The following is a 144,179-nucleotide window of genomic DNA, read 5'->3' on the forward strand; positions in this document are numbered from 1 at the left end:
CTAAGTTTAGTTATCCAACATAATTACATTCATTTGTGTATCATATAAGCATTGTAATGGAAATTCATACATGAAATGAAAAGATGCATTAGTCAGAACAAAGACACAGAAATTGCAGAATACTTCTCTTTATTGATATCTTCAAGCAATTACATACTCTATCCACCCTACACACACAACTACAGGGGTCCGCGCACTCTTCTGCAGACTTCCACCCTAAGCCTCTGCGGACTTAGCTGTGAGCCTCTACCAATGCTATGACCTAAAACTTGGACTTCCTACTTCAGAGCTATGAATAGCTGATTCAGAAACCCATGACCCTTAAACTACTTAGAGCTTAGCTCTTTTTATACAATCCCATGGTCCGTGGACCATGGGTAGATCTTTTACAGCTGACTTTACTTTACAAAACTAAGGGCAGACAACCCTTTATGACTCATGACACCTTCGCACTCCGCGACCACAAAATGCAGAGTATTTACAATTTTATTACAAAATTTGACCCAAAACAGGGGCTTTTAGCCCCAGAACTATCTTTGGGGGATCCCGTTCCCAACATCATGCATGGTCGATACTTCCATGGGTGGCATGTGGTATCTTGAAAGTGGTGCCTCATTCCATATGGCAGGGAATAGAGATCTCTTTAGTGATTTTGAGGAGAAAGAACTCAAGTAGATCATAGAGTTTGGAGATGATGATAGGTATAGAGCTACCGAGATCAATACGGTTACCTTTCAGAGTGAGTTTGGCTCCCCTCTCAGGATCACAGATGTGATGTATGTTCTAGGACTAAATAGGAATCTTGTTTCAGTTGCAGTATTGGAAGACCATGGCTATGATTTGGTTTTTAGTAAGGGAAAGGTTTTCCTTACACACATCAGCATGGGACAGGTGAAACAAATTGGTGCATGGTTCAAGAACATGTATGCACTTGAGGTTCAAGATGCATGCAAAGCCTTGAGGAGTAAGGCATATGTTAGAGACTTGGTGGTTGAGAGGGAGAGTAAATTACCTCTCAACATGCAGCCCCAGAAGAAGCCTCTAAAGTAGCTTCAAGAAGTTGTGGATCAGCCACAACTAGAGAAGCTAAGAGGAGAGCGAGTGGAGAGATCCACTCAAGCATAGAAGAAGCAATCTTAGAAGAAGTCTCAGACAACTGTGGGTCATCCACAATTAGATAAGTTGAGAGGAGACCGAGTGGATGCATCCAGTCATGCAAAGACCTTTAATAGGGGGAAATTTTGAGCCAAGTGGGTAGAGGGATCACATGCATCCATACCCTGAGGTGTGAGCTGGGCCGATGTGAGGTTATAGTCCCAAAAGGGCTTAAATTGTGTAGGGTCCATTGACTGGTTTTATCTCATGGATCGTACCTTTATATGGGAGCCCGAAGTACATAGTAGCGGGAGGAATTAATGGGATTGATGTAGTCAGAGATCAAAGTGACAGAGGCCAGAGCAGTCAGATACTGAAGAAGCACAAAAAATGGTTGGCAATAGTTCAGAAAGGCAACGTCAACAGAAGCATAGAGTTTTTAGTCGACAGAGGTAATAGCAGTCAGAGACTTTGATGATAGAGGCATCATTCTAATTCAGGTTGGATGTTTTTTGTTTCTGGAGTTTCTATAGCAACAACACTAGAGAGAAGTGTTGCATGCAGAACATTCCAAAGGTTCAGGATCAGGATGAAGTTGAATTCCTTTCTTGTTAGGAGGGAGTGTTGAAAACAGAAACAAGAAATGAAAAAAATAGAATCCAAAAATTCTAGTTTAATTTTTCCTTGAATTAAACTGAGAATTATAATCGAATTCTATTCCCATAGCAACTTGGAATAGTTATCTAAAGTGAGTTGACTTAGTTAACTTAGTAATTTCGAGTTGGAAGTCTTTCTGAAGTCATGTATATGTTCTCCCTATATTATAGGGGTCCAGGATGACTTAAGTATGAGTTGTAATTAGTTAACTTAGTTTACTAAATTAAGTCTAGTTAAATTAGTTCCGAACTACTTGAGGAACTAATAGTGCGTTCGGTTAGTTGGTGCACTAATGCATTAACTAGTTCTACTCCAGTGAACTAAATATTCCCTCATCAAAAAATCATGCATGTCGATTCTGAGAAAGACCCAATTGAGACTAGAGTGCAGGGACAATGTATTATTTGTTGTATAATTTTCTAAGTTTTACAAATGGTGCATGAAATTAGGAACTGAACCTTGAAGGGATTGCATAGCTTTGGATGCACTAGTTTCCATTTAAGATGGGCTAATCAACCGTAGGATTACACGAGGAAATAGGGACTTGGAGAGTTGTGAAATTGGCTAAGTTTTGGCCAAGAGTTTGCTTGTGAGTTGGAGATTGATTTTATTAAGCATTGGGATTGTTCTTGTGAGAATAAGCATTCTATTATCATCTTGGATTTCTTATTAATGCAATATATATAGTGGGGTTTTGAATTGTTGCTTTCTCGGGATATTTATTATGTTATGTTCCATTAATGTTCATCCTCTTGTCGATTATTGTTTTTCTCTATATTTATGTGCTTCTATTGTAAAGAGTAGAAGTATATTCTTGTCTCTTGTTTTAGTAGATTACATGAGCTTGTGACTGTACATGATTATCTACATGGTATCATAGCTGAGAACAATATACTAGAGGATATTTCAAAGTTTTGAGTTTTGGGTTACAGGTGAAATTCGAATTTTCAATATATACTTCAGCATCGACAGATGACATTCTATGGTTTGCGGCTCGAGTATGCCTTGGAGGGTAGATTGAATTATATAGCCTGGAAGGAAAGGATGGAGGTCATGTTGGAGGATAATGGCTTGAAGGAATTCATTGATCAGGACAATCTTAAGCCACCAGCATCAGATGGTCAGAATATGGCCAAATGGAAGAAGTGTGTGGCAAGGGCGAGATGGATAATCCTTGAGGGAGTTCGAGACCACATTGTCTCGAGTCTCCATGGGAAGGAAACTACGCATTCTATGTGGAAAGCATTGAAGGAGCTTTTCCAGAATAGAAGTGACCAAAGGAAGTTGGCACTAAAACATAAACTTCGAAAAATAAAGATGGAGGTGGGCGACTCAATTGAAAATTACTTGACCAATTTCACTCAATGTCATGATGAACTTGGAAGTGTTGAAATCACGGTTTTTAAGGATGATATAGTGAGTGTTTATCTTCTTCGACTCCCAAAGAGTTGGCATAATTATCAGGACTCTGTCAGTGGTTGGGAGAAGATTCCATATTGGGAATGACTGTTGTTGGATTTGATGCAGGACGAGATTAGGAGGAACAATGGAGATGGGACATCTTCCTAGGAAGTGGAAGATGATTTTGCTTTAGCGATTAAGGAAAAGAAGGCCAAGGGAAAGAAGTCCCAAGGTGAGGAGGGTGCAAAGAAGATGGACTTGAAAAAGGTCAAGTGTTTTCACTATCACAAGCATGGGCATTATGCCAAGAACTACCCATAAAAGAAATCAAGCAAGAAGGAGCTAACAGTAGTGACAGTAAGTGAAGATCTAGATTCACAATTTGAACTTGATTTCACTCTCATTGCATGCATGGTCGACACTTTCATGGGAGGCATGTGGTACCTTGATATCAATGCCTCATTCCATATGACAGAGAATATATATCTCTTTAGTTATTTTGAGAAGAAAGACCTCAAGGAGAGCGTAGAGTTTGGAGATGGCGAGAGGTATAGAGCTACCAGGATTGGTACGGTTACCTTTCAAAGGGAGTCTGGCTCCCCTCTCGGGATCACAAATGTGATGTATGTTCCAGGACTAAAGAGGAATCTTGTTTCAGTTACGGTATTGGAAGACCGTGACTATGATGTGGTTTTTAGTAAGGGAAAGGTTTTCCTTAGACACATCACGATGGGATAGGTGAAATAGATCAATGCATAGGTCAAGAAGCTATATGCACTTGAGGTTGAAGATGCATGGAAAACCTTGAGGAGAAAGGCAAAGGTTAGAGACTTAGTTGTTGAGAGGGAGAGTAAATTAACTCTCAACATGTAGCCCTAGAAGAAGCCTCTGAAGCAGCTTTAGGACGTTGTGGAGTAGCCACAACTAGAGAAGCTAATAGGAGACCAAGTGGGGAGATCCACTTGAGCAGAGAAGAAGCAGTCTCAGATAATTTTGGAGTAACCAAAAATGGAGAAGCTGATATGATACCAAGTGGACGCGTCCATTCATGCAGAGACCTCTAGTAGGGGGAATTTCAATCCAAGTGGGCAAAGGTATCACATGTAGCCATACCACTAGGTGTGAGGTGCGGCGATGTGAAGTGATAGTCCCAAGAGGGCTTAAATTGGGAAGGGTCCATTGAGTGGCTTTATCTCATCGATCATACCTTGCTATGGGAGCCCAAAGTACATAGTAGCAGAAAGAATTAGTGGGATTGATGTAGTCAGAGATCAAAGTGATAGAGGCTAGAGTAGTCAGATACTAAAGAAGTGCAAAGTAGAGTTGACAACAATGCAAAAAGGTAGAGGCAATAGAATCACAGAGTTTTTAGTTGATAGAGGCAATAGAAGTTAGAGACTTTGATGGAAGGTGCATCATTCTAATTTAGGTTGGATGTTTTTTGTTTCTAGAGTTGTTGGAGCAACAACACTAGAGAGACGTGTTGCATGCAGAAAATTCCAAAGGTTCAAGTTTGAGATCGAGCTGAATTCCTTTTTTGTTGAGAGGGAGTGTTGAAAATAGAAACAAGAAATGATGAAAATAGAATCCAGAAGTTCTAGTTTAATTTTTCCTTGAGTTAAAATGAGAATTAAAATCGATTTCTACTCTCATAGCAACTTGTAATAGTTAGCTAAAGTGATTTGACTTAGTTAACTTTGGAATTTTTATTTGGAAGTCTTTCTGAAGTCATGTATATGTTCTCCTTATATTATAGGGGTCGAGGATGAGTTAAGTACGATTTTTAATTAGTTAATTCAATTCACTAAGTTAATCCAGTTAAATTAGTTCCAAACTATTTGAGGAGCTAATAGTGAGTTAACAAACAGTTGGTTCAATCATGCATTAACTAGTACTACTCCAGTTGACAAAAGATTCCCTCATCAAAAACTCATGCATTGTGATTCTGAGAAAGACCCGATTGAGACTAGAGTGTAGGGACAATGTACTATTTGTTGCATTATTTTCTGAGTTGTATAGATGCTGCATGCATTCAGGAACTGAACCTTGAAGGGATTATATAGTTTTGGATGCACTGGCTTCCCTTTAAGATGGGCTAATCAGCCATAGGAATTGTGCAAGGAAATAGGGACTTGGAGAGCTACATAATTGGCTAAGTGTTCGCTAAGAGTTTTCTTGCGAGTTGGAGAATGATTTTACTGAGTCCTGGCATTGTTCTTGTGAGAACAAGCATTGTATTACCATCTTGGATTTCTGATTAATTCAATACAAATAGTGAGGTTTTGAGTTGTGTATTTCCCCAGATATTTATTGTGTTATGTGTCATTGATGTTCTTCCTCTTGTTGATTATTATTTTTCTCGATCTTTATGTGCTTCTGCTGTAAAGAGTAGAAGTAGATTCTTGTCTCTTGTTTTAGTAGATTACATGAGCTTGTGAATCTACAGGATTATCTACAAGATCTAGGAATTTTTTCTCCATAACTCTAGGAAGAACTACCATTTAAGGATTAAAAAACATAATTACTATACATGCCTGCTATTAACATATTGAAATTGGATTTTTTCTAAGATTGGTCCTTGGACCAAGTAATGTAAAATAATGTAAACCATCTACTATCAGTTACAACAAACATTTAAGAAAATTTTCTTAGGAAGAGATACAACTTCCCAAGTCAATGTCTACAGCTTCTCTCGCCCTTGAATGGAACATGTCAAAATGAGCAATCTAAATGATGTAAACGCATGCCATTGACACTCGTCTCAATGCCAAGTTCTGCAACAAACAATTTCCACACCATATCATATGCATGAAAATAGACCAAAGAAGGAAAATCAAATGATGAGCTAGGGATAACAAAAATGAATATAGCATTGTGTAGTGAATGCAAGACAAATTTCACTTTGGGGGTTTACATATCACATCCAAAAGGGTTTGGTATAACAATAACTTAAGGAGTTTCATCCAAAATTAAGGATGAAATGCACAATTAATGGTGCCCTTCATGTCAATCTTGCAAGTGAAAACTAAAAATTAACAGAGTGTTGCATGTGTTGTGATAACGAAGGAAAAGACAAGAGTTTGTTTTTGTGTTTATGTTTGTCCTCCTCCTATGCCTTCAAATAGGATCATTGTTATGACACCAGCTCACAGAAAGATAGAAAAGATAGATCAACACCTTAGAAACCAACCTCTTCGAGCGGGAAAACTCCTTTACATTAGACGAATGAACAATTCTTGAATGATACAAATGACAAGACCTCATTTCTATATATAGGAGTATAAGGGGTCATAATATAATCAAAGCCTACATAACAATAATAATGTAAGGGTACAATAATAAAAATAGTGGGCTTCTATGGGGCACAATAACAACAATATGGGGACTACATGGGCATAACAATATAATAAGGGGGTTTCACTAATAATAATAATGAGTTACACTAGTAGTATAGGGACCTAACATGTCCCTCTCCTTCAAAACGTGTTGTCCTCAACGCTTGAGTATTTTTGGATGCTTCTGTATAAAATTATTGTCCTCCCATGTGGAATCTTCAGTGGGTAAGTTCTTCCACTTCATGAGATACTCTGAAATTGATCAATTTCGTAGCTGTCAGGTTCTTATTTCTGTGACAGCTCCAGGTTCCAATATGATTTTTCCTTCCTTGTCAAGTTCTGGAAATATAGTTTTAACTAGGATCTTCTCATTATGTAAGGTCGCCATTTCTTAAGTGCATGTAGTCTTGCCAACATTTCCTTCTCATAAATAGCTTTGTGTAAATACTTTCCTTTGATTGGACGACTTTTGAAAGCAATGGGTCTTTCTTCTCACGTTAAAACATCACCAATTCTATTTCTTGATGCATCATATTCCACAATAAAGGTTTTTGTGAATTCTAGCATAGCTAAGACCCGTGGTTGGCACATTGCCTCTTTAAGATGTTCAAAGGCCTTCACTACTTCTGGAGTCCATGAAAATGCCTCTCTCTTTAATAATTTTGTTTTCAGAATGTCTTTAGCCTTCATTCTTATTTGATGATATCCTAAACGAGGATCCAACTTGGTGAAGTAAATTAATCCATGCAATTCATCGAATAATTCATCAATGACAGGAATGGGAAATTTATCTTTAATATTGAGTTTGTTCAGCTCTCTATAATCTAGACACATGTGCCATGACCCATCCTCTTCTACATCAATAGTACTGGAGCAAAGAAAGAACTTTGACTAGGTTGAATTATACCAGCTTCTAGCATTTATGCAACCATACGTTCAATTTCACTCTTTTGGGCATAGGGATATCTGTAAGGCCTCATGTTTGGAGGAACACTTCCTAGAATCAAATGAATAGAATTATTATTATCACGAATAGGTGGGAGGCCTTTGAGAATCTAAAATACCTAGGAATAATTGTCGAAGATTTTCTGTAGATGTAGGGAAATAGATGATTTCGATGTGGGAACCTCTAGCGAACATAATTGTGAAATTACGCCTCATTTTTCTTTCATTAAAAGATTTTTCATTCCGTTAGAGTTGATTATCTTTCTCGATTTCCCTATGATACCCCTTAATTCAAATTCCTTTCTTTCCGAAGAAAATTTCATGAAAAGTTCTTGAAAATTAAAAGCTATTGTACCCAAGGATTGTAGCCATTAGACTCCTAGTACAACATCAACACCACCCATTGGAATGGAAAGAATTGGACTATTCAATACATATTCTCCCATGGATAGCTTGATATTATGGCATTTTCTAGAGAAATTTATGGTTCCTCCACTTGCAACCATCACATGACACTTTGGTGCTGGGTATAGGAAGCAATTCAATTCCTTGGCTATCTTACAATGAATAAAATTTTGGGTGCTTCCTGAATCATTCAACACTATTACCTTTTTCTTCCTGATATGTCCTTCTATCTTGATAGTTTGAGGAGTGGTGATTCCAGCCAATGAATTACAGGATATGGTCAGATTCATTTCTTCTTTCTCGATGTGATCTTTCACTTCTTGAACCTTTTTCTTCTTGATATGTCCTTCTATCTTTTGATTTTGCCAATGCTTTACAAGATATGGTTGGATTCATTTCTTCTTTCTCTGGGGTTGTTTCCTGGTGTATACCCTCTTATTTTGATGTTTCTTGATCCTTTTCTTCCTCCTCTTCACAATCTATGTAAAATAATATCTTCTAAGCACACTTATGACCTTTAATGTATTTGCTATCACAAATATAACAAAGCCCTTTTTCTCTCTTTTCTTCAAATTGTTGTGGTGTAAACCTTGTAGGTTGAGGAAGGCTAGGAGAAAAAACACTTCCATATTTATAGTTGTGAGTGGTGGGATTCCTTGTTTCCATAATTCCGCTTTCAATTTTTCTTGCCTACTTGAATGCCTTCTCCAATGAATCAGGTTCCCAAAGATGAACCTCATGTTGAATGTTATCCTTTAAAGTACCTATGAATACATCAATCCTTTACTTCTCTAGAATATCATTTACCCTTATATTCAATTTTTGAAAGTCCTCAATGTGCTCTACCATTGAACCCTTTTGTTTGAGATTTATCAATTTGCTAAAGAGGGTGTTTTTGTTTGTATCCTCATAATGTGTTATCATTACCTCCGTGAAAATTGACCACGTGACAAGTGGTTTGTGAGAAAAAATCCCTTCATACCATAAAAATTGATTCGGTTCTACATATAAAGATGTAATACGTACCTTTTGTAACAGTTGCACCTCATGTAGATCAAAATATTGCTCCATCTATAGTATCCAATTTACTGGATCCTTGCCATAAAACTTCCTCATATTGCCTTTTCTTGATTTTAGGAGCTCGATCTTGAAATGACTGTAACTCTGAAATTTTGTATCTTACATATCTAAAATTACTACCTACGGTAGCCCTTTGCATCCTCTTTCCAATGCCACCAATCTAATCGAAATTGGATTCTCCAAGAAAGATTTATGAACAATCTCCCAAGATGACTTGATTATATACCTTTTCAGAATAACGAACTTGTATGAAGTGCCATGCGTCATTGTTTCAACCTTCAGACTTGAAACTGATACACAAAAATATACAGGTCGTTCTCTTTCTGTAACTTCTTACAAAACTTCAATCTAATGCTTAGAAGGAAATTTGTGACGATTTTCCCAAAGCCACCTATTTTGAATGTAATTTAGGGTATTGCAAAAGCCCTAAATTTCTTGGACTGTATCTCCGAAAATTTAGTGAAACAGGATCTAAAATTTGGGCCCGAGCTTCACCAATATTTTTGTTCAAATGGGTTATAATTTTAGAATCTAAACCTTTGTAGAAAAAAAATTATAGTGCAAATTCCATGATGACCTGTTTGAGATGGAATTCTAGAGCTTGAAAAAACCCTAACTTCCTCAGGTCATATATCCAAAAATGTAGGGTAACAAGATCTGAAATTTGGACCCAAGATTCAGTGAGATTTCAAAGCAGATGGTTTTTGTTTTAGTGTCTGAAAGGTCACAGAAAAAAGTTATAGAGAAAATGCCACGATGAATTTTTTGGAGCAACAAAACCCTAGAATCCAAAGCTCTGATACCAAATGTTATGAAGCCAGCTCACAAAAAGATAGAAAAGATAGATCAACACCTTCGAAACCAGCCTCTTCGAGGGGGCAACCTCCTTTACATTACACAAATGAAAAATTCTTGGATGATACAAATGACAAAACCTCCTTTCTATATATAGGAGTCTAAGGGGTCATAATATAATCAGAGTCGACATAACAATAATAATGTAAAGGCACAATAGTAACAATAGTGGGCTTCTATGGGGCACAATAATAACAATATGGGGACTACATGGGAACAATAATATAATAAGGGGGTTGCACTAATAACAATAATGGGTTACACTAGTAGTATAGGGACCTAAGAATAATTTGGAAATGAGAATAGAAATGCAATTTGACCAAGAGTCTCCCACTATGGACTACTGGAAGAATCTACAATGGAACACTTATTGCACCCTTTTATCGGTCTCTCTATAAAGACTAGACTACAAGGTAGAACCAACACACCCATAACTATTCTTCCCTTCTCTACACTTCTCATACCAATGAGAATAATACACTTGTTCTTCTCTTTTCTAATATGATGCATCTTTTAAAAACTTGACTATCTCATTCTTTGTAGTTTCCAAAGATACAGATATTTTCTTTTCTTTCCTATGTTTTGATGGTAATTCTATTTGAAAGTATATTGGGTTTTCATTCTGTTAAATTTCTCCATTTCATGTCTTTCTTTTGTCATTCTTGCGATATTTAATTGTTCATGTGTTTCTTTGGACATGGAGATTTCCCTTAGATAATTCAACCAATCTAATTACATTTCAAACTAATGTGTTAGTTGATCTATTATTGAATGTTAGCTTTTTTGTCCTAATTTAAATTACAGATTTATAAACATGTGCTTTTTCATTGCTTCCTATGCATAAATTTCCTTAGGTTGTTTGGTGATTGAAACATGTAAATTTCATCAAGTTTAATGTGACATTCATGAGAAAAATAGCTTAAAAGAAAAATGATGAGAACCAGAAATAAAAATACAGCCAACCATCAAAGAGACACTTTAACACAGTGTTTTTATGAAGGAGTTCATCCCTCTTGGGCTACATCTCCTTGGTCCAGCTTCCATCGCTTCGGCCTCTTTATTAGCTCAATATGGAAAAAATGTTGTTTACAAAGCTCTACTTCTCCTGATACCTACACCAATGTCTTCAGAATGTCCAAATTAGCTAGGAACACCCTTTCCTAAGCTCAATTTGGTCGAAAATTTCTCCAGTTATGGCTCAAACAGTCTTTCCCTAGAAAAGCTCCTCTAAAACTAGAGAAATCCAGTTAGGGCCACTAAATTTGAGTTTGGCACCAAAATTGTCGGAACTACCAAAATTCTACGATTTTAAACTCCAAATTAATTAAATATAAGTGGGGTTAATTAATTGTTAACTGCAGATAGTTTTGTGATAACTTCGCAGTTATTCTAACTATAATCAACGACGGATTAAGCGAGGTCACATGTTGTAATCGTTGCGTTTTCATTGCGCTGGCCACTAGGTTAACTAACCGTAATCACAAACGTTTTTTCCATTCACATGGCATTAACCGTTTGGGGTCAAGTTTTGTGGAGCTGTTTGCATAACCGTTTGATGTAAATACGGGCACGTTCGCATGGGGAGGGTTGGCCTGTAGGCTAGCCCTCCCATAAACGCCAACCCTTAATAGGGTAAACTTTAAATATAAATGGTCCACCATATGGTTAAGTGACAAATCATAGTAGAGGTGGTAGAATGTCTTAGACTATGTTGGCATTATGATACAAGTGTTGTCCTTGATGGTAACTCACTCACAGGTCAATTTAGTTTTGGTAAAAGGCAACTCACAATACAACATGTATATTCAAAGGTTACAGGGAAATGGTACAGAAGAACAAGAACATGGAACTAAGGTCTACTGATCAAAATAAAGAAGGTAAAGGAAAACGTTGATACACGCTGGTCCACTTAGTCAAAACAACATATACACGCTGTTCCACATAACAAAAAGGGCATATACGTATACATGCACTCCCACAGAAAGAAAAGTGTGTACATGATTGGAAAACCTAGGTTTTGGTATGAGGTATTTGGTCCGTGGTATTGACCCTAGGTATTTGGTTTGAGGTATTTGGTCTGTGGTGTTGACCCTAGGTATTTGTTCTAAAGTATTGGTCCTAAGTGGTTTTGGTCCAAGGTATTGACAAAGGGCCTAAAGCTATATAAGGAGGAGAAGATCATAAGTCCAAGCATGCAAGTGTATGGGTTTCTAAGGAATACTTCTATCTGAAGTATATTTTATGTTGCAGGGGATATGTTTGTGATTTGATCTAAAATACTTTGTGCACCTTGAATTCAATGTTGGATCAAGATCATGAGACCTGAAGTGACTTATTATTTGATGATTTGATATTGGTTGGGCTAGATCTAACTGTGTACACCTGTTTTATTCTTTAAATGTCATGATCTGGGTTTGTCTAAAGTTCAGGAGTGTAGCAGAGTTATGAGTTGATATTTGCAGATATGTACGTTGGTTCATCTCTTCAAAATAGCGTGTACATGCATGTTATACTCTTCAAAATAGCATGTACAAAAGAAAAGCTTATTTTTCAAATCTGACTGATCTATCTGATCAAACTCTATTGTTTTACTGTTGTCTGTTAATGAAGTCTTCTTAGATATGAATGTAAAACTGAATGCATAAGGAGGTTGGTATTTGATTGATTGATTGTATAAGTGAGAAGAAGTGATCTCTATCGTTGCCTGTGTAAATCTCTGTAAGTTGACAATAGATATTCAGTATATTACTGGTTGGTATAGACTTGATTCAAAAGTTTATGTTTGCAGTAGTTTTGAAGGTATACGCAGGTTTGATTAACAGAAGTAGCGTATACACGTAGTTTGGGTTCAGCCAAGTAGTGTATAAACTCTAATGCATGATTTTTGAGGTTACAATTGGTTCTAAATGATGATGCAAATTTCTGGGTTCATCACAGTGTTCTGGTGTCAATGATTTGATTGTTCAGATTAACTTAATGTTGGTTGATGCAGTTTAAGTTTAAAAGTTTTTTATGCGTCCAGTATGAAAATTGGATGAAACGTGGCCTTCAGATTGTGGTGTTGTGATCTAGGAGTATCCAGTCTGAAAAATTCATGAAACATGGTCCCTGGAGGAGGAAAGAAGGTCGTAGCCTTCTGTAGGTCGGCACCTATGTACTAGTAAACAAATTGGCTTGTACAAGAGCTAGGGGGTTGCAGCTCCTTTCTAGTAGAAGCTGGAAAATGAGAGAAGGTTGTAGCCTTTTGTAGGTGGGTGCCTACGTACTGGTATGAGTCTGCACTAGTACAAGGTTGTAAACAAATTTTCTTATTATTAAAAGAAGACAGAGATGACAACAACAGGTGGTTTTTACCCACATTGGGTTTCCACCTTAAATCTTGGTATTCATGTGTGTTGTTTATGTGTGATGATTTATTCTGCTTTTACTGCACTATCTCATAAGTTACTAATGTACTGGTTTAAGATCAACACATGATAAATTGTCTAAATCAAAAGTTCTCTAGATATACATTAGTTTCTATAATCATAGTTGCATGTACACGATAGTTCACTTCACTGAAATAGCGTATATAAATATATTTTGGAAATAAAATTATTGGTATGATAATACTGATTCACCCCCCTCTCAGTATTATTTCCAACAATTGGTATCAAAGCAGGTCCTTCAGAAGAAGCTTGATTGCTTGAAGGAATACCTTTCAAGATGAATAATCATGAAGGCATGGGATCCATAAGACCACCAATCTTCAATGGGAGCAACTTAGTATATTGGAAAATAAGAACCAGAACCTATCTACAATCGCTTGGAAATGATGTTCGGGAAATTGTGGAAGGATGATATCAATTTGCAGCAGAAATTGCTACAGACTTTGCAAGTAAGAAGTTATACGATGTTGGAAATAATACTGAGAGGGGGGGTGAATCAGTATTATCAAGTTCTTTTAATAAATCTTCCTTATTTATACTTTGAATTATTTTTGCGTGTCAGTACCATAAAATAATGAGCATGAACAAGAAAAACAGATAGTCACACCAAAGAACACCAGATATAAGGTGGAAACCCAATGTGGGTGAAAACCACCTGCTGCAATATGTCTCTATCTTCTTTCAAATTAGAAACTCCTTTTACAATGATTTTGTACTGGTTCAGTCCTTTACTAGTACGCAGGCTGCAACCTGCAGAGAGCTACAACTCTCTCTCGTTTTCCAGTCTCTCCTGGAAGGGAGCTACAACCCCCTACTTCTTTTCTTTCAAGGATCACTTTTCATAAATTTTCAAACTGGATCCATAAACATCAAGAGATCATCAAGTACAAGTAAATCACCTAGTCAACTGCAGTAACAAGATCAATAGTAACAGTAAACAAAATCCAGAACACCTTATCAACAGAGAAAGGTCAGTCAAATAAATGCCTTAATACAGATCCGCAGTTTTTCTTTATCTGGCATGCGTTGCTACGCACTTCACCTCATGCACCTCTGCGTATCCCCGCACAGAGCCTTGAACTGCACTGCGTATCCACGCACTGTGCCTTTAAATGCACCACGTATCAATAGTGTGCCCCCGCACCCACTGCTTCTATCGTGCCGCGTACTTTCACTGTGCCTCGACAGTCACTGCTTCTATCGCGCTGCGTACTTTCACTGTGTCCCCGCACTTGCGGCTTCTGTCACACAACGTACCTCCGTGCTTCTGCTTTCTCTTCACTGCGAACCACCGCACCTGGACTTCTGTCGCGCTGCGTACCCACACACTGCGTCTTCTTCTGCTATGCGTACCCCCGCACTTGCACCGTTAATCACCTGCGAACCTCTAATTAGGACCAAATTGGCAGTACACTAATGTGCCACAGATAGTCAGATGCCCAGATCTGATCATGCACCTGAGAGATCACACTTCATAGATTCACTTTCAACTTCACTTTTATATAGATCAAGCTTTTAAACCGATAACCCAATATTTCAGATCTTAAGATATTTCAATTTTTAAGATGCCTTGGCCAAGTGATCTGCTTCCCTATTTATAGTCAAGCCCTCATTCACACCATGGGACAAAACCATCAAATAACCAAAACAAGGGATCCAAACCGGGGCTAAATTAGATCCTATACCATGGGCCAAAACCATAGGATCATGAACGACGGGCTAAATACCATGGGCCATACATAAGAAACCCCATATGAGTGCGCTTCTCTGCCTTGAAGTGAGTGAATTGGGGGACCGCACCTTCTGAACGGGTAACCTGCGGGTATGACCACATTTCCTGCACTGTGCACCTGCGGGTACGCACTCTTTTCACTGAGCACATGCAGACCTCTTAATTTTTATAATTTTGAGAGCCTGATCAGAGTTTTGCCACCTGTATGAGTTGCCATCAAGTACAACACATGAACAATAGAGCCAAACCAGAAATCATAATGCCAACAATCTCCCCCTTTGGACTTGATGGCAACCTCAAGATTCTCCACGTCATTCTCCCCCTTTGACATCAAGGGCAAAGGGTTATACTCCCCCTGAGAACATGCTCCCACTGATTATAGACCAGATCTGCAAAAGAATGATCACCAAACACCATAAATGAACATGAAAGAGATAGAGACATATTGCAGCGATATTTGGATCAGCATCCATGATCTCCTTTTGTACTTCTACCATAATGCCAAAAATGCATTATATGCTCCCCCTGAACCTGTGCCATCAAATGTGTACCCCATATGATCTTCACATACAACAACAGATGAGATTCAACAACAAGATGATGCATCAACAACCCCCAGCTTTTTCCTGAGGTATTCAAAGGCCTCCCTGGGCAATGGTTTGGTGAGTATATCAACAACCTGTTCCTTAGAAGGAACATACTCCAACTTGACCTTTTATTCAAGCACTTGTTCCCGGAGAAAGTGATACTTGATTGGTATGTGCTTGGTTTTTGAATGCATGACTGGGTTCTTTGAAATGCTGATTGCACTTGTATTATCACATAAGATGGAGATAGGTGGTGTACAAGTGATTTGAAAATCCTGCAAGGTCTACATCATCCAAAGGAGTTGAGTGCAGCAAGATGCAGCAGCAACATATTCCGCTTCAGCTGTAGACAAGGAAATCGAACTCTGTTTCTTGCTAAACCAAGATACTAATCTGGAACCCATAAAGAATGCACCACCACTTGTGCTCTTCGTGTCATCCACGCTTTCGGCCCAATCTGCATCTGTATAAGCATGAAGTGTGAGATCTGTATCTCTAGGATACCATAAGCCATAGTTTTGAGTTCCTTGAAGATATTTGAAGATTCTCTTTACTGCTTGAAGATCAGTTTCCTTTGGATTTGCCTGAAATATTCCAACTATTCCTACTGCATGCATGAAGTCTGGTCGGGTACCTGTCAAATAAAGTAGACTTCCAATCATAGATCTGTAGGTTGGTTGATGCACTGCTGCTGATTCATCATTTGCACTAAGGCTACATCCTGTGACCATGGGTGTACATACTGGTTTTGCATCTTCCATGCCATATTTCTTCAAAATCTGCTTGAGATACTTGGTTTGAGACAAAAAGATCCCTCCTTCCTTTTGTTGGATTTGCAAACCAAGAAAATATGTCAGTTCTCCCAGTAAGGACATTTCGAATTCTTTCTGCATTACCAAGGCAAAGCTTTGACTCATAGCTTCTTCATTGCTGCCAAAGATAATGTCATCTACATACACAACAAGTATTAGCAATTTGTCATTTTCAACTTTTATATAAAGATTGCTATCTGCTGATCCTTTTGAAAAACCTTGTTGATGAAGATATTTGTCCAAACGATAGTACCAAGCCCTTGGAGCTTGTTTGAGACCATAGAGAGCCTTTTTCAATCTGCATACAAGATTTGGATCATTTCCAAGAATGAAACCATATGGCTGCTCAATGTATACTTCTTCTTCCAAGTCTCCATTCAGAAAAGCTGATTTCACGTCCATTTGAAATACTTTGAAGTTTTGAAAGCTTGAGAGAGCAAGGAACATTCGGATGGCCTCAAGTCTTGCAACAGGAGCAAAAGTTTCTTCAAAATCTATTCCTTCTTGCTGCGCATACCCTTTACAAACAAGTCTGGCCTTGTTTCTAATTACTTCTCCATTTTCATTCAATTTATTTTTGAAGACCCATTTTGTCCCTATAACATTCTTATCCTTTGGTCTAGGAACCAACTCCCAAGTGTTGTTTTTTTCGATCTGCTCAAGTTCTTCATCCATTGCTTTGACCCAACATTCGTCTTTGCATGCCTCTTTCACATTTTGTGGTTCAGTGGAAGAGAGTAATGCCAAATAGCTTGAAGCTTCTGCAATTGTTCTTCTTGTTTGTACACCTGCTTCTTTCTTCCCCAAAATCTGAGATTCTGGATGATTCTTCTGAACATACCTGGATGGAGTCTTCTCTTATATCCTTATCTGCTCCTTTGGTTCTTCTTGAGGTTCTTCTTCTTCATCATTCTGTCTTTGAGGGTAGTCTTCATCTTCTTCGATATTTTCATGATTTACTTGCCTAGGAATGTATCCCTTCTCATCAACCACTACATCAATGCTGTCAACAATTCTTCCAAGTCTTTTATTGTAGCACTTATATGCTTTGCTGTGTGGAGAATAACCAAGAAGAATGCCTTCATCTGCTCTAGGTTCAAGTTTTCCAAGTTGCTCATCAGTATTCTTAATATAGCATTTGCTCCCAAAGATTTTGAAGTGCTTTACGAAGGAGTCTCACCATACCAGAGCTCATGAGGGGTTTGAGTGCTGTTCACCCGGACATTTGTTTTGTTGAGAATAACAACTGCAGCATATGCATCTTCACCCCAGAAAGTTGCGAGAGTTCCAGACACATCAAGCATAGCACGAGCCATTTGTTGGACTGTTCTGTTCATTCTTTCCACCACTCCATTTTGCTGAGGAGTTCTAGCTGTAGAGAATTCTCTTCTTATCCCATGTTCTTCACAGAAATCGAAAAATTCATTTGAGGTAAACTCCCCACCTCTGTCGGACCTGAGGCACTTAATTTTGTATCCTGATTCATTTTCAACCAAGGCTTTAAAGGATTTGAATTTTTCGAGTGCTTCATCTTTGTGCTTCATAAGTCCTAACCAGACAAAATTGGAGAAATCGTCAACGAATAATATCAAGTATTCTTCTCCTCTAGGTGTCCTTTTCCTAAAAGGACCACATACATCTGTATGTACTAGCTCAAGAGGAATGCTAGCTTATCCTTCCTTCTCCGGAAAGTTAGTTCTGGTTTGCTTTCCAAACTGACATGATTTGCATATGGTGTTGTCTGGAATTTTGATATCTGGAAGACCACGAACTGCCTGATATTTTCATGCTTTCCTTATTTGTGAAAAGCTTAGATGCCCCAACCTCCGGTGCCATAACCAGTGTTCATCATCCTTGCTCAAATAGCATTGTTGTTGTCCTTCTTCAAATATGTATAGATTATTTGGAGTTCTTTTACCTTTGATCACTGTTTCACCTGTATCAAGATCACGAACAAGACATCCATTTGATCTAAATATCACCTCGGTTCCTTGATCACACATCTAGCTGACACTCAGAAGATTATGCTTCAATCCATCAACATACAAAACATTTCTAGCTTTGACCTTTTCTTTTAACTGAGCAGTGCCTTTTCCTTTTATAGCTGTAGGAGTATCATTTCCAAAAGGAACTTTCTTTCCCTTTTCTAAAGCAGAATATGATTCAAGTTTTTCTTTATCACCTGTCATATGCTTCGAACATCCACTGTCAATGTACCATAGATTTTCCTGTCCCTCTGCATAAAATGCTATCCCACATCTTTCTGTTTGTGGTTCTTTTATTCGCCATGTTTTGGTGCTTGAGGCTTGTTCCTTTGTTTGCTGATACCGGCTCCTACATTCAGAATCTTCATGACCAAAGTTATTGCAAATAGAACATTCAACTTCATTTTCAAGAGCCGAAAAGTTGTTATAGGTCCTTTTTGTAATCCCGGTCATACTTCTTTGTTTTTGAGCTTCTCTAATCATGATTGTTTTATATGCAACACATTGAGCTGCTTTGTGACCAAAGTTATGGAAAGAGAAGCATTGTCCATTGAAGAAAATTCTGCGGTTATCAAATCTTCCGGCCAAATGATTGTAATTTCTATTGTCATCCATTCTTGAAGCAAATTGAGAGAATTTTACCTGTGGCTGGTTGTAGCTTTTATTCATCCTTAAGATGGATTGCCCCTGGTTTACCTGATAGTCTTTTTTTGTTCTTGATGTAATTCATCCCTGTTTTACCTGGTGATCTCCATTGTGCTTTTGCTCATTCCTTCTTGCTGTATCAAGATAACTCTTTGAGGTGGATGGTTGAGAAGTTTCTCCATTATACCCCAGACCTCTCTTGTTTAGTGCAGAATGCTGTACATTGATGATCTCATCCAGAGTTTCAGATCCTTTGACAAACTTAAGATTAATAGCCTTTGTTTTCTCAATCTCTTTTCTAAGACCAACAATTTCACCTTCTAACTTTTCAAGATATTTTTCTTTTTCATCAATTTGAAGTTGTAGAGTATCAATGATCATATTCTTTTCTTCTATACATGTCTTGAGTCTAGAAATTTCTTCATGAAAGCTATCCACATCTATAGCATCCATGTAATCATCATCTTCAAATGCCATTAAAAGTTTATAGTCATTACCTCGTTCATCTTCATCACTATTTGATAGACCATCACTATCTTCATGAGTGTCGTAGCTTTTCTTATTTGCATTCTATTTCTTGCTCCATCTAGCAGGTTCCTTTCCTTTGTCAATCTTATCTTTATGAGGACATTTCGCAGCATAATGACCTACTCTTCAACAAGCAAAACATTTAAAAGGTAACTTACCTCTGAACCTTCCAGTACCCCATTGAAGATTTCTGACAAAATTTGATTCTTCTTCTTCTTCTGGCACGTGACTTGCTTCATAGTAGTCTCCTTTGCCTAAAGCCTTGAAAGCGGCTTCTCTCCTATCTGATGGACCTCCCTTTCTCATTTCATAAGCAGTTAGAATTTCGTGTAGCTAAGACATAGTAAGGGTTCGTAGATTTTCCTTTTCTTCTATTGCAGACACTTTAGATTCAAACTTGGGGGACAATGATCTTAGAACTTTTTCAACAACAATAGCCTCTTTTATTTCTTCACCCAAGTTTTTCATGCAATTAACAATCTCGTCTACCCGAAGGAAATAGTTAGCCACACTTTCATCATTATACATTCTGAGATTCTCATACTGAATCCTGAGGGTTTGAAGTTTAGCACGCTTTACCTGTTCATCTCCTTCGTAGCTCAAGACAATCTTGTCCCATATTTCTTTTGCGGATTTATATTGCATAACCTTCACGAATTCTGTTTGAGATAAGCATCCCAGCAGAGTATTGACTGCTTTAGCATTTGTTTCATATTTCTTCTTTTCGGCCGGATCTGTAGGAGTAGCTGAAGGAAAAGTGTAGCCTGTATCTATGATATCCCAAACTTCTGTACCAAGAGATTGAAGATAGGCAGTAACTCTTACCTTCCAATAATTGAAGTTTGTCCCATCAAAAATTGGTGGCCTGATTGATGCTTCCCTCTCGTAGTTGCTCATGATGAATGATCTTCCTTCAAGCGATCAAGCTTTTCTGAAGGACCTGCTCTGATACCAATTGTTGGAAATAATACTGAGAGGGGGGGTGGATCAGTATTATCAAGTTCTTTTAATAAATCTTCCTTATTTATACTTTGAATTATTTTTGCATGTCAGTACCATAAAATAATGAGCATGAACAAGAAAAACAGATAGTCACACCAAAGAACACCAGATATAAGGTGGAAACCCAATGTGGGTGAAAACCACCTACTGCAATATGTCTCTATCTTCTTTCAAATTAGAAACTCCTTTTACAATGATTTTGTACTAGTGTAGTCCTTTACCAGTACGCAGGCTGCAACCTGCAAAGAGCTACAACTCTCTCTCGTTTTCCAATCTCTCCTGGAAGGGAGCTACAACCCCCTACTTCTTTTCTTTCAAGGATCACTTTTCATAAATTTTCAAACTGGATCCATAAACATCAAGTGATCATCAAGTACAAGTAAATCACCTAGTCAACTGCAGTAACAAGATCAATAGTAACAGTAAACAAAATCCAGAACACCTTATCAACAGAGAAAGGTCAGTCAAATAAATTCCTTAATACAGATCCGCAGTTTTTCTTTATCTGGCATGCGTTGCTACGCACTTCACCTCATGCACCTCTGCGTATCCCCGCACAGAGCCTTGAACTGCACTGAGTATCCACGCACTGTGCCTTTAAATGTGCCGCGCATCAATACTGTGCCCCCGCACCCACTGCTTCTATCGCGCCGCGTACTTTCACTGTGCCTCCGCAGTCACTGCTTCTATCACGCCACGTACTTTCACTGTGTCCTCGCACCTGCGACTTCTGTCGCATTGCTCTCTCTTTGGTCGAGCAAGTGGCTTCGCACCTTGCTCTCTCTTTGGTCGAGCAAGCGGCTTCGCACCTTGCTCTCTCTTTGGTCGAGCAAGTGGCTTCGCACCTTGCCGAAGTACTTATCGATTCCTTACCCACCATCCCTCACCCATCGGAATGAGTGAGTGACTTCGTCCCTAAAGGACCCTTTAGGGGGCTCGACTGATAAGGAGAGGAGAGATTGAAAGGCCAAAAGGTAGGAGTCCGTGCTTCTACTTTCTCTTCACTGCGAAAACCACCGCACCTGGACTTCTGTCGCGCTGCGTACCCACGCATTGCGCCTTCTTCTGCTATGCGTACCCCCGCACTTGCACCGTTAATCACCTGCAAACCTCTGATTAGGACCAAATTGGCAGTCCACCAGTGTGCCACAGATAGTCAGATGCCCAGATCTGATCATGCGCCCGAGAGATCACACTTCATAGATTCACTTTCAACTTCACTTTTATATAGATCAAGCTTTTAAACCGATAACCCAATATTTCAGATCTTAAGATATTTCAATTTTTAAGATGCCTTGGCCAAGTGATCTCCTTCCCTATTTATAGTCAAGCCCTCATTCACACCATGGGACAAAACCATCAAATAACCAAAACAAGGAATCCAAACCGGGGCTAAATTAGATCCTATACCACGGGCCAAAACCATAGGATCATGAACGACGGGCTAAATACCACGGGCCATACATAAGAAACCCCATATGAGCGCGCTTCTCTGCCTTGAAGTGAGTGAACTGGGGGACCGCATCTTCTGAACGGGTAACCTGTGGGTATGACCGCATTTCCTGCATGGCGCACCTGTGGGTACGCACTCTTTTCACTGAGCACATGCGGACCTCTTAATTTTTATCATTTTGAGAGCCTGATCATAGTTTTGCCACCTGTATGAGTTGCCATCAAGTACAACACATGAACCATAGAGCCAAACCAGAAATCATAATGCCAACATACGAAACTAATGCCAAAGCTGTCAATACATTACTGGGAAGTCTATCAAAATTATAATTTGTCAAGGTCATGCAACTCAAGATAGCCAAAGAAATATGGGAAAAAATAATTCAGAGCTACGAAAGAGACTCTCGGGTAAAACGTACTAAGCTCCAAACTCTTAGAATTCAGTATGAAACTCTTAAGATGCATAATGATGAGAGTGTAGCCAGTTACTTTTTACATATAGATGAGATTGTTAATTGTATGAAGAATCTAGGTGAAGAAATAAAGGAAGTTACTTTAGTTAAGAAAATTTTGAGATCTTTGTCTTCTAAATTTGAGTCAAAAGTGTTTGCCTAGAAGAAAAACAGGATCTTCAAACTATCACTGTGACTCAACTTCATGGAATCCTAACTACCTTTGAAATGAGAAAATGAGGTCCATCAGATATGAGAGAAGCCGCATTTAAAGCATCAACAAAGGGAAAAGAAAAGGAAGAGAACAATGAATCAGGACACATTTCTGAAGAAGAAGATGAGGTAAATTTTGTCAAGAAGCTTCAACGGGGTTCTGGAAGGTTTAGAGGTAAGCTACCTTTCAAATGCTTTGCTTGTGTTAGAGTCGATCTTAATGCTACCAAATTTCCTCATAAAGATAAATATGAAAAAGGGAAGGAATATGAAAAAAGCAATAGGAAACAGGTTGTGAATAGAAGGAGTTACTATACACATGAAGATAGTGATGGTTTATGTAATAGTGATGAAGATGAAACTGAACAAGATTATAGACTTCTCATGGCCTATGAAAATGATGATTTTTTGGATGCATTAGAAGAGGAAGACTTTCATGAAGAAATCACTAAACTCAAAATCTGTTTAGAAGAAAATAATATGATCATAGATACTTTGACACACCAACTTGTTGAAAGAGAAAAACACAATGAAAATCTAGAATGTGAAATTGTGGGTCTAAGAAAAGATCTTGAGAAGAAAAAATCTCTCAATCTTAGATTTGCTAAAGGATCAGAAACTTTAAATTAAATTATCAAAGTTCAATGTTCTCCTCTGATAAAGATAGGTCTTGGATATACTGAAGAATCATCTCAATCATAAAAGTCGTCAACCTCCACCAGAAGCTATCTTGATGCAGCAAAGACCAGTGAACAGTATGTCAATCATCAGCAAAGGCCTAAAACCCATTATCAGGTAAATCATACTCAATTTACTCCAAGGATGAATATCAATAGAAGCCGCAACCAATAGGTAAACAATGTCAAAAGATTCGATGGTCGCAAAAACTTCTTTAATGGGCAATGTTTTTCATGTCATAACATTGGGCACAAGGCTTCTCAATGCGTTGCTTACAAAACCATCATGACTAGAGAAGCATGAAATCAAATGAGTGTAACAAGAATCAAGAAAAGTTCCTATAATAACTTTTCTCCTCTTGAAAATGAAATAGAATGCTCGATTTGTAACAACTTTGGTCATGAAGAATCTGAATGCAGGAGCAAATTTCGGCAAACACTTCAAAAGGATAAAATGCCATTAAATCCCAAGATATGGAGAAAGAATGAATCTCAATCAGAAATATGTGGTATATCCTTGCATGCAGAAGGACAAGAAAATCAGTGGTACATCGACAGTGGATGCTCCAAACACATGATAGGCGATCAAGAGAAACTTCCCTCATATAATGCTTTAGAAAAATAAAAGAATGTCTCATTTGGAAATGACACTCCAACTATCATTAAAGGTAAAGGTTCTATTTTCTTGAAAGAAAACGTTAAAGTTGGAAATTTAATGTATGTAGATGGTTTAAAGCATAATCTGTTGAGTGTCAGTCAAATGTGTGGTCAAGGAAATTAAGTGGTGTTTCGATCAAATGTATGTGTTGTTCATGAGCTTGATATAGGAAAGACCATGATCAAAGGTACAAGAAATCCAAACAGCTTATACATGCTCAAAGGAGGACAACAACAATGCTATCTAAGAAAACCATATGAAAATAGATTGTGGCATAGAAGATTGGGACATCTAATCTTTTCTCAAATAAGAAAAGCATGTAGGCTAAAGGCAGTTTGTGGTCTTCCAGTTATCAACATCCTAGAAAATACCGTATGCAAAACATGTCAAATCGGTAAGAAAACTAGATTTCACTTCATTGAAAAGGAAGGGTCAGCAAGTAAGCCTCTTGAACTTATCCATACTGATTTATGTGGACCAACAAGGAAAAAGTCGCCTTGTGGAGAAGAATACTTTATTTTGTTTATTGATGATTTTTCCAGAATGTGTTGGATATGTCTTCTAAAGCATAAAGATGAAGCATTTGAAAAGTTTAAAGCCTTCAAAGCTTTGGTTGAAAATGAATTAGATCGAAAAATCAAATGTCTCAGATCTGATCAAGGGGGGGAATTCATATCAGATGAATTCTTTGTCTTTTGTGAGAAACATGGAATAAAAAGGCAATTCTCCACCACAAGAACTCAGCAAAATGGTGTGGTAGAAAGGATGAACAGAACAATTCATAAAATGGCTCGAGCTATACTAGATGAATCTGGAACTCCTGCAACCTTCTGGGGTGAAGCTGCATTTGCTGTCGTGACTATTATCAACAAAGAAAATGTTCGGGTAAATAGCACTCAAACTCCACATGAACTTTGGTATCGTAAGCCTCCTACTGTAAAATACTTTAAAGGTTTTGGAAGCAAATTTTTTATCAAAAGGACTGATAAAAAACTTGCTAAGTTTGAACCCAGAGCAGACAAAGGTATTCTTCTTGGTTATTCTTCTAGAAGTATAGGATACAAATGTTATAATAAAAGACTTCGGAAAATTGTTGAAAGCACTGATGTTGTAGTTGATGAAGCATGCAGAAATCCAGAACAGATGAAATCAACAGAGGTATATGACAATGAGGAAGATGGGGATTGCTTTCCTGCATCAAATCGAAATGATATTGAAGAAGAAACGAATGAAGCACCATAAGAAGATACAACAGATAGGGAAAAGACTCCATCCAGGTATGTTCAGAAGAATCATCTAGAATCTCAAATTCTAGGAGAAAAAGGGTCTGGAGTACAGACAAGAAGAACTCTTACAAGAACCTCAAGTTATCTAGCATTACTATCCTCCATAGAAATTCATAATGTAAATAAAGCCTGCAAAGATGAATGTTGGGTCAAGGCCATGGATGAAGAATTAGATAAAATTGAAAAGAATGATACTTAGGAGTTAGTTCCTAGACCTCATAATAATAATATTATAGGAACAAAATGGATATTTAATAATAAACTGAATGAAAATGGAGAAATTATTAGAAACAAGGCAAGACTTGTTTGCAAAGGGTATGCCCAACAAGAAGGTATAGATTTTGAAGAAACTTTTGCACCTGTTGCCAGACTTGAAGCCATAAGGATGTTTCTTTCTCTTTCTAGTTTTTGAAAATTCAAACTATATCAAATGGATGTAAAATCAGCCTTTCTTAATGGAAATTTGGAAGAAGAAGTTTATATTGAACAGACAGAAGGATTCATTCTTGGAAATGATGCAAAACTTGTATTCAAACTCAAAAAGGCTCTCTATGGTCTGAAACAAGCTCTAAGGGCTTGGTATTACCGCCTTGACAAATATCTACAACAAGGCTTTACGAAAAGTTCTGCAGATAGAAATTTATACACAAAGATTGAAAATGATAAATTGCTAATTATTGTTGTTTATGTTGATGATATCATTTTTGGTAGCAATGAAGAATCCATGAGTCGAAATTTTGCTTTAGTAATGCAGCAAGAATTTGAAATGTCATTACTTGGTGAACTTACTTATTTTCTTGCTCTACAAGTTCAGCAAACAAAAGATGGTATCTTTATCTCACAAACCAAATATCTCAAGCAGATCTTGAAAAAGTACGGAATGGAAGATTCTAAACCAGTATGTACTCCAATGGTAATAGGATGCAGTCTCAACTCTAATGATGAATCACAAACAGTAAACCAACCAACTTACAGATCTATGATTGGAAGTCTACTTTATCTAACAGGTACCAGACCTAACATCATGCATACAGTAGGAATTGTTGGAAGGTTCCAAGCAAATCCAAAGGAATCACATCTCCAGGCAGTCAAAAGAATTTTCAAATATCTTCAAGGAACTTAGAACTTTGGACTATGATATCCTAAAGATGCAGACCTTACTCTTCATGCATATACAGATGTTGATTGGGTAGGAAGCGTTGATGATCGAAAGAGCACTAGTGATGGTGCATTCTATATGGGTTCCCGGTTAGTAACTTGGTTCAGGAAGGAAAAAAGTTTGATTGCTTTATCTAAAACTGAAGCAGAATATGTGGCTGCTGCATCATGTTGCACACAACTACTTTGGATGATGCAAATTTTGCAAGACATTCAGGTCACATATACTCCACCCATCTCCATTCTATGTGATAATACATGTGCCATTAGTATTTCAAAAAATCCAGTCATGCACTCCAAAACCAAGCACATACCCATCAAGTACCATTTTCTACAAGAACAAGTGCTTGAACAAAAGGTCAAATTGGAGTATGTTCCCTCCAAAGAATAGGTTGTCGATATATTCGCTAAACCACTACCCAGAGAAACATTTGAATATATTAGTGGTTGAAGGGAAAATACCCCTAGGGTCCTTTGGGCTAAGACTCTACCAGACTGAAAATTGCTTATTCAAAGAAACACACACACACAGCCAACATTTTTACTTTTAAGCAAATGCTAACGTTAAGGGTACGTACCTAAGGTCCTACGTTCGAGAAGGCCTTTAGGGTCCAAACCCTTCTTGGAGTTCCCTTCTTCTTTCTTTGACCTGCAAGACAAACAAATCAAAGAACACAACCGTACATGTACAGATACTTATGTATAAATCATCTTTATGCTATAAAGTTAGTTATAAAAAATCTTTAAGTAACCACTTTCATAAGAATTCAACACAAGAATCTCATAAGCATAAAGAAAGATTATTCAGGAACAAAGACGTGTTTCTTTATATATAAAGGCAAATAAAGTACATATATCGGAAAGATATCACCTGAACACCTTCAGCAGGCTCCAAGCAAGCTTCCTCCCGGATTTGTTCCAGCCTCAAGCCTCCAACAAGAGCTCCTTCCAAGTCTTACTCAATGATGATATCAAGGATGAATGATCACCAATACACATGGAAACAATGGTTTCCTATGCAAAATGGGGGAAGTGCAGAATGCACCAAGGACTTCAGACCTGGTCTAAGGGGAAAATCTCAACATAATAATCTTGCTCTCCTTTCTCTCTCTCCTTGGCCTTTCCTTTGATGTCTTTTTATACCCTCTCCAAAGTAGTTTTTTAGTTAGGAGTTGGTTGGGAACAGTTGGGCCACGGGCACTAATAGGTGATCCAGCAGGTAAACCCGCGATCACCGCCCGAAAAAGAGGAATTTATTATTTTTTAAGAAAAATCAGCATGAGTGCCAAGCGACAAAAAAAAAGTACTAACTAGGGCACCCATGATAAGGTAGGCTCTACCACACAAGTCATGATACTTCTAAGCAATGAGAAGGTTCCACACCATAACTTGGTGGGGTCGATCCTAAGGCAAAATGGGAAAGGAAACTGATAAATGCATAATGCAGGCGGAAAAACCTAACCTATATGCCAGTTTCGAGAACCAATACCTGTCAGAATGGACCAACCATAAACTTCCAAAGGAGAAATCTTCCAAGTTCTGTAAACATAAATAGGAACACTAGACACGAAGTTAATACATCCCACATATAAACTCCATATCAAATCTTTGTGTTATAGAATACAAAACTTGAAAATGCGTACCTCATATATACAATATAGTACAAGGAACCACGCAGCCTTGCAGCTTACGCATAATAGTTCTTCTGGACAAACCCCTTGCAGGGCTCAGGCCAAGGGCTCCTTTGGTAGTCACAACTCATGGCTTCAAAGAGTTCCTCCTGTGAAGGCAAAACAAGTTCTAAGAAATCATGAGAACTACAAGGATCAAAAAAGGGAATTAAAGGGTCCCATGTCCCTATAGGAAGAATCTCTCGGTCAACTGCCGGGACTAAGTCCCAAGAAGGAGAATAATAGGTCAAAGGATCCTTCCTAGAAGCTATTGAACATTGAGGATTCAATGCCACATAATTGACTCGTGGCGGGGTAGAGTCTACTTGAACACTTGGAACAAACCAAGGGGCATTTTGCAGTAAAGTCGAATTAGGGTGGTGATTATCAGATGCAAGCTGATCAATAGTGACAATATTCCTGTTATGAGGAAAACACATTACTCGAAAGAGTGAAGACACCACAGCACTCATAGCATAGACATAATCACGCCCAAGTAGCATATTAAAGTCTAAAGGGCTATCAACCACCATCATATCGATTAAGACAGTCTTCCCACCTAAAGTGATAGGCAATTGAGGAAGAACACCCATAGATTCACCAGGCCTTCTATCATAGGCTAACAATTGACTCTGAGCTGTCAACAACTTTGGGGAACCCAAAGCTTTCCAAGTCAAAGAGGATATAATACTTGTAGAAGATCCTTCATCCACCATACATCGATAGACATTTGTGGAATTAACTCTGACCTTTATTTGGAAAGGTGCAGCGGAAGGAAGACGAGGCTCAACAAGACTATCCCAATCAAAGGAAACACTCTTAGCACTTGGAGGGGGAACATTCGAAGTACCCGGAATGCCCCCTATACTAGAATACTCTGTACTAGAGATCAAACAGACTCTTTTGTTAGGCACTTCACCCCCCAAAAGAGGAGTGTAATCGGCCAGCGATTGCACTGGCTCTACCACATTTTCAACCAACGGTTGATGGGATTGATGAGAAACCATATCAGATCTAGGAGCAGAAGTACTTTCAGACTCGGACCATATCTTTTGAACCTCTGGAATACCAGGGCATAAATGAGTAAGATGGTCTCCCTTGCATATCTTACAAGGGAACTTAGGTTTAAAACTTCTACGTCCAGGTTTCTTATCAACTTCCATTCCGCCAACATGACTAGCAGTGGTTTGCGGAGAGTCCTGAACATGACTTGCAGAGGTCGGTGACTCTTTGCTAGTATGACTCGCAGTGACTAGACTCATGCCCCCAGCATGACTTGCAGCGGCTGAAGACTCATCTCCAACATGACTTGCAGAGGTTGAAGATGAAATGCTAGTGTGACTTGCAGTGACTAGACTTGTGCCCCTAGCATGACTAGCAGTGGCTGAAGGCTCATCTCCAACATGACTTGCAGAGGTTGAAGATGAAAGGATAGAATTATTCTTCTTCTTTGACTTCCTTTTTCTCCTCTTTTTATATTTCTTGTGACAAGAAGGAGGAGAAGAAGGAACCCCAGATTTCTCTTTGAAAGAAGATGAACAATTAACACCCATGTGATGCCCCTGAAATATAGCATTCAACTGAGAAGGTTCAAGAGCATTCGGAATATTCGGAGTGGACCACAGCCAAACGGGTAGTTCAACATTCAACCCAGGAATATTCAAAGTGGCCATCAAGGGAGTACCAACGTTTCCAAAGAAAGGAAAAGCACAAGGATCCCCTTTTGGGAGGGTACCTTGGTTGGTTTCCACAGGAATATTAGCCATATCTAACTGTTCCAAAGACCCTTTCCCTTGCAGGAATATAGAAATAACTCTTCAAAGAATATGGATAAGCAATCAAAACCTTTGCCCTTGAGGAGGAAACTCCACAACTTCCGAAAGAACGCCCAAAAGCCTTTCAAGATCGGTAGAGTGGTAAGCTAGTCACTCAGACCACAAAGTCCAAACGTGACTAGACAAAAATACCTGAAGCCAACTATATACAAGGAGCAAAGAGCACCCACTAGAAAGTCCCTAAAGATATCAGCCAGTCAAACAACTTCCAAGTATTTCCGCTCCGGGTGATGAGGACTGGACACCAAAATACAAGAAAGCGGAGTCAGGGGCCTTCCGAAGATAGTCTGGGATAATGACGACCCAGTCCTATCAGCGAAGGTAACAGAGGAAGTTACGCTGACCTCCTAACAACAGCCTGCGCCGGTGCAAGCCCCCAAGCTTCACAAGGGTGCCCTCCAGTAGTAATGTTGAGAGTGATGCAACGTCAACCTCAGGTGCCACGGGATTCCCCTCCGCAGCCACCTGTGTAGATCCCTAGGAGAGGCAACTATGGGTACCAACTTGTCGCAGAAGCCAGGCGGAACAGTCGTGAGGTAAGTTCGGACAAGTAGGAGAGGGGGTATCTCTCTTCCCTGTCTTCACAGACCCTCGTGCTTAACTCCCAGATCCGGAGCTTTCCTGGTCTTCCTAATGCTATTGGATTTACTCTCGTTAATCAGACTCTTATGTTTGACGTTTTATGTGGCCTTGGAGAGTTAACTCTCCACTCGCCTAATCCAAGGCCCTAAAATCCTAGACTTGTTGGTGTAATAACTAAAACAAAAAGTTCTAGTGGATTTTAAATTAGCGCTTGATTTTATTAGGCTGTTCTTTAAGTCACAAGGTAACGGAAGTGAAACTAGTGGTGTTTTTTGACGCAAAAGAAGTTAATAAAACTTAGCTACATGCACATGCACTTTTGTTTTTCGATGAAAAGTAATCTCTACAGGGTTCAGAGGAACTTCAAATAAAACAAAGTTTTTTCCTTTTTCTTTTCAAATTCCACACTCACAAAAACTAACAAAACTAAATATGCCTAAAAAGAGATGCAAATCTTACCCTAATGCAAGAACTATATGTGGATGCAAGATTCAAAGACTACTCTAAAAACAAAGAAGGAAAGTTGCTGCTTTACCAGATTTTGTCTTGCCACTAAAATGCTTAGATAGAAGATGATGTGTTACCAATCATTTCGTCCAAACAATAAAAACAAGTTTTAAGATGAAAACAAAGCACTTTCACTTCGCAAAAAGGAAATCAAATGAAAAGCAAGTTTAAGAAAGCGAAACTCAAAACTTTCAAAAGATTTTCTTTCAATCAAACCAAAAAGTCTTTTTCAAAGGAAAGCTCTCAAAAATACTGACACCAATGATTGATAAACAAGCAACCGAACACTTTTGTGAATTGACACCTTTCAACTGATGAAAACTCAACAAAAATAAAATGTGTTTGAAATCGCTTTTGACAATCAAAAGCAGCAATGAAAGTCCAAAATATCAAAAGACAAGTTTCAAGAAAATGGTAAGAAACAAATTTCCCGAAACGAAGGAGCAAATGGTCATAAAAATGATTTCGTTAAGCAAACAAAAGTGTCATGAAAACAAAATGGACACAAAGATTGAACCCAATCTTCTCAGTCTGCCGAAACAGGGCAATCAAGATTCTTAAACAGAAATCTTGTGTGTCAAAAATCAATGACGCTTGCAATCAACGAAAAACAAGAATAGTACTCCTTATAACTAGAGAGAGTTCAGAACAAGATGCCCCCTGTTAAACAGAGAGCTGTCACTGGGAATTGACTGCTTTAAACTGACCCAAACCACCAGACAGACATTCAGCAAAAAGAAACATTATAAATCTTGAAAATTATGGAATATACGCGCCTGCAATTATTTGCAGAATGAATGTACACGCGACTATAACTAAGGAAACCTGCGTATACACGGGTTCACTTAGTGAAACTTGCGTATATACGCTTCTGTAATCCAGAAAAAGAGCGTATCTGAAGTCTTTCAAGAAAAATAAAAAAACACAGACTGAAAAACTGGAAAAGCTTGGATTTCAAGAAAAGATCAGACAGTCAGAGCCAACAAACAGAGGGGCTGAGCCTTGATTGGCTTGAGGACTACCCAAACTAGGAACAACAAGAGTGTTGTCCCCAGTGGAGTCGCCAATTCTGGTTGAAGGGAAAATACCCCTAGGGTCCTTTGGGCTAAGACTCTACCAGACTGAAAATTGCTTATTCAAAGAAACACACACACACAGCCATCATTTTTACTTTTAAGCAAATGCTAACGTTAAGGGTACGTACCTAAGGTCCTACGTTCGAGAAGGCCTTTAGGGTCCAAACCCTTCTTGGAGTTCCCTTCTTCTTTCTTTGACCTGCAAGACAAACAAATCAAAGAACACAACCGTACATGTACAGATACTTATGTATAAATCATCTTTATGCTATAAAGTTAGTTATAAAAAATCTTTAAGTAACCACTTTCATAAGAATTCAACACAAGAATCTCATAAGCATAAAGAAAGATTATTCGGGAACAAAGACGTGTTTCTTTATATATAAAGGAAAATAAAGTACATATATCGGAAAGATATCACCTGAACACCTTCAGCAGGCTCCAAGCAAGCTTCCTCCCGGATTCGTTCCAGCCTCAAGCCTCCAACAAGAGCTCCTTCCAAGTCTTACTCAATGATGATATCAAGGATGAATGATCACCAATACACATGGAAACAAGGGTTTCCTATGCAAAATGGGGGAAGTGCAGAATGCACCAAGGACTTCAGACCTGGTCTAAGGGGAAAATATCAGCATAATAATCTTGCTCTCCTTTCTCTCTCTCCTTGGCCTTTCCTTTGATGTCTTTTTATACCCTCTCCAAAGTAGTTTTTTAGTTAGGAGTTGGTTGGGAACAGTTGGGCCACGGGCACTAACAGGTGATCCAGTAGGTAAACCCGCGATCACCGCCTGAAAAAGAGGAATTTATTATTTTTTAAGTGTTTTAATAGATACACGTGGGTTGGGTATAACAGACCCGCGTGTACACGCGTTTAACTCGGGGAAATGTCGCGTATAGGGAATAAAACACTGTTTTTTAAATTTTTGGACCAGGTCTGGAAGGAGGGGTTGCCCTAGGCCATAAGTGCAGCATCACAAACCATAAGAGTGAGATTTGGAGCTATAACAATTAGACAAAAGCTAGGACTAGTTGATACATCATCTTGTTGTTAAATCTATCTTTTCAGAGGAAGGTTATTATACGCGGGTTTCATGAAGTATAGTCGTGTATACATGCAGGTTTCTATGGCTGAAGAAGCGTATATGTTTTTCTGAGAGGAAAGACAGTGGGTCAGAGTCTGATATGGGTGCTCTGTTTGATGTTGATGATTACAGTCTAACGATATGCTTTGTTCATTAATTTTTATCTGACTGACAAAGATGCCTTGATTAATGACTTGTTAACAATGCACAGGTAGCACAGGTTTAGGGGGGCATTAGCCTTCACATGCATTCTGCATTGTTGGCATTATGGTTTCTGAGTCTAGCTATAGCTTCAGATATTTATACCATTTGTTTCTTAAGTCATGTAAAGGTCTAGGGTGTGATATGACTTCTCATACATTTGAATGAGTACTATTGGACAAATGATTTAATTTGTATCCCCACTTTGCATGGGATGGATAATGTAATATTTATTGTATTTCTGTTATGTATAAACAATTGGTATATCCCCACTTGGTTGGGTGGATGAGTCAAATTTGGTATATCCCCACTTGATTGGGAGATTGATGTATGTATGAGCCATTGGTGATAAGAAGGTCAAACTCACATAGTTGATTTATAGAGTCATGTTATTCTTTTGGAAAATATTTTTGCAGACTCTGGATGTGCTCAAGGGGGGCATGGACAGTTACTGCATCCCAACATGTACAATGATATTAGAACATACACAAAGAGGGAGTTTAATTAGAGAATTCAGAATGTGCCTAGGGGGAGCATGATCATATTCAGCTGTTCAGATATGAAGAGTATCCTAGTTTTCCCTTTGCCCTTGATGTCAAAGGGGAGATAATTTTGGTGTTGCTTGTTATCTCTAATAGTTTCTATAGCTTGCAAAAATCAACACCATCATGGTTGCCATCAAGTCCAAAGGGGGATATTGTTGACATTATGATATAAGTGTTATCCTTGACAGCAACTCACTCAGAGGTCAATTCAGTTTTGGTAAAAGGAAACTCAGAGTACAACAGGTATATTCAGAGGTTACGGGGAAATGGTACATAAGAACAAGAAGATGGAACTAAGGTCTACTGATCAAAATAAAGAATGGAAAGGAAAAAGCTAATACACACTGGTCCACTTAGTCAAAACAATGTATACATGATGTTCCACATAACAAAAAGAGTGTATACATGTACACACACTCCCACAGAAAGAAAAGCGCGTACATGATTGGAAAACCTAGGTTCTGGTCTGCGGTATTTGGTCCGTGGTATTGACCCTAGGTATTTGGTCAAAGGTATTTGGTTCGTGGTATTAACCCTAGGTATTTGGTCCAAGGTATTGGTCCTAAGTGGTTCTGGTCCAAGGTATTGACAAAGGGCCTAAGGCTATATAAGGAAGAGAAGATCATAAGGCCAAGCGTGCAAGTGTATGGGTTTCTAAGGAATACTTCTATCTGAAGTATATTTTATGTTGTACGGGCTATGTTTGTGATTTGATATAAAATAGTTTGTGCACCTTGAATTCAATGTTGGATCAGGATCATGAGACCTGAAGTGACTTATTATTGGATGATCTAATATTGGTTGGGCTAGATCTAACTGTGTACACCTGTTTTATTCCTTAAATGTTGTGATCTGGGTTTGTCTGAAGTTCAGAAGTGCAACAAAGTTATGAGTTGATATTTTCATATATGTACGTTGGTTCATCTCTTCAAAAGTGCATGTACACGTAGGTTATACTCTTCAAAATAGCGTGTACAAAAGAAAAGTTTCTTTTTCAAATCTGACTAATATATCTGATGAAATTTTGTTGTTTTACTACTTTCTGTCAATGAAGTCTTCTTAGATATGAATGTAAAATTGAATGCATAAGGAGGCTGGTATTTGATTGATTGATTGAATAATTGAGAAGAAGTGATCTCTATCGCTGCTTGTGTAAAGCTTTGTAAGTTGACAATAGATATTTAGTATATTGCTGGTTGGTATAGAATTGATTCAAAAGTTTATGTTTGCAGTATTTTTGAAGGTATACACAGGTTTGATTAACGGAAGTAGCGTATATATGTAGTTTGGGTTCAAACAAGTAGCGTATACACTCTAATGCATGGTTTTTGAGCTTAAAACTGGTTCTAAATGATGATGTAGGTTTCTGGGTTCATCACAGTGTTATGTTGTCAGTGATATGTTTGTTCAGATTAACTGAATGTTGGTTGATGAAGTTTAAGTTTAAAAGTTTTTGATGGGTCTAGTATGAAAGTTGGATGAAATGTGGCCTTCAGATTGTGGTGTTGTGATCCAGGAGTATCCAGTCTGAAAAATTCATGAAACGTGGTCTCATATCCTTCTGTAGGTCGGCACCTATGTACTAGTAAACAAATTGGATTGTACAAGAGCTAGAGGGTTGCAGCTCCCTTCTAATAGAAGCTGGAAAAACAGAGAAGGCTGTATCCTTCTACAAGTGGGTGCGTGTGTACTGGTATGAGTCTGTACCAGTACAAGATTATAAACAATTTTTCTTATTATTAAAAGAAGACAGAGATGATAGCAGTAGGTGGTTTTCACCCACATTGGGTTTCCACCTTAAATCTTGGTGTTCATGTGTGTTGCTTATGCGTGATGATTTATTCTACTTTTATTGCACTGTCTAATAAGTTATTGATGTACTGGTTTAAGATCAACACAAATAAATTGTCTAAATCACAAGTTCTTTAGATATATGTTGGTTTCTCTAATCACAGTTGTGTGTACACGCTAGTTCACTTCACTAAAGTAGCATATATAATTCTATTTGGGAAATAAAATTATTGATCTGATAATACTGATTCACCCCCCTCTCAGTATTATTTCCAATAGACTGTGTAGTGGAGGTTGCATGGTCGAACCCTGACACCTCCAATAAATTTTTTTGAACTGTGCTGAAGACTGCCTAGGCTGTTGGGACGTGCAACGTGGCGGACTCTAGACTTGTCACATGGCATTCTCTCATTGGTCCAAAACCCACCAATCAAATTGTGCCACGTCACCAATCTAAAACCCAATAAGAACATGACACTTGTCGATACATGATTGAATGTTGACCAAGTTGACCCTACCTAGTCACTTCCCAGGTTAGCAGTATGGATTGCTGACTGTGCAGTGGCTGGGCATTTTTTTTTGAAAATTTTGTTTGTTTAGAATGAAACAAGTTGCATTAGGATCACTTTTCTGAGATGAACGTGGTCATTCAGGTTTTGAGCCATTATAATAATTTTAATTTTTGAGCTAAATATTGAGTGCTTGATCATTCCTCCCCACTAGAAGCCTTTAGGACCCCAAAACATACTATCAATTGTTCAGCAAGTGAGGTTATGGCTCCCTTACCTTCCCGATATGCAACCATTTGGCTTTAGAAGGATTTTGTCCCTTGAGTCCCACTCTAAGGTATTCAACATCCCTTCTTTTCAAAGTCTTGGTTCTTATGTCAAGTATGAGATCTTGCTAAAGTTCATCTAGATATTCTGGTGAGAAATCATCTATTAATGGCAGTTGAACATGCTCTCCTTGATCATCAATCAAAGGGGCTCAAACAATCTCAAATTATCAATATTAACAACAGAGTATATTTGCATATAAGGAGGCAAATTAAGCTTAAATGCATTGTTACCAATCTTTTCTAGAATTTTAAAAGGACCATAGTAGATTGGTTTAAGCTCTTTACCTTCCCCTTGAAGTCTCGCTTTGCTAATATATAACCAAACTTCATCTCCAACTTGAAATTTGTGATCAACCCAGTGTTTATCATGCCTTTCCTTGTAGCTGCTTTGACTTTTCTCAAGTTGTCCCTACACTGTATGATGTATCAGCCGAATTTTCTCTATGAACTTCCTTGCCTTATTGATGTCACTATGACCATCGATGGAGACATCTTTCTCAAATATGGAGTCCAATGGCAATCTTGGCAAGTACCCATGACATGCCTCAAATGGCAATGTGTTTGAGGAAGAATGCTTTGCCCTATTATATGCATGTTGTATGTAATGTAACTGTTCATCTGACAACTTCGAATGTTTGCTACAATATCCTTTAAGAAGATGAATGATTGTTCTATTCACCACCTCATTTTTTCCATCTGTTTGCGGATGAAAGGATGTACTCTTCTTAAAATTTGTGTCCATCATGTCCCACAAAGTTGACCAAAAATTCCCAACAAATCGAGAATCTCGATCACGTAAATAGAAGTAGGAAGACCAAAATGAACCAAAGATTTTTGGAAGAAGAGATGAGTTGTTTGTTTAGTTGTAATTTTCCTTTTACATTGCGTTAATATGCACATTTTGTTGAACATGTCTACAACTAAATACAAGTAATCATTACCTTTCCTTGACAATGGAATACCACCTACAAAATCCATTGAGAGACTCTCCCATGGATGTGAAGGTACCAGAAGTGGAGTGTACAATCCAAGTTTCCTATTGCTAGGCTTACTTGTTTGATAGAAAGAACATCCTCTTATGAAACAAGAAACATTATCAAACATGTGTGACCAATAACAATACCTTTGGAGATTTGCTACTGTCTTGCCTACACCCAAGTGTCCAGCAATCAATGAAATGTGTGCCTCCCTTATGATACTATTTCTTTCTCCTCGTGGAATACACAACTTGCCAAAATGATACAACAAACTGTTATGTACATGATAATCCAACTCTTCAATTTGGTTTCCTGGACTCAAGCTTGCATACACATCTTGAAAGACACTATCATTTGCATATTGTTCAATGTAACTTTCATGCAAAACAAAATTACGGTTGAGTATAATAGATGAATTTACAATAGGCCTTGAATGAATATCAGCTACCTTATTGTATATTCCCTTTTTATACTTGATAATCAAATGAAATTGTTGTAGAAATCCCATCCATATGAAATTTCGTGACTTTTGCAACATTGATTGTCACTGTAAGTACTGCAATGGTTGATGGTCGGTATGGATAATGGCCTCTTTTCCCATCAAGTAGAGTTTCCATTTTTTGACACTTTGTACCAATGCAAAAATTTATTTGTCATAAGTGGGATAGTTATTTACATATCCATTAAAAAATTCAGAATGAAATGAAATGTGCTTACCATGCTGCATAAGAACTTCTCCCATGGCGTAATCACTGGCATCTGTTTGAATCTCAAATGGATGTCTAAGATATGGAAGAGCCAATACTAGTGTTGAACTGATCTTTTGCTTCAAATCATCAAATGCTTTCTTTTGTACATCTCCTCAATGGAATACTTTCTTAAAACTTATCAATGCATGTAATGGAGTTGTAATGGATGAAAAATTAGCAATAAACTTTCTCCAATATTGTGATGCCCCTAAAAAGCTTCTTACCTCTGTAACTGTATTGGGTTTCGGCCAATTCAAAATGGCCTCAACCTTAGAGGGATCTATATTTAGTGCACCTCATCCAACAATGTGTCCCAAATAAACCAAAGAAGTCTTGCCAAATTCACACTTTGACATCTTTAAAAAAAATTGTTCTTTTCTCAAGACATCAAGTACTTTGTTTACATGCATGACATGTTCATCTCTGGATTTGCTGAATATGAGTATATCATCTAAGTACACAATGACAAACTGATATAGAAATCGTCTCAATACATCATTCATTACTCTCATGAATGTATCTGGAGCACTTGTAAGACCGAAAGGCATAACAAGCCAATCAAACAATCCTTGTTTAGTTTTAAATGTGGTTTTTCAAATGTCCTCTTCAGCTATTCTAACTTGATGATAACCACTTCATAAATCTAACTTAGTGAAATACTTTTCATACCTCAACTGATCAAGAAAATCATCAATTCTTGGGAGTGGATAATGGTTCTTTACCGTGATTTTGTTCAGTGCACAAAAATCCACACACATGTGCCAAGTCCCATCCTTCTTTTGCACCAAAACAATGGGCGAACCACATGGAAAAGTAGATGGGAATATGATACCTTTCTTCACCAATTATTGAATTTTCTTCTTGGTTTCCATGCTATCCATAATCGACATGTGGTACATGCCAATATTTAGAAGTGGAACATCCTGCTGCAGTTGTATCTCATGTTGAATTCCCCTCTTGGGAGGTAACCCCTTTGGTTCCTGAAACATCTCATCATGCTTTCTTACCACATCAAATAAATCAGGTTTCAATTTTTCATCACAACCTTCAAAAGATTCATAATAAATATCATTATTTTTCCTTATCATGAGAAGCACAAAATTTTTACTTGCATTTACTAGTCTCTTCATCTTCCCTACATTAACCAAAGAAATTTTCATATTTTTGCGATGGGCTCTCACAATGTACTTCACCGCATTCTTGAGTAATAAAAATTTGTTTTCATGGCGATAAAATACTTCTTTCCTATCATACAAATAAGGATTACCCAAGATGATTCCTTGGATGTCAAGTGGAACTACATCTAACTCAAATTTAGTAATGGCGAACTTGAACAAACACTTCCTTGTAACCTGTAAGTTTGCATTTTTAACTATCCAACCCAATGGATATGGCTTATGATGAGGTACAATTTCAAGGTTGAGCTTTTTGACGAAGTCTTTGAAATTAAGTTTGATTGTGAACCATTAGCAAATAATGCATCAATCTTTGTATGATTTTAAATTAATCGTACATGAAACAATTCTATTCTTAATTCCTCATTTGTAGTGTTTTTTTTTACTATTTGAGGAACTAGTACTGGCAACAACTTATTTACCTTTTGTGACCATGGCTGAAATCTTGGTCTCGTCACCAGAATATGAACCAAGGTCATGTTGTGTGGTAGTGATCGTCTTTTGTTTTCCCTTATTATTTTGTTTCTTAGGCCTTAGTTCGGGATGTAATTTCCAACAATAGGCTTCATCATGCCCATGTTTGGAAAAATGTTGGCATATGGTTTTCTCCCCTTCTTTCTTCACACTTTCATTCTTCTTTCCCTTCCATTTCCCCCCCTTCTCTTTCTCCTTACCCTTGAAGGGCTTCTTCTTACTACACTCTTCTTGAATGTTCTTTCCCCTTGCTTCAAGGTTTGTGTCTTGCACACATACCTCATCCAAATTGCTTGGATTGAACATAAGGATAGTATGTATCAAATAAGAATGTAAACCCCCAATATATTTCAACAGTGTATCTTGGGAATTCAAATTTACTCTTAACAACAAAGCCCTCTTTCTAAACTCTTGTGTATATTCTTGGACTGTTTGGCCTTTAAGCTTCCTAAAATTCTACCAACTCATAATGGATTTTTTCATATAGGCTAAAGGGTAAAAATGTCTTTTAATTGCATAAACAAATTCAACCCAAGTAATGGATATCTTACCATGAATTCACATTTCCTCTTGAGTGTTTGCTTCCCACCAGACTAATGTTACTCCTTCTAGCCTCAATGAAGCCAACTGGATCTTTATGTCATCTTGTTGAAGGTGCTAAATTCCGCAGTATACCTCCAATTGTTGAATCCAATTGTCTAACTTTTCTGCATTCACTTCACCATTTTACATGGGAAGTTCAAACTTAATGTCCAATTTGAGTAAGGGAGTTTTTTCTTTTGGGGTTTTGGAATGAGTATGGATAGTTTTGAGGATGATGAAGATGATGAGGAATATGATGAAGATGGTGGAGATGGAGGTAGCTTTCCTCCATTACCCTTGGAATCCTTCTTATCATCCTTTTTTTTCTCCGGAGTTTCCTTCTCCATGTGGAGGTTTACAAATCTCTCCAAACATTCTAGTGTTCTTCTCTTCATAGAGGACTTTAACCATCTCATTTAAAATGTACAAAGATTTCTTAAATTATTCCTTTTCTGAAGAAGGACCTTCAGGCTCTCTTTCTCTAGACATAATGGCTATGGATTCAAGCTCAGAAACTGGTACTACTTGTACCTCTTCAATCTTAGTTGAAGGAAAAAACTTGAGGAGTTTCAAGTGCAGCTAGAGTTGGAACTTTGGGTGGTGGAGATTGTGGCCTTTTGGCTCTCTTTCTTTTGGGAATAACCTCAGGAGTTGCAACCAACATTTTCCCTTCTCCTCTCTGCAACTTTAACCTTGTAAGCATCACAATTTTGCAACCATTAAAATCCTAATTGCACAAAACTTAAGCAGTCAAACAAATCAACCTTTTCTCTGATACCAAATTGATCAGTGATTGAATTTTAGTTTTGATCTGATAATTTCAATTACAAATTTATAAACATGTGCTTGTTCATCGCTTCCTGTGCATAGATCGCCTTAGGTTGTTTGGTGATTGAAACAGGGAAATTTCATCAATTTTAATGTGAAATTCATGAGAAAAATAACTTAAAATAATAATGATAAACAACAATAATAAAAATTATAGCAAACCATCAAAGAGACACTTTAACATAGTGTTTTGATGAAGGGTTTCACCCCTCCTGGGCTACATCTCCTTGGTCCATCTTCCATGGCTTGGGCCTCTGTATCAGCTCAATATGGAAAAAAATGTTGTTTACAAAGCTCTATTGCTCCTGATACCTACATTAGTGTGTTCAGAATGTCCAAATTAGCTAGGAACACCTTTTTTTGAGTTCAATTTGGTCGAAAATTGCTTCAGTTATGGCTCAAACAGTCTTTTCCTAGAAAAGCTCCTCTAAAACTGGGATACTTCAGTTAGGGCCACTAAATTTGGGGTTGGCACCAAAATTGTTAGAACTGCCAAAATTTTTCCATTTTAAACTCCATATTAATTAAATGTAAGTGGGGCTAATTAATTGTTAACTTTGGATTAGTGTGATAACTCCGCAATTAGTCTAATCATAACCGTCAGCGGATTAAGAGGGGTCACATGTGGTAACTATTGTGTTTTCATTGTGCTAGCCACCAGGTTAACTAACTGTAACCACAACCCTTTACAGATGTTCACTTGGCATTAAACGTTTGGGGTCAATTTTTGTGGAGCCACCTGCATAACCATTTGATGTAACCACGGGCACGTCACATGGGGAGGGTTGGCCTGCGGGCTGGCCCTCCCCTAACCGCCAACCCTTAACACGGTAAAATTTAAATATAAACAGTCCACCATATGGTTAAGTGACAACCGTTAGGGGAGGTGGTAGAGTGTCTTGGGCTGTGTAGCGGAGGTCGCAGTGTTGAACCTTGATGCCTCCAATAACTTTTGTTGAACTGTGCTGAAGAATACCTAAGCCATTGGGAGGTGCCACGTGGCGGCCTCTAGGCTTGCCACATGGAATTCTCTCATTGGTCCAAGACCCACCAATCAAATTGTGCCACATCACCAATATGAAACCAATAAGGACACGACACTTGTCAAGACATGATTGAATGTTGACCAAGTTGACCCTGCCTAGTCACTTGCCACGTTAGTAGTACGGACTGTTGACTGTGCAGTGAATAGGCATTTTTTTTGCAAATTTTGCCTACTTAGTAAAGTGAACAGAACTCAATAACTTCCTCACACGAACTCATTTTTCAACTAAACTAGTTGCATTAGGATAGTTTTTCTAAGGCAAACACGTTCGTTCAGGTTTCGAGCCATTCTGAGAACTTTGATTTTTGAGCTAAATACTTAGCGCCTGATCATTAGTGGAGAGAGCCAAAAGCCTAAAACTCTATTAATTTGGGCTTTGATGTCTTGACCCTAGCTCCTAGTCACATGGAAGTGTAGTGGTCATGATAGAGGGTTAGCAGAGAAAAGGGGCTAAAGGGTAGAAGCTCGATAAACAACAAATGTTCTTATCTGGATACTCAAATAACTAGACATATGGGAGTTTCTTAAGTGTACTACATTGCAAAAATTTCAATATCTTGACATATGAAAAACCAATTAAAAGGAAAGCCTTGAAATTTTTAGATAGAATAGACTCGATCGGGTTGTTACTTTAAATCTTAGAACCTAACATATAACGACATAACCAGAATTAAAGTCGGGTTGAGATATAGCAACATACCATTGGAATTCATGCGACTTTCTGATGTAAAATCTCTGGTCGCAGGGAAAATTTTGTGGGAGGGACCTCTAGAATTGGCACAATGCTTACCAATAAATTCTTTGGTCATTGTGAAAGAGAAAATGATGACTTATAGCTTATTCCACCAATGAGAGAACATGTGTCACACGACATCAAGCTTAGTTCTGTGGCATCGAGTCGGTCAAAAGGGAGCAGTTTGATAATGAAAAAGGTGCTCAAAACAAGCGTCGCAAGGGAGCGAGATTGGTTTTTTGGTGTTGCGTTATGTCGGAGGGAAGAAGTTTGAATTCAGGTTGTAGGGGAACAGTTTGATAACAGAAAAGGCACACTCCATTTGAATTGCTTAATTCAGCGGGAGCAGCTTAGGTCGCAAAAGGTGCGCTCAATTTGAATTCTCTGAAGTTTAATGCATAGGTAATGTAGGGTGATGGAGGTTATGGAGAAGGAAAGAGGAGATGAGGGACGGGAGGAGGAGGAGGGGGGGCCATAGACGGACCGTGGGGCCTGATGGGAGGATCAAAGAAAAATCACCAGGAGCCGGAGAAAATTGTCCGAATGGATGTCAAATCATCCATTCCTTTGCAACTATAGCTTATTCTGAGGGGAAGAGAAAGTACCCGTAATCAAGATTCATAATAATAATATAACATGAAAATATAAATCTAGATTAATGCAATTCCCACTTGAAAAACTTATTTCAATACCTCAACTAGAGGGGAAAAATGAGTACATCATAATCAAGATTCATAATAATAATATTCATAGCTAGCAGACATTGGGAATCAAATGGGTAAATAGTTTTGGAAGAAAGTCTAGAAAATCTACCCTAATAGTTAGATTGGAAGGTTTGGTCTTCACAGGTCTTGTGGTCCAATCCCAAGTACGACTATGTATGCTTGAGAGTTGCTTCATGTTCCAATTCCAAGCAATTATTGCAACTAAAACAACTCTAAAGCAATTTACGGAATCTCTATTTGTGATCCATCGGCCCAGTTCCGATAAAAAAGACTTTATGGACTCAAATTATACAAAATGTTTCATGCTTGATCATTTTAATCATTTTAATAGAGAATGGGGCTTATCGTTCTCTGATCGAAGCTATTCGGAAAAGACTCAAAAAAATATAAATGGGTTGGTTGGACAAAATATCGATCCGAATGTTACAATCGGATCGTGGCGGGTATAGTTTAGCGATAAAATTGTGATTCGTTACATTATCAACTCGAATAATGGAAAGATCTTTTACATGGATCTTTGATCCATCTAAAGCTCTATTTCCAGATAGGTTCAAAACCTCCCCTATACCATCCATCCAGAGTTCATATGTTACACACTATGTATTCTTGAGAGTTACTTCAAATTCAATTTATTCATATGAAAAAAAGAGTTACTTCAAGTGAAATTCCTTCGGATGAAAAAAAAAGGTTTTGAAAAAAGTGAGTTACTTCAAATGCAATTTATTCATATGAAAAAAAAGGGTTTTGAAAAACAACGTGCGGTGATGAAGGCAATTTCTTACTTGTAAAAAGGTCTGACAGACATTTTATTTCAATCCAAATGGGGGGCAAAGAGATGCATTGAAACCAGCACTCACATGACTTCTAGAGGTAACTAGGTGGCCCTTCCCAACTACATTCACCAAATAGTGAAGAAATGGAAAATGGTAGAGATCCGCCATACCGAAAAAAATTTCCAACCAAATACTTGCTCTTTGACAGACTCTCTTCATACATCGAGCTTAACTTGATTACATATTCGTTGGGCCTGTCGACATGGATAGCAGGGCCGTCCTCTATCTCTGTTACTCATCGTTTACATAGACAGAGACATGATGCTCAATTCAAAACCCAGTCTCTGCACTATACTCTGGACAACCTATATCGAGAGGGTCTCGAGACTCAATTTAAAATTCCCTCCCACATCTCACCCTTATCCCCAGTTGCCCCATTATCTTCTCCCAGTCCTTAGAGAGTTGTCGTCAGAGCCAAAGTAAGCTATTCCGCGGCCAGAGGAAACTATTCTGAATTATGAAAGTTTTGTCTATGGTATTTTTTCCCAATCACCCCCATTCGCCATAGCTCGCTCAGTTTTCACACCAAAATACCCAAGCTCACACCCGATTTCCGCTAGAGGGAGAGGAAGTCATCTAGGTTCTGCTAGAGCTAGAGGAAGCCATCCATAATTATGAAAGTTATCTTATTTGGGAGGCCATCAAAGTAACAAAATGAAGCTATAAAGGTTGTCGAAATTGCAGTTTGTTTCCTTTTGTTTAGGGCCACTGAATATACAATATTTTGGTATGGATTGTCTATTAATTGTGGGTGTATTTTTCCTCATTCTTCTGAACATGAGCTGGTATGTATTTTTCCTCATTATGTAATCTCCTTGATGATGATGATTTACAATGTTGTATAAATTATTGCTTCAGGGATTAGTTTTTTTTACTCTGGTGGTGTATCTCTCAACTCTAAAACCACCTGGTTAATGTGAATCTAGAATATGTTGAGATTCTCATCATGGCCATGGGTATAGCCATTGTTGTCTTTCTCAATGGGATACCATTTTACAAGCACAAGATTTCTGCAAGCCACCCATCACTAAAATTGATCGCATTGTAATTTGCATTATAAAAAAAAAGAAACATAAGCTTGGGTTACAAGAAAAATAAACATCAGCATGCCTTCCAATACACGGTTGCTTTACGAGAACTATTATATGGAGTCCGTTAAATTAGGCAAACTATGCTATCCTACACATTTTTTTTAGCAAGTTCTATATTTTTAAATCATTTTATGGGTTAAGATTGTTAGTCCAAAAAATATCAAAGATAAAGAAGTATTAGTATTAATAGATTCTAAATCTTAAATAACTATCAACCCAAACCCATTTGTGTATACACAATTAACAATTGTATCTTGATATCTACTTTTGGTTGGCCATGTGCTACTTTTTGGAAAAAGGGTGCAAGACTCGTCATAAGGGTACAAAAGGGTATACTAATACACATGGAAATATGAATTCAAATCCATAAAAGTCCATATGGTTCTCTTGCTTAATCTTTGAAATGGTTGCACTAAAACAGAGTACATTTTTGTTCATAAAGCAAGGTAGCACCATGGATAGAAACTTTGGTTAACATTTCCAAGCCCAGGCTTCTCTTATGGCCCTTTCCAAGCTTTGTGGGCTTGTTCTCGTAATTATATATGATTGTTTCCTTGTACCTCTAGCCAAAATAATAAAAGGGAAGGATCCACTGTTCTCCAAAGGTTGGGATTGGTATGTTCCTTTTTGTTCTAAGCATGGTGACTGCAATGTTAATTGAAAAGAAGAGGATACATGTAGCAAAATATAAAGCTTACTTGATAGCTCTAGAATTACAATCCCTCTCAGTGGTTATTTATTTAACTCCACAATTTCTATCTTTGGAATAGCAAAGGTATTTACTTTAAAAGGATTGTAGGAATAATTCTATGATCAAGTTTTCTGTGAGTGGCCAGTTTTCTAGGTAGTGTCATCATTTCTATAGTTGAAAAAATAAGCAAGCTTTCAAGGATGGTTGGGGAACCATTTAAATGAGTAAATTGGATTATTTTTGTGGACCTTTTAGAGATATTTAGTGTCATCAATTTATGCTTTTATGTTTGTATTGCATGGATATAAGAAAAATAAATAATTTAGGTTTGATACAACAAATTGTAAATAAGTTTACTTTTAGTGCATAAAGATCTACACTTTTTATGAAACATACATCCATATTTTAGTCCCCCTAAATCTGCATGTTTCATCTTAGAAGTTGTTATGCATGTTTCATCCTAGAAGCCTTTAGAGTCCACAAAGATATAATGTTTAGTCCCCACAAATCTAGTCTTTAGTCCCCCCAAATTTTCATGTTTCATCTTAGAAGTTGTTTAGCATGTTTCATCCTAGAAGCCTTTAGCGTCCATAGAGATATACATGTTTTATCTTGGAGATTGACAAGAAAAATAAAAGTGAAAAATTCCTTCATTCATTTTAATATTTATTTTTATAATAAAATTAGGAATGTGTTTTGTTGTTGTTGTGAATATGAGTTTTTTTCCCATTATTGAACATTTCACAATTGTGGTAGTTTATAATCAGGATTTCCAAGGAGGTCATTCATCTCAAGACTCTAATAATTCAAGCACCCTTAATTATCAATTTTCTCCACAATTAAGTCCACTTAGCTTACTACCCATTTGCAAAACCTTAGCAAGTATTAGATCGCTCATATCAATTCCATTTACAATTTTTTACTAAACTAAATAAAAATTATATTAATTCTTACATATTTGACTATGAATGTACACAATAGCCAAATTTATATATATTATAAAATGAAAGTTTAAATAAAAAATATTAAATTTCCACCATTTACTTATTCAATTGATTGTGAACATAAATGATATCCTAATTCATAAATATTGTAAAATAATAATTTTAGTTTCTTTATAAATTAATACATCTATATTATAGCATATTTGAGAATTCAATTGAATTTCATTTTGGATCATATTATAGTTGAAAGAATAACTTCGGCGTAAATCACATGTAGACAGACGTAAATCATATTATAGTTTTATTTTATATTTAGTTTTTTATTATATAAATTATGTTGGCGAGTTAAATTTATATTAAATTATGAATTAAATTGTAAATTATAGAATATTTTAAATTATGATATAAAAAGTTTTATTAATTTTTAGATAAGTATTTTTTTTAATTATATATCATTTTATTAGTGGTAGGCGAAAGGGGTCTTTGATCTCAAGGGAAAACAAGAAACAACCTTTGAATGAGCTGTATTTAGCAAAGTTAGGTTGTGGCTCTTTTCCAAAGATTAAAACTCCTCTCTACAAGACATATCAAGAGCTTATTTGTTATTAGGATTGGGTTGTAATAATCAAATTGATAGTTCCTCCTCTCTAAATGATGGCAAACTTGTAGGGATTATAAAAGTATCATCGTTCCCTACTTCTTAGCTCTTCAAACCATAGTTAGTATGCTTTCATAAAAACCAAGTGGAATGGGTGATTAGTTCCTCCTCTTTGAAAGATGGTAAATTTGTAAGGGTTATAAGGATTTCTTTTTTTCAAGGTATAGTTATGAGTATGACTTGCATGAAAACCAAGTGACAATTCAAGTGGCAAGGAACAAGGGAAGTCAACATTCAATGAGCATTACCCCAATAGTAACTTCACAGGCTTATGATTTGATGTTGAAGTAGAGTAATTATTTAAGAAGTGACTTGAGTGCTCCAGCAGTTGGCATAACAGTTTTTGAGGATTATCCTAGAATGCTTGTAGGGGAGGCTCTATGGTTTCTTGCATTGTCGTAGATTGCTCTCTTTCAAACCCATTTTAATTAGTACTTTCTTTCCTATGGCCTTGAATGATCAACAAGGTTATGTTTTTGGGATCCCAATTCACTTGAGTGGCTCATTTAGTGGCTTGTTGAACCTTGTGTTTTTTTCCTATTGGAATTTCTTAAGCGCATTAATTTCTTGCCTATTTTGAAGACCTTATAAAGCACCTCTATTCACATGGAAAAACATAAATTTAGTGTCCAAATTTATGTGGACAAACTTTGATTTTGAAGGTATTTTACTCAGTTGTCATTTGTTTGAAAGGATGTTGGAAAATGATCCAATCATTGATTATGGTAGTCTACTCATTAAATGTATGGGAATTGGAAGAGGGAATTTGTGGGTGTTCTCTAATGATTTCAAAATGGAACACAATTCACATTTGAGACTACGTCAAGCCACTAATATCCATGGAGTTGTGAGAAGAGAGGAAAGTCTCATTGAAGAGAATAGGAGTTCAATTTTCTATGTGAATGGTAGGATGCAATGTCATGAAGAAATTAGAGATACTAAATATGCATTCATCATGGAAAATATGTATGGTTAGAAGAGGCAAACATAATCTTTTCAAGCTAGGTGCACTGCTCTTTATCAGATGGTTTTGAATCTAGTTAAATTAGTTGTTGAGGAAATTAAAAAAGAAGAAATTGCCCAACAACAACATGATAATGAGTAAATGATGCTTATGGACTAGAACTTTCAGGCCACATGAGAGAATCAAGAGGAAGCCAACAACCAACATGCCTTTATCTATTGTTAGTGTTTGAGGGTTTTCCAAATTTTATTGTTTCAAGTCTTTTAGAGAATTTGGAAACTTTATTTTTTGAAGCAAAATTCTATTTTTTATATTATTTATCCATTGAAAATCGCTTAGTATTTTACATTATAATACAAAATATTCAATCAACTTATTATTTAGTAAAATTTATTTAATTTTTAAATCAATTAAAATAATATTCCAAATTTAGTTTTTTTCTTGCTAAATCAATTAATATATAATTTCAAATTTAACTTTTAAATTGTGTTCCAAAGTTATCTATTTCTAATACACAACATTAACTTAACTTTCAAATTTTTTAGGGAATTTGGAAACTCTATTTTTTGAAGTAAAACTCTATTTTTTATATTATTTATCCATTGAAAATCACTTAGTATTTTACATTATAATACAAAATATTCAATCAATTCATTATTTAGTAAAATTTAATTTTTTAATTTTTAAATCAATTAAAATATAATTCCAAATTTGGTTTTTTCCTCCATAAATCAATTAATATATAATTTCAAATTTAGCTTTTAAGTTGTGTTATAATTTCAAATTTAGCTATTAAGTTATGTTCCAAAATTATCCTAATTGTTTTAATACACAATATTTTTAATTTCATAGATACTTTTTTTATGTTTTAATATTTACTTTTACAATAAACAATGTCAATTAGTTTACAATTAAATTAAATTATAATATAGCATTTTACTGCATAGATCAATTCAACCTATATTAAAATATATAATCATAATTTATGTATGTTTTTTAGTTTATTATATTTAACTATTTTCAATGACTATAAGTTGCTCTCTTCAAGAATATGGAAAAAAAATAGAAGAACAATGGAGATAGTTGTAAAGCAGCTAGTCCCTACTTCTTTGAATAATGAGGTGAAATAATTAATCGATGTGTAAATAATCTATGGTGTTTATGCCACAAAAGTTGAGTAGAAATGGTTTTATACCATATGTGATCAATGTGTGATTTTTCATGTGCATAAAAGTTTGATAATTAACCAACCATTACTACCTTATATGTTTGAGATACTTTTCTTTGGTGTTGCTAAGTGTCTATCTCAAATATGTATGCAATGGTTATGACTGTGATAATACCTACCTTTGTCCAATTGCATCAAAGCTAGTCTTATTACCTTTGGCATGCAAGTTGACTAGAAATGGTTACATGTCATAAACAAATAATGTGTGACTTTTCATGTGCATAATAGTGTGAACCAACCATTTTCCATCTTATATGTCATTAGTGGAATTCAATTATCCAAGTTCTATGAAAATCACTTACAAATTCTCTAAAGTTGTTGAATTTGAGCTTTCATAAAGATACATAATACAAGAAGATAGCTAAAATCATCCAACTAGAAGCCCTACTTTATTATTTCTAAATAATTGAACTATTGGATTAAGGGGGCTTGACCCAAGTTCAGATTTGTTTGCGCCAACCAACAAAACCCCAAATACTGGCCCTTTCAGCAACAACCTTCATAGCACAGGCTGTAGTCTCACTCGAAGCAGTATTGGAGGATTTTAGAACCATGTCTCTGCATCTAGACACAATGTGATAAGTGATCTTAAGCCCTTGTAACTCAGATCTGCCTTCTTGTAGATCTATATCCTTCTATGACCCGCCACTAAAATTCTAAGGAAATTGCTTGCAGACCTTAGCGAAGGTCTGCGATAAAAATTTATAGGCCCTAAAGAAGCAAAATGTCCACTTTCGCGAACTAATTAATAACCCTAGATCTGCCTTCACAGAGATCTATCCAATTCATTAGAAATCATAATAGAATTAACCCTTATCTTCACGAAACCAGTTAATTACTTAGTTTATGCATAAAAATTAAATATTCAGTAGGTTCACGTAGCATTTACACATTATTCCACAAAAACATATGATTGAGCGATAAAGCATGACATGAACAAAAATAAGAATAATACTCAATTGCAAGGTATTTCTCCCAAAATCAGTTCTTTATTAAATTCAACATTCACTTTAAAAACCTCTCCACCCTGCGCACTCAGCTGTAGGGGTTGTGGTGTAGGTAAATTCTCGATGCAGACAAAGACAATTCCTCTAGCCCGAGAGAGCAGGTCTAGCCACAAATAAACAATCTAGTGAAAACTTCCTTCGGCTAGAATCAAACAAGAGGGCCTACCTCTTAGAATGCTATTCTTCTTGCCGATGATCCTGCTTCCTTACTCTAGCTACTTTTTGTTTCCTTCCTTCGAATACCTGAAATAAGTAGATAAACAACAACAACAAATGTGATAGCATACAAATTGCATTCAACCTACTTAAAAGGTCAAGGAATCTTAAGCCATAAAAATGTAAAATAACACTTAATGTAGGAAATCAATCAATAGTTTTATTCATATAAGTTTAGAAAGAGATTATAACCAAAGCCTTGAAGTTGCAGGTCTCCTTCGATGTATCCAAGTTCCCACACCTCTGGTAGCATCTCGGATAGCCCCAATAATGGAAGTTTTAAGGCTTCTTCCATTTAGTTCCAAACAAAACCAAACACACTATTCTCCTTCCAAAATCATAAACTAGAAAGCTACAAGCTATAGATATCTTGTTGGTTATTCAAGCTCCAAAAAAGACTAAGACTAGTTCAACTTGGAAGAGGAGTTTATATAGCTTTGATGGCGGGGAGATGGTTCCTCTTATGATGGGAGAGGGATTATATCTTTGGTTTGTTCCATCTTAATAGGGGAAAGGAGCCCAAACTAACTTCCTCAGCTCCATCCAACCCAACCATTTACCAGAATTCCATTGCGAAGCTTCTAGAACTGGAAGGTTAGACTCCATATTTAAAAAACTTACCAAAAGAGGATCGGTGCGACTAAGAAACGGCTCATTCGTGTTTTATGGTGCTAGGCCAAGTTTTAAACTCTGCAAATCGACACGAGGATGAAATGGGTCATTAGCGTCGGTCATGTAAACTGGGGTAAAAGAAATATTCATAGGAAATGATGCAAAAGGGAAATGTTTTGCTCATGAAGAGTGACATAATGGGAGTCTCTTCATGATGGGAAAACATGTAGGGTTCACTGTAGAGGTCCTCCAGGATCGAGTAACGGGGAGTATAGAGACAATGATAAAATTTTGTGTAATAGATGCCCCCTAAAGCATGAAATCCGAACTAGAGTGAGGGGTGAAATGCATTACAAGTTGTTAAAATTGGCAACCAGGGAAAAACTTCATGTGGGTCATCTTATTCATGGCTAATAATACTTTTATTAGATTCCTCTCGTCAAGAGGTGTAGGATTGATATAAATATCATCCAATTCCGATAAGTATTCATGGAGATATGAATTTATTTTGATTATGGAATTATTATCAAGCCGGCCTACAACTCATGTAGGCTCAAAAGCCCAACAGTCACATCTATTCACCCACCAACATTGTGTATAAATATAAGAGGACTTTTCCTCATTTGGACTCCCTCATCTCATCACATCTCTCCCTCTCTACTGCGCATATATGAGTCTCTTCTCTACTGCGCTGAAATGCGTCTCTCTCTCTCACACATGTGAAGCCGGAAGCTGTTGAATTTGAAGCTGCAACTACAGAAGTAAAGATTGACTTGCATGGCCTAGAAGATCTCCTCTTTGGAACTGCACTATAGGTTCATCTGAACCTCCTTTGAAATCCGCAACTTTTGGTGGTGGAATGAAGTCAATCCGACGAACGGTTTGCAAGATATCGACTGCCTTAGTTTGAAACCTGAAACTGCTGAAACTAAAGCTGCAACTGCAGAAGTAAAGATTGACTTGCGTGGCCTAGAAGATCTCCTCATTTGAACTGCACTGTAGGTTTATCTGAACCTCCTTTGAAAGCCGCAACTTTTGGTGGTGGAATGAAGTCAATCCGACGAACGGTTTGCAAGATATCGACTGCCCTAGTTTGAAGCTGGAAACTGCTGAAACTGAAGCTGCAACTGCAGAAGTAAAGATTGACTTGCGTGGCCTAGAAGATCTCCTCATCTGAACTATGCTGTAGGTTCATATGAACCTCCTCTGGAAGCCGAAACTTTTGGTGGTGGAATGAAGTCAATCCGACTATCGGTTTATGAGATATGGTATGCCCTAGTTTGATAATGAAGCCACTAACGCTGATGCTACTGATCTAGGGTTTGCTACTGCTGATATGAATCAGATTTATTGTACTATTTCTCTCTGCTGAATTATTGAAGATAAAAGAAGATTTGATCAAAGGGTTTCCCCACACATTGTGGGGTTCATCCCTGGCTAGCCGCCACATCTTGTGTCTCTTGTCTTGGCTTGTTTTCTGTTGATTGTTTAATGTTCTATCTGCACTTTACTTTATGTACATGTGATTGCTAATCGGTGGAATATAATAAGAAAAAGAAGTAAACTGTTATAAGCATAGAACATACCATAACTTAACATGGTATCAGAGCTGAGGTGAAGACAAAGCCCGAGCAAGAGCAAGAGCAATCATCGAAGAGAATATTGGCAAGGCTATCCTAAAAGAATTATGGGGTCCTTAACACTCTTTCCTGCTGAAGACAAGCTCCATGAGAACGCTGACTATCACGGATGGAAGATGTATATCAATCTAACCCTTGAGAATCAAGGAGTGTTGGATCATGTGAGAGGTAATATTGTTGAGCCTCCATCAAATGCATCTGCTGCTGCCTAGAACAAATGAAAAAATGGAGAATTCAAAACAATGGAAGATCATCCGGGACTCTATCGACAAGCACTTGGTGGCCTACATCTCTGAACTGGACACCTCCAAGGAAATCTACGATATACTGGTGAGTTTATTTAAAGTTAATGATGCAAATCAAGTTTTGTTTCTTAGAAATAAGCTGAGGGAAATCAAGAAGGGTAAAGATGAAAGTATGCAAGCATACTTCTTAAGAATCACCGAGATCAAGAACGATCTCCTATCTATTGGGGAAACTATTATTGACAGAGAAATGGCACTCATAACTCTTAGAGGATTGCCATTTGAATGGTATGTGTTCAGGACTACTCTTTTGAACTATAATGTAATTCCTGGTTTCGAGGAATTAATGGCTAGATGCATTCAAGAAGAAACAAGGGAAGAAGTGCAAGAAATGCCCATGCATAAAGGTCCTCCTGCTGCCTTTTCTTCTCGTGCAAAGAAAAGAAATAATTCCGGGACTAAATCAACAGGAAAGGCTGGACCTAAGGCTAGAACAAAATGACGATGTTACATTTGCGATAAAGCAAGTCACTATGTATGAGATCATGAGCATCATGATGAATGAGATCATGGACATAAAAGGCAACATGAGATCATGGACATATAGGATAGCATGATGATGATGCACACTAGTTTGAGCAGCATTATGATGGATAAAATCATGGACATGGGCAGCATGATGATAATCATGATTAGAGAAGCATGGTACAGTATGCAGTGGTGCAACTCGAAATCCCTCTGATGGCAATCAAAGGAATGACAAATTCAACAACAAAGGTAAGAGGAGAGTTGGGAATCAAGGAAGAGGACAAGCATTCAAGAAGGCTAGAAATTCTAGGATGTATTAAATGCACCTGACCTCAAAAGGAACCTAGTGTCCATCTTGGAAATGGAAGACAGAGGCTACAAGGTAACCTTCAACAATGGCAAGGTATGTATATGGAAAAATAATGTTAAATATGCCGTTACTCTTGGGTTTAGTGTTGATTCATTATATCAGGTCGATGGAAGTCCGCTAGGTGTCATGTCTTGTGACACAAATCTTTAGCCCGAACTTTGGCATCGGAGGTTTGACCACCTTCATTACAAAGCTCTACCTGATGTAAGACAGATGGTAACAGGGATGTCCGATTTCCAAGTAGAGAAAAAAAAAAGGTGTATGTCCGGGATGTGCCAAAGGAAATCTCAAAAGGGGACCATTCCCCTCAAGCCAAAGCAAGACCTTCGATATATTACAATTGGTTTACTCAGGCATACCTGAGGTTGGCATTAAGAGGGAGACTACTACACCACATACTCCTGAGCGGAATGGTGTGGTGGGAAGGAAGAACCACATGATGATGGAAGCTGTCCGGGCCATGCTACATGATCAAATACTTCCAAAGTCTCTATGGGCTGAAACTACAATCACCGCCCTATATGTACAAAATCGATGCCCTCATCAAGCATTGGGTTCCTAAACTCCTGAAGAAATGTTCACCACCGGTCAAAGGGAAGTTGTGATTAGTCATGATGTCACCTTTGACAAAGATATGGCTCTCAGCAAGGTGGACAATCTGCTGACTTTGAGTAGCTCTCAAGAAGCCGACACCAAGGAACCGAAAGAAAAGGATGATGAATCAATGCCTGATGTAGAAGAACCCATGGATCCGATTGATCCTCATCCACATGAGCCTTACTCTTCTAGGAAGAGGCCTTCATGGCTTAGGGGATACTTGATGATGCTGAAGGACATGCTGCACCCTAAGGAACCTTCCATCAAAGTAAGAAACTTAACAGGTATCAAGTATACCTGACCATCATGAGCACGATCATACAAAATGAACCTTCATCATTCTCAAATGTCATCAAGCATTAACTATGGAAGGATGCTATGACCATAGAATATGAGTCTATTATGGAGGATGATGTCTGGGAAGTAGTTCCCAGACCCTAGACAAGACAATTGTTACTTCAAAATGGCTTTACAAGATAAAGCATGCAGCAAATGGAAGTATGGAAAAGTATAAGGTTCATTTTGTTGCTCGTGGTTTATCCCAGACGGGAGGTATAGACTATGATATTTGCACCTGTTGCCAGATATACCACCATCCGCTTGATCATAGCCCTTGTGGCTTCACAAGGATGGAACCTACATCAGATGGGTGTTAAGATCGCATTCTTGCATGGTTCGATCAAAGAATAGGTCTACGTGGAGCAACCCGAAGGATTTGAGATTTATGATCTAAAATCTCATGTATGCAGGTTGAAGAAAGCTCTCTATGGGCTGAAGCGAGCACCCCGAGCATGGTATGAGAGGATCGATAGCTACTTGATGAAGCTGGGATTCACTAGGAGTGAAGCTGATCCTAACCTTTACTTTAAGGTTGAAGATGACAAGCCTCTCATACTGGTTTTGTATGTGGATGACCTCTTTCTAACAGGTGCAAACCCTCTCATTCACAAATGTAAGAGGGAGATGGCTTCTGAGTTTGAAATGAAGGACCAAGGACTTGAAGTGTGGCAGAAGCCAAGGGAAATTTTCCTATCTCAAGGAAAATATGTGGTAAATATATTGGAAAGATTCGGTATGATGGACTGAAAGCCTGTGACTACCTCGAGGATCTTAACTTTTAGAAGTTATATGGTAGTGATGTCGGACCAGACTTGGGAAATGCCTCTGAGTTTCAAAAACTCATTCACATTGATGTTCTTGGTGAACCTCCATCCGAACATATGTTTTGCAGTTATCATTGTGAGCTCATATTTGGTTGAGCCTCACTGGATTGATGCCACGAATCTTCTGAGATGTCTTCAGGACACAATCTCTCATGGATTAAGATACACTGCCAGAGATGTGAGACTACTTGGATATAATGATGTTGATTGGGCAGGCAGTGTGGTGGACCGTAAGAGCACTTTCGGGTACTGTTTCACCTTGGGATCTACTTCGATATCCTGGATGAGCAGGAAGCAGAAGTCGGTGGCTTTGAGCACCGCCGAAGCAGGATATATTGTTGCTAGCATAACCTCGTGTGAGGCAGTCTGGTTGCGAAAGCTCTTCAGTGAGCTATTTGGATTTACATTGGATACCACTGTGATTCTCTGTAACAACCAGAGGTGGGATTCGACTATTGAGGAATCCCATATTCATCAATTGCTCCAGCAGATAGACATCATCTGGGATATGGTAAGTCAATGAGTAAGGAAGCTCCATCACATTAAGATGATGTACAGGTTGATACACCTTGTAAAAGCCCCGAGGAAAGATCTAATCTGTGATTTTCCAAAACGACTTGGAGTCGGCAAGAAACCCTTGTATAAGGGTCCTGCATGTTGCATACATTGAGCTCTGGGAGCTATGAGCGCTTGCGGTTCCTACTAGAGCAACATATGACCACAGGGTGACTCACCCTCCCCTGGTGGTGCACACTGGAATAAGATGATTCGCTCTCTTGTGGGACAAGATGATTCGCTCTCTTGTGGAACAAGATGATTCGCTCTCCTGTGTAGCAGGATGATTAGTTCTCCTGTGAGGAATGGATTGATGTGTTCTCCATGGCAGCCTGGATTGATGTGTTCTCCATGGCAATTGTAGCAGGATTGATGTGTTCTCCTGTGAGGCCTAGATTGATGTGTTCTCCATGGAAATTGTAGCAAGATTGATGTGTTCTCCTGTGAGGCCTGGATTGATGTGTTCTCCATGGCAATTGTAGTAGGATTGATGTGTTCTTCTGTGAGGACAGGATTGATTAGTTCTCCTGTCGAGGCATCCTACCCATGCAGTCTGGGACTCATGGGAAGTACCTCTCATCTGATCGATGAGCAGGGAAATGAAGTTAGGGACCATAGTAGTACCGATGGACGCATCGTTGTAACTACCATACTCCCTACGCTAGGATGACCTCCATTGATCTTGGATCAATGATACTAGTCTGGGACCAGTGGTAGGAGTTGTACCATACTATGACGTTGACTTCGGGTGGGTTGAGACTGGTCTGGGATCAGTGGTACATACTATGAGGCTAACTTTGAGTCAGTGGAGGATGATATTGGTCTGGGACCATTGGAGTTGTACTCACTATGACGCTGACTTTGGGTTGGTTGAGACTGGTCTGGGACCAGTGGTACATACTCTGAGACTGACTTTGAGTTAGTATGATACATCCTTGATCATTTCTTCTTCTTCATAATTCGGACAAAAGCAGAGTAGAACAGAATAATGCAAGAGCAGAGCAGAACAGAACAAAATAGTACAGATAAGTGCAGGGCAAAACAATACAAAGCAAAACAGGCAAAATAGAGCAGAGCAGGGCAAGGGTTAGGCTGTACAAGGCAGTGCATTTGATGGATGAATAGTAACGACCGATAGACAGATTGCAGATGAAGTTCTCCATGGTTGAGAGGGAGTGTTAAAATTGGAAACCAGGGAAAAACTTCATGTGGGTCATCTTATTCATGGCTAATAATATTTTTATTAGATTCCTCTCGTCGAGAGGTGTAGGATTGATATAAAGATCATCCAATTCCGATAAGTATTCATGGAGATATGAATTTATTTTGATTATGGAATTATTATCAAGCGGACCTACAACTCATGTAGGCTCAGAAGCCCAACAATCGCATCTATTCACCCACCAACGTTGTGTATAAATATAAGAGGAATTTTCCTCATTTGGACTCACTCATCTCATCACATCTCTCTCTCTCTACTGTGCAGATATGAGTCTCTTCTCTACTGCGCTGAAATGGGTCTCTCTCTCTCACACATGTGAAGCTGGAAGCTGTTGAATTTGAAGTTGCAATTGCAGAAGTAAAGATTGACTTGCGTGGCCTAGAAGATCTCCTCTTTTGAACTGCACTATAGGTTCATCTAAACCTCCTTTGAAAGCCGCAACTTTTGGTGGTGGAATGAAGTCAATCCGACGAACGGTTTGCAAGATATCGACTGCCGTAGTTTGAAGCCGGAAACTACTGAAACTGAAGCTGCAACTACAGAAGTAAAGATTGACTTGCGTGGCCTAGAATATCTCCTCATCTAAACTGCTCTGTAGGTTCATCTGAACCTCCTTTGAAAGTCGTAACTTTTGGTGGTGGAATGAAGTCAATCTGACGAACAGTTTGCAAGATATTGACTGCCCTAGTTTGAAGCCAGAAACTGCTGAAACTGAAGCTGCAACTGCAGAAGTAAAGATTGACTTGCATGGCCTAGAAGATCTCCTCATCTGAACTACGTTGTAGGTTCATTTGAGCCTCCTCTGGAAGCCGAAACTTTTGGTGGTGGAATGAAGTCAATCCGACTGTCGATTTATGAGATATGGTCTGCCCTAGTTTGATAATGAAGCCGCTAATGCTGATGCTACTGATCTAGGGTTTGCTACTGCTGATATGAATCATATTTATTGTACTATTTCTCTCTGCTGAATTATTGAAGATAAAAGAAGATTTGATCAAAGGGTTTCCCCACACATTGTGGGGTTTGTCCCTGGCTAGCCGCCACATCTTGTGTCTCTTATCTTGGCTTGTTTTCTGTCGATCGTTTAATGTTCTATCTACACTTTACTTTATGTACATGTGATTGCTAATCGGTGGAATATAATAAGAAAAAGAAGTAAACTGTTATAAGCATAGAACATACCATAACTTAACACAAGTAGATGCGGGGAACCAGAGTCTGTTGTCGGGAAACCTGCAAGAAATCATAGATACATATACATCACTGAAACTCTAACAAATGATACATGAATCATGGTATGGATGCAGCCATCCAGAGAGAGATCATGTAAATGGATCTAAGGCATGGGCACAACCATCCAATAATGTGAAGGATCACATATAACAACTCATGGTATGGTCGTAGCCATCCATCGGAAAGAATATGTATATCAGCATGATCATGTCACATCACCTTGCAACCTGGACTTTAGTAATTTGAGCCCAGGGTCTTACGCTCCAACATGACCTAATCAAAGTACAAATTCTAACTTGTGACTAGATGTGTTGAAGCTGAACATGCTAGAAAATTGCTTGATTACTAGTTAATGATGTGAACCATTAATAAGCGTGAGAGAAACCACCAATAATGACGATGGCACTCAAGGTACTAGCAGCACAATCCATGGAATGTGAATAAGGAACTGAAGCTGAACACCCATGAAATCACCAAATCAAAATCCAATGATGTGAACTTGTTGTCGAGAGTGAAGAACTTTCCATTAGGGCATGCAAGCTCTAAGGTACTAGAAAGGAGTCTCTTGGCCAACTTCTCAAATAATGAGATGAAGTCGAAAGGAAGTGACCTTGTCAAAGGAGGGCCATGATGTATCCCACATCATTGATGCAAGACAAAGGGATGTAATAATTATGAATGATACAAAGAATTAGGAATGAGCGTAACTGCATAAGGATAACTCTTGAACATATCGGCAATGCGATTGTCGAGTTTGGCAGCTTTTGGATCCATAGAATCAGGGGTCATGATGACGTGGCAGAGACCAAATGGAAAGGAAACAATGAACAATCCAACCCAGGAAAGTCAATGATGAAGTGTGGATATCCCAACCCAACACGAAGCAGAAAGTGTCATGTTCAAGAGTGAGCTGCCGACAAAAATGATAGAATTTCCCATTTTCCTCCACCATTTCTGGAAGGTACCCCAATTAATTTTTAATTGCAAGCTTGAAGGGGATAGCATGTACTTGCACTTTAATTCCATCCTTCAAATGAATCCGACCTAATAAGATTAATGAGCCCTACGAAGGAGAAGCTCATGTTCATCATGGTGACGAATCCAATGTCGTTTAATGTTTTAATGAGTCTGACAAAGGTGTAACTTGGTATCTTTTTCATGTTTAGAGAGTTTGAAAAAAACACAAAAAAAAAAAACTCCACATGATCCCTTTTCGTACATTTATGTCTCTCGAGCTCGAAAAGGTAGAAAACAATACTGGAGAGAACCACTCGACCATTTCAGTCAAGGAGTACCTTTTTCATAAATAGTTTATCCTAGCCCGGAAAAGGGGTAAATGTATACTTGGTAAATGACATTTCACAGCCTTTAACGAGTTCAAAACAACAAGATCTTGGCAATCTTTTTGTGTTTAAAGAGTCAGAAAAGAACTTGAAAGTGGAGCCCCCACTATTATTTTCTTTAACGAGTTAAAAAGAGAAAAATACTTGGTGATCTTTTCATTTGAGTTTTCACGAGTCGAGAAAAGAGCTTAAACATGACTCCAGTACCATCATTAACAATCTCTCACCTGTCACTGCACAAGAGGCAAACGTATTATCCAATTTCTAAGGTAAGATAGGTGAAAAATGCTTTAAAAACCCTAAAATATCAGGAAAAGTGAATAAAAAGGGGAAACGTAAATAATTTTTTACCATTTACCTTTTTACCTTGTGTGGAGAAAATTTCACCAATCTGTGCCCTAGTTTTTCAGGAGCAGATTGTGGCAGACACAGTAGGCCATTCGACGATCTGTCAGTTGCAGGTAAGAGCTAAGACCCTTAGCTTCATTTTATGCTTGTTTTTTTTTTTTTTCTGTTTTTAACTTTTTTTTTTGGATTTCTAGAGGATATCTTAGCAAAAATAATTTTCCCTCGATTGGCAAAATTTCCAGGCACGGGATTGCACTGATCGAGGTTCATTAACACAATCAAGTGCACTGTTGGCACTACTATTTTTAAAACAGTAGTGCCGGCACCGTGAATATAAAACTTTTGTTTTTTTTCTTGATTTCTTCACTTGAATTTGAAGTTCTTCAGTCAAGGATGAATGTTGACTTGAATTTATGGTTTTTTCAGGGAAAACATAGCAAAAAATGGACAATTGGAAAGAGCGTGAGCATGAGGCAATTGATTCACATGAATTGGCATACCCAAACTATTTAAATGCCCTGAGGAACTATGGGATCCTCAAATTACTCCTCACACCAGGTCTTTAGGCTCAACTCGAGTTATTGCAATATTTGATCAGTCTTTGGGATGTTAACCGGGAAAAGTTTGTGATCCAAGACCAGGAACTGGATTTAGAAACTTCTGACATCTATTTCATCACTGGACTATCCCGAAGAGGGGAACCAGTCAATTTGTATGGGGCCAGGCCTATTGGGGCAAGTGTGAACATGTTTCTTGCAGAACACTACCCAGAAGCATTGAAATAAAAAAGCGGCAAGATTGGTATCATGAGTGTTAACGACCTTGTTTTGAAAACACTTCTTTTGACCATAAACAGAGTGGTTGGGGCTGAGGCATTGCATGAGTACAACAAATCTAAATTCAAGTATGCTATAGACTGTATGGCATCGACTATCTTCAAGTAGGTGGAAGCCATGAAGGTAAACATGAAGCGCCAGCTATCCAATGCCAAGGTAGGAAACATGAAGCAGTTTGGATATGGTTCGGTTCTAGGGACCTTATTTTTCGAGCGGATCCCACTAGTTTACTATCAACTTGCCAAGGTGAACCGCCATTGCCATGAGACCCACAGATGGTCTGTTGGAGTGAATTGATGCCTAGAATCACCAGGGGCCAGTATATGTCAAACAAGCTCACCTTGTTTTTGTGGCTAAGGTGGCAACTGATCATAGTAGAGGATTGGCCCTATAGTGGTACCGACTTAGTGGTGATCTAGATATGCCGCTCCCAGAGGGAGAAGATATGATGATGGAGGTAAGTAAAACAATTTTAATCTTTTACTTTTTATTGTTTTTTGAAATATATGTATTCATGACATTTCAATTTTTTAAATGTAGATGTGGGACCAGAGCGACCATCCGGGATGTCCCCGATCGCTAGGTGCGTTTCTTGGCAATTTGATATCGCTCCTTATCAGGAAGGAGTCAATAATGAGGAGGAAATCGCACGAAACCTTGAGGGATTAACTAGAGGTATCCCAGAGTATTCCCGGGTGGGTGACATCCCACTCCAGCATCAACAACACACAGTGGGGGTATCAGACCGGATCCACTGACTACTGACTTGTGTAGTATGATCAGTAACGTTCTATCATGATCACCATGCCAATTAGTCTATAGGTTTAGCATTTTATAGTTTTGAGGCCAGCAAACCACGTATGTACTTTTGAACACATATATAATTTTTTGGGGTTTTGATGTATGACACTCAAGCATTATCGACACACACACACACACACACACACACACACACACACATATATATATATGATATATTTCTGCTTACTATGGTACCAATGTTTTGTTTTTTCACATATTTCGCAAATTTCTATCCAACACATAATTAGCTAATGCATCTGTTAATGTATTCATATGCCTACGAATATGATGATATGTGATGTAATCAAAATTTCTTTCTAAGAGATGAATATGAAAATCTATTCTCAATATCTGAGGGTTTTTGATGGAATATTTCTCGTTCAATTGAAGAACAATGAATTGTGAATCAAGGTTGACAACCAATTCTTAGATGTCAAGAGCAATGTCTTCTGATAACAGTTTGATAATTGTGCTATACTCAACAATGTTATTAGTTATTTGACCTAAACAAATACCTTGAAGATCAATCAACTCACCATGGGGGTGATAAATGGCCCATGCCGTGGAGGATAGATTCTGAGTAGTACGGCAAGCACCATCAGTGAAACCGATGTGAGGATTCATAGACATCTGTAAAGTCGGTGAAGACATAGTAAGCAGGAAAGTTTCTTGAAAAAAAACACACCAAACCACATTGCACAAAAATGAATAACACACTATGTGTACAAAAATAGCCATGCAAGATGACGCAGGCATAGTACTTTTTTAGATACGACCCATTATGGGGCTTGTCTAAGGGATTTCCCTCATAATCAATCAGCTTATAGGCCCCTTTTTGTAACACGTGCTTAACAATGTATGGCCCATGCCACATGGGTTTGAATTTACCTACCCCCAGCTTATCATTAGCTTGATCATATAATAAAACCAAATCACCCTCAGAAAAGGAACAAGGGGAGACCAACTGATCAAAATGAGACTTAACCCGCTTTTTCTGTGCTTCAATGACTAAAGCAGCAAGATGGCGAGTTTCATCCAGTCATTCTAAGTATAATAAGCATTCTTCTTGAGGCAAGGTTTCCGGGAGTAGTTCAATAGCCAGTTTGAGTAAGGGAATTTCACACTCAATCTGTAAAGTTGCTTCCAGACCATAGACAAGCTGGAAAGGTGTAAATATAGTGGCATATTTGGTTGAGGTTCACCAATCCCATAGAGCTAAAAAAAGCATGAGATGCCAATTTGACTTGTGCATCCCAATGGTGTGTTGAAGCATCGTAACCAAGAATTTACTCATAGCTTCAACTTGGTCGTTGGCTTGAGGGTAGAACGGGGTCGAGCCATCGTGGTGTAAGCCCAACATAGAAGTTAGCTCAACCATCATGTAATCGCAAAAATGAGAGCCATGGTTAGTTGACAATGGCCTGAGGCACTCCAGACCTGGAAATAACATGATTGAATAGAAATTGAGTCTTCGTTTTACCGGCAACAGAATATGTAGGCATTGCTTCGGCCCATTTGGTGAAGTAATCCATGGAAACAATAATATAACCATGCCTCTCGGTTGAACGAGGGTTACATGTCATATAGTCAATGCCCCATTTGGAAAAGGGACCAATGGTAATGATGGGGTGAAGGTGAGCAGGTGGGGTGCACATTTTTCGCTGATAAATCTGGCACTCATGGTATTTACGAATAACAAGGATGTAATCCTTGAATGTGGAGGGCCAGAAATAACCAGCATGGAGTATCTTTTGAGTAGTAGCATATCCAGACAAATGGCCACCACATGTGCCAGAATGGCAGTCATTCAAGACTCTCTTAGCCTCCTCGAGAGTTAGACATCGACAAAGAATTGAATCAACACCAATGCGGTATAAAGTATCTCCAATGATGTGGTAAGGTTGGGATTGATGCTGATTGCATCGGTGATCATCCTTGGCCAATGCAGACCAGAAGGTGGATGTTTGGAGATACTTGCTGATATCACTGTACCAAGGGTCAAGACTGCTAATCAGAAAAAGATTCTCGTCTGGGAGCTGCTCATCACCACCAGTAAGATGAGACACAGAGGGAAGGGATAAAATCAACTCAGTGAAGACAAGTGATTTCTTAGATTTGGCAATAGTGAACACGAAAACGAATTCCTGGAGGATGAAAATCCACTTGGAATACTTTCCCCCAAGCAACTGATGAGTTAGGATGTAATTCATGGGGTTTCACTCAGAAATCTCAGTCGTAGTGTGGAGAAGAATGTAATTTCAAAAGCGTTGAACAGCCTGAACGGCAGCCAAAGCCAAGTTCTCGACATAAGCATAACACATCTCAGTATCAAGAAGATTGTGACTAAGGTAGTAAATAACATGTTCATTACCTTCATCATTAGTTTTCACCGGTACCATAGAAATGGTACTAGAGGCTGCAACTAGATGAAGGAAATAATCGCGATGATAGTTCATAGGGTGTAGCAAAGGAGCATTAATGAGGATAGATTTTAAATCATCGAAAGTATTTTGGGCAACCTCATCCCAAACGAATGGTGTTCCTTGCTTAAAAAACCAGGTGAACCTTGAAGCTAGCTCAACATAGTACGGTACAAAATGTAGGAGAAAATTTGCTTTCCCTTGTAGACTTTGTAGTTGATGCAACGAAGAGGGAGGGGATAAATTAACAATAGCATTGAATTTAAGAGGATCAAGACGAATTCCTTCTTTTGAAAAAATAAATCCGATGAGGTGTCTGGATTCGAAACAGAAGACACACTTATGTGGATTTAGCTGGATGTTGTAGTGTCCACATCAAAGAAATATTTGTCGGAGATGATCAGGATGATCATGGCGCTTACGTGAATGAGCAGGAAGATCATCCAAGTAAGGTTGAATGATTTTTTTAATGTCGTGGAACTTATAAGACATTTCTCTTTGAAATGTAGCCCCAACATTCTTCAGGCCAAAAGGGAGCCTTTTATAAGCAAAAGTCCCCCACGGACAGATAAAGTTTGTCTTATCTTAATCAAGTGGTGCAATGTTTATCTCGTTGTAACCAGAAAAACCTTCCATAAAGGAAATGATTTCACTCCGAGTGTATTCATTAATGATCTGGTCTATGAAAGGAGTGGGATAGTTATCCTTTGGATAGGCACGACTCAGGTCATGGTAATCAATGCAAACACGAATAGTGCCTTGTAACTAGTACGATATTAGACACCCAATCTATAAGAGGGATTGAATAAATAAATCCAACTTTAAGAAGTTTTTCAACTTCACCTTTAATGGAGGTCGCTTTTCTAGGGTGCACTGGATGAAGCTGTTGGCAAATAGGCTTCGCATGAGGGTAAGTCAGAATTTCTTGGATGAATATACTTGGGTCAATGCCGGGAATTTCTTCATATGACCATGCGAAAAAATCTCATAATTCTTGGAACAGACGAGTACAAAGGTTTTTCTCATCAGGAGAACAAGTTACCCCGATATGGACATTTTCAATCACACCAGGCTTGATAGAAATATCAATCGACATCGTTTATGGGTCAGGAACTGAGAAGAGAACTTCTCAAGATAGGTAGGCATGACCGTCGGGCTAGGAAAGAACAAGGAACGATGAGTGTCATTCCAAGGTACTTCCTCCAGAGACATTACTTCCATGATACTTTCATCAAAAAGGAAAGTCTTGGCTAAGGGATCAGGAGATTTCGAAGAACCAAGCCACCAAGATTGAGAAAATGTGTTGAGAGAAACACTCGAAACAAAGTAATTAGAGGATATCAAAGTCGAGGCTGAAAAAATATCCACATAATTAATTTCGATAGGGCTCAATGGCATAACCTTGCCCCATGTATCAACAAGATCTGGTGAGGGAATGACCCAAGGATCAGAATTGACCGAGATCATGTTGACAGAGGCAACATGTGGAGGTGGGAGCAGAAAAATACCCATCAAGGCAGGACTTTTAAAAAGTCTTGCCCCCACACTCTCACAAAGAGCACTGGTGTGCTTGACATAAAGAACATTCCCATCCAAAGAGGAAGAGGCAAAGAAGGATAGTTTGTCGACCGTGACAATTTTCCCTTGATGGGGAAAATGAATCACGCAGAAAAGGGAGGAGGCTACAACATGCATGGCATGGGTCCAACTCCGTCCGAGTAGAAGATTATAGTTAAGATTAGCGTCAACAATATCTACTTCAACGTGTACTGTCTTACCCTCCAAAGTAATGGAAAGGTTAGGAAGGACATTGTATGGTCAAGAATCACACCCATCAAAGGCTTCCAGAGTGTTAGGTGATTGGTTCAAGGCAGGAGAACCAATTGCCTTCGAACAAGTGACAAACATGATGCAGGTAGAAGCACCTTCATCAATGATGGTCCTATGAATGGTTTTCTCATTTATGATGACCTGAATGAGAAAGGAAATCTGATGAGGTAAACGTGGAATGTGGTTTTCCAGATCAAAACAAATGAGATTAGAGTTAGTTGGATCAATACCTCCAATAGCTAATAGTAATACTTTTTGTTGAGACAGACAACTTTGAAGGACCTTGAGAGCAGACATAGCTAATGGTGCTTGAGCCAAATCCTCAACAATATTATAATGCTGAGTGACACGAGCATTTGAATTGTATGAGGACTTTCACAGCACACCTCGAGAAGGTGGTCGAATGGTGGAATCAGGATTAGGTCACTCTATATGGAGAGGGCTGGAACTTGACGGGGTGGAGGAAGAAGGGGTACTTTCTTTCTCTTTCCCTGCTATCAGGGTAGGTGTTTGATAATCTTTTGATTTGGTAGGCACATTGATAGGCGTATTCATCATGAACACTTGGGAATTTGAGGAAGCGAATGACTGAGGCTAGTCTACCATTTGGGTCTACTGGGATAGAAAGGTATCTTTCAGGACATCAGGGGTCCCTTTGAGCAAACGACTAAATTCATATCATCGAGGAAAATCTTTAGTATGATGATCCTCCTCATAGATGAGGCATGAATACTTAGGCTTCCATTGAGAAGCATCACCAACAGACAACTTAGGAGGGCCCTGTTTCGGTGCATCGGCTTTACCCTTTCCTTTGCCCTACCTTTTACCTTTAGAGGATTTGTTAGTTGTGGTAGACTGGACAACGTGAACCTCTGAGGTTTTACGAGGACCAGGTGAATTTTGAGAGGAATCATTGGGAGCAATGTTGGAGACCGACTTATGTTTGGAAGAAGATTTAGCGGGGGTTTGGGACACTGAACCAGTTAAGCCATCAACAAGAGGTGTAGCCAGAGACTTGGATGTCACCAGATCATATGATGGTTTGGGTGCATTGGGTAACATATAATATAACGTGCTAGATTCTGAATAGATGAGATCTAGATACTAGCCACGCTCGATGGCTTGTTCCTCAATGACACATCCACCCATAGTAATGTCCTCGGCAATTTCGCTGACGGATGATTTGGCGAACCATTCTTTCAACCATTGATCAGCAATCTCAAACTTGGTTAGGTAATGTCGATGTCTCCATTCATGGATGTGATCAGAGATGTGGGTCACAGTGTCTTGCTTAAGTGACGTTAGCAGATGGGTGCTAGTTTCATAGTGAATAGGTAGCTGGAAATGTGTGAGAAAGGCCATAGCGAGAGTGTTAAAGTCATGATAGGTACTTCAAGGCAGTTCGATGTGTCACTTTGTTGCAGCACCTGTGAGAGTTCAATGGAAAAGCTGAAGATGAATGGAATCATCAACGTATGAATTTGAGGAGCACTAGAGGTGATATGTCATCACGTGGGTTTGTGGATCCTCTTTCGCTTTTCCTTCAAACTTGGAAAATCACTCAGAATCTTGGATGGAACTAGAGGCCAGTATGGAAAATGAAGAATAGGATCATTCATGGTTCTAGACACATCTGGAAACTCCAATGTGGCCAAGAACGACAATTGGGTATTGAAAGGAATTTGAGGTCTATAAGCAGGTCTAGACTACAGAACCCATCCTTGTTGGTAAGGATTATGTCCCAATAGTGGAGGGTTATGTCCATATGGCATTTTATTTTTCCCTCGCTGTAGGTTACCTTGCCTATAGGGAGGATTCTAACCTTTATAGCCTTGAAAATATCCAGCCATAGGCTTCTGATAAGAAACATACAAGTTAAAAGGTTGTTGAGCCTGTTGACCTTGGACACATGGGTTTTTCACCTACTACCCCTGGGTGTAAGGGTATTGAACTTGTTGCCCCTGGACATAAGGGTTTTGCACCTGTTATCCTTAGACTTATGGATTATGGACCTGTTACCCTTGGACATAAGGATTTTGCACCTTCTACCGTTAGAAATAAGGATTCAGAACCTTTTGACCATGGACATAAGGATTTTGGGTCTGTTGCTACAGGACTTGACCTTGACCTTTCCCTTGCAAAGGTTGACCCTATTGATATGAGTACAAGGGTTGTTGTTGCTCGAGTTGACCTTGTTGGTGCAAGGGTTGACCTTGCGGTTGTAAAGGTTGTCCCTGCTGCTATTGAAGTTGACCTTGCAAGGACATAGGCTAGGAGGGTTGAGGAACATACTATGTATGTGGTTGTAAGGTTCATTGCGATGGTTGCAAGGGTTGGCCCTGTAGTTGTTGCATTTGTCGTTGCTGCTGCACCATCTGCCCTTACTACTATAAGGATGGCCCTTGCTGTTGCGAAGGTTGCCCTTGTTGTTGCAAGGGTACTTGGATAGTTCCTTGAAAGTTCCCAAACTGGATCTGAACATATCCACCAAGCATGGACAATGGACCAGGCTGAACATAAGTTCAATCTTGATGGATGTAAAGCGAATGCACCATCGCTTGTGAACCATGTGGAACAGAAGGAGGTTTTTATTGAATCTGAGGCACATACGGCTGCTGGTACTGGATGTTACTTAACCCAGAAGGAACAATAGGGTTTGGCTATTAGTGTTGGACATTACTCGATCCAATAGGACCAACATGGTTCAGAGTAACACTGGAAGAGGGTTGGTTCATTCCAACAATGTGAGCTTCTCAGCTTGTGAGCCACTCACATTGGTTGTGCTAAAAATCATAGAAACATTCGGATTCTGCCCCCGACGCGGTGGCACAGCCTATCCACTTACTAGAGGGATCGACGAACTAATAGAGACTTGACTCGAAATCATCGGTTGAATTAGATCAATAACTTGGACTAACGAAACAAGTGGATTTGGAATGGTGGGTTGCACCAGAACTGAAATGACTAAAGAATGAGCCATTGGTTAAGATGTCAGGTTTTGAATGAATGGATCTAAGATAGGCATAGCGTGAGATAACCAGATAGGGTTGTGATATAATGATGATGCACTAGGTGTGCCCGTCACCAACTGAGCTAACGACACGTAATCACGAGGTAACTCAGGATAAACACTCGTTGGAATGTTTCCCATGTAAGGGAAACCTTCAGGAGGGAAAGGATATCCCTGCTCATCGACAATGTGAGGAGTGTGTGTAGCATACACCTCCGAGTGACTCAGAGAGGAGACTGGGATTTCGCCTTCAGACTCCATGGGTGGAAACAAATGACGACAGACAACTGAAGATGTCCGAGGGGATAATTCCAAAGGAATACCCAGCCGATCGTATGGACTATATGGATGCTACGGTGATATCACAACAGGATTGAACAAACGATTCGGAGGATAAACAACCAGTCCTAGCTGACTTTCAGAAGTCATCGGACTCTTGGGAGTCTGGATAGGATTATCCGGAGATTCCATGCTAGATTCGTAAGGTGACCCATTTTCTGAGGGAGGAGGGGGACGTGATGACAAAGGTTGAATACTCAGAACAATTCCAAGTTCAAAACCTTGATCCTCAAGTGATTATGAAAGTTCAGGGAGAGGCTCCTCAGATGATCTTTCAGATGAAGTAGAGGAAGAGGAATGAGGTGAACCTGATGTTTCAACCATGATGATTTTGTCTCAAACGAAAAGAAGAGAGATATTAATTTTATGGCTTTTAAAGTGTATTTAAAGGTATACTCACGATGTGGTCTAGAAAAAGACTAACAGAAAAGTAATGTGATCATGGGAAAAAAAAATTTAAGATGCTAAAACAAACTGGTGCTTTTTCATGTTTTAAGAGTCAAGAAAAAAACAAAGATGACTCTATCACTCTTGGTTTGAAAAGAGCTTGAAAGGACAAGCGCTCAATGATCTTTTATATTTATGGAGTCAAAAAGATCAAAATGACTGCTCCAAATAATCTAGGAAAAAAGAATTACTAGGTAACCGTGAACTATAAAATACCTCCCTGTGAACCAAGAAGTACGTGCATGCAATCTCCCTAAATGTTGTGTTCGGTGTATCACATTTACAAGGCGATAGAGTCGACTTCCAATGGATAAAGGATTGAAACCTAGTGGGGTCTCCCTTCATATACGCGACAGTACGGGGAGCACAAGTCCATACTAGCGTTGTCTAGTGCCGAAGCGAGCAACAACTGCTAGGTTTAAAGATGTCGGAACACGTCTATAGCCTAGACCTTGTAAATGTGAGCGTTAAGTTTCAAATGCGCCTTAGATTAATTGAACACATTTTAAAGTTTATCTTGAAATTATGTCTCAATTTTCAGACCTTATCGATGTGACTAAAAAAACTCCTATATGTATCTTGAAATTATGTCTCAATTTTCAGACCTTATCGATGTGACTAAAAAAACTCCTATATGCAGCTAAATGAGACAAAATCGTTTCAATTCGATGAATGTCTATAGTAATGAGAATAGAGAACCCAATCAATGCAAAAAAGAAGCAACTAAAAGAAATATGACCTTTTCAATACTTTTCTTTTGAAAACAAAACAATGAAAGTTATTTCCACTTCCTATCTTTCCTATCAAATTCACTTCAAGTAGTCCTGTCAACAGTAAAGAGAATTCATTTCTTTTTGAATGTAAATGATGATGAAACTCTAGTTTTCAATGATGCTAGCTAATGTAACATGTTGATTCAACAAACTAGAATTATGTATTTTCGATGGAATGATAAGATGAATTTTTCACATACACTTCAATAAAAATGTTCAAACAATCAACATGAATAAAATACAAAGAACAAAAACAAAATTATTTCCAAAATAATGATGCAAAGACTCAACCAAAAACAAGATGAGCAATGTAATCTATGCCCGAAAAGAGACACTTAATCAAGAGAAGAACAAACCAAACTTTTCAAACTTGTTTAATTGAAATCAAAGCAATAAAAGGACTAAAAAACTGTATGCATGGAGCAACTAACCAGCAACTTGACTTACTAAGCACACTAATAGCTGAATGGATGATGACCTAGATTCCGTAGGGCCACTAACCATCCAGAGACTGAAAAAATCAAGGAAAAGAAAAACCAAACAAGCACACAAACCAAGCTAATGAAGCTTTCCACTTAGGGAGAAAACATGAAAAACAAGCTAAGAGGTAGAAATTAAGAAGGAAAGACAGATTGGTTATGATCTAGGAGAAACCTTGATCTTCACCTACAGGAATCGGTGTGATTCCCTAACTGACAACAAGCACCACAAGGGGGTACGACATGATTTTTATAGAGAAAATTGCATTGATCAGCACGATTGTCAGAAAATTAAATGCGCTGACCGAGGATTTCAAGAAAAAAAATAAAAAATTTCAAAGGGTAAAACCATACCTGCCATTGTAAATTCTAGACCCGCAATAGTAAACCAGGCAAAGAAGAGAAAACCAAAGGGAAAAGGTGATACTACAAAATTTCACACAAACCATGAAATGAAAATCAATCAAATGAGAGGATGGATTCCCCAGTGGAGTCGCTAATTTGTGGTGTAGGTAAATTCTCCATGTGGACAAAGACAATTCCTATAGCCGAGAGAGATGGTCTAGCCATAAACAAACAATCTAGTGAAAACTTCCTTAGGCTAGAATCAAATAAGAGGGCCTACCTCTTAGAACTCTATTCTGCTTGGTGATGATCCCACTTCCTTACTTCAACTGCTTTTAGTTTCCTTCCTTCAAATACCTGAAATAAGCAGACAAACAACAATAGCAAATGTGATAGCATACAAATTGCATTCAACCTACTTAAAAGGTCAAGGAATCTTAAGCCATCAAAATGTAAGATAACACTTAATGTAGGAAATCAATCAATAGTTGTATTCATATAAGTTTAGAAAGAGATTACAACCAAAGCCTTGACATTGCAGGTCTCCTCCGACGTATCCGGGTTCCCACACCTCTACTAGCATCTCATGGATAGCCCCAATGATGGAATTTTTAAGGCTTCTTCCCTTTAGTTCCAAACCAAACCAAACACAGTATTCTCCCTCCACAAACATAAACTAGAAAGCTGCAAGCTATAGATATCTTGTTGATTATTCAAGCTCCAAGAAAGACTAAGACTACTTCAGCTTGGAAAATGAGGAATTTATATGGCTTTGATGGAGGGTAGATGGTTCCTCTTATGATGGGAGAGGGCTTATCTCTTTGGTTTGTTCCATATTAATAGGGGAAAGGAGTTGAAACTGACTTCCTCAGATCCATCCAACACAACCATTTACTAGACTTCCGTTACGAAGCTTCCCAACCTGGAAGCTTCAACTCCATATTTAAAAAACTTGCCAAAAGAGGATAGGCGCGACTGAGAAAAGGCTCATTCATTATGTACGGAGCTAGGCCAAGTTTTAAACTCTGAAAATAGGCACAAGGAAGAAATGGGTCATTAGCGTCGGTCTTGTAAATTGGGGTAAAAGAAAGGTTATTGGGGAATGATGCAAAAGGGAAATGTTCTACTCATGAAGAGGGACATAATGGGAGTCTCTTCATGATGGGAAAGCATGTAGGGTTCACTGTAGAGGTCCTCCAGGATCGAGGAATGAGGAGTACAAGGACAATGGTAAAATGTTGTGTAACAGGGGTCCACGCACTCAGATGCGGACTTACCAAGGCCTCATGTGCACTCAGTTTCAGGAGCCTTACCCTTTCACCTAAGTACAGGAAACAGAGCTTTCCTACCTTATCACTTCCCAAAACAATCTCTATCTTAACTTACTTACCCTTTAGACTCACTATGAATCAACTACATATAGCTTTTTCCATACAATACCATGGTCCACGGACCATGGGTGAGTCTCAAAAATCGACCTATCACTTACCCAAACAAGGGGCTAAAGCCACTTTGACTCCTACTTAACTGCATGCTTTGCTTCCACATTTCGCAAATACTTTACATTCTTTACAAAATCTATTACAAAAATTGGTTAACTAACCGAAAATTGACCTTGGGACTGTATCCCAATTGGACCCCAACACAAATATGGTAACTTTCCCTCGAGTCACTCGTCTGGCACCTCAATCTTGCTGGGAGGCCACCTAACTCGACCTGTAATGTTGCGATATCAACAAAGCTCTGCACTGCAGTCTGCTGCACTTCCTCTACAAATTTATCTATCATCAGGCCTTCCACTAGTAGGCGCATTGTTCTCTATGTCTGTTGTAGCATCCTTAGCTTTTCCTGAAGTGATAGAGTAAGCTGACTGAATTCCTCTATCCATGGTTGTAATCTGGCCTTGAGAAGGACCTCTTTCCTTTATAGCTCTTCCAACTGTGATTGTAGCTTCCTGCCTTCCTACAATTATGTGAGGCATTGGGATGGTGCCAAAGTGCATGTAGTCACTCATACTTCATCATACTTTCATTGTGTCTCCTTGATATTTGGGTTCATCCTCTACAAGTTTGGGTCCTCCTATAAGTTCTTCCACAACTCCATGGGTTAATCTAACATCATTGCACAATCTATGAATGCGGTATCTAATGTGCCCATATTTTCTCTGATCACTGCTCCGCATTGCTCCCGGACCTATGACAGAGTGGTTAGCTGCAACATTAGCTACAACTCTGAGATCTTCATCTGGAAATCAAATGTAACTTTACATATCTAATCCTTTGATGCACGGATCATAACAACCAATTTTATGATTTTTGTTGTGGCTGCGGCATCCTCCAGGATGTTCAACTCTGGAACTATTTTGCATGCCTACGTTATAGTTGTCTCTAGGCTCTGAGTTCACGTTTGATCTCCTCCTTTTCTTTCAGTGGCTAAGATTTCTCCATGAACATCTGTTCATTGTTAACTTTGAACTCATTGATGACTACAAGGGTGCGCTGCTCTTTGATCCTCAGCTCCCCCAAAACTCCTTGCTGCAGCGCATGGAGGGTTTGAAGCAACATCACAGCGAAGTTTACCCCCATGTCTTTAGCAATTCTTAATACAACGCAGTCTTCCTCCGATTCTGTGCGAACATACTCTTTTGGTAAAGGTATGTCTTAGAGGTCCAGAGTCCATTCCAGCTCTACTATTGTCCCGCTCCTTTGCGCCAGGCTCACTTACACCCCACTCACTTTCCCAACGCTCGCTAGAATCCTGCCATTCTAGAGCTACAGCTCACGCAGATCCTTTTGGATGCTCCCTAGTGTCAACATATATTGTTGTTCAAACTACTACCACAACTCTGTTGTGGTGTCTCTAACCTTATTGCCAATCTCATCGAGATCCCCTTTTGTGAGGACCATTGGGTCGATGCATGCCTGTTTGTCAGATTTTCATTTCTTTCTTAGCCCGACAATTGTCTCCTTTCCACACTTGTTTAAGGTGAAGGGAATTCTCTTCTCCTCTCCACCATCTCCACCTTGTCTTGATAGTTCCTGCTCATATGTATGTTGTGAAGCCAATTCTTTGACTTGCTCTGTATCTATGCGTTCTTTCTCAGCGCTCTCTTTTGCACGCTCTTTCTTGGCATGCTCTTTCTCTGCAGCTACCTTAGCAGTAACTTCTTTCCTTTTTTGTTTAGCCAGAGCTCACGTTGCCTTCATTGCTACCTCTTTATGCTTCTGTGTAGCAGTCGACTACACAACAGATATTTTTTCACCTTTACTAGTGCCTACACCAAGCTTCGTTGGTTCATGGCACTCTTCTAGCCAAGTCCCCATGATCTCCTTCATGTCTATCTTTGATACTAAGTATGGAATCTTGTGCCATATAATATTAGCGTCCTTCTGCGCCCTGATTGATACGTTTTGGAAATCGACCTTGAATTCCACGAAAGCCATTAATTGCTTGTACCAAGTCAGGGATAGTTGTGGCTGCTAACTAATGATTGTCCTAAGATCCATCTCCATTAAGATCCAGAAAACATTTGACTCCTTAATTCTCTCCAGATCCTTTTTTTCCCACATCAAAGCGAACTTCACTGCCTCTGGTAAATCTTCTAGTTGTGGGGGAAACTGACTCTCCTCCATCAATCTCCATGCCACTAAGACAATTGACAACAGTAGCCACGCATAATGAAACGTCTTACTATCCTCCTACACTTCACGAAAGTTTGAGAGGAAATCCTTGCACAAATACTTCGCCCAGTTATATTTCACTCCCTTCGCACAATGGGTGGCCAATGATACTACAAGCGCCGAACTTTATCCGCGCAACATTTCCTCATAATTTTTCCTACAAGAATTTGGGTGGTGAACTGCATCGCCTGCTCCTAAATGGAGCAGATAGAATATCCATTTGAATTCCTTATGAGACCAATTCTACCTTCATCTTATCTTCCAGCTCCGTTTCTCCTCTTTTCCCTCCAAACTCCTTGGCAAGGTCCTCCCCTTTGTAGGGCAGCTTCGTAATCCAGTGGATGATCATGTTTGTAATCGGGATGGGCTCTCTAAGCCATAGGCACCCATCATACACCAACGCGAGCAGATGGGGCACACACACCATATTGATTATTGATCTGTGAAAATGTGGTATGCAGAGCATGTGTAACAACCCGGACTGCTCAACACCTCTCACCCATTTCATGGGTTCCAACTGCGTAACCCCAGTTTCTTCATAATATTTTTTTTTCATATACTTGTGAGTAGATAAATGAGGGAATCTTTCATGGTCCGTGAGATCCCAGTCCTCCATCTTCAGCACTAGAATGCACCCTAAGGTTGTGCCTTCAAATTCAACCTGTTCCAATAACAGGGGTGTCGAGATTGCAAACTTCCTGGAATCAGGGTCCTTCGTCACATTAGTATTCCCTTTCTGCAAAGGGATATAGTCTGGGATTCATGTGATAGGCCTGCCCTCCTCAGCATCCAATTCCTCCACTCCTTGGAATTCCTCCTCCTCCAGTTCCACAACTTTCTCCCCCTGCTTACCCCTCTTCTCCTTCTTTCGCACTTTTGGGTTCTTCGTCGGTGATTGTCTCACTAGCATAGATTTCTTCTGCTTCCCTTTTACAGCCGATTGCTACAGCCTATGTGACCTTGGAGCTGTAGGCACAACAGGCATAGCTTGTTATAGATCTGATCTGAAAATATAAGACAATATAAATAAACCCAAGAAATAACAAGATAGAAATATATATAAATGCTTCTTCATTGATATCAAACCCTTAAGGTAGGGCAACACCATACATTCACTCCTTAAGGAAGGAGAACACTCCACAAGCCATATGCCTATTCATACAATAATTGCTTCACATCTTTCAATGGGGAGTCTCTAGCCTCTATATAGGCCTCATACATACAATACCATGGGTCATTACCATGGCTCCCTCAATACCATCTATCTAATACCATGGGCCCATTACATTATTACTAACTACTTGTGGTCCCTTACATGATACGGGTTAACCAAATTATTTATTACTATCACCCATCCCATTATTACATTATTCCTTTGGGTACCTCCCTTTTTACCCCATATTATCCCCTAGGTATACTACATTCCACCCCACTTAACATGTTTCGTCCCCGAAACATGGGAAAAACACAAATAATAAAATCTACTCAAAAGAGTAGTTCATTGGTACCATGCATGTGCATCTAAACATGCAAGAGAAAGGTGAACCCTCGATCTCGCTGGTGCCTCGCTCGCTTGAGATGGAAGTTGACCATGGCAACTCTTTTGTGTTGATGTGTACTGGGTGGATCTTCGCTCCTCTCTATCTGTCATGCAGGGGTTGTTGTCCTTGTGGCTAATTCGTTGCCATCTTGTTGGTTGTTTTCTTGCGGGGTGATGTGGGTGATAATATGTTGAATTGTTAACCCACGATGTCTTTTTCTTTAATTCACCCCTTACTAGAGCTTGACTGTTATCTAGTGCATGTTGTGGTGCCTCGTGTGGTGTCTTATCTTACAATATTACTTCAACCACTGAGCCCTGATCTGATGTATCAACACCTGTAACCTTTTCTGCTTCAGCCTCTGCTTGTGTTTGATTGTCGATCATCACTGGCTCATCATCTGATATGTCAATCCCTGGAACATCTTCTGCTTCAGCCTTCGTGGACTCTACCTGTTTATTGATGGAAATATCCTGTAATGTAATTTTCTTCTTTTTATACCAGAGCTTCAGGAATTTGTTCTGCACATTAATATTGATAGTACCCATAGATTCCATCCAATGATATCCCAAAAAAACATCCATGTTATCCATAACTGAAGTATAAAATCACCATGCAACACATACTTATCCATTGAAAGCTTCAAATATTTATAAACTTGCAGATCCTGTGTGTCTTCAATGTGTTTTGTTGGCACTTGTAATATTTTTACCATGTTGACATTTATGAGATTTTTCTTGCAACTCAGATTTATAGACACAATGATTTTCTCCTTCTGAATCAATCCATGAACCAACAATAATGATATACCAGTAGGAAATAACCCCACATGTTTCCCCTTATCTTGTTTTCTAGCCTGAGACCATTTGTCCAAACGGAGCTTTTCAAATTCTTTATCCGAAAGTTCAAACAACTGCGTGTTGTAAATTGATTTCTACCATCTATAAGCCTCATCTTGGAAACCAAGCGATAATAAAATTTTCCATTGTTTCCCATATGTTAACTTTTGGTTCTGTATGAATTTTTCAATAGTAGGGCTATCATCTTTTCCTGTAAAAAACATCTTGCTAGACGACACGAAAAAAAATCACTTACTTGGCGAAAATTTAAAGTGGCCACAGTTTAGTCAATATTGCTCATAATCTTTATTATGACCTATTTTCGGAAATGGAATAACCATTCTGCATCTTCCCATGTGATAGAAATCCCGATCTAAGCACTAGAATTTCAGATCCGCACTGCAACTCTCCCGCCGTCACCAATTTTTTTGAAAAAAGAGCTGATTTTAAATCAACAATATCTCCCTCCTCTAGACTCTGATTTGACTGATCGTTTTTTTGAATTTGGGTATTTTTTCACAGACGTACATATCTGCACCACAAACTCGCTGCCCGAAAAAATGTTTGCAACACCACTGATTTTTAGATCAACGATCTCTCCTTCATCTGGACTCCGATTCGGCCAATTTTTTTTTTGAAATCAGGTATTTTTTCACAAAGAATCTAGATCTGTAATTAGATTTTCCAGATTTTGCCCCAAAACGTACATGTCTTATTTGCAAACTCGCCGCCCCAAAAAGTTCCTGAAAAATAAATAAATAAATAAATAAAATAAAAATAAAAAATAAAAAATTCTCCACTTTACCCAAGAAAGTGCTTCGATACCACTCGTTATATATTTGATCTGAAAGTATAAGACAATACAAATAAACCCAAGGAATAATAACATAGAAATAGATAGAAATGCTTCTTCATTGATATCAAACCTTTAAGGTAGGGAAACACCATACATTCACTCCTTAAGAAAGTAGAGCACTCCACAATTTATATGCCTGATCATACAATAATCCCTTCACATCTCTCAATGGGGAGTCTCTAGCCTCTATATAGGCCTCATACATACAATACCATAGGTCATTACCATGGTTCCCTCAATACCATCTATCTAATACCATGGGCCCATTACATTATTACTAACTACTTGTGGTCCCTTACATGATATGGGTTAACCACCTTATTTATTACTATGGCCCATCCCATTATTACATTATTCCCTTGGGTACCTCCCTTTGTACCCCATATTATCCCCCCTAGATATAAAGGGTATCTCAGGGACCACCACGTCAGAAATGACATCTTCAGAACTCACAAATTCTGTGGGATTTGTGGCAGTCATTTGTGTGAGAATAGTCCTCTGGTTAATTTCAGGAAATGTTGCGAATATTGGATTGGAAATCAAGTCCTCCCAAACCTTATGATTCATACAATGACAATAAGAGGGCTGAGACATAATTCTCAGAAGGAAAATTGTTCTTCAACGGACCAACGTGCAAAATTTATAGGAGGTTTTGAATTCAAATCCAATTGGTCCCTCCAATTTCTGATCACAAATGCATATTTGGTGGTAGATACTCAAATATTTTCGTCATAAATGGCGCCTACCTGCTCCTCTTAATGGATTTTTTTCCATAAAATCATGAATAGTAACTCCAACGGATACTTTTGGGCCCATCTGCATGGCACCATCCTCCATGGCGTAGCTCATCCAATGCAGCTTCCCCTGTCACACTCCTGTTTTCCGTCGCGCAACCTCCCGACTAAGTTTTTCTCCTCGTCGAGCAACGTAGTTTATAATCCTGTAATCCCTTGAAATTGCCTGGATTACTAAGACTGTCCTACTACCATATAGTCATCGCGCAGGGGCAGGATCCCCTGTGTACAACTTCAACCTACTTACGTTCACTTTCCTAGGGAATGGTTCCCTATTCAGCTTCACAAGTTGAACTGTACCACCATCTGTGATCTCCTTAACAACATATGGCCCTAACCAGTGCATTTGAAATTTCCCCAAAAGTTTGGTGAACTTACTATCATATAGTAGCACTAAATCATCTCTCTTAAAAGTGCATAGCTTAATATGCCTATCGTGCCATGCCTTCTCGCATTCCTTTTATACTTACTGGTGAAATCCTGCAAGAAAGCGATCCTCTTCTAACTCCATGATCTATGTGATTCATTCCTCCAAGATCTTGTCATCCGCCATCTCTGTCAAAGCCGCAATAAGTAAAATTGGCACAATATACTCCATCAGCATCACTGCTTCAATCCCATAGACCAGCCTAAACAACATTTTTCCTTTCAACTTCTTGTAGGTCTTTCTATAAGCCCATATCACAACTCGCACGCACATATCCAAGTCACTCCTCTATGCATTGCAGACCTTTGTTAATGCATTCTCCAAAAATTTTATTAAATGCTTCCACTGTTCCATTCACTTGTGGGTGATAGGGTGTGCTCTTTTGATGATATAGCTGGAATTCTTCAAGCATTGCACTGATTATTTCATTCAAGAAGTGTGTACCCCTATCACTCATCAATATTGTAGGGCATCCAAACCACGTTAAGACATATTCAAACAAAAAATTCATAGCAGTGGCAGTTGTGCAATCCTTCACTGGTTGTGCTTCCACCCATCTCGTTAAATACTCTGTTTCCGTAACGATATACTGCATTCTCGTCTTCTTACTTGGTGGTTGTATTGGACATATGAATTCAATGGCCCATTTATCAAATACCTGCAATGAAATCTGAGGATTTAGAGGCAACTCATCCCTTCATGAAGGCTTCCGCATCCTTTGGCAAGCATCGTACGCATTGTAGTATACCTTAGAATCCTTGTGTAAGGTCGGCCACCATAATCCAGCACACAAAATATTCTGTGTGGTCGCTTTTCCTGTGTAATGACTTCCTACACTCTTCCATGTGCTTTCACAAGGATACTAGCGCGTTCAAACTCTAGAACATACCTTCACAGTATCTCATTTGTTCCCATCTTATGCATGTGACCCAAAATCACTGAAAAATCCGTAGTGCGGACAACTGACTCCTTCTTTTGCTAGGTAGAATAACCTTCTAGAGTTACTCATGTTGTTAAAAACTTAATGATATTGGCGAAATGATCATCCGTGATGCATGCCACAAAGAGATGTGCATCCGACAGTCCTTCCTCCAAACTATTCGGTTCTTCACTAGTTTTAATCCTTGATAGATGCTGTGGTCCTACATTCAACCTTTCAGGCTTAACAATCACTTCAAAGTAATCTTCCTGAAATAGTAGTAACCATCGGCATATCTCCCCCCCAACATAGGCTTATTGACCAGGTACTTTAGCGGAGTGATATGTATACATTTTAAAATGTCCACCCAACAAATAATGCCTAAAATTTTGCAGTGCGTATACCATCGCCAACCCTTCATGCTCTATAGTGGAGTAATACTTCTCATCCTTTGATATCTTCATGCTCGCAAAGGCTATCGGATGATCAATCTCTCTTTATCTTTCATGTGTCAATACCACACCTAGCGCAATGCAAGAGGCATCTACATGCACACGAAATTCCTTCTTCCAGTCTAGAAATACCAAAATAGGTGCAGTTGCCATCTTTTCCTTCAAGACATCTAGGTTGCACTGATAGTCTTCATCCCAACAAAACATCGTATCTTTCTTCAATAATTTCTCCATCGGCGCAGCTATCTGGGCATATGCCTTGATAAACTTCTTGAAATATCCAGTGTTCCCCAATGTTGCATGCAACTATTTTACATTCCTAGGAGCTTTCAAATTCACAATTACAGCAATATTTGAAGGGTACACCATCAATCCTTGCTTACATACAACATGGTCGAGAAAAATCCCAAAGGGCACACATAATTTGCACTTCTTTAAGTTCAGCATGATCTGATACCTTTGACATGTATCCAGCATAAGGTGTAGACTCACAACATGGCACTTCACCAATCCAAACACAGTCCAATCATCAAAATACACGTCCAAAAATTTATGAATATACTCTTTGAACGCCTCTATCACAACTCGGGAAAAAATTGCATGTGCGTTCTTCAATCCGAATGGAAATACGGTATATTGAAAGAAACCCCACTCCGTCGCAAAGTTTGTCTTTCTTCGATCTTTTAGCATGATCTTTATTTGATGACATCCTAAAAAACCATCAGTAAAAAAATACACCTCCTCTCCTCCACCATTCTCTAATACTTCGTCAGTAAATGGCATTGGAAATGGATCATGCATGCATGCATCATTCAGTTTTCTAAGATCCAAGCATATATGGATTTTGCCTCTCTGTTTCTTTTCTTTGACCACCATTGGGCTTACCAAATCAGATTCCTCTACTGGTTCAATAATACTGGCTGTAACATCTTATCAGTTCTTGGCACACCTTCTCTTTATACTTAGGATTTAGCCGATAAGGCCTCTTCTTAATAGGCTTTGCATTTGGTTTCAACGTAATATTCATAGCACCTAATCCTCTGATGATCCCCTTCAAATTTGAAAACTTTGTTGGTAATAAATCCTGGTACTCATGTAGCAATTCAACTACCTTATCAACCGTATCTTCGTCCCAATAGTCACCTACCTTCATGAACTTAGGCTCTGCTAATATCGGAGAAGTGAAAGATCACATCAAGAAAGAAGAAATGAATTCGACCATATCTTTTAATGCATTGGCCAGAATTACCAATCCTCAAACTATCAAGATAGAAGGACATATCAAGAAGAAAAATGTTCAAGAAGTGAAAAATCACATCAAGCATCAAGAAATGAATCCGACCATATCTTGTAATGCATTGGAAGAAACTACCACTCCAACTCTCAAGATAGAAGGACATATCAAGAAGAAAATGATTCAGGAAGTGAAAGATCACATCGAGCATCAACAACAAGTTCTCCAACTTTTAAAGTATAATGCCACTTTGGTGCAGAATCAAATGAAACAACAAGCAAATCAACATCGTAGTGAAAGAAGTTTTGATGTAGGAGATTGGGTATTTTTACGGCTACATCTCAAGCAAGATATTTATGAGAAGGAAATGTTGGCAATACTACATGCACTTAAGAAATGGCGACCTTACCTAATGGGAAGAAACTTCAAGCTAAAAATGGATCATGATAGTCTTAAATACTTTTTAGAACAAAGGTTATCTTTAGAAGAACAGAAAAATGGGTCACAAATATGTTGGGTTATGACTTTGAAATCATTTACAAAAAAGGGAAGAAAAATGTTGTTGCATATGCACTCTCAAGAAAGGATGAGGATGTTGAAGCATTGTTTTGTGCTATTTCTTTTATCCAACTAGATTGGATAAATGAAGCAAGGGATGAATGGAAGAAGGACAAAGAAGTGTGGCCACTCATTCAAAAGTTGCAGAAGATCCCAGTTCAAACAATATTGCCAAAACTTGATGAGGAAGGAAAAATCATATTGGAACCTAGAGTAGTCATAGAAACAAGAACTCGATAGCTACGGAATCGATCAATTTTATAGTATCTCATCAAGCGAAGAACTTACCCACTGAAGATTCCACATGGGAGGACAAGAATTTTATACAGAAGCATCAAGAACTACCCAAGCATTGAGGACAACACTTTTTGAAGGATAGGGGCATGTTAGGTCCCTATACTACTAGTGTAACCCCTTATTATTATTAGTACATCCCCCTTATTGCTATTATTGTGCCCCATAGAAGCCCACTATTGTTATTATTGTGCCCTTACATTGTTATTGTTATGTCAGCTCTAATTATATTATGACCCCTTAGACTCCTATATATAGAAAGGAGGTATTTTCATTTGTATCATCTAAGAATTGTTCATTTGTGTAATTTATAGGAGGTTGCCCCCTCAAATAGGCTGAATTATAAGGCATTGATATTTATTTTCTATCTTTTTGTGAGCTCGTTTCATAACATCAGGACATTCGCATTCGACCCCAGATCGAAGATCACCTGGTCCATTTCATATTTTCCTATCTGCGCGTTTAGCCTCATCTCACGCCCTATTCACTTCATGTGCTTACCAATTTTCCTTACAGTGCATTATTCAACATGATATTTTTCATTATTTGTACACTTGCAACTATTCTACCACTTTCTGATCATGCAGTAACTTCATAAAAGTCTTCAGAAAAGTAGCTGGTACCAAAGGATCTACCTCTTGTGCAGCACTAGTCTTTGGCATTTTCTCCTGACGTCCTGAGGTAGAGGCCTCAACGAAGTTCTTCTTTGTTTCCATGAAGGTTTCTTTAGCGCGATTAAGATAAAATTCTACTTCCTTCTTAGTAGCCTTGCGCACCCATCCGTCATCCTTAGGCTGCTTACCTTTATCTGCACCTGTCGCCATACCACTTCTTGTCACTATATTTATGCTTTGATCTTCTTCACAGGGCTCAGCCCTCATCATTTGAATGTTTTGCATAGGTTGCTAGGGATGCACCTTCTTTTCTTGCATCTTTTCCATAAGGACAAGACATTCCTCTATGACATGGTCAAACTGTTGACAATACTTACATGACATATGCGTGGGCCTTGCTCCACCACAGTTATAACAGATTATTTTCCCACACCCTTGACCTGGTCCACCACCTCTCCCTTGCCCTCGACCTTGGAATCCTCCACGCGTAGCTCCCGTGCCATGATCCTAAGGGTGGTTCTCTGCCTGCATTCAGTAGGTAGGGGTTCTATCCATCGTCAACTCATAACTTCTACAATGGCATTCATCATGTCCCATGGATTTATAGAAATTGCAAAACAATTGTTGGGGGGTTTGTATAAACTTTTGTAGTAAGTGGAAATTATCAGTCGCCTGTTGTCTTGTAACCTGACATATAGCGCACCATAGCACAACTCCCGTACTCAGCCTAACATTATTCTTTGGTTTCAGGGGAACAGACCCTCCCCCAATAATATAGTTCTTATAAATCAGGCAATGGTCCTTATCATGTCCATGGCACTTACATTTCAAACACCGGACCTCAGCACACACCTCCGACTGGGCCTCCTTTCCTTTCTTCAGACTCTACAATTCCAAGTGTAGGCTTTCCATTTGTGAGTGAATCTGTTGCACTGCAAGGTTCATATCCTATATGGTTGAAGCATCCAACCTCATTGAAATTTCCAAAGATCCGGATTGAGTTGCTATCTTTTATAGTGACAAAGATACTCTCAAGTGTGGCAAGAGCAACGCTATATACCAGTCATGATGTTGGGAATCCATGATTATCATATTGGTCTGCCTGATTAGGCATTTCAACCTTTGATCAAAATCCCAAGTTGTCTCCTATACCTTCTATCGAATTTCCTTAAACTTAATTACTGACTGCGCCTCTAACTTAGGCTTACTGAACTCCTTATTCAAAGGTTGTTGGGTCTCTGCCAACGTCACGTTCAGGAAATCAGTGTAATACTTGATGTGCCATGTTAATGCACGATCCTGTAAAGTTGTAACTAGCTACACTTTCTTGATGTTATCATCCGTAATCTATTGTGTTGTCCATACAACTCCTGCGACAAACCAAAATTGTTCAGGATCTTTACTCCCTACTCCTTTAAAAATCGACATCTTCATCGCATTTGCCATGTTGAATGGTGGAAGTGGAGGTGGAGGGGGTGAAGGTGTAGGTGTATGAGGTGGAGGTGAAGGTGGAGGTGGAGTGGATAGATGAGGTATTTTTGGGATACACTGCGTAATTAACTAAACTGTAGTTTGCAATGTAGTCAGCACCATCCCTTCGTCGTCACTTGAAGGGGGTCCAATCAGCAAACTATATTCTGGGCTTGATCCTCTGTTTCCTATAAAGAGTCTCCCACTTTTCATAGCCCCAAACATCAAGTTAACTGCACAACCCTCTTTTCACATAACAAAATTTTAATCCTAGTCTTTAATGATTTCAAATGCTTACCTCACAGTCCTTTAAAGAGCCTTCGTTTTGCTTCGCTATAACTGATATTTTTGTCGATCGAGAAATAAGTCACAAAACTTCCTAGTGTTTGATCAATCCAGTGATCCACAACTCGTGCGATATTGCTTTCTGATGCCTCCAAACATCGCACCAGTCCAAGAGCCCACACTATAGGACCATCAAGCCGCCACGTCCCTTGACCATCAGTGAATTTAGATAACCACTCATGTAGTTCATCAGGGAAGAAACAAAAGAACGTGTCAGTCGCGTCTGTGTACAAAAATATCTACAACAATTATTCCTTGGATAATTTAGGGCTCCTGTTCTCTTGAGCTGCGAACGCGTGCACATTTCGATCAATCCACTTGATAAATATTAATTACTTTGAAGGAATAACATTTTGACTAATATGGCTGTTAAGTACTTTGATTTGATAATTGTTGTAATCCTTTATAACTGGGTTGGTCTACTGTTGTAGGTCCAACTTATCATGGCATTCTTGAATATGGCCAACAATAGTAAAGTCAAACTCTAACCAAAATTTTCCTTGCAAATATTGGTTCCAACAGGGTCAAAATGTAGTTGACCATGGTGTCCACATATAACTATAGTTGACTATGATAGATTATGATTGACTATCATTCATCATTGTTGTTCATGATTAATTTTTGTTTACCATAGTTACCCATGGTAGACAATGGTCAACCGAGGTTTACCATAGTCAACCATGGTGACAGTAGTTGACTATGGTTGACCATGGTTGACTATAGATGACTTAGTAAACCTAGCAAAGATAGGTCAATCAACTAAAACCAACCAAGTAAATCTAATAAACCTAGGTCAACCTTTATGCAAACCTAGTAAACCTAGGTCAACTAAGGTAAACCTAGTAAGATTATTAAACCTATGTAAACCTAGTAAATTTAGTAAACCAAGAAAACTTAGGTAAACATAGTAAACCTAATTAACCTAGGTCAACTTAATAAACATATATCAACCTAGTAAAGTTAGGTATACCTAGTGAAAATAGGAAAACCTAGTAAACCTGAGTCAACTTGATAAACCTAGGTCAACCTAGTATATCTAGTTAACCTACTAACCTTGTAAGCCTAGGTCAACCTAGAAAACCTATGCCAACCTAGTAAATCTAGTAACTAGCAAACCTGGGTCAACCTAGTAAATCTAGTAAACCTAATAAACTTATGCCATCCTACTAAGCCATGGTTAACTTAGTAAACTAAGCAAACTTAGGCAAACCTAGTAAACCTCATAAATCATGGTTAAGCTAGTAAACTTAGACCAACCTAGTAAATATAGTAAACCTAATAAGCATAGCTTAACCTAATAAACCTAGACCCACCTAATCAACCTAGTAAACCTAGGTAAACCTAATAAACATAGTAAACATATACTAACCTAGTAAATGTATGTCAACCTGGTAAACCTAGGTTAAACTAATAAGCATAATAAACTTAATAAATCTAATAAACCTTGTCAACCTAGTTAACATAGATTAATGTAGTTAACCTTGCAAACCTAAGTCAACCTAGTTAACATACGTCAATGTAGTCAACCTTGTAAACCTAAGTCAAACTAGTAAATCTAGTAAATGTAGCTCTACGTAATCAACCTAGGTCAACCTAGAAATCATAGTAACCTAATAAATATAATAAACTAGGGTTATCCTAGTCAACATTGGCCTTTCTCATCAGGTTGATGAACCTAGGTTAACCAAGTAAACCTAGTCAACCTAGTATACTTAGGTGAACATAGTAAACATAGGCCGACCTAGTAAGCCTAGGTCAAACTAGTAAACCTAAGTGAACCTAGAAAACCTAGATCAATGTAGTAAATCTAGTAAAACTAGGTCGATTTAGTAAACCGAGTAAACCTAATAAACCTAATAATCTTATGCCAACCTACAAAACATAAGTTAACCTAGTAAACCTAGTAGTTTACTATGGTTGAGCATGGTTGACCTAGTAAACCTAGGTCAACTTAGTAAACATAGGTCAACTTAGTAAATGTAACTTAGTAAATGTAGGCCAACTTGGGGAACCTAGGTTAGATTGCATCACATTTATTTCTTTTCAAATTGTAATGCCAATTGTTGTTCATCACATTGTGATCTAATTCATTCATCATTACTTTGAAATGTTGTTTGTTGTTTGTCACATTTCAATGTCATCACATTGTGACATGGTTTATTCATTGTCATATTATGAAATTGTTTGTTATTCATCACACTATGATGTAATTTCTTGTTTTTCAAATTACAACCTTGTTTCTAGTTCATCATATTGTGACAGCATTGTTTTATTGAATTACAACATTTTTTGTTGCTCATCACATTGTGACATAGTTTGTTGTTTATCACTTTTGGAAAAATATTAATGTGAATTCCCATGGTGGATATGGTTCACCATGCCACCCAGTTGACTATGTTTGACAACATTATCGTTAGCCAACGATAGTTAACTGTAGGTGACATGTATTAATGTATAGGTGATTAATGTCTTGATGTCTAAATTTATGTATTATTGATGTCTTTTCAATCTGTTAATGCATAGATTAATATGTAGGGTCCACTACAAATTAATGTATTATTAATGTTCATGATTATTGGTTTTTCCACATTTTAAGATTTTGTTTTGTAAAATGATGCATGGTTATGCATGATTTTTGGTTTATCATATTGTGATGTTGTTTCTTTGTACAACACATTATGATGTTGATTTTCTGTCAATCATATTATGAAACTTATTTTTTGTTTTTCATATTATGATATGGACATTTGTTTGATACATTGTGACATTGATACTTATTTGTAAACCTAAATCAATTTAGTAAATGTAGTAAACCTAATCAACTTAATAATCTATTTTAGCAGCTACAACCACCCTCCAAAAGTTTTCCTATGCTTCGATTTTGGAGCCTCCCTTCTTAACCACAACAACTCATCTCGCACTGATCCAGGTATTGATGCTTTGACTAAGACATATCTTTTCATTTTTGGTTGTGTTTGCTTACTTAGGTGATTCTTCTAAGTCACAAGCTAATCTCCCACATTGGTCTCACAACAGTCCTGGGCTTGCCTCCAAAAACCACGCAATCCTTGACGACAAGTAGCCTTTATGACGGGAATTGTGTAGTCCTTACTACTAGTGAGCCTTGAGCTCAGAAACTGTACATTCATGGGAGAAAGCCCAACGCTAAGCCCAGAAACTGTGCAACCCTCACTAAACCCAGAAACTGCGAAGTGCACTGAGTTGAAAAGTTTCCCAATTCCCCAGAACTATGCAGTCTTTCCTGACAGTGTGCATTACAAGTTCCCCCTTAGAAAATAAATAAAAATAAAGGGAAAAAAATATCCCTAGGAAGTAGGGATCTATTATTAGTTTCCTTGAGATAGCACAATGCTACTTTTAGAAGTTTCCGCCAAGTGTCACTTTTTTCCTTAATCTCAGGCATGCATGTCATAAAACCTCATTTGCTCAAATATAGTTAATCAAAACCTATAGAGCTCATTTGATCATTCAATGTTAGAGCTCTAGCATTCCCGAAGAGATCAAGGAACCTTCAGTGGGGTCATCGTCGCTTTCCTAGGTGAGTTTTTCGTTTATCACCTTTTGTTGCCTTTTCTGTAAGTTTTTTTCATTTCGCTTGTGTGAGTGTTTTTTTGCTTATTTCTCTTTATGCTTGCTAGAGTTTCAACTTTTTTTAGCTTTTACAAGTGGTTTTTCAAGTTATCTCTTTCCTTTCACATGTATTGCATCAATTTTCTTGTTTTTACACTAACGTTCTTCGTTGTGGTGACTCTTCTCACATACTTAATTTTCCTTCTATTTGATAAGTTTCTTCACTTGACCTATCATGATGCATTCACACTTAGTCAGATATGCACTAAAACTCGCACCATCACTTATATTTGTTCATTTTTCACACTTCCACCACATAGATCAGTACTTCCATTAGCCAGATTTTTCCTTAGTAGCTGGGCATTGCGTAATCCTAAGGCTCAACCCACAAGATTAGCCTCTATAACTATGCATTGCATAGTAGAAGCCGGCCCCAAATTCGTACTCCAAAGTTCTAGAGTAAACCTGTCACCTTCTCCACTAAGATTGTGCAATGTGCAGCCTCTCCTAGGCTAAACTGCACATTGCACAGTCCCAAGCCTCAAGCTTCATCCTTGCATATTGAGACTATGAAGTGTGTAGTTCCAACAGGCAGCTTGTCCCTCATACCAATGAAAATTGTGCAATCCTTATCTCAAGTTGCCAACGGTAGAGGGGGAGAGTGAAAAGATGCAGGATTGGGAGCTTGCTCAGCAGATTGAAGACCTGATTGAAGTTGTAGACATGGAGTTACAACTGGAACCACCATATGAAGATGTTGAACCGATGCCTAGTACACCATAGGTCACCGTTCAGTCTCCACCACCTCCAATCACAGAGTTAGCCCCGAGTAAGGAAGGGGACATAGTTCCTCTTAATGGTGATCCGGTAATGGATGTGTACAATCTATCATAGAATGAACTTCATAAGAGGATTGTACAAGGGTGGAGAGATAATTTTATGGATGGTCATGCATCACCTTCATTCGTCAGTGAAAGGGTGATAGTGGAAGACACTAGCAGGGATCCAAATTCCATTGTCGAATCCAACTTGGCCTTTGTGGTTGCAACAAGACTCAACACTTAGTATTTGACATCTGAGAGTAAGAAATTGATATAGAATCTATAGGTTTCCCTGCAAGAGATAGAACAGCTCCGCGGAGTAGTACAAAATGCAGATCCCACATAGGCCTACTTGGGGGAAATGACAACAATGATACTTGGTGAGGTATCAACACTTGAAGAGATCGTGTGGGACCTCTATGACGAGCTCATGACCATACATAAGCTAATTTTCCACTTGAATATATTGCATCAGCAAAGCATGGAATTTATCAAGACTCTTAGGAATGTTCAAAATTCCATCACCTCCATGCAATAATGGATAATGCCATACAAAGGGGCACCACTTACTTTCGTAAATAATATGAATCTGCAGGTAGAGTTGGAAAGAGAAAGAGTTCAAATGTTGATTCAGAACAACAAGAAGCTCGCCTCGTTCAATGGAAAAATTTAGGCCCCATATGTACGGTTGTACGATATTTTGGACTTCATGATGGGAACACACAAAATCCCATCAGCCAACAGACTTACTGAACCTAAACGCAAACCCCAAGTCAGGCAAGAGATTGAAGATTACTTGGAGCAACTGAGACAGGTTGCCACCAAAGAGGATTTAGAGTTGAACAATCAAAATATGCATAACTACATTGGTGGTCCCACCCAGATCAAAACCATGTTGCTCCTTCTCGAGAAATAAGTTGAGACTGGTTCGATATCATTGAACCCTGATGATATGGAGGCTAGAGTCCACTTCTAGCCTGAGAACATCATGCAATTTTGGGATGTCATCGTGCAGTACCAAATTTTAGTGTCATCCTTTGAAAACTTCCATCAGTGATCAAATATGCTCTTACAAAGTGGTCTCAGGGTGTTAAAGTCAAATTTTGTCATTTCAGTAAGTTTTCAAGTAAAATTTGGTTACTAGGTATTCGGTCTAGGGTTGTTTTCACTCCTTCCAAAGTCTTCCAAGTATTGGTCCATGTCACCATTCAGCTTAGTGTACCATCATTCAAAGATTTGTCATCATCATTTCAGGTTCCAATGGGTCATTTTACACCTTGTTTGTGCTTCAGTTGTACTTGGGTAAGCCTCATTTCCCTCTCCTAGGGTTTTGAAGGTAATTTTTCTTGGATGGCCAAATCATCAACAAAAATTGTATCCGGATGCTCATTCACCTTCCCCTATCCTTAATTTACCTTCTTAAGCACTTCCTATCACTGATCTCCCTCAAATTCATCATTTTCCCACAAACCCTAGCTTATTGCTACAATTTGAAAATTTTCTAGGTTAGGCCTGTGTTTTTCCCTTTTGGACCATTCCCGTCACTCAATATTTGAAATTCCACTTTCGCCTACTTCCTAATATCCCTCCCTACTTTCCAAAATTTTCTCAATAATTTAGAAGCCCCTCATCCCCTTCATTTCCCTTCATTTCTACAAATCCCCTATTCCACATATCGGGATAGGTTTCCTTCAAACTATGTTTCTGAGCAAGAAAAGATTAATTTCACAACAATGAGAGAGCTTTTTTTCCATCATTGACCCAATAAGAAAAACCTCTTTCAGTTTTTACACAGGTTTCATGGTTTGGGAGAAATGTCAAAAACATCATTGGCCTCAAGAGGATTGATGCACTTCTGGAGTGACCTTGGGAAAATCAAGATTTCACCTAGCTGGGATGTTCAAATGACTTTTTTGATGATTTAAATGATATCTAAATAGAGAGAGATTTCCAATGAGCTATCATGAGCTCAATTTGGAGTTGAGGAAGACCTTCAAAAGTTGACTGCAACAACACTCTGCATTTAGGCAACCTCATTCTGCACATTTTGACCAGTCTTGGGAGATTTGACTTTTGATAGGGAAAATGAGCTCCAAATTGAAAAATTCAAGATGTTTTGGAAAGTATACTCGAAAATCGTTCCAAAAAGCTATTACACGCCCAATTTGGACACAAGGAAGGCCTCCAAAACTCGTTTTCAAAATGGCACTACGCATCAAAGGGTCGGCGCTGTGCATCAGAGGGGCACTGCACATCAGAGGGTCAGCGCTGTGCATCAGAGGGGCGTTGTGCATCAGGCAACGTTTTCCTGTGTAAAAATACACTGGTGATGCACATCAGGCAAGTGCTGTGCATTGGGCTTAGTGCACTGCGCATTGGCCAATGAGGCTTCAAAACCAAACAAATTCATCTCAAATCCTCCCAAATGCTTCATTTTCCTTCTTAACAAGTAAGTATACTCACTTTGGAGCCTAGATAGGGTTTTTATGTTTGGTTCATTATTTTTTCTTCCTAAAGGTCAAACCCTAGCTTTCCTCTATACTCTATTTCACATCATTGCAAAACCACAATCCCTTGTTGTTATAGACATTTTTGTGCCTTGCATCACTGAGCATGAAATGTCAATAATCAAGGGATCCAAAGTCCCTAAATATGTTGTTCCTACCCCTAGAGGAACAAGGCCAGCAAACCACAGCAATTCACAAAAGTTATCCACCTAAAAACACTCAAAAACAAGGAAATTCTGGATCATGTCAACTACTCCACTGAGCATCTGCGCTGAATGTCAACTGCTCCACTGTCTACCTGCGTTGAATGTCAACTGCAACAAAGGCTACCTGCGCTGAGCGTAACTGGACAAGTGGCAGGCTCATTTCTCAAGGTGTCAATGCTCAGGAAGCTTCCAAAATGACACTTGCATCAGGGAATTCGACTGGTGATGAGTAAGAGGTTCCAAATCTCCAAGTGGAAGCAAGAACCTCCAAGTGGACTCAAGAACTGAAGTGGGAGAGGACACTAGTCAGTTTCATACCAGCCTCAAGCTGACTCATCCTCTCTCCAAAACTCCTATATATAGATCTCTCTCCATGAGGTCAAGGGAGGCTGGAATTTTGTGATTGCAAAGAATTGCTGTTGGTTTGAGGTTGGATCATTGGGTGTTTATGCTTTGAAGGGAGCTGAAGAAGGAATTCCATTCTGCTGGGAAGGAGATGCTGGGTTGGAGCCCTATGGGTTGTATCTCTTCCTGAACCTTGTTTATCAATCAATAAAGCTTCTTGGTTCTTTCCTATATGCTGGTGTATTTTGTACGATTTGCATTAGTATATTTGATTTACTCCTAATCCTGAATAATTTATGAATATGTATATTTGCCTTTGTGTTGTGTCCTTCTCTTGTCACAAGTAGTTGTTCTCTTGTCACAGGTAGCTGTTCTCTTATGGTCTCGTGGAAATCAAGTAGCTATTCTCTTGAGCAAGCGAGGAGGCAAGTAGCTGTGGACACCCGAAGAGAAGAGGATCTAGATCGAGGGACAACCGGAAGACAACGGTAAGTCTACCAATCTCCCCTCTTTCACATTTCATAAAGGAAGAAATCGAAGTAGCTGTATTCATTTGTTGCTAAGGTACTGTCACACCTTAGGTGGATAGGATCGTCCTGCATAGGCATTTTTCCCCACAACAAATTGGCGACTCCGCTGGGGAGATTTGTTTTAGTCATTTTGTTTGTGTTTACATCATTGTTTACTTTATAGACTTAACAACAACAATCGAACTACTTTGCAAAGTAGAATGTTGCTGCTTTGATCCTTCACTGGGTTTTGTCTATGATCTCAACAATGGACTCACAAATGACTTGACGATCCTTTGTGATAGTCTTTAGTACCCTCTCAAAGCATCCCTCTATTTATACCTTGCTTGTGTTTCTGATTTGGCCTGAAACAGTTGATTTTTGAGCATTTTATGACCCGAAACCTAAGAGAAACGAGAGTTTCTCCTTTCAGCGCAGACACTGTGAAGGCAGTCTGCATTTCAACGCAGGTCTCGTGAAGGCTACCTGCGCTGAATGTCAAACTGACAGTGTTAGACTTGCGCTGAACCAGTGTGGCCTTGTGCAGCTGGGGTTCCTTGCTGTCTTTTGCCCTGTTTTGATCTCTGTTTTTTGCAACCTTTAACCAGCATAGGTACCAGTCTGATAACCCCTTTTCTTTGCTTAAATTCCGCCTCATTTTTTTACAAAAATACTGTAAGTGTTTTTATGTGTTTGTGGCGCCATTTACAGTTTTCCTTTGCATGAACGAAATAGTCATCCTATAGCCCTTGATTCAGATCTGATTGATTGATTGATTGTGATCTTAGGAGAGAGTTCATTGGCTGTTTGCAGTTTGATTGTACGTTTGCTTTTGCTTATTGGTTCGAATTTGTCACTTTTAATTTGTCGAAACGAGTATTCATTTTCGAAAATCGCAAAGTGATTGTAATATCTTCTACCCTTGCTGATTTTGGAAAAAGTAAACTTGTTTATTTTCAGTCATTTAAAAGCAAATTCAAAGTTGTACAAAAAGCTTTCTTTGTAGGCATTTTTACTAAGAAAGTGAAAAAAAACACCTGCATTGTGCATTTTCATTTTGATAAGTTTTCATGCTTGATTTAGGAAGAGTGCATTAGAGTGTGCTGATTGCTCTTTGAGAAAAGATAGTCGCTCTCTTTTCCCTTAGTAGCTAGGATTTTCAAAGTTGAAAGATTATAAAGCTTGCTTATCATCTTAGACTGCATTTAGGAATTTGTACCATACATCTCGTGGTGATCCTGAAAGACAAACTTTAAAAAGATCAACTTAAAATAAACTGAATGAACCTAACAACGCTTTGCAACATAACGCACAACATAGAGGTCTAGGTAGAGACATGTTCCGGCGTCGTTAAACCTAGTGACTGTCGATCTCGGGGAAGGTGGGTGATTCCTCTTGAGGGACGATAGCGCTAATACGGACTTGTGCTCCCACGTACCGTCGCGTATATATTGGGAGACCCCTATAGGCATATATCCTTTATCCTTAGGAAGCTGTTTCGGCTGCCCTACTGATCGCAATGCAGTGAACACAGCATTCACGAAGATCGACCACCCGTACCGTAAAAAGTATTCTGTGGTTTTGCGAAAAGTTTGGCACACCCTCTGCCTAGATCTCCAGAGCAGTTTCTTTTGGCCTTTTTCAGACTCTATAATAGAAAAAGTCCATCCGAGCATTTGTCACTTCGGGATCGTTAAAACATCGAAGGAGACTAGAGTCATCTTTAGCTTTTTCTCGACTCTTTAAAAGTGAAAAAGCAAGTTGTGTCTAAAAGCGTCTAATAAAATTCATTCATTTCGGAAACATAATTTCCCCTTTTGTATTTTAGTTGATCGAGTAATCCGCAACTGTGGAAGAAAGTCAATTGAAACCCCGTCGTTCACGGAGGCTTGCGAGTCAACCGTCTTTGTCTCCGGAATCGAAAACAGTACGGACAAAACGAACTCGTTTAACCGGTTCAAAATCTCCCATTAAAGTTAGAACAACTGTTCCAACAACATCTGAGATTCCGGTTACTCCAAACATTTCTGGAAACCCTGCCTCTATTGAAGAAGTTCAACAGCCACAGAGGGACAGTAACACTGATCCTAGTCTGAGAACAAGCACTTGCGTTACTGAACCAGTTCCATCTGTAACCGGTCCAAAGCATATTGTTCCTCAAACAACTGTCGCTGTCAAAACAACCCCTTCTTCGGCACCAGAAATCTTTTACGGACCTGATGGTCTTCCTCTTCCACCTGGTTTGATTGCGATAGAGGAAATTGTAGAGGACCCGCAAGCAAGTACTCCAACTCATTTTGGAGTAGGGGTCACTCTTTTTCCTACAACATCAGAAGTTAGTCCATCACCAGTGGAAGTTCCTGTAGAATCGCTAGGCGATTTATTGGATAGGCTTAAAATGTCTAAGCAGCCGTCGACATCTAGGACTGTGTCGAATGACACGGCGACAGCAGACCCCCCTGCTGCCACTCCGACGATGTTTGCCGATATACCATCTGTCCCAACTAGCTCGCAACAGCTAGAAGGAGTCCACCCAAGGACTATTTCGACAGTGTGGTCTGTTCCAGTTTGTTCGTCCGGAATAATATCCGGTAATTCTTATGTTGAAACTAGACAAATTGATCCCTACGGAGGTCAATTTGGGCCATCCAGTCCCCAAGGGCAAACCATACCCTTGAGTTCCGGATTGCTACCGTATGGGGGGCAGTATGCCCTTTCATTACCCCCTCCGGGAGGGTATCCATACGACAGTTCTCAACCGTATTCAGGTTATACTAGAGTTACGACAAGTGGTTGGGTACCTATGCTACCCCAGCAATCGAGAGTTGTGTATTCTATGCAACAATGTATACCTGTGTCGAACATCCCAAAAACGCCAGCTATTGTAACAGTGTCGCAAGTTCAAACGATGCCTGTTGTGTGTCAACCTCAGATTTCTCAGGTTGTAATGCAACAGCCCCTCGACCCTGTGACACAACCACAATCGCCGACTGGTGGGGCGACACAGGTGCAAACGGGTACAATTACCCCACATCTTGGTCCGTCGGTTAGTATAGCACAGCAGAACATGGCTTCACAACCATGGCTAGTGCAATACCAACAACCACAATTCCAGCAGGTGTACCAAGGGTCTGAGCAGCAGATCTTTGCGAATAGTGGACAACCGTATATTCAAAACGGGTTAAAACAGCCACTTTACAGTGGTCAAGTCCACTAGCTGTATCAATCATACCAACATCAATTACATTATGCTGGTATGCAAAGGCCTACTGCTCAGGTGATTCCATCGTATCCTGGGTACGCCTCGCCAAACCTGAATCAACAGTTACCATTCGTGGCAACTTTAGAATTACCAGATTTACACCGATTAACGAACGATCCGATTGCTTATGCCCATTGGTGGCCAGCGATTCCTCACAAGCTTCCATCGGACATTCCTAAATTCAATGGAAATCCAGGCGAAGACCCGTCGAATCATGTGATGACTTTTCATCTGTGGTGTTCGTCGAACACCCTGAATGATGATTCGATAGGGCTTCGCCTTTTTCAGAGGACATTGACAGGTCCAACGGCTAAATGGTATATTGAATTACCTAGAGCCTCTTTCGACAATTTCAGTTCCCTAGCCACGACTTTCTTGACCCATTTTCAATTACCGATAAGGTATGAAACTGGAACAAAAATCTTAACCAATTTCAAGCAGACAACGGCCACACATATATCCGATCATATACATGAGCGGCGTCGTCGTCGCAGAATGGTAGAGACCTATGTTCCTAATCAGCTATTAGCTGAATGGTTTATAAAGTCGTTACTTCCTGCTATAACAGAAGATGTGGCCAAAGGGGGAGTCGTAACAGAGGAGCAGGTTATTGCTCGTGCACAGTATCTAGACTTAGTATATACTCAGTCTGGCACGCTCTACGACAAGATACCTGATGCCCCTAGACCGGAATTTTCAATTCCTCCTCCTCCTAAATCAAATAGTGACTCTCATGCTGGCGATGGTGTGATTGGCACAGCAAACGCAAAGTCGACAAAGGCTCCGTCTAAGAAAGCTCGTAAGACTTTGGATCAAAATGCATATCAAGAAATTCTTGCTTCGGAAATAAATGCCGTATCAGCAGATAAAGGCAAAAATTCCAATCAACCAGGAAGCAAGAAGAAGTAAAACAAAGGGAAGAAGAAGAAACAGGGTGAGTCATCCCCTCAAAAAACTTCTTCAAACCCTCCTGGAAATAGGAAATTTCCTTGTCAAATATGCGATGAGGAGGATCATCGGACAACAGATTGTCCGTTAAGAGCTGAGCTAAAGAAATTCTTTAAGAGTTCTAAAACCTCAGCTGTGTTGACTGATCCATTTCCAAATCCAGGTCAAAATATGGTTGATAGTGGAAATGCTTCCCCGTCGCAAGTGCTAATGTTATCGATCTCTAAGCAACAAAATGATGCTTTGATTTCGACAAGGAACAAAGATTACGGGAATCCACCGGTGTCGAACGAAAAAGGTAAAGATCAACTGAGTAGTTCGACAACAACTTCGTCAGAGGTTGTACCACCCATCATTCCTGAGTTAACAATAAAACCGCCAAAGGGAGTAGTACACAAGTCGACATTTAATCCTCGCACCAGGGCGGCACAGCATTATAACATAGTGGAAGATTTGGCCCAATCGCCATCCGCTATGTCGACTCTAGAGGTACTACAAAATTGCCCATCCCAAAGGCAGGCATTGTTATCGGCTATTGGTGGGGTTGATCCTAAGGATTCCAATCTTGTATCCTTTGACCACAAAGGATATGATCCTCAGTTACCAGCTCAACTAGCTTTCCTTATTCAAGTGAAAGCCCTCAACAAAACGGTTCACCGAACAATTATTGATGAGGGGGCATCAAAATGTATCATGTCGATGAGTTGCTGGAAAACTCTCGGATCTCCAACCTTGTCGCGATCTTCGACGACACTAAAAGCATTTGACGGAAGGACGTACACCCCGTACGGCATCCTAAATAACTTGAAGGTTGAACTAGGAGGAAAAACAGTGGAAATTGATGTTGAAGTCATCGATGGCAATCTTGACTATAACATCCTACTGGGAAGACCATGGATATATGCCATGGCAGCTGTAGTGTCGACTTATTTTAGGAAGATCGCATTCCCTTTTCAAGGAGGGATTACGGTCGTCGACCAACAGAACTTCCTCCCTAATGGTTCACAAGTTACAGGAAGCATTCCCATGATCCATGGGAGCGACCATTCAATTCAAGATATCGGAGTAGGCCTATTGAAAGACCCCACAATGATGGGAACTTTCGCGCTTCCACCTCCTATTTACATAGGAAATATAGCGTTAGTGGCATCCTGCAACATGATATCTTCCACGAAGGTCGCAGAAGACAAAGTCAACATGGATCATGCAATGGTTTTGCCCCCAAGCCCTATAGAAATATTGTAGCAATCAATGTTTCGAGCATGGGAGGCGAACCCAAATCAATGCTCGTCAAGCGTTTGGGTAGATAGGTCTAGAGAATATGGTACCCCATTAGACCCTTGGTCAAAAGTACATGGGACTGACGAAGGAATCTTACAATCAATGTTGATTGAGGGGGCACCATGGAATGATCACCACCATCGTTCCCTTCTTCCAGAGTATGAAGAAGATACTCAACATGACCTTTACCACCCTTCAGTCTTTGAATTCCTATCAAATACTATAAATACGATGGATTCCGAGCGAAACTTATCCAATATTGAAGAGACTATAGCCATAAATATCTCGACTAAGCCAAATGTTGTAGAGAATATTTATGTCGGCAAAGATTGTTCCCCTTCAGAACTGGAAGTATATAATGCTCTTTTTCGCGAGTTCAGAGATGTCTTTGCTTGGTCATATGAAGAAATGCCAGGCATTGACTCGAGTATTGTTGAACATGAAATTAAAATGTATCCTGATGTCAAACCAGTAAGACAACGGCTTCGGCAGGTACACCCCAAGAAAGCCGTTGCCATTAAGGCAGAAGTTGAGAAAATTCTCCATGCTGGTTTCATCTACCCCGTTCCTTTAACCGATTGGGTATCGAACATTGTCCCTGTTATGAAGAAACAAGGGACGATTAGAGTGTGTGCCGACTATAGGGATGTAAATCAAGCTTGTCCAAAGGACAACTACCCTACACCCTTCATCGACCAGATAATTGATGAATGCGCCGGATGTGAAATCTTTTCATTTATGGATGGATTTTCCGGGTATAATCAAATAAATATCCGCCCACAGGACCAGTCAAAGACTGCATTTATTTGTCCGTGGGGCACATTCGCTTATCGAAAATTACCCTTTGGTTTAAAGAATGCAGGGGCGACGTTTCAGAGGGAAATGAATTATGCCTTCCATGACATCAAGAACATAGTTTAACCATATCTCGATGACCTTCCGGCTCATTCGCGAAAGCGGATTGATCATCTGCAACATTTAAGAGCGATATTTCTACGTTTCCGACACTACAAGATAAGACTCAATCCGCACAAATGTGTGTTTTGAGTCGGTTCTGGTCGTTTACTTGGCTTTGTAGTCTCTAAGGATGGGATTCGTCTCGACCCTTACAAGGTTCAGACAATCATTAATTTGCCTCCACCTTCAAATTTGCTTCAGATTCAGAAACTCCAAGGGAAAGCAAACTTTCTGAGCAGGTTCATTCCAAATTACGCAGAACTTGCTAAAGGTTATAGTCGTCTTTTGAAAAAGGATGTACCTTTTGTCTGGGATCAGGTCGCGCAAGCTTCCTTTGACGCTCTGAAAGATTCTCTAGTAAGAGCATCATTAATGTATGCCCCAGACTATCAAAGAGATTTTAACCTGTATCTGGCTGCAGCAGATACGACCATTGCGATGGTTTTAGTTCAAGAAGTCGATGGAATTGAACATCCTGTATATTATTTAAGTAAAAACTTAAATGATACAGAGAGTAAATATTCTTATGTTGAAAAACTAGCGCTTGCAGCTGTTCAAGCGATTCAAAGATTTCGACATTATGTCCTCTTTCAGAAAACTACCATTTTATCAGATTGCAACCCCATGACTTATATACTGTCACGACAGTTGCTGGGGGGAAAATATTCAAAATGGATAGCGATCCTTCAAGAGTTTGATCTGGAATTTGTAAAATCCAAATCAAAGAAAGCTCTAGTTTTCGCGGAATTATTGTGCGATCTCCCATCGTCGTCCAACGATGAAACATCAGAAGAGTCAATCGTGGATGAGAATTTGTTTCTAATATCTATAAGCGATGAGTGGTATGGAGATATCATAATTTATCTCCAAACCCAAACGTTCAGGCCTAACACCTCTCACTCTGAACAGAAACGTATACGATACCAAGCTAAAGACTACATGATCGTCGGTGATACGCTTTACCATCGTGGTATCGATACAGTTCTGAGGAGGTGCCTTACCCATGAGGAGGCCGAAAAAGCCCTGAATAAGTGTCATTCAGGCGCGTGTGGTGGTCATCAATCTGGATTTGCAACAGCACAAAAAATCTTACGAGCAGGATACTTCTAGCCAGCCATGTTCAAAGATTGCATAATCGCAGTCAGAAGTTGCCATGCATGTCAGATTTTTGATAGCAAAACCAGAAGACCACCCGCACCTTTACAGCCAATAGTTGCTGTTGGGCCTTTCGCCAAGTGGGGCATCGATTTCATACAATGTAACCCCACCTCAACCGAGGGGCATGGGTATATTATAGTCGCCATTGACTATTTTACCAAATGGGCTGAGGCGATGCCTACATTGGATAACACTGGTGAAACAGCTGCCCTTTTCTTTTTCAATCATGTAGTCGCTAGGTTCGGCGTACCGCAGGCTATAGTTACAGATCATGGATCGCATTTTCGCAATCACATGATGGTTGAATTAGCTGCCAAGCTAGGGCTATCTCACGACAGCTCTACCCCGTATTATCCGCAAGCCAACGGACAAGTTGAAGCAATCAACAAGGTCCTGAAGCGTATGTGGCAAAGGATGATTGGGGTTCACAAAAGAAGGTGGCACCTAATCCTGTACTCGGCCTTCTGGGCTTACCGAATGTCGGTAAAGAATGCGACTGCGTTCACACCTTTCCAACTGGTGTATGGCCTGGAGGCAGTCTTACCAATCCAGTGTGAAATTTCGTCTCTTAAACTCGCAATTGACCTCCTCCCCGGAACTTCAGAAAAAGAGGCCCATTTCTTGGAATTAATCCAATTGGATGAAACCCGTCGTGACGCCGCTTTGGCTAACGAAGCCCATAAGAAACGAGTCAAGGCGCAATTTGGCAAAAATGTCAAACCCCGTGTCTTCTCCGAAGGTGACTTGGTCTTGCTTTACGACCAAGAATCCGACAAATTCGGAGCAGGAAAATTTAATTCTTTATGGATGGGCCCCTATATTGTTAAACAAGTGTTAGAAAAAGGAGCCTACGAGTTAATGGATTATGACGGAATCCCACTGGCGCAACCCCGAAACGGGTTGTACCTCAAGCGTTACTATGCCTAAATAGTAACCTGAGTGCTTTTGTTGTATTTTGTTTTCGCTAAAGTGTTTGTTTCGGTCGAGTAATCCACCTTTTTCATTTGTTGCAGATGTCGAACTTTTCTGAGACATGTGTGGGATATGCTGATGGAGCGAGTCGTAGTTCGCGGAATCTATCCTCCGCGGCCTGGGCCATTTTTGATCCAAGCGGTGAGTTAGTGAGTTTCAGAGGTGTGTGTATTGGGCAATCAACGAATAACATCGCTGAGTATAGCGCGTTGATAGAACTCCTCTCTGATGCCATCGCCCATGGTATATGCCGACTAATCGTCAGGCTAGACTCACAACTTGTGATACTACAACTCAATGGTATATATTCTGTCCGCAATCCAGCTATTTATCGAATGTTTCTAAGGGTTAAGATTTTGGAAAGACAGTTTGATTCAATTCAATACCAACATATTTCCAGGAACTTAAACACATTAACCGATTCATTAGCAAACTATGTATTAGATAGACATTTGCGACATTTATAAAAAGAAATGCATCATCAATGTTATGCAAGTGGATCATGTAAATCAACCAGAATAAACCTCGAAAATCAAAATATATAAAAGTTGTTTATCGTTTATACATAATGTTCTGTAACCAAGACAAAAATGGGTCGCATGACCTAAAAACTCAAAAATGCTAGGGGGCACCCTAGCCTAGTGGTGCTCATGGTAGCACGTCATGGCCTGTGCAATCATGCGCAAGAGACGAGTCCATTGTCTAGGCACACCAGTAGTATGCCGCTGCAACTGTAAAGGTAACTCATCGATCCGTACATCCGGAATACCGAGAGTAAGGCTCTCAACCTGCTCCTGCACAGCTGTAAGGGTCTCGGCCACGTCAAGGTCGCGAAGAATAACTCTCCCAGCAGGCTCCACTGCCGGGGCAGCGACTAGCGGTCTCGGACGAACTGCTGGACGAACAGGACCAACATCTGCATGCACACAAGAGTTTGATTAAAAGTCTTGACAGAATAAAGCACAGCAACATTATGAATGAAAATAATAAACAGTGATATGGTCAAAGATTTTACCAATAGCGCCCCACTGTTCGCCATCCGGTAACACCAAATCCAGATCACCTCGGAAATCCATACCCACATATGGATACTCAGAAAATACCATCTCCTGGCGCTCGAACCACCTGAAGAAGGTATCAGTGAAAGTAATCTGAGGTTGACCAGCATGCCTAGACATGTGATCGACCCATCTCTGCATGCGTGGCTCGGTCGGAGAAGGCAAGTCGAGTGCTATATACTGAGGCTGCATCAGTGGTATTTTCTCCAAGGCGAAGGCAGTCAAGATAGAACCAAATCCAAAGTTCTTCAGCTTCCCGTCCTTCACCTTGGTCAATTGACTTTTCATCTGAACAAGTACTGCATCACACCAGTTGAATACTTTCGGTTGGAGACACTCCAAGGCGTGCTGCACATAAGACCTGTTGGCAACATGTAGAGATGCGCTACCGGCCATCCTACCAATAGTATACAAAATGGACCTGAGAGACCTATCAGTAATCTCACGGATAACAAACTTGCCGTCTCTGCTCAGCTGGGAACCTTCCCTGCAGTACTGACGAACATAGTCTCTCACGGAGTCATTTCCCCGGGCCGAACCTGACAAAGAAATGGGGGCACCCCGCCTTGACAACCCAGTCAAGAAGTAAATGTCTACTATGGTCAAGGGGATGGATTTTCCCCTAATCTGGAATACTTGGTTGATTGGATCCCAAGCATCAAGCATATACTGCAGCAAGGAAATCTGTGCTCTCATTCTAGAGGTACGGAAGAACTTCAGCAGGCCACAGTTCCGCAGCGCGTTCACCGTGACAGGGTCATGGAGAGCAATCATATCTTCTTCTTCATGTTCTCGTTCTCGCCATGAAAGGGACATTTTGCTCAAAGGTTCCTGCAAAACAAACAAGAGAATGAGTAAGATCCTGGATTTGATAAGAAACTGGCGAAATTTCATCAAAAACTGTGCTAAAAACTCAGTTTTCTGAGCCCAACGTAGGCAGATAGTGTCCTACCTACGTTGAAGGTCAGGCTGCCTTAAGGCAGCTTGACATTCAACGCAGGTTTTGAATGGACAACCTGCGTTGATGACAGGGCGCCCTGGCAAAACCCCTGAGGCTCAGAAAGACTGGAAAACAGGCATAGAATGGAAAAATGAAACCATGAAAAGAAAGAGCTAGGGTTTAGCTCCTACCTGGTCCAGACGGCGCTGAGAATCGTCCACAGAATATCCCAAAATCAGCTGGTGAAAATCAAGGGGGAAGAGGCACCTCCAAAGCTCCAACAAAGCAAGTTCAAATGAAATGATAAAATGAGAGGTAAAAACACTTTTAAATGACTTTTTACGTAGTTCAAAGAAAAATATTAGGGTTTTTATCTCATGTTATGTATTTCTAACTAAGTTTGATGCAGCAATTGAAAATGCAGTGCTATCCTTGAAAAGAGAAAAGCTAATAATGGTAAAAAATCAAAATTTGACCATATAATCGAGCAGTTTTACCGTGGAATTTATGCTCGTTAAAAAATAGAAAAGCGAGATCCGAGCAGTTTTAGCACATAGTTCATGCTCGTTAAAAAATAAACATAAGATTGAGCAGTGTTTTGGCGCATTCAAGCTCGTTAAAAAATGAACCCATCTCGGTAAATAACCATTGTATATGTAACCTGATCAACCATAAAAGCCTTGGTCGTGTTTGTGCACCGTCACCTCCACCGTTCATTTGGCCGATCGTTTACCTCCATATGATTGTTTACCCATTTTGAGGAACAGCTGTGAAGAGTGATTTCACCTAGCCATCCTTGTGACACTGCCGTGATTGGAAAATTCCAACCTGTACCTGGAATCAGCTGCTAACCCTGTTCATCACTCGTTCCTCAGAAGACGAGTCTTCTTTAAGCTCTTTTCAATTGACTCGTAAAATATGAAAAGATTGCCGAGTTTTGGCCTTCTAGCTCATTAAAGCGACCGGAAGTGCTATCCCTCCTCTAGATTTTAATCTTTTTGGACCTGAGGGATTATTGCACAAAAAGATCGAGCGCTTGTTTTGTTCGGCTCGTTAAAAATACCGAAAACTCATCCCTTCTGTATTGTTTTATACTTTTTCAGACTTAAGGGATTAGATGATGAAAAAGGAATTTTGGAGTTAACTTTATGTACCTTTTCAGACTCTCTAAAAATGAAAAGGGTCGAGTTTTCTTTGTCGCTAGACTCATTAAAATCACTAAATAGCGACAAACTTGTCTTTAGACGAGAACGAGTTTCACTATCGCTAGGCTCGTTAAAACATAGCGATGGGCTTGCCCGAAGGGCAGGTTATAGAACAAGAATATGTTATCCTCCTCAAGCTTGACAAAAATAAAGAGGTACTGGTCAGAAATGACTGGGGAAAAATTTGGAAAAAACCAAGAAAACTTTGATGGTAGCAGGTCGCTCTTGAACATGACACTTTTCCTCCGTACCACAATCGGGTTGGGTTGTTTCATTCACCGGTCACATCACCATGGTCTCGCCATACCATCCATACTTGGGGTAATGCTACCAATCCATCGCATTAGTGTCACCATATGTTCAAGAGAAGTCGTTCAGAAAGAGTCAACCGGGTCCCATCCACTGCCATACATTATCCTTCATCCATTCATGACCGCCACCCTGAATCATATGTTACAGATTGTTTTCACCTCCATTAAAATCATTAGCTCCATTCCGTGTCACTGATGTGGGATTCATTAAGGCCCTCCTTTGACGGATCGCTTCTTGTCGACATCAGCTCATTATCCAAGAAGTTGATCTAAGAACAACCCCTTCAGTACTTTGAAGCTTGCATGCCTCAATGGCAAGTTTCTCACTTCCGGTGACAGGTATACATCAATGACCTTCGACCAGAAGATTTTGCGTGGTGTTCGACGCCAAGTCCTTTATTCACACCACGTGAATTGTACTGCAGTACCTTGAGGGTCATTATCATTATCGGTGATTCATCTCGCGCTTGTTAACGGTTTACATCATGGACCGGTAATCAAGCGATGTCTTTCCATGTTCGACTTCAGCGCAATTCTCACATGGATCGACTTGTACTTAGAGTGAAGATCGAACGAGTTTGAAGACCCCGGATCTAGTTTCATCCATCCGGGCTGCGATATATATTCAGGAAAAATAAAGACATTTGACATGTACATCATTGCAGTAGATGATCATCCTACTCAAAGGATGATAGTTTCGCCAGAATTATCAGTCTACCATCAGACGATCGTCTGTTCTATGTACCAAAATGTATTTATAAAGCTGAGCATGGGAATGCCCGCCTCAGCTAGATCATGAAAGCAGTATGAATCATAATGTATTGTATTGTATCTTATTACAGGTCTCCTCCCAGCAAATGGATGAACTTCGGACTCTCCTGGATAAAGCATTTCACCCGATAAACGGCCTCATACTTTAGGGGGCAACTGTTATAGACATTTTTGTGCCTTGCATCACTGAGCATGAAATGTCAATAATCAAGGGATCCAAAGTCCCTAAATATGTTGTTCCTACCCCTAGAGGAACAAGGCCAGCAAACCACAGCAATTCACAAAAGTTCTCCACCTGAAAACACTCAAAAACAAGGCAATTCTGGATCATGTCAACTGCTCCACTGAGCATCTGCGCTGAATGTCAACTGCTCCATTGTCTACCTGCGTTGAATGTCAACTGCAACAAAGGCTACCTGCACTGAGCGTAACTGGAGAAGTGGCAGGCTCATTTCTCAAGGTGTCAATGCTCAGGAAGCTTCCAAAGTGACACTTGCATCAGGGAATTCGACTGGTGATGAGTAAGAGGTTCCAAATCTCCAAGTGGAAGCAAGAAACTCCAAGTGGACTCAAGAACTCAAGTGGGAGAGGACACTAGTCAGTTTCATACCAGCCTCAAGCTGACTCATCCTCTCTCCAAAACTCCTATATATAGATCTCTCCATGAGGTCAAGGGAGGCTGGAATTTTGTGATTGAAAAGAATCGCTGTTGGTTTGAGGTTGGATCATTGGGTGTTTATGCTTTGAAGGGAGCTGAAGAAGGAATTCCATTCTGCTGGGAAGGAGATGCTGGGTTGGAGCCCTATGGGTTGTATCTCTTCCTGAACCTTGTTTATCGATCAATAAATCTTCTTGGTTCTTTCCTATATGCTGGTGTATTTTGTATGATTTGCATTAGTATATTTGATTTACTCCTAATCCTGAATCATTTATGAATATGTATATTTGCCTTTGTGTTGTGTCCTTCTCTTGTCGCAAGTAGTTGTTCTCTTGTCACAGGTCGCTATTCTCTTGTGGTCTCGTGGAAATCAAGTAGTTGTTCTCTTGAGCAAGTGAGGAGGCAAGTAGCTGTGGACACCCGAAGAGAAGAGGATCTAGATCGAGGGACAAACGGAAGACAACGGTAAGTCTACCAATCTCCCCTCTTTCACATTTCATAAAGGAAGAAATCGAAGTAGCTGTATTCGTTTGTTGCTAAGGTACTGTCACACCTTAGGTGGATAGGATCGTCCTCCATAGGCATTTTTCCCCACAACACTTGTCCGTTTTCCCAACTTCATTGCACTAAAACTACCCCTTGATTCTATTGTCCATTTCCCTATTTTCCCTAAGAATCTAATCCCCTTTATCAAACCCTAACTCCCTCATAAATAAAAACCCCAGCTCCCCAAATCCTTCCCTTCATTCCCCTACCCCATCTCATTACTATTGTTCCATTTACATAATATTTTCATGCTCACCTTTTTGTTCCCACCTACTATCCATTATTCACCATATCTTCACCACATTATCTCATAGAGACAGGCATGGAAAGAGGTAGTGAATCAGATTTTGAAGAAGACACCCTAAGTGATAGCTCTATGGAAAGGATTTTGTAGCAGAGGAAGCCTCACAAAGGTGGCAAGATTATCAGAGAGGAGCCCATTAGTATGAGTGAACTACTTGCTTGCCCATTAACCACCTCACGCTTCAGACATCAGTCGTGTTTTGATTCTTGTGAAATGGTAGAGAAGCATCTGGTTCCCTTGACTCCAGTTGAACAAGAAATGGTTAATGAGAGAGAAATATGGCTTGAGAGGGTAAACATCCACCTTGAGGGTATTCTAAAGAAAGCCAACAAAGACAAAAAGATGCTTAGGCATATGGCCTACCATTACTTGACCCAGAATAGGATAGGTAACATGAGAATTAAGCACCTTAAGGCAAGATTAAGGAGGGACTTAAGAATCAAAAAGAGGGGTGACAAACTTGAGATCTTGGCTGATGTTACAATTTCCCAACAAAGTAACCAATGAAGTACATTTGAGCCAAAACTGGGCAGATTTTCGAAAAATTTTGTAAATTTTGATTTTTTTGAATTAGGCAACATAGGAAATTTCGGTGGATGTGCAGCGCCACTGGTGTTGTGCATTATATTGGCTCACTCTATTTCCAAATGGCTTGTAGTTTTGAATCTAACATGAAAAAACAACCAAACCCAGAAAATTTCAACAAATTTGGAGGAGATCTTGGCCACCAAAATGACAAAAAACACTCAAAAGGTGCCCTCTTTGCCACTTTTTGGACACACAAGAACCAATCTTGGGAGAATACACTTTTGAGGGGGTAAATGACCTGAAAATCAAAAAATTAAAAGTGTTCTAGAAGCTAGACAGGCAGGGATTTCCAAAAAACTATCTTGGGCCTGATTTGGATGAGTGGAAGGCCTCCAAAAGTAGCCTTGAAGCTATGCTGCGCATCATGCTCAGGGCACTGCGCGTCAAGTAAATTTTGTCAATTTTGCCTAAAAGTCAAATTTCTCCTAGTGTCTTTAGTAGTTGACTTTTTCTTCTTTTCTTGGTGAATTTTGCATGGTAAATGAGGTAATATGATGTAAATTTGATGTAAAATGACATGAGGGGGTAGATAGATCAATGAAAAGTGGTTTAAAACTGAATGTATCAGTTTCCTTGGTTTTAGAGGCAAGCTGTTCCACTACCTATTTTTTTTGTTCCCAATTTAGATATGGTTGAAATAGTCCCTTATCTCTTGGATTCAACCCCTGATGGATAGCACAGGTCGTTTGGATGTCTATATCATGTGTTTTTTCAGTCATTTGTAAAGGTTGGACTTTGGCAAAAGTGTTGGACTCATTGAACATTTGTATCAACAGTTTGGCAAGGAATAAAACCAGGTTTCACAGCTATTTTTGTGGGATTATTGTGAGATAAAGTTTATGTATTGTTTCCTCTTTGTAATGAGTTTTTCTAATGTTTTATATGTATCCATATCTCTCTCTCTCTTATAAACTAAATGAATCAAGGTGAATAAACAAAATACACTAATTTACAGTGCTTTGTCTTGGGAATGCATTTGGTTTTTAATGTTTTCACTGATTGAAGAGGATTCATAGTTTCTATATGCCCTCCTCAACTCCTCAGCTGTCTTAATCTACCATCTTAATCCATTGCTAATACATAAACCCTTGTCTGCCTTGACCCACAGGACATGACTGTATCCCTGAGTTGATTTCCCGGACCCAATCTGCCTTCTCCAATTGATCCAACAACCAAAACCTAAAATCAAACAAAATTCTCTGATCTACTATACCTAGCCTAAAATCAACATTCATTTCAGTCATCTCAAGCCCTAGTTTCCATATCCTAATTGCAATTGACAATGAGAGAGCCCTCTCCCAACCTGGCAGGGCTAGCTACCAGGTTAAGCATGGTTTGATGTTACCCTAGACCTACCTTCCTTAAGCCTGAGGTAGATCTAGGCCCTAACACCAAGCTTGGCATCGATACATGACTGGGAATCATCAAGTGGAATTTATTGAGCTAGAGTGTTCCCAAGCCCAACCATCATAGTGTCTTGTCTTGTTAGGCTGACAAGTTTTCTCTACCCTATTTTTTCATATATGTGTATGAGTGTAAAATGTAATATCATTTGTAATTATGTTGTAAGTGAAATTCAAAGTGCCAATATTGGAATATGAAGTGTCATCATGTAATTTAATGTGTCATTTTGTAAAGAAGTTGAAGAGTCATGAGGGTAGTCCAAAGGTCACAAAGGGAATTTGAAGAGTCACCCCCTCTTGTTATAAATAGAACCTCATAACTCATGTAAATGGCTCTTGAGAGCTAAGATTTTGTCCAGGATTAGGCTTAGGAAGAGCTTGGGAGTATTTTGAAGAGCCTTGACTTCTCTGTAGTGTAGAGCGAGTATACTTCTTTGGAGGAGCAAGTTTTCTTCACTATAATGTTCCATTATTGGGGCTAGGGGTCATCAATGTTGTATGTATGAATGGAACTTTCACTTATAATAATAAAATCAAAACAAGCAAACTTTCATGAATATGTTGTTAATATAGTAGGACTATTCTTATTGTGTTTTCAATGTATGTTATTTAACTTACACATATGATTATGAACTATTTGATTTGCATTGTATGAATCTTGTTAAATGCGTGTTGTTGTATTAAATCATCACTTTAACTTGTGGAATATTCTACATCTTAGCTTGTGATGTCATTTCGCTTGTGCGTTCCTTTCAAGCTACGTACTTTTACATGCTTCGAAGGGGCACACTTCCTTTTCCCTTCATTTGTTGGGACCTTCTTGCATCACTCTTAACTCTTTGCAAGGTCACATACTTGCTATCACCCAAAGTTATCATACCTCCCTCTGTGCATTTTCATAGTTAAGGCATAACATTACCACCCACTGTTGGGACTCCTACTCCAAATTGTGTGAGGTCTAGTTGAGACTTCATATCGGGGAGATATCCTAAATGTTGGTAGATTGAACACCATCAACATTTATATCAGGAAAAGGAGGGTCAGATGACAAACTGAGCCCTTGAAGTATGTTTTGAATTTCTACACTCATTTAATGACTTCTTCCACAATCATAATACGAACATGTTTCGCCATAAACATAAGTCTGCAAGTGCCAACGAGAATTTAAATGACTTGTCAACCTTTAAATTTGATGACAAAGGTGAGACAACCTTGCTTGAGCATAATGTTCGCTTTCTTGAATTTTTCACAGAGCACAACATCCATTGTAAGGATGTTGCTTGTAGGTTGTTCATATTCACATTCAAAGGGTGCATAAGGAAGTGGTGTCACACATTGATCGATGCCTCCCTACACTCTTTTGACATCTTGTCACAAAATTGTCTCGCACTTTTGACATGTCCGATCATAAACGTCTGGGCAAGAAAATTTTAGAATTGAGAAAATCACTTGATGAATCATTTCATCATTTTCACATTCATTTCATGCATTTGTGTTTTGAATATCCAAAACATGAAGTTGATAGGAAGTTCTTGATAGGAATATTTCAATATCTTGTTCACACTTCAGAAAATCCATACCAGTTAGAATATTTTGGGCCTCTCCCAACATACCTCGGTGTTAGAGCTTCTAAATTTCCGATGGACAAGTTTTTTGTTCCAAGTGACCCTCCATCCTCCTCTCATCAAACAACTCTAGTTCCATCAACTGAGGTGGGAGAAGTTGAAAATTCATCTGTTGATCTAGCACCACCTTTTCCCACCTCACATACTCAGAATTTCAGTATAGGTTAGGACTATCAATCTAATGATTGTGATGAAGTGTTATGTCCTCATCCTCCATCCTTTGGTCCTTCTCATCCTCAAGATTATGATGTGTTTTGTTCACCTATTTCAAATCTCTGTTGGGATGTTCACGAGGATCAAGTGTTGGATGGAGTTGGTGTTGATAAGCCAACTTGTGATATCATTCATGATGATTATGTAGGGGAGTCCATAGATGAACAAGAATCTGCGATGAAGGATGAGTATCTTCCTTTTGAACCTGTCATTCATAATCCTGAAATTTCCCATGATTCTGTCATTTTTGTTGAATCTTGTGAAAATTTAGTTCTTGATGATGTTACTACTTCTGATCATTCAAAGAACACGTGGGATGTCAATTTTTCATCCATATGTGGAGGGGATGAATCTTCTACCCTTGATCTTCCTAATCTCTCATCTCATCTTTTCGAAAACTTAGAGGGTGAAATTTATCATTTTTCATCTTTCCCTCTTTGTGATTCATCATATCATGAGGAAGCTTCCATCTTTCATCTTGAACATTCTGATTGTGGCTGTGATGACCTCTTCATTGATTCATTCAGTCACAATTGTGATTTTTTCGCTACTAATATTTCCTAGTCACTGATCTATGATTATCTACCTTCTGATGAGTTGTAACTTCCCCAAGCTGTTCGAGGCACTTTAGCCCGAGTGGATGGTTATGTAAGGTTCTCGTAGTCTTGAGGTTAGTTTCACTTCTGATCATAATAATGTTGAATCTTATGAGGCTCGTCATCACTCTATCGCACATATCGAAAATAAATATATATGACAATTTTCAGACCCTCCATATATATTACATGATCCTATCACTCAGTCATTTTAGGAGTCATACGTGGTGAGCACTGCTGCAAAACGAAAATTTTCTTCTATCTTCATGTTCGCTCGCCTTCATAGTTTAAAAGTTTGTGCTTGTATGTCTACAAATCACAGTGTGTCAAGACATCATGATATAATTGAAGAATTTATTTCATGCAATTTTCATAGTCATGTTTCTGCATGTATATTCAAACTTCAAACATTTTGCTTTGCAATGTCCTATCTTTCTTGTTCATTAATTTTCTTGTATATATTTCCTCACATGCAGTCCCTTACCCACATTGGGCAGCCAATGCACTAGTGGCTGCATTGGAGGTAATATTTCATGTGATTTTGGCCTATGTTCTATTTAGGTTAGGAGTAGGAGTAGTTTTTCTTTTCTTTTTTTTTTTCCTTTTATTTTCTTTACCTTGTTTTTCTTTCGCTCCGCTTCTTTCCTTTTATTTGTTTTCTTTTCAGTCATAGGTTAACTTCCGCATGAGACTGTGTTTGGATTCTCAGACAATCTCAGTGAAATCCCAGAGGAAGTTGTGTTATAGGCCATTTTGTCACATCCGATCAGTAAGCCTCCTAATGGGATTAATCAACATCCCATTCCACCTTGTCCCCATCTTGCACAAAAGCCTAAGCATGTACCTTTCATTTCCCAGAATTTGAGCCCTAAACTGCATCATCTAAGTCAGTTTGAGGACCAACACTCCTTGTAAGCATACGAGGGTGCGTTCACTAGCAGGTTGTTCCATTGTGGCCTAGGTTGGTCACTAGCAGGTTGCTCCCCTTTGCACCTGTTTTGGTTCTAGAAATCCAGGAGAATGACCGGGATTCTGAAGCTTCATCTCATAGGAGTTTCCACAAGTTGTTAGAACTACTTACCTTGGATAAATCATTTGTTTCCTATCCATCCATACATTGGATTTTTCACCACTTATACCTTGATCCTATCCCTCCATCAAAGTTGGATCTCTTACCCTAGAATGTTAATTGGATAAGAACTCCTAACTTGCCTTGCTTCTCTATATATTTTCAACCTATTATGAGGTTGGGGGTTGGATTTTGGAGAGTGATTATGCCCTTATGCTACTTTAGTGATTGGTCACCATTCCATGCATTTAGGGTGATTGGAGGTGCATATTGTGACAAGGAAAGGACAATTCAACAACTTGGAGGAGCTCTTCTACAAGAACAACTCATACTTATAGTTGTAATCTCCTTCCATTTATGCTAATAAAAAGAATTCAATTTTTTCCTATATGTGATGTTGTTTCACTTTTTTCAATACCATGTTGATCTATTGAATAAAATACTTAGATGATATTTCATAGATCTCGTAGATTCTTTGCTTGAGTTATCTGACTATGCGAGTTCTAATTTTGGAAATCGGAGCTTCCAAGTTGAAGAAGGAACCAAGCATGCGAAGGATTCCAGGTAGACCTCACTCCATCATCTATTTATTTTAAGGAAATAATTGTGTTCCTTGTCTCTCTGTCGTTCTAGGTTAGCCACCGGCCTAGAGGAGATACTTTTGTCTACAATCGTAAATCGTGTATAAGAAATTGGTGACTCTGTTGGGGAACAAAGTATTCCCTTGGTATTATCCTTTTCCATTATGCTTGATTACCTCCTTGACAGACCTTTGTTGTATTATCCAACCAAGAACAAACCTAGGAGGTGATTTCATTGAACCTTCTTTGCAATTTTTGTGCCAGAAACCTCTTTCCTGGGCCCAACATACGCCCTGTGTCTTTGACAAAGCATTGTACCTCACCCTAGCCCACTCTGCATGAATGTTGCAATGCATTGATGCTTCTTCTACACTTGTGTTGACCGTTTTTCTTCATGAATTTTTCCTTGGTTCTTGAGCCTCTGTTTGGTAAGCCTTCCTCCAGCTAAACTTCCCCAAGTCTTTAGTGTCTTGTGGTGTCTCTAAAGCCTCCACTTTGTTTGAATTTGTGTTGTTTGACTTTAGTAAGAATTGGTTTTTATTTTTCTTTATTCTTATCACTTGGTCTCTTGAAAATTATTTTCGTTTAGTTGTTGGTTGCTTGGATGAATTGTTGTTTTAATACTCATTCTGAAAAGTGTAATTGAATTAGTAATTGAACATTTGCATATTATTTCTATCTATTTTGAAAATTAAGTGTGGTGAAAAGAAAATGTTTTCATCAACATTTAGGGTTTTGCATGTGCATTAGTGTAGGAATGGTTGCATCGGAAAGGGAATTGCATCATGCATCTTGTTTGTTGCATATTTGTGCTGCATCTTGATTATTTCTTCCCTTCCTTATCTAGATTTTCGTTGAAAGAGAAAGGGTTTCTATTTTCTCATGCTAGATTTTCACTTTAGGATATTTAGGTGACATTTGTGGTGAGCCCTAAAACTAAAACCTAATCAAAGATAAAATGTAAAATTGATTGAATCAACCTAAGGAGCATTGGTAACATTAACACAAACATTTATAGGTATAGGCTAGAGACGTGTTCTAGTGTTGTTAAACATAGGAGTTGTCATTGTTTTCTCGTGTTTCATCCCAGGGGTGAGATCACATTCCACGTATATGAGTGTATAGGACCATACTCCATGTACCTTAGGGTATATTGGTGGTGCTCCATGCATGTAAAGTATATGGGAATGCTCTCATCGAACAATTACGCATTAGACATCACTACTATAGATTGCACTCCCACGTACAGTTGTGTATATTTTTAGAGTCCCCAATAGGTTGTTATCCATCCATAAGGAATCGAGTCTACCACCTTATATACCATGATACACGAAACACAACATTCGGGGAGATTGATTGTCATACGTTAAGTCCTTGGTTCACCAAGTTGTATATTGTAGTTCATGGTTGCTTGGAAATCGTTTATGCCTAGATTACCCTCTTTTTAATTTATTTCCTTTTATGTTAATAAAATTTATTTCCTAACGTGGAAGAACAAAATCCCCCTCTTCGTCATTCACGTAGAATGCAAAATAATCCTCCACTTCCTCCAAAGGCTACTCATAACCATCATCTCAGACATAGGAAAACATAAAATACCGAATCAGGAACATTGGGAACTAATTCTCGCCCTCCACCTGATATTGATCAACTAGAATCATATGTCCCTTTGAGTTCTGAACCCGAGATTACATCTATTTCTGTTGGTGCACTAACAAAATTGAAACACAGGTCCCTGAAAATTTGTTACCTGAGGTAATTAAATCTAACCTTCCTGAGTCAAAAACTTGTTTTCCTAAGGTTATTGAACCTGAGGAGCGTCAACCATCTTTACCTGAGTCTTTGGGACCTTCCTCCTCTCTTCCCTTGTCTTAGACAAAACTAATATATCTTGGGCCTCACGGTGAACCTCCTCCATACGGGCTTCTGAGTATTGAAGAGATCCCCCAAGAAGAGCCTCATCCTTCTACTCTTGATCATTGGGAAGGAATTAACTTTTATCAAAATAAGCCTCTTCTACCTCCTCAACCTCAGACACAATCTCATTTACCTGATTCTTTGGGCTTACCCACAGATTTCTTGTGGAAATCTTCATTGGGATTGCTAACCATGACTAGAACTGGTCCAAACTCCCAGCCCATGTCCACCACTATGGTTGATACATCAAGCATTTCATCCTCATACATGTTTGTAACATGACGAGAAGCTCATTTATATGGTGGCCCGTCCATCCGACCTGGCTATCAATTGTTATATAGTACCTTTTCTAGTGCGACTTCTAGTTCTTTGACCTCTCCCATGACATCCAATTCAGGAATTATGTGTGGTACTTCTCTTATGAATGCCATAAAGTTTGCTCCTCTCCCTCCATCTGCACCTACAAAAGAACAGTAGGATGGCCCTTATATCGGTGGGAAAAGCTACTCTTAACAGCCCAACCCTCTTTATGTTGATTACCCTCCATCTGGATCGCAGTTGCCTCCATCATCCCCTCCTCCCATGGCAGGGGGGCAACCTAATGTTGGTACACATCAATATCATAATCCATCTAGTTACATTCCTCCTCATCCTAGAATGGCTTCCAGAGTTTGGAAAGATACTTTATCCCTAAAACCTAGTTCATATTGGGATCAACTGTTAAATTCTCAAACTATACCATCTTCATTGCAAATTCCTACCTATCTGTCAACACCTCAAAAAGGTCAAATACACGTGATCCAACATTTACAACCTATTCCAATGGTGTCTAGTTCTCCCTAGATCTCGATTCATCAACTCTTACAAGGTCCCTCACCTTCTCAATCACTCACACAAGTGATTAGGAGCTCAAATTTTGCTAAAAATTCAAGGTTTTCCGAATGGTGTGGAACCTGAATGACCACATAGATCTCGTCATCCTAATTCTGGTGCAACTTGTTTCACGGAAATCTAATATCATATCCTCAAGATATCGCGTGCTAATTGTTTGCTCAAATAGGTAAAATTTTTGCAGGTGCTAACACAAATGCTGATTGGGCATCTGTATAGCCCATTTAGAAAAAGGAATATTCTTGGTATATTCCTCTAGCATATTCTTTTGGAATATTTTTCAGGCTTGATGGCATCACTCTATTGGTCCACGTGTTTTGTTTGGGGTTGATGACGAGGTGACATGTGGCTAAGCTTGAGGCAGCCATGTGTCCTACTCGTGGCATGGTAAAATTTGCTATGGTGGATAGGGCAGAGGTCGGGCTCGACCCTGTGACCTCCCTACCACCATTCAGTGAGATTACCAACTCACGTGTGCAATGTTTCTTAAGCCTACTATGTCACGGGTTACATTTGAAGTTGACTGTCCGCGAGATTGGGGGACAAGACCACCAACGGTTAGCCACCATCAGTCCATCCATGTGGCCACTCGTAACAGCTAATGCCGAATCTAGTGGTTAGAAAAACCACCAACAAATCGTCCCATGTGAACAGCGATAAGCCACTGGACTTTACTGTTTTATGCCACCGCTCGAAGCCCGGTTAGCATAACCGCAACATGTGACCAGGGTCACTTAGCATTTTTTTTATGACCGCATGGCGGTTATAGGACTTTTTAATGGTCCTACAATTTTTCCCTCCACGCGGTGAAATTTTTTCTTGGTTAGCTCTTTTTGGGGCAAAATTGTAGAATTAGCATCGATTTTTGTGCAATTTGTAGAGCGAATAGTGGAGAAACTAGGAGAGGTCATAAATTGTCCAATTTTTGACCAAATTGGGTGTAAAAAGAGGCTTGGTATCCATTTTTGGATATTCTAGAGTCATTGGAGTAGGTTTCAGAATCAAAGGAACACTTCTAGATAGCATTTTTTTCAGATTGAAGTCTATGGAAGGGTTTGATGATGGAGATGACCTTGCAGGGGTTTTCCAAGCTCCATGTGATTTTTGTAAAAATGATTGTATCAATGATGTAGCTTTTATTTCTCTTTTCTCTATGTGTTTTGGAGAAGATACTTGTTTATGTACTTCAAGTGGATTGTAGTATTGTTGATGCTCTTTGAAGTTGGAGTATGGGGTTTTGGTGCAAGATTCCTATGTTTGCTGAAATTTTAAATGTTTAACTATAGGTTAACATGTATTTGGAGTGATAAATCTTGCATAAGTTTATTTCTCTGAAGGAGAAACTAACCATTCCATTTCTTAGCGCTTTATGTACTCTTATTTTTCTAAACATTGGGCGTAATGAGAAGGGGTCGTGCCATTAGAGCTGATCCAAGGAGATGTAGCCCAGGAGTGTTGAACTCCTTTAACAATAGCTAGTGTATTACTGATTGATGCATTCTTCCATTCAGTATTTTGATTTCATGTTTAAATTTTTTCATTAAATTAACATAATAAAACACACATAAAAACACATGTTTTTAATTGTTATTTTGGAGTGCAAACCTCAAGCACATTTTTTCATTTTGATGAGGATCTTAGCATAGAAAACTAATATTCCACATCTAGATCAAGTTGGGACCAGAGCACTGGTTTTCTTTGTGCAAGGAGGAATTGACTGTTGTTTGCAAGTGAATGTGTTTGGAAGCTTAAGTGAGGAGAAGGTTTTGGAAACGAGAGTAAGATTTTTACAATCTCTACCACTAGTTCTACATCAAGTTGTAGAAGAAGCTTCAAGAAAAGCATGTCCCAAGGAGGAGATCCTGCAAGAATGTCAGAGGATGTGAAGAATTTCAGAAAGGCTTTCCTAGACATGGCAAAAATGGTGAAAGTCCTCTATGAAGAGAGGAATACAAAATTGCAAGGTGAAAGCTCTAGACCTCCAAGAGGAGAATGTTCTCTAAGGGAAGAAGGTAACAATAATGGTGATAAACCACCATCTTCTCCACAATATTCATGTTTTTCTACAACTCTTATGCAAGATGCTAGTGTAGAAAGTCCCTCAAAGAAGGAAGATGGAAACGTTTGTACCTTTTGTCCACACGATGTGGAGGATGAGGTTCTATCAACACCTAAATTCAAGGAGCTAAAAGAAGAGAGCCAAACAGCCTAAGAGGACACATACAGAATCAAAAGAGATTTTGAAAACATCTTTGTACCTCAATCAAAAGATGAGGCAAATGGTAAGCATTTATATGCTTCTTCTTTACATGAAAGTGTTGATGTAAATTCATTTTCAACCTTTGAAAAACATAGCAAAGGTATTCAATCTAGCTCTTGACCAAGATGGGTTACAAGGGAGGAGGCATTGGAGTGAACCATCAAGGCATTAAAAATCCAATTGAGGTGAAGGAGAGGCCTAAATATGAAGGCTTAGGCTATGTTGCAAAATAATAATGGTATTATAGCGACAACTCATGGGTATCATGTTCCTTTTTCCATAAGATAGTACATGAAGAGACAAGATGTTAGGATTTGCATCTAGAATTGGTACTCGCTTGGTTCCTCAAGTATAAGGAGGACTTGAAGTGAAACACATCTCCAAAGAGATATGAACAAGTTGAAGAAGAAATGAAGGTAAGTTCTTCTTGCCATGCAAGTTCCTCACACAAGAAGCATAAGCCAAAGGACAACAAAAAGAGGTATAATCATCCTGTTAATTCAAATGTTTTTCATAATGGAAAAAAGCATGCTGATTGGAATAACATGTTGAGGAATGTGTTTCCATGCACCTTTTTCCTTTCATTTAACCATTGTGTAGATAAGTGCTATAAAAGGAAATAAATAATCAAGAATATGTTTATGTCTAATGGAATTGAGACCAAAAAGAGGAAATCTCATCCAAGGTTAAAGAGATGTGAGCCAACAGAAGCTCAAAATAACTTTTGCACTCACTGCAATATCAGTGGGCATTGGGTTGCAAAGTGTTGGAAATTGTTGCCACAACTTCATCCTAGCGAGGGCAAGAAAATTATGCAAGCACGAGAAGAGGAAGTGACAAAAGAAAAAGTGGTGCAAGATGTGACCATTCTTGCAGCAGCTCTAGAAGGAGAACAAGTTCAAATAGACGGTTCATTTACCTAGTTGGGTTAGAAATGGGTGAATTATTTGTCTAGCTTAAGTTTTTAAATCTTTGTTTTGCACTAGTTTCATATCTCCATAGTTGGGAAATTTGTAAAAGTGATGTTCATAAATAAATCACTTATATGCAACAATGTTTTCTTTGGCATTGTTATGCTAGTTTGGCTTATTGATAGTCAATTTGAATGGAAATCAATTTATTATTTTATTTTTTTATTTCATAGATATAAGAAAAATAAATAATTTAAGTTTGATACAACAAATTGTACATAAGTTTACTTTTAGTGCATAAAGATCTACACCTTTTATGAAACATACATACATATTTTAGTCCCCCTAAATTTGCATGTTTCATCTTAGAAGTTGTTATGAAAGTTTCATCCTAGAAGCCTTTAGAGTTCACAAAGATATAATGTTTAGTCCCCAAAAATCTAGTCTTTAGGCCTCCCAAATTTTCATGTTTCATCTTAGAAGTTGTTATGCATGTTTCATCCTAGAAGCCTTTAGAGTCCATATAAATATACATGTTTTACCTTGTAGATTGACAAGAAAAATAAAAGTGAAAAATTCCTTCATTGATTTTAATATTTATTTTTATGATAAAATTAGGAATGTGATTTTTTGTTGTTGTGAATATGAGTTTTTTTCACATTATTTAACATTTCACAATTGTGGTAGTTTATAATCAGGATTTCTAATAAGGTCTTTCATCTCAAGACTCTAATAGTTCAAGCACCATTAATTAATATCCATTTTCTCCACAATTAAGTCCACTTAGCTTACTACCCATTCGCAAAACCTTAGCAGGTATTAGTTCCCTCATATCAATTCCATATCAAATTTTGCACCAAACTAAATAAAAATTATATTAATTCTTACATATTTGACTATGAATGTACACAATATCCAAATTTATATATATTATAAAACGAAAGTTTCAATAAAAAATATCAAATTTCCACCATTCACTTATTCAATTGATTCTGAACATAAATGATATCCTAATTCATAAATATTGTAAAATAATAATTTTAGTTTCTTTATAAATTAATACATCTATATTATAGCATATTTGAGAATTCAATTACATTTAATTTTGGATCATATTATAGTTTTATTTTATATTTAATTTTGGATTATATAAATTATGTTGGTGAGTTAAATTTATATTAAATTATGAATTAAATTGTAAATTATAGAATATTTTAAATTATGATATAAAAAGTTTTATTAATTTTTAGATAAGTATTTTTTTAATTATATATCATTTTTACTCATGGTACATGGAAGGGGGTCTTTGATCTCAAGGGAAATCAAGAAACAACCTTTGAATGGGCTCTAGGTAGCCAAGTTAGGTTGTGGCTCTTTTCCAAAGATTGAAACTCCTCTCTACAAGACATATCAAGAGTTTATTTGTTATTAGGATTGGGTTGTAATAATGAAATTGATAGTTGCTCCTCTCTAAATGATGGTAAACTTATAGAGATTATAAAATTTTCATCGCTCCCTACTTCTTAGCTCTTGAAACCATTCTTAGTATGCTTTCATAAAAACGAAGTGGAATGGGTGATTAGTTCCTCCTCTTTGAAAGATGGTAAATTTGTAAGGGTTATAAGGATTTCACTTTTTCATATTTTTTAACTTTTCAAGGCATAGTTATGAGTATGACTTGCATGAAAACCAAGTGACAATTCAAGTGGAAAGGAACAAGGGAATTCAACATTAAATGAGCATCACCCCAATAGTAACTTCACAGGCTTATGATTGAATGTTAAAGTAGAGTAATTATTTAAGAAGTGGCTTGAGTGCTCCAGCAGTTGGCATAACAATTTTTGAGGATTATCCTAGAATGCTTGTAGGGGAGGCTCTATGGTTTCTTGCATTGTGGTGAATTGCTCTATTTCAAACCCATTTGAATTAGTACTTTCTTTCCTATGGCCTTGAATGATCAACAAGGTTATGTTTTTGGGATCCCAATTCACTTGAATGGCTCATTTAATGGCTTGTTGAACCTTGTATTGTTTGCTTATTGGAATTTCTTGGGCACGTTGAATTATTGCTTCTTTTGAATACCTTATAAAGAACCTCTATTCACATGGAAAGACATAAATTTAGTGTCCAAATTTATGTGGACAAACTTTGATTTTGAAGGTCTTTTATTCAGTTCTCATTTCTTTGAAAGGATGTTGGAAAATGATCTATTCATTTATTATGGAAGTATACTCATTAAAATTATGGGAATTAGAGGTGGAAATTTGTGGGTATTCTCTAATGATTTCAGGGTGGAACACAATTCACATTTGAGGCTATGTCAAGCCACTAATATCCACAGAGTTTGTGAGAAGAGAGTAAAGTCTCATTGAAGATAATAGGAGTTCAATTTTCTATGTGAATGGTAGGACGCACTGTGATGAAGAAATTAGAGATACTAAATATGCATTCATCATGGAAAATATGTATGGTTAGAAGAGGAAAACATAATCTTTTCAATCTAGGTGCACTACTCTTTATCAGATGGTTTTGAATCTAGTTAAATTAGTTGTTGAGGAAATTAAAAAAGAAGAAATTTCCCAACAACAACATGATAATGAGTAAATGATGCTTATGGACTAGAACTTTCAGGCCACATGAGAGAATCAAGAGGAAGCCAACAACCAACATGCCTTTATCTATTGCTAGTGTTTGAGGGTTTTCCAAATTTTATTATTTCAAGTCTTTTAGAGAATTTGGAAGCTTTATTTTTTGAAGCAAAATTATATTTTTCATATTATTTATCCATTGAAAATCACTTAGTATTTTACATTATAATACAAAGTATTCAATCAACTTGCTATTTAGTAAAATTTATTTCATTTTGTAAGTTTTAAATCAATTAAAATAATATTCCAAATTTAGTTTTTTTTCTCCCTAAATCAATTAATACATAATTTCAAATTTAACTTTTAAATTGTGTTCCAAAATTATCTTAATATTTCTAATACATAACATTAACTTAACTTTCAAATCTTTTAGAGAATTTGGAAACTCTATTTTTTTAAGAAAAACTCAATTTGGATTGCAGGTTTCTGTGGAGTGGTTTTTGAGAGATTGAATTCGGATCATCCACAGTGTTCATCTTTTTCTGTCGACGTTTCGAGTCTAGAGCAAGAGTCATCATTAGGACATGATATACAGAGAAGAGGAAAAAGAATTTGCGATAAATATGGTGAAGGATGACAGCTTGGGAGTTTAGCCGACCATTGCTCATTTAATAAATTATTAAATTTTTCATTTTGTTTAAGCTACTAATTGGATATGCCCTAGCCTTGCCGCTGTACATTGTTAGGTTTTATTAATTTTACTTGACTATTCTTTAAAAAAATTTCATGAAGGATTTGAATATTGTATAATTAATTACGTATTATATTGTATATTTAATTAGTATAGTTTTTATTTTGTTTTTTATTTTAGATGCTTATTGTTCGATTATATGCATTAGGTTTTATAAATTAGTTGTATTAGCTTAGGTTCTATTGTTCAATTAACCTAGATATCTATTTATCTATGTATTGTGTAATTAAGTATTATATTGTATATTTAAGTATTATATTTAAGTATTATATTAATTAAGTATTATATTGTATATTTACTTAGTATAGTTTTTATTTTGTTTATTATTTTAGTTGCTCATTGTTCGATTATATGCACTAGGTTTTATATGTTTGTTTTATTAGCTTAGGTTCTATTGTTCAATTAACCTAGATATATATTTATCTATATTTATCTATGTCATCCTTCACCATATTTATCGCAAATTCTTTTTCCTCTTCTCTGTATATCATGTCCTGATGATGAGTCTTGCTCTAGACTCGAAACGTCGACAGAAAAAGATGAACACTGTGGATGATCCGAATTCAATCTCTCAAAAACTCAATTTTTTGTATTATTTATCCATTGAAAATCACTTAGTGTTTTACATTATAATACAAAATATTCAATCAATTCATTATTTAGTAAAATTTAATTTTAAAATTTTTAAATCAATTAAAATATGATTTCAAATTTGGTTTTTTCCTCCATAAATCAATTCATATATAATTTCAAATTTAGCTTTTAAGTTGTGTTATAATTTCAAATTTAGCTATTAAGTTGTGTTCCAAAATTATCCTAATTGTTCTAATACACAACATTTTTAATTACTTAGATACTTTTTTTTATGTTTTAATATTTACTTTTACAATAAACAATGTCAATTAGTTTACAATTAAATTAAATTATAATATAACATTTTACTGCATAGATCTATTCAACCTATATTAAAATATATAACCATAATTTATGTATGTTTTTAGTTTATTATATTTAACTATTTTCAATGACTATAAGTTGCTCTCTTCAAGAATATGGAAAAAAAAAGAAGAACAACGGAGATAGTTGCAAAGCAGCTAGACCCTACTTCTTTGAATAATGAGGTGAAATAATTAAGCAATGTGTAAATAAGATATGGTGTTTATGCCACAGAATTTCAGTAGAAATGAATTTATACCATATGTAATCAATGTGTGATTTTTCATGTGCATAAAAGTTTGACAATTAACCAACCATTACTACCTTATGTGTTTGAGATGATTTTCTTTGGTGTTGCTAAGTGTCTATCTCAAATATGTATGCAATGGTTATGACTGTGATAATACCTACCTTTGTCCAATTGCATCAAAGCTAGTCTTATTACCTTTGGCATGGAAGTTGACTAGAAATGGTTACATGTCATAAACAAATAATGTGTGACTTTTCATGTGCATAATAGTGTGAACCAACCCATTTCCATCTTATATGTCATTAGTGGAATTCAATTATCCAAGTTCTATGAAAATCACTTACAAATTCTCTAAAGTTGTTGAATTTGAGCTTTCATAAAGATACATAATACTAGAAGATAGCCAAAATCATCCAACTAGAAACCCTACTTTATTATTTCTAAATAATTGAACTCAATAATTTTTCTGCATTACTTTCTAAAGTGAGATCACTCCATTTTGTTTACATGTTATGGAAATGCTAAACTAGCTCCAATTTTGTTTACATGTTAGGGAAATGCCACATGGAAATAGGAGTTTGGTAACTTAACACATGTATTTGCTCAATTCTCTTTGTGTGATGAAGTTGGAGACACTAAAGGAGGCAGAAGCACCAAAAGTGTGAAGGTGGTAGAAGCACTAATGATTCACATATTGGGATTCCTCAATATTGTTTTGATTGTGAGGCAGAGCATACTATTTTCATGATCACTAAAGAGATTCAAATTTATTAGTATCAAAACTATATTCATGACCATTGAAGAGCATGAGATTTGCATCAACCCATAAAGTTTCTACTAAGACTCAAGGTTTCATTCATAGGGTCGATCATTCCTGTAATGAGTTCAAATAATATTCCTTCTAATTTTTGAAATTGTGAGCCTATGGAGTTTTCATTTCAATTATCACCTAGCTTGTATGAGAAATATGTTTTCTAGGGAAAATTCAATTGGTAGTTATAGATAGCTATGAACCTGATGAGTTGTACATGTTTCCAGAATGTAAATCTAAAGGGGAATCTCTAGGTGTACTACAGGATCCAGTGATGGACTATAAGATGCACACTAACGTCATTGACAAGGTACATTCTAACACTAACCTTAACGAACTTGGGGATGAAATCAAGTCATTTATTGTGAAGTTATATGCTAAGGTAAAGGAACCAAGAGCTCAATTTGATTTTGTTTTTTTTAGAATTAGAACTAGTTTAAGTTTTTTTTTTTATATACATTTTTATATGTGAACATGTTTGGAGAGTTTTCATTTCAATTTTCTTAAAACAAATACAAAAAGGGGATTTTATTTTATTTGTATTAAGATTCATTATAGATAATTTTTATAATATTATTCACACACTACAATACAATATATTTGACGTACTTAAATATTCACTATTTTAAGGTGAATGCTTCCATTGATAAGAAAGCTCATAGAACTACTTCAACGAGAGTAAATGAAGTGTCTTAGGGAAAATGAGAAAGGGGGGGGAATAGAAATAGAGAGGGAAGAAGAGAGAGCGAGAGATAGGAAAATGTGAATGGAAATAGAGATATAGAGAGTGTTGGGTATAAATTAGTCATAATGGTATAAAAAATAATTCCATCTATACAATTCCATTCTATCAAATTATACATTACTAGGGTTTTCAAATTCCACAAAAGTAGGGTTTTTAAATGGCACAAAACTAGGGTATCCAAATTCCACTTCAATATACATCAACGGACATTGCTAACTTGCAATATAAGGTCAATATGGTGAGTTTACTTACAATGTCTAATTATGTACTCAAATTTAAACTCAGTATGTTGGAGTTTCCACATTCCACATTGCTACGATTTTCAAATTCTACAAAGCTAGGGTTTTCATATTGCACAAAACTAGGGTTTTCAAATTACATAATGAGATTTCCTAAGAATGCACATGTGCTTCTGAGCCATGCCAAGCTAGTGGCCTCATTGGCGTCGTGGTTGGTAGCCTAGGCCTTGCCAAGCCTAAATGCCTAGGAACACATATGCATTCTTAGGAACAAGCCCACATTCTTGTGGGAAAGTGTTCCTGATGGCCCCATTACCACTTTTGGGGCCATCATTTTCATGCAAGCTCCATTAGTTGATTCACTTGTTTTGTCAATTATGCATAATCCTTCTGAAAGTCTCATTATAGAATTTCTTGCAACATTCCTTCATGCACTTCATGCTAGGTGTTTGCTCATTAGTCGACATAGTTTATTTCCTTTGCCACACATAACTTATGTGATTCCACAACTGCTTGCCACATGGTTTTTCATTTATAAGATATCGCTAGAGTGCTAAGTTAAATTTCATCATGACTATTCCCTAATTCCAAAAGCTTGCATCACATTTTGCTTGATTTCTTACACTTGTTTGAGAAACTTCCACATATTCAATTTATGTATCTATTTATTACCCTGTTATGTTCATCTCATCATTCTAGATTGGTTGTGGTTATGAGTACTGCAATAGGTTATCATCATTCATTTCTTAGAACCCTCATTTATTTATACTTATTTTTCTATCTTCTCATAGGTTTATTATCATTTGAGGGGTAAGTTTCTTCCAATTTTGATTTCATCACATGTACTTTAGGGAATTGCAATACTATTTCTCATTTATAATTTCTCCTAATCTGGATTGGATTATTATATTTTGTCTTCTATCTCAATGCTTTTAGAGGGTCTCCAACCTTCCAGATCCATTTTGAGGCATTAAATAAATTTTTTTGGGGTAAAAAACTCTTACTTGAGTGAGACCCTCTGGTGCTCAAAGTTCATATGAAAAATATATGCCTCCTTCAAGTTGATCTATTATACTAACCACCATGGTACAAATGGATGTCACATCAGCCCTCGTTACTCATGCATATGGGGCTAGCCATGTGTGGACTATCAAAAAGTCTCTAGAAGGTCCAAAATTTTAACTCTAGTTGAGGGTTGAGGGAGTCAAACCTTACCTCTAGTTAGCTATTAGGTTATGTTAAATACTAAGCCACTAGGAGAAGTTAATGGCAGAAGTGTCCTCAGACACGTAATTTTATTAATCAGAAAAAAGAATTACATAATTGATTTGCAAGAGTTTACACCCGAACAACCAAACACTCTTGCAATGAGCTATTTATAAGCTCCATGTCCTAACTACCTCTAATTATGGATCACTTACAAGTGTCCATTTACAATAAATGCTATTCAAACCAACTAGCTAACTAATCTCCTATAATAGAGCCTAAGATATGACTCATTTGGAGAGTCATATCTTGTTACAACAATATACTAATTCTAATTGTCTCTAAAATAATTAATCATTCTAGAATAATTATTAATTTAATTTCTTAAATTAATAATTATTTTATTTCAATTTTATAACCTATGATAATAAAGTATTTTTGGATCATCTAACATTCCCCCCTATGATCCAAAGATACATTACAACAGATACCAAGTTCATCCCTGAACTTAGTAAATTTTATTCTGCCAAGCGGTTTGGTGAAAATGTCGGAGATCTGATCTTCAGAAGGACAATAAACTGGTTTGAGGACATCTTTGGCAATGAGCGACCTGATATGATGATACTTGGTGTCCACATGCTTTGTCTTTGAATGAAAAACTGGGTTCTTGGCAAGTTTGATGGCTGACTGGCTATCAATGAACAATGATGTAGCTTCTCCCTGAGAAATGCCCAAGTCCTACAAAATTCGGCGCAACCAAACAATTTCACATGCTGCTTCCCATGCTGAAATGTACTCTGCTTCTGCTGAAGAAGTGGCCACTATAGCTTGTTTTTTACAACTCCAAGATACTGCTGCTGACCCCATATTCATTAAATAACCTGATGTTGATGCTCGATCATCAATACTCCCAGCAAAGTCGGCATCAGAATATCCACCAAGTACAAAATTTTTAGTCTTTGTGTAAAGAAGACCAAAATCTTTTGTTCCTTGGATATATCGAAGAACTCTTTTGGCTGCATTCCAGTGGCTGTCTCGTGGTTCCTGCATAAAACGTGAAAGAATACTGACTGCATAAGATAGATCAGGATGAGTATTTGTCAAATAAATCAAGCTACCAATCAACTGTCTGTAAGTTGTACTGTCCACCTTTTCCCCTCCTTCAAATTTTGAAAGTTTCAAATTCTGCTCCATGGGGGTGAGAACGGGCTTGCAATCTTGCATGCCAAAATGCTGAAGAACCTCTGCTGGATACTTACTCCGAGAAATGAAAATATGATGTGGACGTTGGAAGACTTCAACTCCAAGATAGTAGTGAAGTAATCCCAAATCTGTCATCTTAAAACTTGCATGTAACTCCTTTTTCACCTGCGCAATATGATCATCATGATTGCCAGTGATGATCAAATCATCTACATACATAACAAGAAGTACCAAATATTTTCCCTGTTGTCGCACATACAAAGTATCATCAGATTCACTGCGATGAAAACCAACTTTCTTAAGGTAATCATCCATCTTTGCATACCAGGCTCGAGGAGCTTGTTTCAACCCATATAAAGGCTTGATCAATTTGCAAACTTTATGTTCTTGTCCTTCCACTTCAAAACCTGGTGGTTGGGTCATATACACATCCTCCTGTAAATCCCCATTGAGAAAAGCACTTTTCACATCCATTTGATGAACTTTCCATCCTTTTTTAGCGGCCAATGCAAGTGTTAATCGGATGGTGTTCCATTTAGCTGTTGGAGCAAAGGTTTCTTCATAATCAATGCCTTCCTACTGCGCAAAACCTTTTGCGACAAGTCGTGCTTTATACTTGTCAAGTTCACCCTTCTGATTATACTTAATTCTGTAAACCCATTTACAGCCGATGGGTTTAACATTTACTGGACAATCAACAAGTTTCCAAGTGTTGTTATCAATTACTGCTTTATATTCTTCAACCATAGCCTGTTGCCATTCTTTATGTTTTACTGCCTCTTTGTATGTGGAAGGTTCAGTAAAATCATTTGCTATCAAGGAAAAATTGCCTTCACTTCTATGTGCCCTTCTGGTGCCAGTTTTATTTTGTTCATCAGGCTTTACATCTTTCAAAAGTTGAACTACCCATTTTGGAAGTTGGTGCTCACTTGTTTGAGCTTCTGTAAAGTCCCCATCATTGTAAAGAGGATTAATATAAACTGATGTTCGTCGTTCAGGTGAAGAATGTGGAGACTCACTATCTGAAGAACTGCTGCTGCTTGGAGATGTGGATGAACTGCTAGAAGACCCGGATGATGTTGTTGATGTAGATGGACTGGATGACTCATCTTCAGAGGAAGGAAAATCAAGTTCATACCAATTTGGTGAAGTTGGTTGACTTTGCATTTTTCCATTTCTTCTACTTCCCTTAGTTTCCAATTTGTAAAGAAGACTTTCAATTTCTTCAGCACTCTTACTTTCTGTTTCATCAAAAATGACATCCCTGCTCACAATGAATTTTCCATTGGTCAAAAGACGATACCCTTTCTTCTCATCAGAATAGCCAATCATTGTGCATTTTAAACTTCTGGAGTAAAGCTTAGTTTGTTTTTCTTTCGGAACTAAGGCATAACACACTGACCCAAAAACTCTAAGATGTTTAACTCGAGGTTTGAAACCAAACCAAGCTTCATAAGGTGTGGTTCTGTCTAAAGAAGCAGTTGGAGATCTGTTTCTTAAGTAGACAGCTGTATGGATTGCTTCTGCCCAATATGTTGGACTTAACCTCTTGAATGTTAACATGGATCTCGCCATTCCTAACAAAGTGCGATTCATTCTTTCGACTACTCCATTTTTCTGTGGAGTGTAAACATTAGTGAGATGTCGTCTTATGCCATTTTCACTGCAATAAGTTTTGAATTCATTTGAAGTGAATTCTCCCCCATTATCCGTCCTGAGAGTACCTATCTTTTCTTTGACTTCATTTTCAACAAGTTAGCGAAAAATTTTAAACTTATCAAATGCTTCTGACTTGTTCTTCAAGAAGTAAACCCAAGTCATTCTGCTGAAATCATCAACGAATAGTAAGAAATACTTGCAACCACGAAATGAGGTTTGTAGTGGACCACAAACATCACTGTGAATTAGTTGAAGCCGCCTGTTTGCTCGCCATGAACTTGTTGGAAAACTTTCTCGATTTTGTTTCCCATAAATGCAAGCTTCACATTTTGCATTTTCCCTTTTGAATGTGGGAAGTCCTTTAAACATTCCTTGTTTCTGCAATTGAGAAAGACTCTCAAAATTCAAATGTCCATATCGTACATGCCATAGTCTGATAGGTGAAATACCTGTAATCACTGCCCCTACAAAATCAGAATGCCTTGGAATAACTGTCCCTTTCATCCGTAACAGTTTTCCATCTTCATAACCTGTCATAACTGTTTTCAAGTTCTGTTTCACTGAATTAATCTTCACTAAACCATCTTCCATAATCACCTGATGTCCTGCTTGTCGAATCATGACTAAAGAGAGCAAATTTTTCTTGAAACTAGGTACATACCATACATTGGAAATCAATTTTTCTCCAATGTTAGGGAGAAAAACTTTTACAACTCCTTTTCCATAAGGAGTATGTTTTGTATCATCAGCAAGAAAAATTGAATTAAGTTGGCATTCTTGAAAATTCCAGAAAAAATCACGTCGACATGTCATGTGCTGAGTTGCCCCGGAATCCAAGATCCAGGCATCTTCATAGTCGCTTCTAAGATGAGATGAAATTTGTGATGCTGGTGAGGAAGTAAAAACATATTCTGAGCTGTCTTCATCTTGATCATTTGAAAATTGTGCTGAATGCTGCTGAAACTTGGGAATTCTACTAAGTGAAGTTCGACAATCTTCAGCATAATGGCCAACTTTGTTACATCTTCGACATACAATTTGACTTAAGTCTCTTCCTCGTCCTGAAGATTGTCCTCGGCCTCTGCTTTGACCTCTATTTGGAGATTGTCCTCTACCTTGACTACTATAGCCTTGTCCTTGAAAATTGCCTCTTACTTGGTTGTTTCCTTTACCTTGAAAATTATTTCTTCCTCCTCTGTTAAAATTGTTGCCTCTACTTTGGCTTCGACCTCGATTATGTGTTGCTTGATTCTGATTCCATCGGCCTCTTCCTCGAGAACTATCTGCTGAAGACTTACTTGTGCTGGCTTCTGTGAGAAAAACATCTTCACCAACTTTTTTCTTCTTCCCAAAAGTTTTATCATGCTGACTTAACATTTCACAAAGTTCATCAAACTTTAGTTTTTCTAATTTACCAGTTACTTGTAAAGTTTCTAAAAAATGCGTATAGGAAGAAGGAAGCCCAGCAATTACAATTGTGACCATAAAGCTATCATCAATTGTGGGAAAACCAGCATTAATAATTTCCTACTTAATATTCTTAAGTCTGGAGAGATATTCAAGAATATCACCATCTTCAGTTAATTTTTGTTGCAACAATTTTAACTGTAGATCAACCTTCTTTGATTCTGGCTAAGTATCAAAGAGGTCTTTAAAAGTTTTCAAGGCAGTCCATGCATCTGTGGCATTCTCTATATGTACATACATTTCATCATTCACAGACGATTTAATAAGAGCTAAGGCTTTAGCATTCTTGATTTCCCATTTTGCCAATGGATCTGCATCTGTGGGTTTATTCAGCTTTACATCTCCATCACATATTCCTTGCCATAATTCATTGTAAATGAGTGTACTTTCAATAAGACGATGCCACGTTTTATAAGATTTGGTGCCCTCAAGTTTGTCGGAATCAGAAAATAAGTTAATCAACTTAGACATTTTTAGCAATGAAGAGACGCACCAAGAAGCAGAACAGAAAGGAAAAAATAGGCAACACAACACACCACACAAAAAACACGATCTATCGGGGCTTGGCCTTGACCCTCGAATAGTCATCAAAACAGGAGAATATTGACTGAGCTTTGCACTTGGCTCTAGTCAATTTCTCAAATATTTACAAGGCAACTTTCAAAATTTGATTTTTACAAGGGTGCTTTTGCACAATCTGGTAAAAAAAATTTACCCCCCCTCAAAGTAAAATTACTTTGAGTTACAAATATGATCACCCCAATTAAAAAATAGCTTCAAATTATCAAACACACCTTATCTCTCCAAGTTACAAATAAAACTCCTTATTGCTCCAAAAATTACAAATTTCTATTGCACCTTATTTCTCCACTAACAATAAATTCCCAAGATTACAAAGCCCCTTATTACTCCTCAAACAATTAAAAAAACTCCATATCTCTCCAAAATACAATATGCCCAAAATTACAAACCCCTTATTACTCCAAAAAATTATCACTCCAACATAATTTTACAATTTAAAAAACATACCTTATCTCTCCATTAAAATAATTTATGATCACTCTTTAAAAAGTGCCTTTACATACTTCCCATTAAAAAATAATTATGAAAACTTTATGAAATCACTTGAATTCACGTTGCTTATGTATGTAAAAGTGTATGTGCCACTCCCTTTATGCATATAAAAATAGACGTACCATACAATGTGTGTTTTCAAAAACTTTTCACCGTATACTTTGAGCAACGCATAACTTGCAACGATAAAAAAATAACGCAGACATGTTAGCTGATCCAATGCAGAGACATCGAATAACGCATACCTCACACAACTAAGTTCCACACATAGTTCGTGGTTCATTTCTTGAAACTGAACTCCACGCTGGATTCTTTGCACTGCGTCTCTTTATTTTTCCTGGCAATTGTAGTTTGTATACCGCAACGGCTTCATTGTGGATTCTCTCTCGATCAACCAAAATACAAATCTCGTCTATTAGCCGCACAAACAACAGTAAAACTTATAATTTAACAGACGCTTTACTGTTCTTAACACAGTCGGCACCTCGAACATCTCGTTTTACTGAAGAGCAATCAACATTCAATTCAGATGGTCTGTCTTCCTCTGCTCATGTTTTGGCACCATCCACTGGTGTGGATTTCTTCTCTGATTTCAATACTTCAGGGAGTCGAAAATCTGGAAATTCCAACCGCTCTAAACCTCAGATTGAAGAAACTTCCAAATTAGGGAATTCGCCTGATCTTCAACGCCAGATCTTCAACGCTTTCAATATTAAAAAAATACCTTCCAAATTTCCATTAAATTCCGGTATGGGCATATATACCAGCATCAAAAAAATTAATAGAATCAATTTGCAGATTTAAAACTGGGTAATTTCATACCAATCATTTGTTGATCAATTCAATGGAGTTTTCCATAAACTTGTAGAGCTAGAATCTCCTCTTCACATCCACTGCAGCATTATTGGAGCTCTGATACCACAATAATGGCAGAAGTGTCCTCAAACACGTAATTTTATTAATCAGAAAAAACAATTACATAATTGATTTGCAAGAGTTTACACCCGAACAACCAAACACTCTTGCAATGAGCTATTTATAAGCTCCATGTCCTAACTACCTCTAATTATGGATCACTTACAAGTGTCCATTTACAATAAATGCTATTCAAACCAACTAGCTAACTAATCTCCTATAATAGAGCCTAAGATACGACTCATTTGGAGAGTCATATCTTGTTACAACAATATACTAATTCTAATTGTCTCTAAAATAATTAATCATTCTAGAATAATTATTAATTTAATTTCTTAAATTAATAATTATTTTATTTCAATTTTATAACCTATGATAATAAAGTATTTTTGGATCATCTAACAGAAGTAGGGGTTCCATTAGATGTTATTGTATTTTTTTCCCATACTTGAGCTAAGCAACTGAGAGTGGGAAGTTAGAGAGAAAAACAAAAGGGGTTAATATTTTGTACCAACTTTATAAGTCATATGTCTTAGGTAACTCAATAGAGAGCACCTCTTTCTTTGTATGTATATGTTTTTCCATACTTAGAGAGAATAGAGAGCAAAACAACCTCACCTTCTAGCTAGGTTTTCTCCCGTAAGGGTTTCCTATATTGCTCACATTTTAGCTAATTTATTTGTAAGCATACACACAATAAATAAAGAATTTGAGATCTAAAAGGAATTAAATTCAAAGTAAAGATTTCAATATTTGATCAGATCTATTGTGATGCACTGTTCTAATGGAATAAACACAACAATTTACTAATCATCTCCACATCTTGCCTAAATGGTTGATGTCTTCTTTACATCCACACATCACATTGATCAATTTAGCATATTATGTGATTGTATGTTACTTCATATCTGATGGTCTTTTCTTAATGTCCATAGTTAGGATTTTATCGCCATTCTTCCCATATTTAAGATGCAATGTCCTCAAAGAAAGACAATCCAATAACCATTAATTAGGAGTTATGCTCAACAATCATCTTGAATCCATTTTACATTTGAGCCCATCATTCATGGAATTGCATTTGCAAATTATGTCATGATCACTAAGTTCTTACTTTCATTGACCTTATCAAAAGATCTTAGCATAAGGACAAGTGTAAAAGACAAATATTACATAAATTAATTACTCAAATGTCTTTGCCCACACATTATAACTATTTATTGGTCATATCTATATTCCCTTGCCCTTGTAGCACTAAATAAGGTTTCAAATTCCTTTATCCTCCCTTTCTTAATTATATAACTTCATCATATCTAAAATGTAATAAGAAACCTTTATATTCACATAAAGTTACTCATATTCATGAAGTCATATGATTTCATAATTATGTTTTTCTTTTTAAAAGTCATACACATTTATTAATAACCAAATTATCCACATATTAAAATTACTATCCATACAAATTTATAAATCACAATAAAATTAAATGTAAAATTGTTTACTAAAAATTTCATATAAAAACATTAACCAATTTGTAAAGATAAAAGATAATTTAAGAATTTGTAAAGGAAATTTAATCATGGCATGCAATTTGGTTATTTTATGTTTTATTTTTTTATTCATATTTTATTATACAATTTCTAAATACACTCTGATTTTTAGCTGTTTAAAATATACTTTTAAATATATAAATGAATTCAATACCCCAAAAAATACCCTAAAAATCACTACTAAAAAATATATTTAGAAAAAAAAGTCAAAACATAAAAAAGTTAGTATGCTTAAATTATCTAATCTTAGAAAATGTTATATATATGTGTGTATGTGTGTGTGTGAGAGAGAGAGAGAGAGAGAGGATGGGTGGACCCACATATTATAGTAGATATAACATGGTTAATTTCTAGTAAATTATGTGTTCAATTTAAATATTTTATGTTTTATTTTCTCATAGATATTATTTTCCTTTTTTGAACTTGTTATAAAATATTTCAATTCATTTCAATCTTTATTTCAAATTATCAAATACCTAATGGGCCATTTTAAAAATGGTTAAAACCATTATATTAAATTATATCTTAATAAATTTGGTAAAAAATATTACTAATTATTAAAATCACCACATTAAATTATAATTTAATGGTAAAAAAAGTTAACCATTAAATAAAAATAGAAATAAAATAAATCTAACAAAAACGTTATTAATTATTGAGAAATTAAATAAAAATAGAAATAAAATAAATCTAATAAAAAACATTATTAATTATTGAGAACTTAAATAAAAATATAAATGAAATAAATCTCATAGAAAAACATTATTAAATATTGACACAAAATTGTTTTAGCATGTGATAGTTTAAATACATTGTTTTTTTGTCTGATAAGTTATCTAAATTCAGGTTATATTTTGAGAAAATTTGGTTTTTATGGTGCTAATCTATTTTCACCATAAAAACATGATTCAAACATTGTCTCCAATAAAAATTTGAAATTTTTTTACGAGAATTCCATAAACGACTCCATTTCAGCATTCCTATTCGTATCTCTGCACTGGACACACAGAGCCATTGCAGCGGGCTAATTCCACGCCTCGAGCTCCGCACTAAACGGGCCGAGGACAAAGTAGAGGACAAATGACAGATATTAAATGGAATAAAGAGAGTTTTCAGTTGTAAAACAAATTGGCAATAAATAATTGTCATAATAACGCTAACGTCCTTCTATATAAATGGGGCAGAGACAATGGGCCCGAGCAGCCATTTCAGCAGTTGCAACGAATCTGCAATCGGATAAGGGTTGCCCACAACGCCACAAAGCAATGAATTGAATTGACTCCACGTCGCACCACTGCTCAACGAGAGCGTGCTCCTCAACTGTGCCCCCCAACAGATTATCGCATTTATGTCGTCCATTCTATTTCATACACAAATATTTTGGGTTTGCTCTAGACTCTGCAGGAACAACAATATCTATTAGTTTCCTATGAAACTCTTATTCATATGAAACAGATCAGATACATGGAAGCAAATAAACAGATTAGATGGATCTATAATATTTATTTCCCAATCATATCAATGACAGGATAGTGGTAGGCATTCACATTACCGATTAAGTTGTAGTCGTCGTCTTGAATAGCAGGTATTGTCCAAATGGCTGGAAAAAACCCAAACAGAATGAATGTAAAAGCTTGAATGATCACTGTGTGCTGGCATGAAAAAATATATAAAAAAACAGCATGCAATGCTCTGAAGTGGAAAGATTGAAAAGAAATCGATATGGTTTACGCTGATCGAGAGAAACCGAGACTGCTTGTGACTCCATGTCCTTTTCGTTCAAACAGGCCAGTACCGTTGCTGTGCACAATGAGAATGGAAGGCCATGTACCTTAGTCACCTCCATTATGAAATTTTCACCCACTAGACGAGAAAATTGAAGTCTGTAGCTGAAGAATGGAGATGGAGATCAACTTGAAAAGCGGTAGAGAACACCATGCTTCAAATAATGATAGTAAAATTCATATATTTATGCCGATAGGTGTGCTTCTATTGGAGTTGGGCATTTAATCATTTTTTTAATTAATCTTTTTGATCGGATGGCCTAAATTGAAAGATGTCAGTATATTCTAATGGTTGCGACTATACTAATGGATAGAATTCATACCACTAACTTACTTGCATGTCTAAATCACATGATTAAAGCATACTTAAATTATTTTTTTACAAAGAATGACTAAAAATTTACCATACCATTTGTTAATCACTACCTATTATGATTAAGATGAAGTGGAAAGATTAAAAATGGTTGTGAAACGTACGAATCGTAATCACCATCAATTTCAATTACCTTAGGAACACCAACAGTTTCAATTATGCCTAGACATCACTCACCGTTTCAATTCTCCTATACGAAACGTGGCCAGAGGGATGTAAGACATTGATTTAGTGTGGCAATCACTAACAGTTTCAATTTCATATAGCCATCACTTACCGTTTCAATTGGCCTCCTCCATGCAGATAACCACACATTAGATGAAGCTTCACTCAAGGGATGTAACATAGTGTATGTCCCAAAAATGTAAGATAGTGTATGTCGGGAACTATGCATGTAATGCAAATTGATACAGTTGCAGAGATTTGATGGATGAATGCATGATCCCCTCAAAGACATGGGAAGAACTCTTGTTAAGGGGATATGCCATGAAGGCTAGCCGTTATGGATGAACTGTGTAACCCGAAGCGGAGTCTAGCGCTCACTCTTATATTAATCGTCGCCGGTTTTTTTCTCCTCGATTCCTATCATGTCAATCTGGTGCTATCATTTATTTCACAAAGAATCATGGATTGCCTTCGCCTGGTCCCTCTGTATCAATACATGAATCCCAGTCCCCAGCACCCTCACCCTCGATCGAATCAATTGGCAGAATTCCTTATAACAACAGCTCTGTCCATAAGGTGATTGAACCTAATATCGATGAATCTTTTTCTGTTTTCTCGTTGATAATAGTCAATAGTATTCTGAGAAATATTTTAGATGGGTCAACCAATTTTAATAATATTTTATGATACTTTTATAATAATTTTTAGTTAATTTAATGGGTTTTAAGAAATGGGAACAAAATTGAATTGAATTTTTTTTTGTTGATGGATGTATGGTAAGCAATGCAGAAGAGGAGGCGTACTATTCTGAAGGTGGAAATCAACCTGAGACACGCTCGAGCAGCCATAAGGAAAGAAATTTTAGAAAGGGAATAGAAACCGGAGGTGGGGGATTTCTCTATTCCAACTGGCGACATCTACCGAAATGCTCGTGCCTTTCAGCAATTAAAATTTATTTCAAAAATATATATACACACGCTGGTTCATTATATCTTAAATACATGGATTTCAGTCACTGTTAGTAGAGCTTATTTGATTTGAATTTTTCTGTGTTTTTGTCATCAGGAGTTACAGGGAACTGGAGAAGCATTTCAAGATCTTCATATATCGAGAGGGGGAACCACCTCTGGTACACGACGGACCGTGTGTAGCTATCTATACGACGGAAGGCAGATTCATTCACGATTCAATCATGGCCATTGGATCGTGAATAAATTACAACCGTTGGATCGCGAAAGTGGTTTTGCAACAGTGGAAGTGGTTTTCGGGCGAGCGAAAGGTCATAAGGTGTATTGAAGGGAAGTTTCCCAATCCCATTAAATGTTTGACACATCGCGCGAGGTTGAATAGGGAAACCGCTTTATCGGGCGATTAATTCCCATGTTACTTGTCCGCCCGAAATAGATGTGGACCATTGGATCCACTACGCGTAGATCGATGGTGGAGGATTGACGTGTCAGTTTAAATGTTTGGAGTGAATGCTGACCGTTAGATCGGAGAAGAATTGGATGGCGGAGATTAGCCGATTGGAGATTGGAGATATAGAATGACAGCGGAAAGGCGATGGACCAAAAGACGGATCCACCGATAATTATGGTCACGGATGTATAAAATTTGAGATCCAGATAAAGCATTCAGAGCGGGGTTTTCTTTGGTTTTCCCGTGTTTCTGTGTATTTCGATAAAAAGGTATGGTCCCGGGTTTTTAAAGCCTAACGCATTTGAAGAACGCTTCCGATAAGATTTTGAGGGTGTAAACCATAGACCCACGACTGATAATTGTTAAAGTAAGGGATTATGGCTAAAGTAACAAAAGTTTGATTACATTAACATTAACATTAAGTTTGAGGGAGATTACATTAACATTGTTGCCCACAAATACCCGTTTGTAACGGTTCGTGGGAGCATCACCAGTTTAAATATAGTTTTATTGGTAACCCTAATAGTTCAATGTCAATTGGTTATTGTTGACATTGTTGTGCATTAGGGCAACTTCTATTCCTGTTTAGTGATGATATTGTCTAGCAATAAGGTTACTGTTGAATTTGTCATGGACTAGAACCATCAACTAGAGACATATGTTTGTTACGGGATGTTGTTGATAAAGTAGTTGTTCCAAAAATTCTGATTGTATTAAATATTTTTGTCTTGTTTTTGGCATATGTAGGGGCCTTATGCATATGAAGGAAATCCATTCTTGTAATAAAAAAACTTTGTTTATATAATTAGTGTTGGTTTGTAAATTTACAGTGATAAATAAATTGGTTTTATCTCAAAACATATTAATTTTAATTCATATAGAATTTCTTTTATAAATTGTTTAAATTTTTTTTTATGAATTAAGATTTTAGACACATGAGTTTCCATTCATCTATTTATCTAGATATCATAGTAGTATTGAATGTTAATAAATAAATATTTTAAACTTATATTTAAACTAATTTTATAGTTTATATTGTAATTTCTCTTATTTTAAATAATTACTGCATATAAATATAATTATTTTATATAATCCACAGCTTCCATTCATCTATTTATATATAATAGTAGTATTGAATGTTAATAGATATCATAGAAGTATTGAATGTTAACAGATAAATGTTTTAAACTTATTTTCAAACTAATTTTATAAATTATATGTAATTTTTCTGATTTTGAATAATTACCCCATAATCCACATTCCAATAATATAGGGTATTTTAAAAAAATAGGTTATAATGAAAACCCCTCAATAATATAATTATTTTTTTATTTCCAACTATAAAAATGATGCAGAAGCATGTCAGCCCAGCCAACAATGTGATGGTGTGGTCACATGTTGTGGCTAATGAAAGTTTGGAGGAAGAATTGGTTGTTTAATTTTATTAATTGCAAAGTATGTAAGTAGTTAATTGTTGCCTAATTCTGAACAGAATTGGGAATAAGTGGCAAGTGATCCTCCCTGCATGGAGATCAAGCCAAGTAGTTAGAATGATTAGTTAGGGTAGGATTTGATTTCTAAATATATTGTGAATTCCTTCATTTGTGGAAGGAGATGGTTAGATAGAACATATATGTATTTTCCTTCTTTTTTGAAAGAGACAGAGAGATAGGATTCATGATGGAGTTGTAAGCCTATGGGCAGATTAGGAACAAAGGCCACTAATTTGAAGAATCGGGCTAGAGAGAAAGGATTTAGGAGAGGATTGAGTGGAGCAAGAGCAAGAATAGTGTTTGGATTGTATTTGAAACAAAGGTCTTTTATTTGTGTAATCGGGCCAAGGCGAGACTCTGTAATTATTTTTATTGTGAATGAATGATATTTTGTGTGTGATCAACTATCGAGCCTGCAGAAACCCTCGTTGGGCTCCTATTTCCTTTGTATTCGGGCGAGTGTTTATTCCTTTGTTTTTTTTATGCTTCACATCTAAATCACGGGATTAATAGAAGTTTGAGGCCTTTTTAAATATCATTGTTTTGGTGCTAATTTAATCCTAACCGTCGGATCACCCTTATCGGGTCGGCAAAGCTTGTTTGCATAGTTTCGGTCCCGCGAGCGTAAATCCAATTTACACTAAGATTTAGTGCAAAACACAGTTGGATCCGATGATCTGAATTTGAAACTACTTGAAATTTGTTTGCAAGGTATTCAATTCAGAATTAAACATGTTTAAAAGATTTCCATGTCTTGCAGAAAGAAAACACATGAAATTTTCAACTGTTCCTGACCCATTTAAGGATAGCAGAGTTATTTCCTTTTACTATTTAACACATTAAAATGAATTTGTTCTGCAAAATAAATCAACCACAAATGCAAAATAATTTGATAAAGCATTTCACCCCCTCCAGGGCTACGTCTGCTGGGTCCAAAGCTCCCAACCGGGCTTGTCCTTGTTTTTATTAAATGCTCAAATTGAAAATACAACGGAATAGAAACATCTACAGGAGAAATAAATGGTAAAAATGGATTCAGAACACTTGAATCCTTTAGGATTGACTATTGGATCATCTCCAATCGTACCTGCAATCCTATACAGTCTTCACAAAACTGGGCCCTAGTGGCTCCTAGAACTTTCACGGCTCCAAAACCTCTACAAAATGACCTCATATGGCTGTAATACCTCAACCAATGGCTTCAAAAGGTCGAAAATACCCAAAATCAAAAAAAAATTCGTCCAAAACTGACTTTCCTAGCCAAAGTTATGGCCATTTAAAGTTTCTCCAGTTTTTCCCTAGAAAAACTCCAGCTAACTTTAGTTAACTCCAAATAGCTCCGCCAATTATGCCGGGTCCGCCAAATTTGGCACTCTTGCCAAAATTCCGCCAACTTAACTGCAGTTACATTTAACATTTGGGTGGTTGCCTCGGATTTCGTGCTGGCGGAATATTCCTTTTTTAATTTTTTTTTGAAAAATTAAAATTTCTAATGTTATGGACAAATTCTTCTTTTTGCCATAACTTCCTCATACAGCGACCGTTTTTTGAACCGTTTATGGTGCCGGAATCAGGAAGACGAGAAATTTCCAGTCATTCAACTTTGAACCAGTTCTAAGCATTTTAAATTTTGAGCATTTTACGACACTTAGGACATGAGCACCTGATCACACATCCCCATTGGGAAGCTTTTGGACCCCAAAAGCCTTCAACTACCTATTAAAGAGGTGAGGGTACAACTCCCTCACTCTATCCACCTCCATCTACTTTGCCTTGTTCGGTTTGCTACCTTTGAAACCAACCCGAACATAATCTACACTGCCCCTCGTTGAAGTGCGTGTCCTTCTGTCAAGGATTGTATCTTCTTTCAGCTCATCTAAGAATTCTGGTGAGAAATATTCTATAGATGGCAGCTGAACAGCATCTTCATGATCAACAATCAAATGAGGTTCATACAAACGTAAGTTCTCCACATTGACAATAGAATACATTTGCATGTAGGAAGGCAAATCTAATTGAAAAGCATTATTTCCAACCTTCTTGAGGATTTTGAATGGACCATAACCAATAGGCTTCAGCTTTTTACCTTCTCCTTGCATCCTTTCCTTACTTATGTACAGCCATACCTCATCTCCTTCTTGAAACTTGTGATCGACTCTATGCTTGTCGTGTCTTTCCTTGTACTTGTCTTGACTCTTCTCAAGCTGTTCTTGAATTTGCTAATGTATTTGCTGAATTCTTTCAATGAATGAATGAGCTTTGTCAATGTCACTATGTCCCTCAATGGCAACATCTTTCTCAAGAATGAAATCAAGAGGTGATTTTGGCAAGTAACCAAAACAAGCTTCAAACGGTGAGGTGTTTGTGGAAGAGTGCTTGGCACGATTGTAAGCATGTTGTATGTAGTGCAAATGTTCATCCCAAAGCTTGGGATGCTTGTTGCAATAACCTCTCAAGAGGTGCACAATGGTTCTGTTCACAACTTCGGTTTGTCCATCTATTTGCGGATGGAAAGAAGTACTTTTCTTCAACTTTGCGTCCATCATCTCCCATAGG

The sequence above is a fragment of the Pinus tabuliformis genome, chromosome 9, assembly GCF_031772625.1.
Source record: "Pinus tabuliformis cultivar Carrire ecotype Pingquan chromosome 9, CPIR1, whole genome shotgun sequence".
NCBI lineage: Eukaryota > Viridiplantae > Streptophyta > Pinopsida > Pinales > Pinaceae > Pinus > Pinus tabuliformis.